General features: G+C 45.7%; 1 protein-coding gene across 3 annotated transcripts; it reads left to right on the top strand.

Moving 5' to 3' along the window:
• The first annotated feature begins 49,593 nt into the window (after positions 1-49,593).
• LOC147123583 (endothelial lipase-like) lies at positions 49,594-83,924 on the top strand. 3 transcript variants are annotated; one of them, XM_085974967.1, is made up of 11 exons: positions 49,594-50,094; positions 60,404-60,442; positions 60,550-60,746; positions 64,027-64,206; positions 67,617-67,728; positions 68,787-69,011; positions 70,380-70,622; positions 73,019-73,139; positions 74,656-74,883; positions 80,920-81,024; positions 83,391-83,924. In XM_085974967.1, the coding sequence occupies exons 1-11, from the start codon at positions 50,010-50,012 to the stop codon at positions 83,401-83,403; spliced, it is 1,548 nt and encodes a 515-aa protein (XP_085831093.1). In that variant the 5' UTR covers positions 49,594-50,009; the 3' UTR covers positions 83,404-83,924. The 3 variants fall into 3 exon arrangements, with proteins under 3 accessions (XP_085831093.1, XP_085831101.1, XP_085831108.1); XM_085974975.1 differs by lacking the exon at positions 60,404-60,442 and having other exon boundaries at positions 49,599-50,094; XM_085974982.1 differs by lacking the exons at positions 60,404-60,442; positions 60,550-60,746 and having other exon boundaries at positions 50,072-50,094.
• The last annotated feature ends 30,535 nt before the right edge of the window (positions 83,925-114,459 follow it).

The raw sequence follows: 114,459 nt of genomic DNA, 5'->3' as shown, positions 1-114,459 counted from the left end.
GTTCCCCTCGAAGTTACACACCATCCTGACTTGGAAATATATCGCCGTTCCTTCATCGTCGCTGGGTCAAAATCCTGGAAATCCCTACCTAACAGCACTGTGGGAGCACCTTCACCACAAGGCCTGCAGCGGTTCAAGAAGGCAGCTCACTTTCTCAAGGGCAATTAGGGATGGCCAATAAATGCTGGCCTTGCCAGCGACACCAACATCCCAGGAACGAAATAAGAAATTCATCAGCTGAGGGCGGTGCTAGTCAGCAGGAGTCTCAGGTAGTCCGTCTGGTTACAACCGAGTCACTTGCTAGGCCATTTCAGAGGGCAGTTAAGAGTCAACCACATTGCTGTGGGTCTGGAGTCACTTAGGCCAGACCAGGTAAGGATGGCAGATTTCGTTCCCTAAAGGACATTAGTGAATCAGATGGGTTTTTACAACAATCCGGTAGTTTTATGGTCATCATTACTGATATCAGGTTTTTATTCCAGATTTATTTAATTAACTGAATTTAAATTCCACAGCTGCCGTGGTGGTGATTTGAACTCACATCTCTGGATTATTTTTAATCCAGGCCTCTGGATTACTAGTCTAGTAACATAACCACTACGCTACCATTCCATTATACAGGGTAAGATAATTGGCATTGTATACTAGATGAACTTTAATAGAATAAAAGCCTCTCCTATTCATAAAATCGAGGGAGTTGTCTTATGAGGTTCCCGGTAACATAAACGTTCCACCAATTGTTCCTTGCACTTCTGGAAACCCTGCAAGTCTGTAGAACTGGATCTCTCTCTCTTTGTTTGTCTGCTGCCATTGCAAAGCATAGGAATTGCACAGCCCTCCTGAAGAGAGCATCAGTGAGCTCCTTGATGCAGTGGTGAGCAGCTGCCTGACTAATATGGCAAAGATAACCTGCTATTGTAGTGGTGACTTTACTGGTACAGCAATGCTGTTCTATTGGAAGTGTGCTGTAGGCCTTCAGTCAGCAGCTGATATATTTCACCAGTTACCTGGGGGATGGGGTGGGGGAGGCATAGAACTGACTTCTGAGGCATTGATATTCAAAAAACTCTAAATAAGACTGACGTAAAAAAACTACTAAGTACTTGGTCTAAGTGTTAAATAAAGCTTTAATTAACTGTTTTACAACATGGAGGTCTAGTTGTGTCCTTCACTAGTTCTTGTTAAGAATGTCCTGCGCAAGCTGGGCCTGTGCCCGAGTATTTATACTCTCCCTGGACAGCGCCACCCGCAGGCCGCTCAGTATTATTTCATAAGTCTTTCTTTCATGAATGACTGATTCATGTCAAAGACCTCTTAGTCTGTAGATACTGGTGAGTATGTCTGAGCACATAGGGAAGAGACATCTTCTGTGATGTCTCACTCTAAAAGACTCCAATCTAGCATCTCCTATATCCTCATCCTCCTTCTCTTCATAGTATAAGAATAAAAATAGAGGTGTTCCCATTAGAAAATCTGTCTTCCCCAATGCAAAGTAGTGCTTTGAACAGAGCTGAGTAAAACTAGCAGCAATCACCCTAACTGAGCCTCCAAACCTTCAATAAAAGCACACCAACCTTCAGTAACAACACACAAGATGGCCTCCTCAATGTGGTACCTTCCTGCGACTATTACCACCATTTATATATTGGCAGTAATTACTGGGGGCAGATTTGAAGTGGATGTTGGGGGAAATGGGTTAGATCGGTCAGCCACATCCCCTTGACCTCATTTACATGAGGCATATTGGGAAACCAGAGGGCCACAATCTAAACCTTCTAAGCAATTAATAAAAAATGTCCTAGTAAAGGATCCCCTTGGAATGAGTGACCATAACATGGTTGAATTCCAAATTCAGTTGGAGGGTGAGAGAGTTGGATCTCAAACCAGCGTACTAAGCTTAAATAAAGGAGACTATGAAGGTATGAGAGCAGAGTTGACTAAAGTGGATTGGGAAAATAGATTAAGGTGTAAGACGGTACATGAGCAGTGGTGTACATTCAAGGAGATATTTCACAACTTTCAAGAAAAATATATTCCACTGAGGAAAAAGGGGCGTAAAAGAAAAGACAGCCATCCGTGGCTAAGTAAAGTAATAAAGGATAGTATCCGACTAAAAACAAGGGCATATAAAGTAGCCAAATCTAGTGGGAGGATAGAAGATTGGGAAGCATTTAAAAGCCAGCAAAGAGTAACTAAAAGATTAATTAAGAAAGGGAAGATAGATTATGAAAGTAAACTAGCAAAAAATATAAAAACAGATAGCAAGAGTTTCTACAGTTATATAAAAAGAAAAAGGCTGGCTAAAGTGAATGTTGGTCCCTTAGAGGACGAGACCGGGAAATTAGTAGTGGGGAACATGGAGATGGCAAATACGTTGAACAAATATTTTGTATCAGTCTTTACAGTAGAGGACACTAAAAATATCCCAACAGTGGACAAACAGGGGGGGAGGAGCTAAACACGATTAAAATCACTAAGGAGATGGTACTCGGTAAGATAATGGGACTTAAGGCGGATAAATCCCCTGGACCTGATGGCTTACATCCTAGGGTCTTGAGAGAAGTAGCGGTAGGGATTGCGGATGCATTGGTGGTCATTTTCCCAAACTCCCTGGATTCAGGAAAGGTCCCAGCAGATTGGAAAACTGCTAATGTAATACCCTTATTTAAAAAGGGAGGTAGACAAAAGGCTGGAAACTATAGACCAGTTAGCCTAACATCTGTGGTTGGTAAAATGCTGGAGTCCATTATTAAGGAAGCAGTAACAGGACATTTGGATAAGCATAATTTAATCGGACAGAGTCAGCATGGTTTTATGAAGGGGAAGTCATGTTTGACAAATTTGCTCGAATTCTTTGAGGATGTAACAAACAGGGTGGATAAAGGGGAACCAGTGGATGCGGTGTATTTGGACTTCCAAAAGGCATTTGACAAGGTGCCACACAAAAGATTACTGCACAAGATGAAAAATCATGGGATTTGGGGTAATATACTGGCATGGGTGGAAGATTGGCTATCTAACAGAAAACAGAGAGTGGGGATAAATGGTTCATTCTCGGGTTGGCAATCAGTAACTAGTGGTGTTCCGCAGGGGTCAGTGCTGGGACCCCAACTCTTTACAATCTATATTAACGATTTGGAGGAGGGGACCAAGTGCAACGTATCCAAGTTTGCCGATGATACAAAGATGGAAGGGAAAGCAGTGAGTGAGGAGGACACAAAAAACCTGCAAAAGGACATAGACAGGCTAAGTGAGTGGGCAGATATTTGGCAGGTGGAATATAATGTTGGAAAGTGTGAGGTTATGCACTTTGGCAGAAAAATCAAAGAGCAAGTTATTATCTAAATGGAAAGAAACTGCAAAGTGCTACAGTACAAAGGGATCTGGGGGTCCTGGTGCATGAAACACAGAAGGTTAGCATGCAGGTACAGCAGGTGATCAGGAAGGCCAATGGAATCTTGGCTTTTATTGCAAGGGGGATGGAGTATAAAAGCAAGGAAGTCTTGCTTCAGTTATATAGGGTACTGGTGAGGCCACACCTGGAATACTGCGTACAGTTTTGGTTTCCATATTTAAGAAAAGATATACTTGCTCTCGAGGCAGTTCAGAGAAGGTTCACTCGGTTGATTCCGGAGATGAGGGGGTTGACGTATGAGAAAAGGTTGAGTAGGTTGGGCCTCTACTCATTGGAATTCAGAAGAATGAGAGGCGATCTTATCGAAACATATAAGATTGTGAGGGGGCTTGATCGGGTGGATGCGGTGAGGATGTTTCCACTGATGGGTGAGACTAGAACTAGGGGGCATAATCTTAGAATAAGGGGCTGCCGTTTCAAAACTGAGATGAGGAGAAACTTCTTCACTCAGAGGGTAGTAAATCTATGGAATTTGCTACCCCAGAGAGCTGTGGAAGCTGCGCCATTAAATAAATTTAAAACGGAGATAGACAGTTTCCTAGCTGATAAGGGAATTAGGGGTTACGGGGAGCGGGCAGGGAAGTGGACGTGAGTCTAGGTTCGGATCAGCCATGATCCTATTGAATGGCGGAGCAGGCCCGAGGGGCCGTATGGCCTACTCCTGCTCCTACTTCTTATGTTCTTATGTTCAATTGCATGGCCTGTACAATGATTCCACCTATACATCTATAGTCAACAATTTACAGTGTTTACAGGTCACAAGCTGTTGATCCCCATATTCTCCAAGCTAGTGCTAGTTGCTGAAAGTCCAATCTTAACGGCATGATCATTATCCTGGTGACCAGATGTCATGACACCCAGATCTGGATGCTACCACAAGTCATTATTCAGCGTTGAGGAATTTATTTTGTTGAACTGAAATAATATATTTGCATATAAAGATAGCTCCTAAACCAACAGGGCTGGGGCATCAATCATTGGCCTATTATTATTAATAAATAAGCCATCATTTTATGACAAGATAGTGATTGTTTGGTCTGAAATAGGTTGTGATCATGAAGAAAAAGCAAAATACTGCAGATGCTGGAAATCGGAAATGAAAACTGGAGACACTTAGTTCAGTCAGGAGGATTCATCGAGAAAACACAAGTGAGTTGCCATTTCAGGTCCTTCCTCAGATCCCAGGCTGTCTCCAGCTTTTTCTGTTTTTAAGGTGTGATCATGCTGGTCTTCCCACTTGACGATTCTATCCATGGTTGTTAATTCTTGCAACGGCTCTGTAATTGTAACCACATTGGGGGGGGAAGTAAATAACCATGCCTAGAAGATTGCACATTTGAATTGTTATTTGGGGCTGCAGTTTTGTGGATTGTAGTCCCTTGGGATGTGGTGAAGTTCCTGCTTTGTAAATATTTTAGATGTTCTTCACCAAATTTGCATGTGAATGTTTGTTGTGGCCTGTGAAAAATGCTGCAAAATTCAAGATGCCTGGAATTCCTTAAGTAACTTGATGGTACACTGAAATATCTTTGCTGCTGAAGCTATGCTGAAAGTTAACCTTTTGTGTTGCTTCAGAGCAATGTGTGTTGCAAACTTTGAAATATAGTGGTTCTCCTCCTTGAGCTATGGCTGGTGGTAATCAGATTTCAGGACTAGCTTTAAGAAAACACATTGGCAGCCAAACCAGTGGTTGGTCCTTAAAGGGACTGCTTGTTTGGCAACCTCCTGAAAGGTAAGTTGTAACTTTTTAAAACTTACCTTATTGTGGAACTAGGAGGAGGAGGAGGAGTGGACTCTGCTTACCAGCTCGGCTGGCATCCGAGCTGGACGATCCTTGTGCTTCCCTGGACTGCCGCGAGCTGCCTCTCGGGCTGCAACTGGCGCCAGCAGCAGACTAGTGGACCAATTTCCCGTGGTCCTGCCACCGGCTTCATTAGGCGCATGCAACTAGAGAAAAAATATAGTAAAGAATAGTTAACGTGGATTTCAAAATGGATGGTAACGCTTGACCAACCTTATTTAATTCTTTGAACAAGTAACAGAAAAAAACAGACAAGGGTATTATAGTAGATGTAATATATTTGGATTTTCAAAAGGCCTTCGATAAGGAACCACATCGTAGACTCATGACTAAGGTCAGAGCATGTGGAGTCAGGGGACAGGAATAGTATAGTAATCTTGGATGTAATGCTTAAGTTATCCACTAGATGGAGACAAATGCTAAGGGTTCATTTACCAGTGTTTTAAGGTAAGCCCTGCTACACAAGTATTTAGGTAATGTGGTCTTGTGGGTATGACATCATAAGATCCTCCATGTTGGTTTGCTTGTGCAGTAAGAAATACAGAGTGCATGCCTATAGCTGTAAGAGCTCTGTTCTCTCCTTATTCTGTGTAATTAAAAGTAAAGTTTTGAGTTCCTGAAGTCTCACTTATATCAGTTATTTGGGCCTTACCATTCGGATATAACAAATACAGACTAGGTAGCAAGCTGACTGCAAAACAGAAAACAGAGAGTAGGGGCTAAGGGTAGATACTCAGACTGGCAAAAGGTGGGAAGTGATGTTCCACAAGCATCGGTGCTGGGACCGCTGTTCATCATTTACATAAACGATTTGGACTCGGGAATTAGAAGTACAATTTCAAAATTTGCGGACGACACTAAATTGGGGGGCATAGTCAATACTGAGGAAGACTGTGACAAAATACAAGAAGGCATTAATAAACTTGCAGAATGAGCATGCAATTGGCAAATTAATTTCAATATAGATAATTGTGAGGTGGTGAATTTTGGTAGGAAGAATAAGGCCATATACTCCTTGGAAAATATGAGTCTAAATGGGGTAGAGGAGCAAAGGGATCTAGGGGTACAGATACTAAAAGTAGCAACGCAAGTTAATAGGGTCATTAAAAAAGCAAACAGAGTTTGTTTCTAGAGTGATAGAATTGAAAAGCAGAGAAGTTATGTTAAACTTATATAGAACCTTGGTTAGACCACACTTGGAGTATGGTGAACAGTTCTGGTCTCCACATGATAAAAAGGATACAGGAGTAGATGCAAAAAAGATTTACAAGAATGATACCAGAACTGAGAGGTTATACCTATCAGGAAAAATTGAACAGGCTGGGTCTTTCTTCTCTAGAAAACAGAAGGTTGAGGGGTGACCTGATAGAGGTCTTTAAGATGATGAAAGGGTTTGAGAGGGGAGACGTAGAGTAGGTGTTTTCACTTGTGGGGGAGACCAGAACTAGGGGCCATAAATATAAGATAGTCACTAATAAATCCAATAGGCAATCCAGGAGAAACCTCTTTACCCAGAGATTGGTTAGAATGTGGAACTTGCTACAACATGGAGTAGTTGCGGTGAATAGCATTGATGCATTTAAGGGGTAGCCAGATAAGCACACGAGGGAGAATGGAATAGAAGGATAAACTGATAGGGTGAGATAAAGAGGGGTGGAAGGAGGCTCATGTGGAGCATAAGCACCGGCATAGACCAGTTGGGCCGAATGGCCTGTTTCTGTGCTGTACATTCTATGTAATTCTCTGTAATGTGTGCTGCTCCGGGATTGTACCCTGATTCGGGCGCGATCTAATTTCTGGGCCATGTTCTGTTTACCTCTACAGTGATCTCACCCAGGGTTGGAGTATCATGCCATTGACGCATAATTGCTCTGTTTGCTGCTCACATATTGGCACAATGATAAGTACGACTCTTGAATAAGGAAGCTGATAAAACTGTACAGCTCTACACATTGCTGCCTGTCATTCACGCCAAACTGAGTGACCGCTACTGCTCTCCTAAAAACGGGGTCAGTGATCTGACAAATGTACACTTAAATAATATGTTGGCTGATATTAGACAGGGTTCCCTGTGCGCTCGAAGTGAGCCAGTTAGGCAGAGCTGTCCAAGCAGATGATTTTTTAAATATTCATTCCCAGGATGTGCACATTGCTGGCAAGGCTGGCATTTATTGCCTATCCATAATTGCTCTAATCTTGGCTGTAGATATTCATGCAGAAGGGGGCGCAGCTCCCCTATTGCCTCTTTGGTGAAGTGTACTTTTCACACGCACAGCTTCTCACTAAAGTCATCATAAGATCTGTGTGGCCTGCAAATAGAAACATAGAAACATAGAAGATAGGAGTAGGAGTAGGCCATTCGGCCCTTCGAGCCTGCTCCGCCATTCAATGAGATCATGGCTGATCATCCAAATTCAGTACCCTGTCCCTGCCCTCTCCCCATATCCCTTGATCCCTTTAGCCTTAAGAAATATATCCAACTCTTTCTTGAATATATTTAATGAACTGGCCTCCACCGCCCTCTGTGGCAGAGAATTCCACAGGTTCACCACTCTCTGGGTGAAGAAATTCCTCCTCATTTCAGTCCTAAATGGCTTACCCCTTATCTTTAGACTATGACCCCTGGTTCTGGACTCCCCGGCCATCAGAAACATCCTTCCTGCATCTAGTCTGTCCAGGCCTGACAGAATTTTATAGGTTTCAATGAGATCCCCTCCCAATCTTCTAAACTCCAGTGAGTATAAGCCCAATCGACACAATCTCTCCTCATATGTGTAATACCCACTGGAAATGTTATGTACGCTAAGTATGGTTATCAATCTTTAACTTAGACACTGTATTATCATTGTTATAAATCCCTGGGTTAAAGTTGCCCATGTGAAGGTACGGCAAGAACTTTTAAGGACACAATGTGACTAAGAGCAGACTTTCCATAATTCTGCACCAGTATCAACTGTTGCAGACAGTGAGGCTGTGCAGTCTCCAGGCAGAAACCCCAGGAAGAAGGGGTGGAGTCGGGGTTTTTCGAGCGGGAAACGGGAGCGACTGGAAGAGAAGAGGGCAGGAGCTCTTAAAAGAGGGCTCAGGAGGCAAATGGCTGCCGCATCCCGTCCCGGGCTTCCAAACTCGGCCGCCGCCCTTTGTATTAGTAGCTCTGCATCCAGAACTCAAAGTGGGATTCAGTGATCGTGAAGAGAATTCAACGAAGGGGTTCGGAGTCGTAAGTCTTGCAGACATTATACATACTATTAAGTATGTGTATTGTATTGAACAATTGACACAAAGACTTAAAGGTATAACTCAAACAGGTCTTTACTTGTTGGAGGTAGGGACTATACTGAATACAAGATTACTGCACAGTGCTTATATACTGGTGTGTTCACCCCCGGTATTACGTCTACAGCAGCCTGAGAAAGTAGTACATCTCTTAAGGTGGAACAGGTTTAAGCTCTCTTAAGGTGGAACAGGTTACATACACAACACTCCTACCTTCTTAGCTTTATAGTCATCCCCCCCATTTAACATAATGTAATAACATATATACATATATAACTTCATGTTTAACGTAACATATCACAGATTCAGTCTCTGCGGAAAACAGTTCACAGATTCAATCTCTACGAACAGTTGCAACATACTCTTAGTGGGAACAGTTTACAGGTTCAGTCTCTGTGGGAACAGTTCGTAAATTCAGTCTCTGATCTTAATTCGTTCCAGACAGCATCTTTTCGTAGTGTTCGGCCGGAGGTAGTAGAAGTAACAATATTTTAAACAATTATTATTTTCGGCCTCTTCTTTTTCTTTTCTGCCTTTTTACAACTCTTGTCGTTCCCATCTTCTCGGCGGACAGCTGTAATGCTACCAACTCTCTATGTTCTTTAGACCTTAAGTGCTTCCTCCGGATTTCAGCACTTTGGGAGTTTCCATCACAATTTGGGCATAGCACATCCTCGTAGTATTCACTATCACTCAACAGGTCGAGAGGCCCTTCTACTTCTTCCTTACCCAACTGGACGCTATCCGACTGCTGCTCCTTCTCTATCTCTCTTACTTCCCGTAGTAGAGCCACCTTCTTCCGATGTTCCGTAGACTTTTGGTGCTCCTCCATGATTTCTGCACTTTGGGGGTCGAAGTTACAAGCTGGGCAGGACAGGACATCGTAATATTCGGAGTCATCCGACAGGTCATGGTAATATTCGGTGTCGTCCTGAGCTAGGCCAGCGAGAGGGTCGTCTATTTCCTCCATACCCAGCTGGACGTTAGCCAGCTCTTGTTCCAAATCCAGACATCTTTCCTGAAGAGACTTCTTCATGTGTACCTCTGCATCCAGCTTTTTCTGGGCTTTCAGCAAGTCGTTTACTAGTGACCTCATTTGTGATTTTAATACTTCAACTTCCTTTGGAGATTGATTGCTCGGACTATGCAATCCCTCTACCGGAGCAGCTGTTTCAGCGGTCTGTTGTTCTACATTGACGTGAGTCAGCGTACTTTTGGCATCCAATGGCTGCTCTGTTGCAGTCGTTTCAGTCTGTGTCGTCACATCAGCCATCTCAATGACTTTTGAGAGCTCCGAACCCTTTTCCTTTGAAGATCGCAGCTCGTGTTCAAGTTTTTCCCATTTCAGAGTCTTGTCCCTCAGCATATGAAGGAGTTGGCTGACCGTTAACTCTTCTGACACCAGATTATGGCACGCACCTTCAGAACCTGAATCAGCTTTGATTCGTTCGGCCTCCTCGCGCAGATGGTTGGTGTGCTCCTGCTCCATTTTCTCCATCAGTTGCTTCTGTTGCCTTTCCAGATTCTCCCACTCTGTAACAAAGAACTTTTTTATTTCATTCATCTCTTGCTCAAAACGGCGAATCATTTGTTCTAATTGCTGTTGTAGTTTGAAATGGAGTTGAGTTCGAGCCCAGTGTCCCTCAAAAATGTGCATATCAGTAGACTTGACAGACTCAGAATTCTCTGTTAAACTATGTTGTTGTTGCTCAGTGGAATTCTGTGCTGAAACTTTGTCTTTTGCACATGGGTTGGTCTTACCATCATCAGTTCTAGAGTCTGGGCTGATTATCTGCAACGAGTTCTCACTCTTTATGGCTTTTAGCGAATGCCAGTCCATATTTATGTTTCTAAACCACTCCCGGCCTAGTAGTGGTGGACCTCCCTCCAGTAGCACATATAAGTCCATTATTTGACTTCCTTCGCCCTTGTTGGCCACTGCAACCTTTATTGTCCCGATGGGGTACACTCTCTGCCCCGTGTAGGTTGTCAATATAATCTCCGTATCCTGTAGGGGAATATGTTGGAATAACCTTCTGTAATCTTTCTTATTCATGACCGACAATGCCGATCCAGTGTCCAATTCCATTTTTACTTGGACTCCTTCTATCTGAAGAGCAACCCAAATTGTCTGGAGGTCTGCACCCTTACCAACGTTGAGTACCCTTAAGCTAGCCAGTTCAATACTGCTTGCGTCTGAATCGGACTCCTGTTCGGCCACCTTGTGTACCTTTGCGTATTTCCCTTGCGGTGACTTCTTGTTGCTGGTCTTCTTCGCTGACCTGCATACTCTAGCTATATGTCCAAGCCTACCACAAGTTCTACATTCTTGGTTTTTAAACCAACACTGGTTCTGATCATGCGTTGTCTTTCCACAACGATAACATTTAACAGAACTCACACCCAATTTGTGTGCACTGAGCTCCGGTGACCGTAGCTGCATTACTGCCGTGCCTCTCGCTGCGGCTTCGTGTGCTGCTGCCATAGTGACCGCCTTCTCAAGCGTCAGCTCATTCTCCTCGAGCAGTCGCTTTTGTGTATCCTGTTTAAATAAACCACACACAAATTTGTCTCGTAGTGCATCTGTCAGTCCCGTTCGAAACTGACAATATTTCGCTAATTTACGCAATTCCAGCAAATATTCAGCATTGCTTTCATGCTGTAGCTGCCTTCTGTCGTAAAATTTAAATTGTTCCGCTAGCATCAGCGGCGTGGGGTTTAGATGATCTTTCAGGACAGTAACAATTTCATCGAACGTCTTATCCGCCGGTTCATCTGGTGATAACATGTGTTTCAATTGCCCGTATGTCTTCGCACCCATTAAATTTAATAATGTTAGTGCTTTATCAGCCTCACGAATTTTATTGGCCTTACAATAATTTTTAACTCGTTCAACATATATGGCCCAATCTTCGATGTCACTATCAAAGTTGCTAATATTCCCATGTTTAGGCATTGTAGTACTTTATCAGATTTGCAATTTCTCAGATTTTTTTTTTTTTCTATCCAAGATGGCGGCTTCCCGCTCTTGCCGTCGTCCTCCGCCCACAAAATGGCGGTTTTCCCGCGCTTGGCGGTCTTCACCCGTCCCCCGACGCCGTCTCCCTTCAGCCCCGAGTGCGGCCCTTATCTCCGCCGCGATCGATGGCCCGCGCTTTTCACCGCGGCTCTCGCGCCTTCAGTGTCTGCCGACGCTGCGCCTTTCAGCCCGAGTGCGGCCCTTATCAGGGATTTCGATCGATGGCCCGGCTGCGCCTCGCACTTGAAAGCGGCCCGGCCCTTATCAGTGCTTGCGATCGATGGCCCGGCTGCGCCCCTCACTTCAAAGCGGCCCGGCCCTTATCTGCCGATCGCTATCGCCCTGTACCTCTCTCTTCCCCAGTCCTGTCTTCTACTCCGGTTCACAAGCTGATGGAGGCTTCAGGGTCCTAATGCCTGTCGCTTCCAGTGGGGTGGTGAGTGGTGAGGTTTGAAACCTCTCTTCAACCGCCGTGGAATAACTGCCGCAGGGTAAGAACCTGACTCGTCGCCAGTGTTAAGTATGTGTATTGTATTGAACAATTGACACAAAGACTTAAAGGTATAACTCAAACAGGTCTTTACTGGTTGGAGGTAGGGACTATACTGAATACAAGATTACTGCACAGTGCTTATATACCGGTGTGTTCACCCCCGGTATTACATCTACAGCAGCCTGAGAAAGTAGTACATCTCTTAAGGTGGAACAGGCTTAAGCTCTCTTAAGGTGGAACAGGTTACATACACAACACATACCATGAGCTCCAACTTAAGCGCGTCAACGAAAGAGTGCACTCGAATTTGGACACAGGGACAGATTCTCCTTTGAATCCATATAAATGGAGAATGTATGTTTATTATGTCTAGATTCATTCTAATGTATGCAAATGTCTAATTTAGGTCATTGACCCGTAATCTTCTTATACTGTCTGACGTTAAAACTATAAAGTAAGATAATTAGAATTAAGCCATTGTAGTAGTGATCTCCTTACTGGACTATAGAATACTGTCTACAACAGAGACCACATCTCACATATATCTAGAGAACTGTGAAGGGGTTACATTTTGGGGGCTCGTCCGGGATTGTGGTCTATTTATGTCAGTGAACTAACTATTGAATGCTCATTGCTAAGAGAGTGGTTTGTGGTTTCTACTGGGCTGTTTGAGCATAAAAGATGGATGTTATTGAGGTTGAAGCTTGGTGCAAACGGAAGCAGATAGCTACTACCCATGCCACTGTGCTGAATGGTGTTGCTAACGATGACCCTGATGATGTCTTGCTAAGGGCTCTGAATTGTGTCAAAGCCTTTGGAAAGGTTAGGATAGTTGAGCGCTGCTTGGATACAGCTACCAAGAAGCAGTTTGTGTTGATCCAGACATCAGAGAACCTGAGAGGTCATGGTTTACCTGAGGCAGTTGGGCTTTCTGAAGAGGCTGGTCCCTGGCCAGTTCAGTTTGTCCCTATTACTACTAAGGAAGAAGAAGGGTTTCAGACCAAGTTGTTGTCATTCTTGAGACAAGAAGGAAAGACTGTTGCTGATGTCAAAGGTCTGATAGGTCCTTCGGCCCTGGATATGAACACTCAGTTGGTCAGTGCCATTAGTTCTCTGGTGGATAAATGCACCAATCTGCCCTTCGAGGCTCAGGGATACCGTAAGCTCCGTATGTTCTCAGGAGTGAGACCAACTCCCAGTGGGGAAGCGGAGTACGACGCCTGGGCTGAGCAGACCCTGCCTCTGCTAGAGGAATGGCAGTGCAGTGACAATGTGAAGAGGCAGAGAATAGTAGAAAGCCTTAAGGGTCCTGCTGCTGACATTGTAAGATTCTTAAAGGCGCAGAACACCTCTGCTATTTCCTTTGACTACATGCAGGCTCTAGAAACTGCCTTTGGAACTACTGAAACCATTTCAGATTTGATGGTCAGATTCAGAAGCACATTCCAGTGTGAGGGAGAGAGGCTGTCCAGTTATCTGCTGAGAATAGACAAACTGCTGCATTGTATGTTACGGAAAAGAGGGATTGAGTTGCTTGAAATGAATCGGTTCCGCATTGAACAGGTTGTGCGAGGTGCATTGCTCGAAGACGTGACTGCTCTTCGCATACGCATGACCCATAAGTTGCGAGATCCACCTACCTTCACTGAGCTGCTAAGGGAAGTCAGAGAGGAGGAGGATATGCTTCAGGCCCAGAATGTAGCAAAGAGTGCTGTGATGTCCAAGCTTGTGACTCCTGTTACAGTTCCTACTCCTAAGGGTGATGTCAACCCTGAGATGGAGCAGCTGAAGAAGGAAATAAATGTCATGAGAGCCGAGATGGCATATTTTCGGTCTAAGCCCAACACAGAAAGGGATGACGCACGGGTGCAAAAGGTTGAACACCCTGCGAAGTCTAACAGCAAAATGAATGATTCCTCTAAAGGATATCCCCATGAAGGAGATAGACCTGGAGTCTTTTGTTATAACTGTGCAAAGGATGGACATTTCAAGCGAGGATGTAGAGGTGAGGAAAATCTAAAAAAAGTAAATGACCGTCTCATAAAACTTACCAAGAAGTCGGGAAACTACAAAGGGGCACAGTAACAGAACGGCCTGCTGCCCCTGTAGTTAAGACACATTCCGCTAAGTGCAATAATAGACGAGGGGTTATGAAAGACATCATACCTGAAGGTTTAGTAGGGCCGAGTTCTGCTGTATCAATACAGATTGAAGGCATTTATACTAAAGCTATCCTCGACACGGGTTCTCAGGTTACCATACTGTACAGATCCTTCTATGACCGATACCTGACGCATTTGCCGTTAACCCCAATTAGTCTTCTGCAGATCTGGGGCCTTAGTCCTGCTGATTACCCATATAATGGCTATTTGTCGCTGAGGTTGGAGTTCTTGGAAGCTGATGTAGGGACCACTGAGATCATTGATGCACTTGCATTGGTTTGCCCTGACCCCATGGTGAAAGGTGAGGTTTCCATACTGGTTGGCAGTAATACACCTGAGATGACTCCTGACAAGCTGCAAAGAGCAGGGAGGTGAAAACTTCTTGAGCACCAGACACATTCACCCTGTTTTCAAAAAGGCTTTTGAGAAACTGCCTGAACTTTCTTCCGACGTAGATGATAGCAAAAGAGGAACTGTGTGGTACGTTCGAGCCAAACCTATCACCCTGCATCCTGGAGGAGTGGCTAGAATCCCTGGGATACCAAAATTCCCTGGAACGCCAGGTACTGAAGCCATCCTGATAGAGTCACCTGATGATCCTGCAGAAGAGTCACGGTTTCCAAATGAGCTTCTGGTGAGACCAGAGTTGCAGACCCCGACAGCTGTGATGTCAAGGAGAGTTACAGTGACCGTGAGGAATATGTCAGGCAAAGGAATCACATTGAGGAAAGGAATGCCGATTGCGCATCTGTTTCCTGTAAATGTACTGTCGTCACATGTGAAGGAAGAGTCCAAAGTTAACTCAACCGGAGATCTGACACCCTCCTCCTTCAACTTTGGAGATTCATTCGTTCCTAAAGAATGGAAGGACCAATTAGTCAGAAAGATGATGGAGCGGAGAGGAGTTTTCTCTACTCATGAGTTTGATGTTGGTTGTAGTAAGAGTACTCGCCATTCTATCAGAATTACCGAGGATAAACCCTTTCGGGAGAGGTCTCGACGGCTGGCACCAGCTGACATCGAAGCAGTGAGACAGCACCTGTCGCAGTTAAAAGAAGCTGAGATCATTACCGAGTCCAGGAGTCCTTATGCATCTTCTATAGTGGTGGTGAGGAAAAAGAACGGAAAGATTCGGATGTGTGTGGACTTTAGGACGCTTAACAGACGTACTATTCCCAACCAATACACCGTTCCAAGAATTGAGGATGCACTGGCTTGTCTTAATGGAAGCAAGTGGTTCAGTGTGTTGGATCTCAGAAGTGGATACTACCAAATACCGATGAGTGAATCGGACAAAGAAAAGACAGCCTTTATATGTCCAGTTGGGTTCTAACAATTTGAAAGGATGCCACAGGGAGTTTCAGGCGCTCCAGCAACTTTTCAAAGAATAATGGAACAAACAGTTGGGGGCATGAACTTGCTCGAAGTATTGGTGTACTTGGACGATATCATTGTGTTTGGGGCAACCCTTGAAGAACACGAAGCTCGGTTGCTGAAAGTGCTTGGTCGCCTGGAGGATGAAGGTCTCAAGCTATCATTGGACAAGTGTCAGTTTTGCCAAACATCCGTGTCCTATGTGGGGCATATTGTATCACAGGATGGAGTAACCACAGATCCATCCAAGATCGAAGCTGTTACCACATGGCCCAAACCGAACACAGTGACTGCCTTGCGGTCATTTCTTGGGTTCTGCGGATATTACAGGCGCTTTGTGCAGGATTACTCCAAAGTGGCCCATCCTCTGAATCAGCTGCTGGCTGGTTACCTCCCACCAGCCGAGAGGAAGAAAAAGGCTAAAGGTAAAGAGAACAAGGACTACTTCAAACCCTCTGAGCCTTTTGGTGTTAGATGGGATGAGAAATGCGAAGAGGCCTTCCACACCTTAAAGCAAAGTCTTACTCTAGCCCCCGTGTTGGCTTTTGTAAACCCACAGCTGCCATATGTGCTACACGTGGATGCCAGTCAAGAAGGGTTGGGTGGTGTGTTGTATCAGGGCCAAGGAGCAGGGCTGAGACCCGTAGCGTTCATCAGTCGCAGTCTTACGCCATCAGAGCGTAACTACCCAGCTCATAAGCTAGAAGTCTTGGCGTTGAAGTGGGGGGTGGTGGATAAGCTGCAGGATTATCTGTATGGAGCGAAGTTTGAAGTGAGGACAGACAATAATCCATTAACCTATGTGTTGACTTCGGCAAAACTTGATGCCACCGGCCACCGCTGGCTTGCTGCACTATCTGCTTATGACTTTAGTCTCAGGTACAGACCTGGGAACCAGAACATTGACGCAGATGCTCTGTCTCGTCGCCCACACTACCAGAAACCAGAGTGGAAAGATGTTGCTTCAGTAGATGTGAAAGTAATGTGTCAGATATCCGTGGTATCTGGACCAAAGAATTCATTTCATGCCCGAGAGATTGACCACTTGGGAGCGTCAATGCATGCTGTTCCCCAGGCATTTTGCAACCTTTCCAGTTTGGATGTACAAAAATTACCCATGTTGTGTTCATCTGAAATATCCAAAGCACAACAGGAGGAGCCCTGTATTCATGAGGTGTTTTCAGCTCTCCGTCTGGGTGATATTACACAGATCGACAAATCAAAACATCCTGACTGTCGTCTGCTCCTAAGAGAATGGGACCACTTGGAAATTAAAGAGGGAGTGTTGTGTAGAATCACTCACCCACCCACTAAACCATGTCATTCACAGTTGGTCCTGCCTGAAAAGTACAGGGAAATAGTGATGAAGTCTTTGCATGATGACGCAGGTCATCTGGGAGTAGATAAGACCTATGGGTTGGTCAAGGACAGATTCTATTGGCCGCGTATGAAGTCTGCGGTTGAGGAGTTCTGCAAGTCCTGTGCACGTTGTGTCCAGAGAAAGACTTTACCTAAAAGAGTTGCTCCTCTGTTTCACATGCAAAGTGATGGACCTCTAGACCTTGTCTGTATGGATTTTCTGTCCATCGAACCCGATTCCAGCAATACCGCAAATGTCTTGGTCATTACAGATCATTATACTCGCTACGCCCAAGCTTTTCCCACAAAGGATCAGAAAGCATCCACCGTTGCCAAAGTGTTGTGGGAGAAATACTTCATCCACTATGGACTGCCAAAGCGAATACACAGTGATCAAGGTAGAGACTTTGAAAGTAGACTTATACATGAGTTGTTGTCCATGCTCGGGATTGAGAAGTCAAGGACAACTCCATACCATCCTCAGGGAGATCCTCAACCTGAGCGGTTTAACCGTACTTTGTTAGACATGCTTGGAACGCTGGATTCAAAGCGAAAGAACAAGTGGAGTCGGCACATTGGACATCGTGTTCATTCTTATAATTGTACCCGAAATGACGCTACTGGTTTTTCACCGTACTACCTCATGTTTGGACGTGAAGCGAGGATGCCGGTGGATTTGTGTTTCGGAGTATCCAGTGATGGCACATCACAGAGAACTTACCTCAAGTATGTATCTGACATGAGAAAGGAATTGCAAGCTGCTTATGAACTTGCTGAGTCTGTTTCTGCCAAACAGAATAAAGGAAATAAGCAGAGGTATGACCAGAAGATCCGTTTTTCCCAACTCATGCCTGGTGACCGAGTTCTCATACGGAACCTAGGACTTCAAGGGAAACATAAGTTAGCAGACCGCTGGGCTTCTACACCTTACATTGTTGAAAGTCAAATGTCACAACTACCTGTGTTTCGGCTAAAACCTGCAGGTGGGAATGGACCCATAAAAATACTGCACCGGAATCATATCCTGCCATTGGGACAGCAAGTGCGTCTGGATCCGCCAGCGGATAATGAGCCGACACCTAGTAGGAGAACCCTGCAGAGAAGAAGGAAAAAAACGAGAAACCAGGAAAACTTTGTTCCAGAAGACAGAAAACCCATGACACAGTGTGTGGATCATAAGGAACCTGATGAGTCGGAAGATGAAGAATGGGATCTATGGTACGACCTCCCAGAAAGACGCATAAGACAGAATCTGGATGAATTGTCTGAACCATTTAGCTCAGACTTGGACATGGTCTGGGAAGAACCAGATGCTTCCGAGAAGGAGAAAAAAGAGACTGAAAGGCATGATAACAAAGGAACCAACGCCTCCAACGTAGTTGAAGGAACTGAAGACCGGGTATCTGAAATAAGGAGCTCACAGCGAGTTAAGAAGGTTCCTGAAAGCTTGACATACAGTACACTAGGAGTGCCAAGTGTAATGATAACCCCTACGGTTCGATATGTTACCTCCCTTTATACATGGTTGGGAAGCATGCAACCACTTATGTGTAAAATTCATTAGTCATGGGGACATGCCTATATTTGGTAGGGGGGGAGTGTAATACCCACTGGAAATGTTATGTACGCTAAGTATGGTTATCAATCTTTAACTTAGACACTGTATTATCATTGTTATAAATCCCTGGGTTAAAGTTGCCCATGTGAAGGTACGGCAAGAACTTTTAAGGACACAATGTGACTAAGAGCAGACTTTCCATAATTCTGCACCAGTATCAACTGTTGCAGACAGTGAGGCTGTGCAGTCTTCAGGCAGAAACCCCAGGAAGAAGGGGTGGAGTCGGGGTTTTTCGAGCGGGAAACGGGAGCGACTGGAAGAGAAGAGGGCAGGAGCTCTTAAAAGAGGGCTCAGGAAGCAAATGGCTGCCGCATCCCGTCCCGGGCTTCCAAACTCGGCCGCCGCCCTTCGTATTAGTAGCTCTGCATCCAGAACTCAAAGTGGGATTCAGTGATCGTGAAGAGAATTCAACGAAGGGGTTCGGAGTCGTAAGTCTTGCAGACATTATACATACCATGAGCTCCAACTTAAGCGTGCCAACGAAAGAGTGCACTCGAATTTGGACACAGGGACAGATTCTCCTTTGAATCCATATAAATGGAGAATGTATGTTTATTATGTCTAGATTCATTCTAATGTATGCAAATGTCTAATTCAGGTCATTGACCGTAATCTTCTTATACTGTCTGACGTTAAAACTATAAAGTAAGATAATTAGAATTAAGCCATTGTAGTAGTGATCTCCTTACTGGACTATAGAATACTGTCTACAACAGAGACCACATCTCACATATATCTGGAGAACCATGAAGGGGTTACATATGTCATTCCTGCCATCCCAGGTATCAGCCTGGTGAATCTTCGCTGCACTCCCTCCATGGCAAGAACGTCCTTCCTCAGGTAAGGCGACCAAAACTGCACACAATACTCAAGGTGCGGTCTCACCAAGGCCCTGTACAACTGTAGCAAGACATCCTTGTTCCTGTACTCGAACCCTCTTGCTACGAAGGCCAACATACCATTTGCCTTCTTAACCGCCTGCTGCACCTGCATGCTTACCTTCAGCGACTGGTGCACAAGAACACCCAGGTCTCATTGCACTTCCCCTTCTCCCATTCTATTGCCATTCAAATAATAATCTGCCTTCCTGTTTTTGCCACCAAAGTGGATAACCTCACATTTATCCACATTATAGTGCATTTGCCATGTTTCTGCCCAATCACCCAACCTGTCCAAATCGTACTGGAGTTTCACGACATCCTCCTCACAGCATACCCTCCCACCCAGCTTTGTGTCGTCTGCAAATTTGGAGATATTACATACAATTCCCTCGTCCAGATCATTAATATATATTGTGAACAGCTGGGGTCCTAGGACCGATCCTTGCGGTACCCCACTAGTCACTACCTGCCACTCGGAAAACGACTCGTTTATTCCAACTCTTTGCTTTCTGTCCGCCAACCAGTTCTCTATCCAAGTCAATACCTTGCCCCCAATTCCATGTGCCTTAATTTTGCACGCTAATCTCTTATGCGGGACCATATTGAAAGCCTTCTGAAAGTCCAAATACACCACATCCACTGGTTCTCCCTTATCTATTTTACCAGTTACATCCTCAAAAAATTCCAGTAGATTAGTCAAGCATGATTTACCTTTTGTAAATCCATGTTGACTTCGTCCGATCCTGTCACTGCTTTCCAAGTGCTCTGCTATTACATCTTTTATAATGGACTCTAGCATTTTCCCTACTACCGATGTCAGGCTTACCAGTCTATAATTCCCTGCTTTTTTACCACCTTTTTTGAATAGTGGGGTAACATTAGCTACCCTCCAATCCATGGGTACTGTTCCAGAGTCTATCGAGTTCTGGAAGATGACCAGCAATGCATCTACTATTTCTAGGGCCACTTCCTTAAGTACCCTGGGATGTAGATTATCAGGCCCTGGGGATTTATCGGCCTTCAGTCCCATCAATTTTCCTAACACCATTTCCCTACAAATACTGATTTCTTTCAGTTCCACCCTTTCATCAGACCCTATGTTCCCCGGCATCTCTGGGAGGTTATTTGTGTCCTCCTTTGTGAAGACAGAACCAAAATATGTATTTAGTTGGTCTGCCATTTCTTTGTTCCCCATTATAAATTCCCCTGATTCTGACTGCAAGGGACCTACGCTTGACTTCACCAATCTTTTTCTCTTCACATATCTATAAAAGCTTTTACAGTCAGTTTTTATGTTCCGTGCAAGCTTACTCTCATATTCTATTTTCCCTTTCTTAATTAATCCCTTTGTCCTCCTTTGTTGAATCCTAAACTGCTCCCAATCCTCAGGATTATTGCTTTTTCTGGCCAATTTATATGTCCTCTCCTTGGATCTTATGCTATCCCTAATTTCCCTTGTTAGCCACGGTAGAGTCAATCTTTTGGGGGAGGGGTAATATCTCATAGGTTGCATCTTTCTCAAAAGTTGCCTCATTCTCCTTTCCTCCATTCTGCACTGCTCCTTCTCTCCAGCAAAATTGCATGGCTAGGAATTTCCTCAGAGCTGCTCCCTCTCCACCGCCATAACTTTAGAATGAAATATGGTGGAAATCCCGTAAAACGAAGTAACGGCGGCAGAGTGGAAGAAGGAGATTCACGGACAATAACTCAGAACTTTGTGAGGGTAGAATAACTTCAGGCTGTCAGAGGCACGGTGATGAGCAAACAAAAAGCTCCAAAAGCCCTTCTGTAACTCTAGCAATCACTCCTTTAAAGTTACTTCATGGTTGCAGACTTCAAAGTAAAGCACCTCCACCAGTATCAGCTCATACTGGCAACAGGTATGCTTCTTTTAACTTGTTAACTACCCTTGGTGCATTGGGGGCACGAGTCACGGGTTTTGGGCACTTCAACATTTTCCATCCTTATTGTAATATTGTAGGAATCGTCAGATCCCTAACTGAAGCACTGAGGTCGAGTCAGTCCGATAATAAAATGAAGTTTAATAGAAACTAGAGAACAAACAATTGCATGCAGGAGAAATAATCAACAGGCCTTTTCTGGTGCTGGTTTCACGAGGTCTGAGTTGGGAACCTCCTACTCTCTGACGTCATGACGTCATCACATTTCCCGCCGTTCGGGGCGTCACGTGACCAACGTGATAACGTCATCGCGCTGATTCTGGGGCTCATCCAGAACGGCTATTTACATACAGTAAACAAACATAGGTGCTGTAGCACTCTGTTAAAGGCAGTTATACATTTATACAGGAGTCCGTTGGTGGCTTTGCCACATGCGCCCCCCCAGAAGTGTCTTTAACCTCAAAAGTCAATCGCAGAGGAGGTCGGACAAGCCTGTCCGAACGACTCCGATATTCCCGGAGAGGAATGGGCTGGTCAGACGATGAGCTGGTCTGTGGAACAGTCGGGTCAGGTGAGGTGGTCACGGGCAGCCGCCCACGACGCGGTGGCTGCGCTGCCTCGACCGGTTGCTCAAGGTCCAGGTGTGCAGCCTTGAGGCGGTCCATGGAAATGTGGTCAGGCTTGCCCCCGACATCCACTAAAAAACTCTTCGCGCCCGCCTGCAGTACCTGGAAAGGGCCTGTATATGGAGGCGTGAGAGGACTACGGTGGGTGTCATGCCGGACGAAAACGAATTTAGCCCGCATAAGCTCCGGCGGAACGTGGGACGCGGGCAACCCGTGATGCGACGTCGGAATGGGCCGGAAAGATTGCGCTGCGGCCCGGTGAGCCTCCAGTTGTTCGGCCGCCGACCAAGGACGTGTTGGTGATGGAAGAAACTCGCCGGGCACCCGGAGCGGCTGGCCATAAACCAGTTCGGCGGCCGATGCCTGCAGGTCCTCTTTAGGCACTGTGCGTAACCCGAGCATCACCCACGGCAGCTTGTCCATCCACGCGGTCCCCTGGAGGGTGGCCCTCAGCGACGCCTTCAAGGACTGATGAAAACGTTCGCATAATCCATTGGCCTGCGGATGGTAAGCCGTGGTCCAATGGAGCTTGGTGCCCAAACCCAAGGCTACGGCGTTCCACAAAGCAGACGAGAATTGCGGCCCGCGATCCGACGAATTATCAGACGGAACGCCGAAACGTGCAACCCAGGATGAAAGAAAAGCCCGGGCGACATCAGCGGAGGTGGTGGACGTCAAAGGAATGGCCTCCGGCCACCTGGTGGTACGGTCGACTATGGTCAGAAGATGTGTGAAACCTTGTGACGGCGGTAGTGGGCCCACGAGGTCGACATGGATGTGATCAAAACGCCTCTCTGGTACCTCGAATACGGCGACGGGACCTTTGACGTGGCGCTGCACCTTAGCCCTCTGGCACACGACGCAGGTGTTAGGCCCAGTCATGGACATCTTTTCGCATTCCCCTCCAGACAAACTTGGACGCCAGCAATTTTTGTGAAGCCCGCACGCCCGGGTGCGCAAGCCCATGAATGGCATCGAAAACGTTCCTACGCCAGGACAGCGGAACGATCGGGTGGGGGTCTCCCAAGGAGATGTCGCAGAGCAAGGAGGTGCCAGCCGAGTGGAAAAGCACATCCGCTGGCTGCAGGCAGGCCGAGTCAGTGCGGAAAGCCTGCGTTTCCGGATCAGCCGCTTGGTCAGCAGCCATGAGTGAATAATCGAGTCCCAGCTGGACGGCCTGGACAGTCGCACGCGAGAGGCAATCGGCGACCACGTTGTCCTTGCCGGCCACGTGCCGGATGTCGGTGGTAAACTCGGAAATAAAGGTGAGCAGTCGTTGCTGTCGAGCTGACCATGGCTCAGCCGTCTTGGCCATGGCAAACGTCAGGGGCTTGTGATCCACAAACGCGGTGAATTGGCGTCCTTCCAATAGAAAATGAAAATGGCGGATGGCCAGAAACAACGCCAACAGCTCCCTGTCGAACGTGCTGTAGCTACGCTCGTTACGACGCAATTGGCGACTAAAAAACGCCAGCGGTTGCCACGTCCCATCGACCCATTGCTCCTGCACGGCGCCTACAGCGTAGTCTGAAGCGTCCATCATGAGCGCGATGGTGGCGCCAGGCAGCGGGTGCGCCAACATCGTTGCGTTTGTGAGAGCATCCTTTGTGTCCACAAATGCGCAATCCATCTCCGGCGTCCAAACCACAGGTTCCTTCCCCGGCTTCCCTCTGAGTGCCTCGTAGAGCGGCCGCATCAGCTGCGCGGCCCGGGGGACAAACCTATGGTAAAAATTTACCATACCAAGGAACTCCTGGAGCGCTTTAACAGATTGCGGGCGCGGGAAAGCAGCGATGGCCGCCACCTTCGACCGAAGCGGCAGTGCCCCCGCTGCAGTGATGCGGTGGCCCAAAAAGTCTATCTGCCGCAGTCCGAATTGACATTTGTTCGGGTTGATTATAAGGCCATGCTGATGGAGGCGTCGAAAAAGGAGGCACAGGTGTTGTAGATGTTCCTCTTTCGAAGCACTGGCGACCAGGCTGTCATCGAGATACACAAAGAGAAACTTAAGATCCCGCAGCACTGAATCCATAAGGCGCTGGAACGCCTGCGCTGCATTTTTGAGTCCGAACGGCATTCGGAGGAATTCAAACAGTCCAAAAGGGGTAATGACCACCGACTTCTGGATGTCCTGTGGGTGGACGGGCACTTGATGGTACCCCCGGACGAGGTCGATTTTGGAAAAAAACGAATTGCCTGCCAAATGAGCGGAGAAATCTTGGATGTACGGTCGGGAGTCGGGACCTCATTGAGGCGCCGATAATCGCCGCAGGGCCGCCAACCACCGCCGGGCTTAGGGACGATATGAAGCAGCGATGACCAGGGACTATCTGAGCGGCGAACGATTCCCAGTCGCTCCATGGTGGCGAACTCCGCCTTCGCGGCCTCGAGTTTACTGGGCTCCAGCCGTTGAGCCCGGGCATAAACCGGGGGGTCGGTCATCGCGATGTGGTGTTCTACACCATGTTTAGTGATCGTCGCCGAGAAGGTGGGTCGAGTGAGATCCGGAAATTCCCCAAGCAGGCGGGTGAAGTCGTCGGGCGCTGGCACGGTGCAGGAACCCGCGTGGGGTGTGCCTGAGCCCCGAAAACAGGGGATGGAGGCAAACGTGGCGGCGTGAATCAGACGGCGATTACGTAAATCAACCAATAGGTCATTGGTACAGAAGAAATCAGCGCCGAGGATTGCCTGTGCGATTTTGGCGGTTATAAACTCCCAGTGGAAAAGTTGCCCGCCAAAACACACCTGGATCCGCCGCTTCCTGAACATACGAATAGCGCTGCCGTTGGCGGCCTGGAGTGGAGAACCGCGCCTCCCTGACCTGACGTTGAGGAGCGAAGCGGGAAGGATGCTGCACTGAGTGCACGTGTCGCACAAAAACCGCCGGCCCGAAATGGAGTCGGTGATATACAACAATTTCCCGGAATCGCCAACTGCCATCGTAGACACAAAACCGACCTCGGGGTCGTTCTTCCGTTCACGCAATCGGTGCTGCTGCTTCCTCGGTGCAGTTGGCGCAAAACTGCATGGGTGTTGGCAGCATTTGGCTTTTGGACTGAAACGGGCGTGGTAGTAGCAGAGGCCGGTCGGTGGAGGCGTCGAGGTGGGATTCTTTGGGGTGGGACGCTTCGAGGTGGCACAGTACTGCTGCATCACCGCATAAATGGTGTCGGCTTCGGCCGCGAGCGCTACACCGTCCGTAGCCTCCGACCTGGCGAGGGCTGCTTGCACCTGCTCGGGGAGCTGGCTCAGGAACAGTTCCCGAAACAGAAAACACTGTGGCTCAGACCCAAGAAGCGTGAGCATCTGGCTCATCAACTCAGACAACTTAGCGTCGCCTAACCCGGGCAGTGTGAATAAACGTCGCGCGTGCTCCGCTTTCGTGAGGCCGAAAACCTGCATAAGTCGCGCCTTAAGCGTATCATACTTGTTATCCACGGGCGGGGTCTCCAGCAGACTGATGATCCGTGAAGCCGTCAAGCTGTCCAGTGCGGAGACCACGTAAAGATAACGGGTCTGATCCAGCACGATGTTCCGAAGCTGGAACTGAGCCTCCGCTTGGACGAACCAGGAGGCCGCCTGTTGTTCCCAAAATTGAGGGAGCTTCAAAGTCGCTGCATTAACATCCATCGTTTTGTTCTGCGCATCCTCCGTGAAAATCGTCCGCGAAGTCTCGGGGTCACCAATGTAGGAATCGTCAGATCCCTAACTGAAGCACTGAGGTCGAGTCAGTCCGATAATAAAACGAAGTTTAACAGAAACTAGAGAACAAACAATTGCATGCAGGAGAAATAATCAACAGGTCTTTTCTGGTGCTGGTTTCATGAGGTCTGAGTTGGGAACCTCCCACTCTCTGACGTCATGACGTCATCACGTTTCCCGCCGTTCGGGGCATCACGTGATCAACGTGATAACGTCATCGCGCTGATTCTGGGGCTTATCCAGAATGGCTATTTACATACAGTAAACAAACATAGGTGCTGTAGCACTCTGTTAAAGGCAGTTATACATTTATACAGGAGTCCGTTGGTGGCTTTGCCACAATATATGCTAATGAGCATCCAGCAGCATTGGTGAATGCACACATGGAAGACACGAGACTGCGACAGAAACATGAGCGCTGTCATTACCTGGTGGAAATGGGTCCTATCCCAGAAGGTGCCCCCAAATAAATACTAGTATGCTTGAATTATGCCTGCAACTCGCAATTTGCCACCTAGTTTACAGTGACATACTGGCCAGCAGAGGGCATGTTTGTGTTGTGCAAAGGAAGGTGCAGGACAGAAGCAAGTTTACCAGGCTTTTCTCAGGGACGATAACTTGCATATTAGCACCTTTAATGTAACAAACATTGCAGAGTGATCTGGAATCAGGTTGGGGTGAATGAAAGCCTGGAGAGTGTCTCGGATGGGGGAGTGAAGGTAGTGGCTAAGGCAGTCGCTTGTGTAGTCCTACATTACAACAGTGACTACTACACTTCAAACGTACTTAATTGGCTGTAAAGCACTTTGGGATGTCCTGAGGTCATGATAGACACCATATAAATGCAAGTTTTTTTCTTTCTTTAATTACATTCTTTGAGACAAAGAATTCTGTAAGCTCAAATAAAAACAGAAAATGCTGGAAACACTCAGCAGGTCAGGCAGCATCTGTGGAGAGAGAAACAGAGTTAACGTTTCAGGTCAGTGACCTTTCATCAGAATTGGAAAATGTTGAAGATGTAATAGTTTTTAAGCAAGTACAGAGGCAGGGAGGGGGCGGGGAGGAAAGAACAAAAGGGAAGGTCTGTGATAGGGTGGAAGGCTGGAGTGATTAAATGACAAAAGGGATGGTGGTGCAAGGCACGGTAATGGGACAAGTAAAGAAACAAAAGATGGGTCTAGAGGAGCCGTGAATGGCAACAGCAGAATCATTACCAGCACCTGCTGTCCGAAAAAATGAGAGCAGTGGTTACGATCTGAAATTGTTCAACTCAATGTTGAGTCCGGAAGGCTGTAAAGGCTGCTGGTAATGATCCTGGATTATCCACCGGAGATCACAGTCTACTTTATTTTAAGGTATTTATTATTCCTTTCAGTTCAAACATGGTTTTATCACTATTAATATTTTTTCATGTTATGGAAATAAATAGTTATGCAGAGCCTCCATTGGTAAAGTGCGATATACATATATAGTGTATTTATCTATATATATACTATCTGGAGTGCCCGGCGGTGTCGGTGCAAAGTCTGCCCCTGTGCCTTGTTGATTGACATTGCGGGGAAGGAGAGAGAGAGAGAGGTAAGGAGAGAGAGAGAGAGAGGGAAGGAGAGAGAGACAGAGAGAGAGAGGGAAGGAGAGAGAGAGAGAGGGAAGGAGAGAGAGAGACAGAGAGAGAGAGGGAAGGAGAGAGAGAGAGAGGGAAGGAGAGAGAGAGAGAGAGGGAAGGAGAGAGAGAGAGAGAGGGAAGGAGAGAGAGAGAGAGAGGAAGGAGAGAGAGACAGAGAGAGGGAAGGAGAGAGAGAGAGAGGGAAGGAGAGAGAGAGACAGAGAGAGAGGGAAGGAGAGAGAGAGAGAGAGGGAAAGAGAGAGAGAGAGAGGGAAGGAGAGAGAGAGAGGGAAGGAGAGAGAGAGAGAGAGGGAAGGAGAGAGAGAGAGAGAGGGAAGGAGCGAGAGAGAGAGAGAGATTTTCCCGTTGCCGCACTAACGGCAGTTTGAAGGATTAGGCCCCGCCCACACATGCCATGAAACGCCCCCTGTGATACAGCGCGCTCCCCCGTAGGATTGGTCAACCTTCACATCACTCAATGCTAATGAGCGGATTCCCCCGTATGATTGGCCAACCGCTAATGAGCGGATTTTTGAACGTTTTTTGTATACTGTGCGAACAATTTTTGTCTGACCAAAAAGTAAATACACCTATGACACTCCCCTAATCATAAGCTTTCTTTTGATATAACATATGTGTAGGTACGCTCTATAACTTTTGAGTGAAGCCCGGACATACAAACAGACAGACACACAGAGAGACAGACAGACACACAGACAGACAGACAGCACGATCCTTTTATATATATAGAAGATAGATAGATAGAAGATAGAAGATAGTATATAAAATAAAAGGGGATTGGTACAGTCAACACTAAGTCATCAAACCCTGTTTTAATAAGTTGGGATTGTGCTTCCCAATCATTTATCCAGTTGAGTGATACAGACCAGGAAGATCCAAGATTTGAACTCAGGTGCTGGGTGCTGAGTTATCTGATCTCAGTTGCAGTGGTAGTAGGAACACTACAATTGGCTTCAATGCCCCTGAATTAGAGAGGGCTGGAAATGTGCTTGTGTGAGTGTCAGGCAAGGATAGGATTGGGCTCGACTGTAATGCTCCCATGTAGTCAAATAACTTGTTGCCACTCAAGACTCACACATGAACAAAGGGCGAGGTATTAGAGAGCGGCAGGTGCTTGGTTGTGGAACTTTACCACAGAAGGAGTCAACATCTTCAGGTGAGGAGAGAAGAAAATTGTTGGAGAACCTTGGAAGAAGAAAATAAATTGGGCTCCGTATTAACTCTGCACATTGAAGTTCCATCAGCCACTCACTTTCCAACTGCTAACAAACTTTCCAACAGAGTTAGTTCTAACTATATGTCCAACTGTTTAATATTTCAATTAGATGTCATGCAGACAGTTTATTTAATGTGTTATTATATCATAATAAAATGAAAAGCTGCTGTAGCATTGGAATTCTGCCACTAGGGGTCACCAGAATATTTAGTAAATGCTACATCAATGAACATGTTTATAAAGTATGAAAGATAGCTGGAATAGAACAGATTTTCCTGCACTATGCCTTCAGTAACCTATTCTTGAAATTTGTACATTGGCGTCTGAATGGATTCTAAGTTTGAAAATCCTATACTCTGCTTTCCAAATCTTAAGCGCCTTGGGGACAATTTTCTATGTTAAAGGTGCCATATAAATGCAAATTGTTGTTAATGTTTTTAGAAATTTAATTTTGGGGGTGACGTGCTTGGGTTAGAGACAGCACCAAACTCAGCATCGAGGGGGGGGGGGGCAGGAATGCGGAAACTGAACTGGCATCAAAAGACTTCCCGTCCAGAGATATGAGTGCAGAGTAAATGATGGTACTGAATCCTGAGGAAAATGGGACATTTACCCTTCTAGAGGTTTCAGAGGCTGTAGATGTCATCACAAGACTCAGCAGGGGTTTGGGAGGGTTGATGTAGCTGACAAGTATAAGCATGAACCTGCCAACTTTACAAATATTACTGTACATCAACAACCTGCTGCCATTATTTGTCTTCAGTAGAAGTTCACAAAATAACAGTCAAGGAAGCTCATCATCTAGAACAAGCCTACAAGTCCCCCATCATAGCATGAAACGGTCTCTTAGATGATTCCAGGATTTTGATCTCCCATTAGCTCGCCTCAATGTCCATTCCATGGTGATGAAATACATCTTGGGCAGAATGGGCATGTAAAATGAGCTGCCAATTTGCTATCACCCGTTTTGTTCCACCACCCACACGTTGAGTACTCTTTGTGTGACAAAAACTTCCTGCATCAGTCATAAATTTGCCTTGGGCTTAAATGTTTCTCAGTGACCAAAATTGGGCATAGCACTCAAGGTACAGACTGACTTGAACACTGAAGTTTCAGCATGACTTGTACTGTGCTGGTTTGGCAATACAGTTCAGCATTCTACTTGCTTTCTACAAGCTCGAGGAACAGCACCTCGTCTTTCAATTAGGCACTTTACAGCCTTCTGGACTCAGCATCGAGTTCAACAATTTCAGACTATAACCTCGGCCCCAATTTTTTTTTCTCTCTCACGTGGCAGCTGTCGATCATTCTGCCATTGCCATTTACACCTCATCTAGAGTCATCTTTTGTTTCTTAACTTGTCCCATTACCATCTCCTTATGCCTTGCACCATCATCCCATTTATCTTTTAATCTCTCCTGCCTTCCATCCTACCACAGACCTTCCCTTTTGTTCTTTCCTCCCCTCCCCCCTCTCCCTCCCCCTACACTTGCTTAAAAACCTGTTACGTCTCCAACTTTTTCCAGTTCTGATGAAGGGTCTTCGACCTGAAATGTTAACTCTGTTCCTCTCTCCACAGATGCTGAGTATTTCCAGCATTTTCTGTTTTTATTTCTACTTGCTTTGTTGATTCCCGAGACAGAGTGACTGGACATGCTAAATGTTGAATCTACTAACACCTCTAGATCTTTTTTAATGTTACCCTTGGCTACTAAAGAGATTACATCAGTTCCCCTATGACTTAATGGGTAAAAGCACCATCTGATGTGCTGCTGCTAGATTCAAAGTCTGTACTAAGTTACCTAATCTCAGCTGGGATGGCTAGGGACATTATAATTAATTGTATAATAGTATAAAACAGGTGATAGTGAATCAGCAGCCTGTCATACACCTTTCCTGATTTTTATTTCCATTGAAGTCAACGGAAATAATAATCAAGAACGATGTAACATGGGCTGCTGATTCGCTATCATCCGTTTTGTACTATCGCACAGTCAAAATCTACCCTCCTGCCTTTTCTCTAAACAGATGCTGACTGACCTGATGTATATTTCCAACATTTTGTTTTGATAACACATGTTGGTCATCTGGAGGACACTTGGAACTGTATTCCAGAGAGGAGGGGAGACAAACAGATTACACTCAGGAGGGATAATTGTCACCTTCTCCACTTGGGCAGTGAGCTGGTGGAGCGGACTGCTCACCCATTACGGAACCCACCCAATTATCATATAAGAAACATAAGAAATAGGAACATGAATAGGCCACCTGGCCCCTTGAGCCTGCTCCGCCATTCAATAAGATCATGGCTGATCTTGGGCACAAAGCCACTTCCTCGCCCGCTCACCATAACACTTCACTCCCTTATCTTGCAAAAATTTGTCTGTCTACACCTTAAATGTATTTAATGACCCAGCCTCCACAGCTCTCTGGGGCAGAGAATTCCACAGATTTACGACCCTCTGAGAGAAGAAATTCCTCCTCATCTCAGTTCTAAAAGGGCGACCCTTTATTTTAAAACTGTGCCCCCGCGTTCTAGATTTTCCCACGAGGGGAAACATCCTCTCTGCATTTACCTTGTCGTGCCCCCTCTGTATCTTATATGTTTCAATAAGATCACCTCTCATTCTTCTAAATTCCAATGCGTATAGGCCCAGCCTGCTCAACCTTTCCTCATAAGTCAACCCCCTCCTCTCTGGAATTAACCTAGTGAATCGTCTCTGAACTGCCTCCAATGCAAGTATATCCTTCCTTAAATAAGGAGACCAAACTGTACGCAGTACTCAAGGTGTGGTCTCACCAATACCCTGTACAGTTGTAGCAGGACTTCCCTGCTTTTATACTCCAACCCTTTTGAAATAAAGGCCAACATTCCACTTGCCTTTTTGATTACTTGCTGTACCTGCATGCTAACTTTTTGTGTTTCATGCACAAGGACCCCCAGGTCCCTCTGAACTGTAGCATTTTGTAATCTCTCCATTTAAATAATAATTTGCTTTTTTATTTTTCCTGCCAAAGTGTATAACCTCGCACTTTCCCACATTATACTCCATCTGCCAAATGTTTGCCCACTCACTTAGCCTGTCTATATCCCTTTGCAGGTTCTTTGAGTCCTTTGCACAACTTGCTTTCCCACCCATCTTTGTATCATCTGCAAACTTGGCTACATTACACTCGGTCCCTTCATCCAAGTCATTAATGTAGATTGTAAATAGTTGAGGCCCCAGCACCGATCCCTGTGGCACCCCGTTTGCCAACTGGAAAATGACCCATTTATCATGACTCTCTTTCTGTTAGTTAACCAATTCTCTATCCATGATTTTAATGGGATGAAAATCAGGTGGGTACTATAACGGGCAGGCAATCTACTCTGCCAGTTCCCTGCCAAGTGGTGAAGGTAAAAATTACCCCCACAAAGTCCAATAACATTCAAAGCTGGTTCCCAGTGAAGACCTAAGTGTGTGACTGCATCCTTGTTCACTGTAACATGTAAATTGAAGTACCAAACCCTGTAGTGCTAGATTATGAGCTACTAATTCAAAGAACCCATGTTATCAAAGGTTGGGTTTTATTGACATAAGGGTTTTTTTGTGGTAATTTTTTGGAGGGGAATTGAAAGTCTTACAAAAGAAGGAAAACAGTTTTTAGAGGTCATCTCCAGTAGTTTTATCGGCTCAGCCAAAATCACAATGATTGTGAATCTCCACACAATGGAAATGTAGTGAGTTTTATCCAATAAAGATGACCTAGGTAGAAGGAAAACTAGATCTTCCACCCATCACATTTCTTATTCAGCATTTCTATCTTTCTACAACTGCACTCACAGTCTCCATGCAGTTTAGGGGTGGGGTGGGGCAGAAAGGGAGCAGTCTATTGTGAGGGATATTGGGTAGAGGCTGTTTCTAAAAGCAGTTGAGCAATTTGACTCGGGCTTGAAGCCATTTGGACACGAGATTGCTATAGGTAATTTAGCTATGCCAGTGGTGATAAATACTGTCCATCTAAGTCTAGCTAGACTGGACAACGGTGTATTTTTTGCACTAGCCAATCTATTTCTTCAATGAGCTGTCTTACAATTTCTAAATTGCACCCCAAAGTTTGATTTTGAAAATTAGTCCATTGTTTCCACTTTGTTTTAGTGGCTAATTTTTATTATGAGCAAAGAAAACAACAGAACTCAAAACATGACCCTGCTGTCTTGGTTTGCACCTGTCCCACCTCCTGTCTGGTTTTGGACTTGGGAAAAGTTAGTAACCATAATTACATCGCCAATGAGTACAGATGGAATGCTTCATTAAATAATCTGCAACGTACATACAGTAGTTTTACTCTCTGTTTCCTTGAATGGAGCCATAGGCTTTATCCTAAATACATTTTAAATTACAATAATGGCACTGCTGGCTCACTCCCTAGTCTCACTTCAGCTGCTGGTACATATATAGGCGATTAACTCACTTTTTTCTTTCTTGTACTATTTCATATGTCTGACTGGCATAAGTTTATTTATTACATCACTTCACACCTTTTCCTATATTTTAAAGTCTATTTGTAGGCCATTAGAGCTCATGGGATTGGGGGTTAATTTATTAGCATGAACTGAGGATTACTTAACGGACAGAAAACAGAGAGTAGGAATAAACAGGTCATTTTCAGGCTGGCAGGGCGTAACTAGTGGAGTGCCGCGAGGATCAGTGCTTGGGCCTCAGCTATTCACAATCTATACCAATGACTTAGTTGGAGGATCCGAGTGTAATGTATCCAAGTTTGCCGACGACACACAGCTAAGTGGGAAAGTAAGCTGTGAGGAGGACACAAAGAGGCTGCAAAGAGATGTAGACCGGTTAAGTAATTGGGTAAGAAGGTAGCAGATGGAGTATAATGTGGGGAAGTGTGAAATTATCCACTTTGGTAGGAAGAATGGAAAAGCAGAATTTTTTTTAGTTGAGAGACTAGTAAATGTTGGTATGTAAAGGGATTTGGGGGTCTCTGTACATGAATCACAGAAAGATAACATACAGCTACAGCAAGCAATTAGGAAGGCAAATGGTATGTTAGCCTTTATTGCAAGGGGGTTGGAGTATGAGAGTAAGGAAGTCTTGCTGCAATTATACTGGGCTTTGGTGAGACCACAGCTGGAGTACTGGGCACAGTTCTGGTCTCCTTACCTAAGGAAGGATATACTTGCCTTGGAGGGGGTGTAACAAAGGCTCACTAGATTGATTCCTGGGATGAGAGAGCTGTCTTATGAGGATATATGGAGTAGATTGGGCCTATATTCTCTAGAGTTTAGAAGAATGAGAGGTGATCTCATTGAAACGTATAAAATTCTTAGAGGGCTTGACAGAGTAAGGTAGATGCTGAGAGGCTGTTTCCCCTGGCTGGAGAGTCTAGAACTAGGGGGCACAGTCTCAGGATAAAGGATCGGCCATTTAGGACTGAGATGAGGAGAAATTTCTTCACGCAGAGGATTGTGAATCTTTGGAATTCTCTACCCCATAGGGCTGTAGATGCTCAGTCGTTGAGTATATTCAAGACTGAGAGTGATAGATTTTTGGGCACTGAGGAGTTGATGTAGAAGTTCAGCCACAATCTAATTGAATCGCGGAGCAGGCTCTATGGGTCGTATGTTCTTAGACCCATTAGCTGCCTCTTTGTGAAAGTGGTTAGTAGATTTGATCTCCAACCTGATGCTCACCTCTCCTGACTGCTTTGGTCCAAGACTCTTTCTCCTGATCAGCCATTTCTAATAACAACAACAAAACAACAACTTGCATTTATATAGCGCCATTAACATAGTAAAACATTCCAAGGCGCTTCACAGGAGTGGACAAAATTTGATACCGAGCCACCTAAAGAGATATTAGGACATGTGACCAAAAGCTTGGTCAAAAAAGCAGGTTTTAAGGAGTGACTTAAAGGAGGAGAGAGAGGGGGCGAGGTTTAAGGAGGGAATTCCATAGCTTAGAGCCTAGGCAGCTGAAGGCATGGCTGCCAATGGTGGAGCGAAGGAAATTGGGGATGCGCAAGAGGGTTGTACGGCTGCATTACAGAGATAGGGAGGGGCGAGGCCATGGAAGGATTTCAACACAATGACGAGAATTTTAAAATCGAGGCATTGCCAGACCGGGAGCCAATGTAGGTCAGTGAGCACAGGGGTGATGGGTGACATGGTGCGAGTTAGGATATGAGTAGCAGAGTTTTGGATGAACTCAGGTTTACGGAGGGTGGTAGATGGGAGACTGCCGAGGAGAGCATTGGAATAGTTGAATCTGGAGGTAACAAAGGCATGGGTGAGGGTTTTAGAAACATAGAAACATAGAAGATAGGAGCAGGAGTAGGCCATTCGGCCCGTCCAGCCCGCTCCGCCATTTAATGAGATTATGGCTGATCATCCAAATTCAGTACCCTGTCCCTGCTTTCTCCCCATATCCCTTTAGCCTCAAGAAATATATCCAACTCCTTCTTGAATATATTTAATGAATTGGCCTCAACTGCCCTGTGTGGCAGAGAATTCCACAGGTTCACCACTATCAAGGTGAAGAAATTCCTCCTCATCTCAGTCCTAAATGGCTTACCCCTTATCTTTAGACTGTGACCCCTGGTTCTGGACTCCCCCGCCATCGGGAACATCCTTCCTGCATCTAGTCTGTCTAGTCCTGTTAGAATTTTATAAGTTTCAATGAGATCCTCTCTTATTCTTCTAAACTCTAGCGAATATAAGCCTAATCGACCCAATCTCTCCTCATACGTCATTCCTGCCATCCCAGGTATCAGTCTGGTGAATCTTCACTGCACTCTCTCCATGGCAAGAATATCCTTCCTCAGATAAGGCGACCAAAACTGCACACAATACTCAAGGTGTGATCTCACCAAGGCCCTGTACAACTGCAGCAAGATTTCCTTTCTCCTGCACTCAAATCCTCTCGCTATGAAGGCCAACATACCATTTGCCTTCTTAACCGTCTGCTGCAGCTGCATGCTTACCTTCAGCGACTGGTGCACAAGGACACCCAGGTCTCGTTGCACTTCCCCTTTTCCCAATCTATTGCCGTTCAGATAACCTGTCTTCCTGTTTTTGCCACCGAAGTGGATAACCTCGCATTTATCCACATTATACTGCATTTGCCATGCATCTGCCCAATCACCCAACCTGTCCAAATCATACTGGAGTTTCTCTGCATCCTCCTCACAGCACACACGCCCACCCAGCTTTGTGTTGTCTGCAAACTTGGAGATATTACATCTATTTCCCTCGTCTAGATCATTTATATATATATTGTGAATAGTTGGGGTCCTAGCACCGATCCCTGCGGTACCCCACTAGTCACCGCCTGCCACTCGGAAAAAGACACGTTTATTCCAACTCTTTGCTTCCTGTCTGCCAACCAGTTCTCTATCCAAGACAGTACCTTAACCCCAATCCCTTGTGCTTTAACTTTACACGCTAATCTCTTATGTGGGACCTTATCGAAAGCCTTCTGAAAGTCCAAATACACCACATCCACTGGTTCTCCCTTATCTATTCTACCAGTTACAGTCTCAAAAATTTCCAGTAGATTAGTCAAGCATGATTTACCTTTTGTAAATCCATGTTGACTTTGTCCGATCCTGTCTCTGTTTTCCAAGTGCGCTGCTATTACATCTTTTATAATGGACTCTAGAATTTTCCCCACTACCAATGTCAGGCTTACCGATCTATAATTCCCCATTTTCTCTCTACCACCCTTCTTAAATAGTGGGGTTACATTACCTATCCTCCAATCCATGGGAACTGTTCCAGAGTTTATAGCAGCAGATGAGCTGAAGCAGGGGCCGAGATGGGCGATGTTACGGAGGTGGAAGTAGGCGGCTTTGGCGATGGAGAGGATATTGGGCTGGAAGCTCAGCTCAGGGTCAAAGAGGACGCCGAGGATGTGAACAGTTTGGTTCCGTCTCAGATAGTGGCTAGGGACAGGGATGGAGTCGGTGGATAGGGAACGGAGTCAATAGCCGCGATTTTGCTGGTGCTCAGAGGGCGAGTTTGGAGGCGGGTCAGAGGTTAAATTCGATTTGATTGACGGCGGGTTCCGAACCCACTGTCAACCCACCTCCAAACAGCTTTCCCAAGTGTCGGGTCCCCGATTTGCGAATGGATCCGACACCAAGCGGCGGGATGTGGATTAAAGGCAATTACCTGCCTATTAACAGGTACTTGCCAGTAGTTTTCAGCCTGTTTTTGGATTTTCCCGCTTCTGGGTCGGGTTTCCCGACGTCCGGACACCACGCTAGGTAAGTGTGGCGTGTTTTGAGTCTGGTGTAATGTTTGTGAGTGGACAACAGCTGCAGAAGTGGTGTGAAGGATCCAATGTTGCACATGGTAAGTTTCAGAGCAAAGAAAATGTTGGGTACTGCATTGTTAAAACATTTACAGATTTCTTTAGCTTACAAATTTTTTAATCCAACTATATGTCCAGTGCCACCTCATTGACAAATCGCTTCTGCCACCTCACCTGCAGCTGCCGTCTGTTAAATCCGTGAATCTTGATATATGGTGTCCTTCAAGAAATAGACAGAGACTGCAGAGGAACAATCAACAGGTGTTTACTGGATGAGGGTTACTCTAAAACTAACAGTACAGATCCCTACTCAGGGTTTATATACAGGTGTGGTCACTGCCGGTACTACAGTATACAGGAGCTGTAAAAAGTAGTTCTCCCCTTAAAGGTACATACACTACACCATCTATTCCAACTTATGGAGGGAGTCATTGGAGAGCCTGGGTGCAAGAGGTCACCTTTGTGCAATGATTGTCAGTGTTTTCAGCACCTCAATGCTGTCAAACACTGAGAAATCAACTGTCAAAATAAAATTGTGCGTGGTCCCTTTAAAGAAACCGGCAGATGACGCGTCATCAAATGACGTCATCAGACCAGCTTCCTGTTAATTGGCCGGCAAGCCCGCAGGGCGGGCTTAACAAGGTCAATCAAGGTAAAATCATGTCTGTGGAGCGCATGCAGCTGGAAGTGGGACTGGAAGCTGGAAACTAGCTGTCCCGCACCCAACCCGACACCGATGACAAAATCGCGGCCAATGGCTTTGGTCTTCTCAATATTTAGTTGGAGGAAATTTCTGCTCATCCAATACTGGATGTCGGACAAGCAGTGTAACAAATCAGAGACAGTGGAGGGTCAACGGAGGTGGTGATGAGGTAGAGCTGGGCATTGTCAGCGTACATGTGGAATCTGATGTGTTTTTATATGATGTTGCTGAGGTGCAGCATGCAGATGAGAAATAATTTCCTTGGGGGATGAGCTTTTTGAGCCAACATGTAGAAAGTCCTACAAGAGAGGGGTCGGTACTGGACCTAATTCTGGGGAATGTAGCCGGGCAAGTGGTGGAAGTGTCAGTAGGAGAGCATTTTGGCGACAGTGACCATAATTCGGTGAGATTTAAGGTGGTCATGGAAAAAGACAAAGACGGCCCGGAAATAAGGGTTCTAAATTGGGGGAAGGCCGATTTTAATATGATAAGGCAGGATCTGGCCAAAGTGGACTGGGAGCAGCTGCTTATAGGAAAATCCACATCAAAACAGTGGGAGACTTTCAGAAGGGAAATAGAGAGAGTACAACGCCAACATGTTCCTGTAAAGGTCAAGGGTGGGACCAACAAGCAAAGGGAACCTTGGATGACAAGGGATATACAAAAATGCATTAGAAATAAGAGGGGGGCTTTTGGCAGTTACAAAAGACTAAAGACAGAAGAAGCCCTAAAGGAGTATAAAAAGTGCAGGGGCATACTTAAAAAAGAAATTAGGAAGGCGAGGAGGGGCCATGAAATAACACTGGCGAGCAAAATAAAGGAAAATCCTAAGATGTTTTATAAGTATATTAAGGGCAAGAGGATAACCAGGGAAAGGGTAGGGCCCATTAGGGACCAAAGTGGCAATCTGTGTGTAGAGCCAGAGGATGTAGGCGGGGTTTTAAATGAATTTTTTGCATCTGTGTTCACTATGGAGAAAGACGATGCAGACATAGAAATCGGGCAAGGGGACTGTGACATACTTGAACATATTAGCATCGAGAGGGAGGAGGTGCTAGCGGTTTTAACGGGCCAAAAAGTGGATAAATCCCCAGGCCCGGACGAGATGTATCCCAGGCTGCTGTGGGAGGCAAGGGAGGAGATTGCAGGGGCTCTGACACTAATTTTCAGAACCTCTCTGGCCACAGGGGATGTACCAGAGGACTGGAGAACAGCTAACGTAGTACCATTATTCAAGAAGGGTAGCAGGGATAAACCAGGGAATTACAGGCCAGTGAGTCTAACATCTGTGGTGGGGAAATTATTGGAAAAAATTCTGAGGGACAAAATTAATCTCCACTTGGAGAGGCAAGGATTAATCGGGGATAGTCAGCATGGCTTTGTTAAGGGTAAATCATGTCTAACAAATCTGATCGAATTTTTTGAGGGGGTGACTAGTGGGGTGGATGAGGGAAATGCTGTGGATGTGGTGTACATGGACTTCAGTAAAGCTTTTGACAAAGTCCCGCATAGGAGACTGGTCAAGAAGGTAAGAGCCCATGGGATCCAGGGTGCCTTGGCGCGTTGGATCCTAAACTGGCTGAGTGGCAGGAGGCAGAGGGTGATGGTCGAAGGTTGCTTTTGTGACTGGAAGCCTGTGTCCAGTGGGGTACCTCAGGGATCGGTGCTGGGTCCCTTATTGTTTGTGATCTACATAAATGATTTGGATGAAAATGTAAAAGGTATGATCAGTAAGTTCGCAGATGACACGAAAATTGGTGGGGTGGTAAATTGCGAGGAGGAAAGCCTCCAGCTACAGGACGATATAAACGGGTTGGTCAGATGGGCGGAAAAGTGGCAAATGGAATTTAACCCTGAAAAGTGCGAGGTGATGCATTTTGGACGGACAAATAAGGCAAGGGAATACACAATGAGTGGTAGGACCCTAGGAAGTACAGAGGGTCAGAGGGACCTTGGTGTACATGTACATAGATCCCTGAAGGCAGCGGAGCAGGTAGATAAGGTGGTTAAAAAGGCATATGGGATACTTGCCTTCATTAGCCGAGGCATAGAATATAAGAGCAGGGAGGTTATGATGGAGCTGTACAAAACGCTGGTGAGGCCACAGCTGGAGTACTGTGTGCAGTTCTGGTCGCCTCACTATAGGAAGGATGTGATTGCTTTGGAGAGGGTGCAGAGAAGATTCACCAGGATGTTACCTGGGATGGAGCGCCTCAGCTATGAAGTGAGGCTGGACAGGCTGGAGTTGTTTTCCTTGGAGCAGAGAAGGCTGAGGGGGGACCTGATTGAGGTGTACAAAATAATGAGGGGCATAGATAGGGTAGATAAAGAGGAACTTTTCCCCTTAGTGGGGGGGTCAATAACAAGGGGGCATAGATTCAGGGTAAGGGGCAGGAGATTTAGAGGGGATTTGAGGAGGAACTTTTTCACCCAGAGGGTGGTTGGAATGTGGAACTCAATGCCTGAAAGGGTGGTGGAGGCAGGAACCCTCACAACATTCAAGAAGCATTTGGATGAGCACTTGAAATGCCATTGCATACAAGGCTATGGACCAAATGCTGGAAAATGGGATTAGACTGGACAGGGATGGATGGGCGGCGCAGACACGATGGGCCGAAGGGCCTCTTTCTGTGCTGTAAAACTCTATGACTCTATGACTCTATGACTCCAGAGGTAACGGTGCGGTAATTAAGAGTCTCACCCAGTACATCAGTCGATCTATGGAGTAATTTGAAAACAAGGATGAGAATTTTGAAATTAACTCACTGGGGCATGGGGAGCCAGTGGATATTGGAGAGGACTCTTTTGGTGATTGGGGTGTGGAACTTAGTGTGTGAGAAGAATAGCTGTGGCATTTGACTAGAAGTTTTGGCTCATCCAAGTCTTGATATCAAGTAGGCAATTTGGAATTGTGGCAACAACTTTTTAATCATTAGGGGAGGCAGGAAGCTAGTGAATCAACTTTAAAGTTAAGAATGGTCTATATAACATCCAGATTCTGGATTGTACCCATTGTGGCCCATGCTCTGTGCTTTGCAGTCTGCAGTCTCAACCTCATGCTGTATTATTGCTTGTTTCTTCTAACTTTTCTTGTTACCTACTAGCACAAAGGAAATCCTGGAGAGAATCTCTCTGACTTTTTGTGAAGGATGATACAGGTGGTTAGGACCATCACAAAAGCCAGTTGAGCAACTTAAATCAGGCATGAAGCATAAACTTGCTCTTTGTGACTGCGGACTGTCCCATTTCTCTTTTTGTTTCCTTTGTTCCCTTCCCTTCTCTCCTGAAGGTGTTGACTTTTGCTGAGTTACTGTTGCCGACAGAATTCCAGTATCTCACCCAATTTATATTCTTCACATTTGACCGTAGACGATCAGTTTTGCCAGGGTATTTAACTATGGGAGGCACCAGGCTGCACAGGCAAACCTACTCCACTGTGTGTGAGCACCTTCAGGAGAGGATAGGGAAAAACATAGTTTTAAAAAGTGAGACTTTAAAGGAGCACTTTTTTCATGAACAAGTGCTTGTCAGTCCTTTTTAGGAGATGTAGGAAAACCGAAAGAGGCGTGCTTCAATTTTGTTATGGATGACCATCAGAAACAACAGATGTGAAAATTTGTTTCAATTTATATCATTGTGTTATGTGCCTACAAACAAAGAACACTTTTTCCTGAAGACAGTGTCCCTTTAAAGTATTTTCTTTCCAGATGCAGTATGACCACTCTGTAAAAATGTTTCATAAATAACCCCCCAACTATAGTAGCAGTGATGCATGCAGCATTTCAGGAAAAGAGAGGAGACGCACAAAATTGAATACAAAATACACTTTGGTTGCCCAATCTGCTGATATCTTTATCAGCATTTCATGTTAACTGTGTATTACTGCACTCCAGTGGAGGACAATCGTTGACGTTAACCGTTTTTCTTTTTCTTGTGTGTAACCTTTTTTGTTGTTGTTATGGTTCTTTATATATGGATGATGGCCAGAAAGATAATTCCTTGTGGGGAAAAGCCCGTGTTCCCTTGCTGCATAATCAGAATTTTCAACCTCGTGACATATACAAGTCCAAGGTCGTGTCAACCATGGTAACAGGTGGGAAGGTGTCACTCTCAGCTTATGAAATTCCACTGATAGTGGAAACAGAATTCCAACTTCCCCATTTACTCACAGCGCAATCTTGTATAATAATAATGATGGTTTATAGTCAGCCTAAATCTTCGTTCTTTAAAAAAAAATCTTCCTCAATTGTCCCCTGTTCGCCTTTCCTGAAGAAGCATGCTGGGAGAGAGTTCCGCAGGCACTGGCAGCCCTCTGGCGTCTCGGCTAAGTGGACATTCTTACATTCTAGGCTGGCAGACTATTCACCCATAGGAGGAGGCATCATAGCTGAATCTAATCCTGTGCGTAGATGGACATTTTCCAACAGTGGTCTCTGAACAGCAATCAGAAGCAAGAGCCCTCATTAACGTAGGGTGCTGAGATCAATTGAAGTCCACCCCGAAGTGAAAACCACTAACAGCACAGACCAAGAATGGAGACCTGGACTGTTCTGGTCTGTAGGGTTCAATTCTACACTGGTCAGTGAACATACTCACTGAACCGTTGGGGGAGCAATATGTTAATTCTTAAACTGCCCTCTACATTCTGGATTGAGCTTGAACGATATGCTGGAGTGGAATCAATGGCAAGGCAGGGGAGTTTAAACAGGGTCTGAAAACAATGGCTTTGGGCTTCCCAATGTTTATTTGCAAGAAGTTTTGGCTCATTTCAGATTTAATGCCAGACAGGCGTCAAGGGAACTGGTGGAAGGTAGAGCTGGATATAGTAAGCATATGGGTGGAAGTGGACATTGTGCATATGGAATATGAAATTCAGGGGCAGAATGTTGATGTGGAAATCAAGGACGAATCCTTGACCAACTTGATTGGTAACTGTGCGGGGGTAGGAAGAAAAGTCATTAATGCAGATGCATCAGCAGCAGCAGGACAGGTAGGAGCAAAGCGAGACCAATCCCACAAAGCAGGACATCAAAACAGGGGGAGTGGATGAGGATGGTGTGGTTGATAATGTTAAATACCACAGCGGGACTGAGAGGAACAAGGAGAGATATCACACCATTGTCACAGTCCTAGATTTCGATTAGTGCATTTACCCACTGAGCTTTCGGGGAGCTGCAACAACGATTTTAATTTATGAATGAGAAAGATCTGTAACTAATGAACGTTTGCCAATCTATCTCCCTGCTGATTTTGATCTCGCAGTAATCTAATACTCCTTTTACTCTGTGACCGTTAATTAGCCTGTGATCAAATAAATAGCAAGTGAATTCTACTATTGAAGTGATCATTTCCATGTGTGCATCTTATGATTTTCATTAAACCATGTCTAAGAGGTTTTACTGAGAATGAAGCCAGAGTGTGTGTGTGAAATTAAGTGAGTGAGAGGGAGAGTGAGAGAAACAGAAGGAGAGAGAGAGAAAAGCCCTGCCACTGACCTACTGGAGTATAGCATCACCAGTGTTTTTTTTACCACAAGACCTCAACATTGGAGTAATTTCAATATATAACATTTGAATTAGTTTTCTGCCCTCCCCCGACCCCAATTACATTTATAAGCCTCTATAAATTGTTTTGGCTGTCAGGAACAATAGCAGCTGACTGGTCATAGTAACACAAATTTGTTAGATGTTTGAGATTGCACATAGTCTAAAAGGAAAGTTACGGTCAATATGTAATCACAGCTGTTCTCATTGTAGGCATGAGTGCTTGAAGACATCTTGGGGTACGTATGTGTTAGAGGAAAACGTTCCCAATTTGAAAATAAACACAAAACTATGTATCCATATAAAAAACAAGAGATAAAAAGTAAACTGTGATTGCTGGAAGTTTGAAATAAAAATAGAAAATGCAGAAAATCATTCAGCATCTAAAACCAAAAGATAACTTTCCTACAATACCACAATGACCACACTTCAGAGGTCTTCTTCTTCTTCTTCGGCAGTCCCTCGGAACCGAGGATGACTTGCTTCCACATTAAAAATGAGTTCTCGGGTGACTGATGAGTCCAATGCGGGACCTACAGTCTCTGTCATAGGTGGGGCAGACGGTGGTTGAAGGGGCGGGTGGGTGGGGTGCTTGGGTTGACGTGTGCTCCTTCCGCTGTTTGCGCTTGGCTTCTGCGTGCTCCTGGCGAACAGACTCTAGGTATTCGGCGCCTTCCCGGATGCTTCTCCTCCACTTTGTGCGGTCTAGGGCCAGGGATTCCCAGGTGTCGGTGGGGATGTTGCACTTTTTCAAGGGGGCTTTGAGGGTGTCCTTGAAGCGTTTCCTCTGCCCACCTGGGGCTTTCTTGCCGTGCTGGAGCTCCGAGTAGAGCGCTTGTTTTGGGAGTTTTGTATCTGGCATGCGGACGACGTGACCCGTCCATCAGAGCTGACCGAGCGTGGTCAAAGCTTCGATGCTGGGGATGTTGGCCTGAGCAAGAACACTGATGTTGGTGCGCCTATCCTGCCAATGGATTTGCAGGATCTTGCAAAAGTACTTCATTGACTGTAATGTGCTTTGGGACATCCTAAGGTTGTGAAAGGCACTATATCAAGTCCATCTTCTTCTAATGTTTCTGATGGGTCACTTCATCAGAATTTACATGGAATGATTGGATTCCGGCTCACAGTTGCAATTCCCCATGTGATGATTTTTTTGATCTTGACCCATTGATTGGGGTGATCCAGAGAGCAGAGAGGAGATGCATCTCCAAGGGGAGGGATGGTAAATAACTGCGCTCTGTGCTGTTGACCTATTTATTTAAAAAAATTGTGGTCCTGGCAATTTGCATCATTTTTACTTGATCTCTTGCCAATCTTATGAATTTATATATTAAAAAAATCACATTTCCACAAAAGCTAGAAACCAGTTAAAGAGACCGTATACATCAGAGATCGCTGGTGCTTACAGTAACCAGGTACATTTAAATGGGGTTGCAATAAGCCCTAAGCTATTTCCAGCTCAGCTACTATCTCACTATAATTCTTATCTTTCAAAATAATGTGGGTTTTTGAAGGTACATTACTTTTCAAAATACATATATTGTGATTGCATGCCTGCTCACTTCTTTCTGCCTTTCTCTGTATTTTATAATTGCCACATTTCCTGCTCCTAATGGAAATCAGATCAAAGGAATTAATGGTTATTTCTTCTCAATTCCCTCTCTGTCAACAGCCTCCAGTGCAATCCTGCCTTTCCTAACTCTTAAGCAATAATGGACATTTCCTAATTTTTGACTGACCTGCTTCTTAAGAAAGTAATTCCTATTCAGACTGCACAGTGTTCAGCACCATTCACAACTCCTCCAATAATGAAGCGGTCCATGACCGCATGCAACGAGACCTGGATGACGTTCAGACTTGGGCTGATAAGTGGCAGGTAACATTCATGCCACAGAAGTGCCAGGCAATGACTATCTCCAACAAGCGAGAATCTAATCACCTCCTCTTGACATTCAATGGCATTACCATCGCCGAATCCCCCACCATCAACATCCTGGGGGTCACCATTGACCAGAAACTTAACTGGACCAGCCACATAAATACTGTGGCAACAAGAGCAGGTCAGAGGCTAGGTATTCTGCGGCGAGTGTCTCATCTCCTGACTCCCCCAAGCCTTTCCACCATCTATAAGGCACAAGTAAGGAGTGTGATGGAATGCTCTCCACTTGCTTGGATGAGTGCAGCTTCAACAACACTCATGAAGCTCAACACCATCCAGGACAAAGCAGCCCGTTTGATTGGCACCCCATCCACCACCTTAAACATTCACTCCCTCCACCACTGGCGTACCGTGGCTGCAGTGTGTACCATCTGCAAGATGCACTGCAGCAACTCGCCAAGGCTTCTTCGGCAGTACCTCCCAAACCTGCAACCTCTTCCAACTAGAAGGACAAGGGCAGCAGACGCATGGGAACACCACCACCTCCAAGTTCCCCTCCAAGTCACACACCATCCTGACTTAGAAGTATATCGCCGATCCTTCATCGTCGCTGGGTCAAAATCCTGGAACTCCCTAACAGCACTATGGGAGTACCATCACCACATGGACCGCAACGGTAAGCCTTACATCAGTTGTGGGCAAAATGCTGGAGTCCATCATTAAGGATGAAATAGCGGAGCACTTAGCAAATGGGGACAGGATAGGACAGAGTCAACATGGATTTACAAAGGGTAAATCGTGCTTGACTAATCTATTGGAATTTTTTGAGGGAGTAACTGGTAGAATAGATGGGGGAGAGCCAGTAGATGTGGTGTACCTGGACTTCCAAAAGGCCTTCGATAAGGTCCCACATAAAAGATTAGCATGGAAAATTGAGGCTCATGGGATAAAGGGGAAAGTTTTGGCGTGGATAGGGAACTGGCTGTCAGATAGAAAACAGAGAGTTGGAATAAACGGCTCATTTTCTGAATGGCAGGCAGTAACAAGTGGGGTACCACAGGGATCTGTCCTGGGCCCCCAGCTGTTCACAATTTACATTAATGACCTGGATCAGGGAGTCGGATGCAGCATTTCCAAATTTGCAGACGACACTAAACTAGGAGGGGGGGTGGGCTCAGAGGAAGAGACCAGGAAGCTCCAGAGCGATTTGGACAGACTGGGCGATTGGGCGGATAAATGGCAGATGCACTATAATGTGGACAAGTGCGAAGTTATCCACCTTGGGTGCAGGAACGGGAGGGCAAATTATTATTTAAATGGCAATAGATTGGGAGAGGGGGAAGTACAGAGAGACCTGGGTGTTCTTGTACACCAGTCACTGAAGGCGAGCATGCAGGTGCAACAGGCGGTCAAGAAGGCAAACGGTATGCTGGCCTTCATAGCAAAAGGGTTAGAATACAGGAACAGGGATACCTTGCTGCAGCTGTACAGGGCACTGGTGAGACCACACCTCGAGTACTGTGTACAGTTTTGGTCGCCTCATCTGAGGAAGGATGTTCTTGCCATGGAGGGGGTGCAGCGGCGATTCACCAGGCTGATACCAGGAATGGCGGGAATGACCTATGAGGAGAGACTATGTAGTTTAGGGATGTACACACTGGAGTTTAGAAGATTGAGAGGGGACCTCATAGAAGTGTATAAAATTCTGACAGGTCTAGACAGACTGGATGCAGAAGGAATGTTTCCCTTGGCGGGTGAGAACAGAACTAGAGGACATAATTTGAGGATAAGGGCTAAACCATTTAGGACAGAGATGAGGGGGAATTTCTTCACTCAGAGAGTGGTGAACCTGTGGAACTCATTGCCACAGAGGGCAGTGTACGCCAGCTCATTAAATATATTTAAGAGGGAATTAGATATATTTCTACGGGCAAAAGGGGTTAAGGGTTACGGAGAGAAGGCGGGGACGGGATACTGAATTAAAAGATCAGCCATGATCTCATCGAATGGCGGAGCAGGCACGAAGGGCCGAATGGCCTACTCCTGCTCCTATCTTCTATGTATCTATGTATCTAAGAAGGCGGCTTACCACCACCTTTTCAAGGGCAACTAGGGATGGGCAATAAATGCTGGCCTTGCCAGCGACGCCCAGATCCCATAAGCGAATAAAAAAAATACCATTAAAGATATGCCATCGTAATTTTAGAAAGTTCATTTATTTTACCTCACTAAAGATCTGCCATTTCAAGACTCCTTGCAGGCTGTCCCAGTGACATAATGGTTCGGAAGGAACCCTGTATATTGCGAAGGGGCTCCACTGGTTGCAGTGGAGATCATGGGCAGGATTTTCATTGGGCTATGGAGGCGGGATTGGAGGCGTGTGGGGGGTTAAAATCTCGAAATCGGGGGGCACAAACCCATCCCGCCCCCAACCCGCCTCCATGCCAGTTTCAAAGGAGGTGGATACCCGACCTGTGCTGGGAGCCGCCTCCCTGAGGCGGGAAGGGGATTAGTGCCAATTAATTGACTGTTAACAGGCAGTTTTTAGCCTAATCCCTATTTTTATTCCTGAAGTGTGGGATTCCCGATGGCTCCAAACCACGCCAAGTTAGCGAGGCGGACTGTCGGGCTCAAGGGCTTGGAGGGTTCCAGATGTCCGTTGTTCAGGTGAGTGATGGGTGCATGAGTGCAGAGGTAAGTGTGTTTGGTGTGTGTAAAGTGTTTAAAGAAGTTTTACTTATCTTTTCTTACCTTTACAGCCTTCCTTCCTTCAGGTCTCGGGAGTCCCTCATCTCACCGGCACAGAAAGCAGAATGACTGCGAGCTGTCAAAAGTTGCAGCATTCAGCTTTCTGTTCTGGAGAGATCTCTAAATCAGTCTGAGCGGAAGGAATTAACTTCGTGTACAGATTGTCAGTGTTTGACAGCTTCAAAGAGCTGTCAAACGCTGATATTTCATCTGTCAAAAGCTCTTGACAGATGAAATGTCAATCTGTGATGTCACCTGTTGCTGGGTGGCCCTTAATTGGCCTGCTGAGCCCGCTGGGCGGGCTCAACAAGGTCAATCAAGTATGGGTTGGCCACAACTCGATGGAGGCGGGACTACAACCCTGAACGTTGTAGTCCCGCCTCCTACGCCTCCAGTATTAAAATCCAGCCCCATAAGTCTGGACCCTTGGAACCTGAGAAGGAACCCAGAGATATCTGACCTCAAGAACACACGTCATTGGATTTTCAGGAAATAAACCAGTGTTGGATGGCTACCTTCCTCTCCTTTAAGACCCTCCTTAAAACCTATCTGGTTGACCAAGCTTTCAGTCACCCCCTCCTAATATCTCCTTCTTTGGCTCGGTGTTCATTTTTGTGTGATTACGCTCCTGTGAAGCTCCTTGGGACGTTTTTTTCTAAATGCTACTGTATATAAATGCATGTTGTTAACACTTCTCCAATTCTCTCCAGTCCTCTGCTGAAGATACTGACCTGTTCTGTGTGTATGATTCCACAAGTAATGGCAACCATCAGTGGCCATTTTTTCCACTTATTAGACAGTGACTGGAGCCAGACTATTGTATCATGGAAGGCATCGCAGCTGACTCCACAAGCGCATTTTCCAGCAGGGATCACTGGATAATGATCAGGAGTGGGAAGCCTGACTGAATTTTCTCCTCCCCAGCTAGGGATGTTGAGACCAACTCCAGACCTTTACTGCTACCTTATTCTGTGGTTAACACGGCAGAGACCAAGAGATCAAACCTAAGCCATTCCTGATACGTGTGGAACAGTACCACGTCAGTATAATAAAGAAACCACAGTGTGTCATTGGTATAAATCATTATTATCTTCGTACCTTACTCAGCGAGAATCCCCCCACATTGTAACATTGAAGGTCAATCACTGACTGATCTCATTGATATTGAGAACCCCCCCACATTGTAACATTGAAGGTCAATCACTGACTGATCTCATTGATATTGAGAATCCCCCCACATTGTAACATTGAAGGTCAATCACTGACTGATCTCATTGATATTGCCGAACGGTAAGCTATAATTCATCCTTTTCTCCAGGAAGCGAGGCTAATTGAATGAGAGGTTTCACTTTCCCACATTACCTGCCATACAGGAAAGGAACCTGTTTCGGCACCTGTTAGCAGGTTTAGGTGGCTTAACATTTCACTGCTTATGAAGGGTATGTACCACTGTGTGCGGACTCTGAAATCATTTAAATCCTGAATCACAGGGACTGCAAAAAGCATTCCATTCTCTTTCAAAACAAGTGTCTCGCTTCATTTATTTCATCTTTTTCCATCTCTGTGTTATAGCTTATTACTCACAAAGATTGATTTTTTTGCAACTCGCCCAGACACCAATCATAGAAGGGAGGTAGGACGGGAAAGGTTACTGTCGGTCATGTTCGAGATCGAAGGGACTTCAAAAACACATCGGGTACCTCTGATCTTTAATCATTATAGTTCTGTCGCACGAAATTCCTTTTTTGTTGTAAATTAATGTTTCACAGCTGTGGAATTTCATCCGCCCATGATACACAGACTATGTGTAACTGGGGGGGGGGAAATTATACAACTTTCGACAAAGTTCACTTATTTCAGTGGAAATGATTTAAAGTTACATTGCCTGTTGTGATTCAAACGGATTATAAGATTATGAGTGTGCCGTTTTTTAACACAATTTCTCACCCTCCTGTTGAGTTTGGAATATGTGGCAGTAATTCAGCGCTGAAAGTCATTCATCCTATTGAATAATTCAGACCCCACCTTCCGGGCTCGACCAATGGTGAAAACCCAAACGTTGAATAAATTAGTCAAATACCTATCTGCCGATTAGTCGGATGACTGAAAATATCTGCTTAAAAAGCCAATTGCAGGAGCCGTGGCATGCAAAAAAAATTGTAACAAGCTGCCTGAGAAGTTTGAACTAACTCGCGGAGTTTGCACTAACTTTTTGGGACCAGTGAGCTCGGGGCTGGTTGTTCTACAGGAATAACGTTGATTAAAAAAAAAGTTACAAAAATTAATTTATAAAATCCACCTTTGCAAAAAGCCCGCCCGACGATCAGTGCGATATCTGAGTGAAGGCAATGAATAGCTTCACTTTGTGTATCAGTCTGCTATCGCTGTTATCCGCCGGCTTCTCAGAGAACGGTTCCAAGGACGCAGTTACTGGTAAGAACACGTTTTAAAGTTATTATTAAGCACTCCGTAGATTATTAAACAAAGACAGCGTTGCAAACTTTGCTGGAGTACTTTTTCATGTTTCTGAGTGACATTTCCCGCCCCACCAATGTTCTGTGTGTCATATATTCACTTGGTTTATCCTGTCTTATACTCTTTCCAGTCTTGCGACTGTCCTGCACTATGGGATCTTTCATCAGGCTTCTCAATTAAAACATAACTCACTTTAAAAAAAGCAGATAGTAAAGCAGGTGTGCAATTTCCCCCCTGAAATTGGTTCGTGCAATCTCTTGGATCGGGGGAGTTCCCTACTTCGAAGAAAATAACTTGTGCTCATATATACTGGGAAGGTACAGCTTAAAACGACAGAAATGACAATGGCAGTCCCCCGTCGCAAGCGCGTGGATCGCTGCACAGGTAACGTTTCAAACAAATGGCCCGAGCACTTCCCGTTTGATGAAGTTGAGGTACCGCAAAATATTTGAGCACCCGCATCTTAATCAAACATGTCATTCAGATTTGGTTCCTTTGCCCAGAAAGGTTCACTCACTCACCCGCCCCTCTATTGCTACTTGCTAAACTCTGTCCTGATGGCTGAATGGGAGGGGGGTCGAATAGTTCTAAGGTTTAAGACCAAAAAAAATGGAAATTATGCACCAAGATTAAGTTTAAAAAAAGAGAAGATTCTCAGCAATATGAAGCAAACTTGAGCTGTTTTCACAAAGAAAATGTACAGAAAGAAGCCAAATTAAAATAGAACTTAAAAAAAAAAGCCAAGAAGAATGGAAATTTGCAAAGAAAAGAAAGGGGGGGGGGGTGCGAAGAGAAGGAAAAAAATAAGAAAAATGGAAATGGTAAAGAGAGGAAAGAAGGCAGAGAGCAAATATGAAGGGAAGGTTGAGCCTCAGTTGGAGAGGGGAGGATCAGTGCAGTCAGGCAGTTTGAGATAGAGCCTTGCCACTCTGAAAATGTTTCCTACTGTAAATGTAAGAAAATAACATCAGCAGCTAAACAAGGGATATTTCAAATTTACACCAGGCACTATTTTCAATATAGTCTTTATACATTACAACAATGACTACACTTCAAAAAATACTCCATTAACTGTAAAGCGCTTTGGGATGCCCTGAGGTGGTGTAAATCTTTCTTTTATACAATTGTATCCGATCTTAAACACTGGGGATAATTTTATCCCCTCCCCTCCCCAACGATGGGTGGGGGGGGTTTAAAAATTAAAAATCGCACAACCTGACCCCGAGCCGCTGTGTACACGCCTGCTGCCGTTGCTATGGCGGCGGGGTGCGTGGCGAGTCTGTGTCCCGCTCTCGAGAAGCAGGAGAATTCATTCATTATAATATTGAAGTCAGGCTCCCACACTGCAGTTGGGAGTCTGATTTAAATTTAACGCTGGCTGGCCGTGTTTCCCAAGGCTCCTTCCCTCCCGATTGCCAGTCCGACCCCCCCCACTCCTGCCTTGCAATCTTTGCCTCTCTCCCCTCGATCTGTCGAACCTCCCACCCTGCACCTCCACCATGCCCCAATCTTTCCCTCCCTCCCTCCTCACTGCCATGCTCCGAGCACCCACCCCTCCCCACCACGGCCCGATCTTTTCTGATTGCCAGGGACCGTCTCTAACGGTCCCCAGCTGCAGCCTTCTACCGCAAGCTTTCCCGCCCGGTAGCCAGCCAAATTGTGAATCTGGCCGGCTGTCGGGCAGGAGACTTAATAAAAATATGATAATGACGCCCTGCTGTTAAATTTGTCTGGATCTCCGCATTCATGATTCCCCCACCCCACCAGCTACTGCGGTCCTCTGCTCCCTCCCCGACTCCCCGTAAATATCAGGGTCCATGTAACTGTGCTTTGTATTGCAAGCAAAAACTTTCTAGTACGAACAAGGAATAAGAAAAAATCCATTAGTTGTGAATCTTTGCCTTGTTCCATGCCAGCACAACTATACAGTGGCGAGATGTTTAATTTTACAAAGTAGTGGCTGAGAAGGTTAGGCTAGAGGAGGGATGGTCTTATAATGAATCACAAGTCTGCAGGAGCTCGGGCAGGGGGATAGAACGTCACAGGTGCCAACTTGCCGGAGGGCAAGATCACATACTAACTGCTGCAGAAGACTCAGATGCAGACTTTGAGGGCCCAGGCTGCCGAAGAAGGTTAATGGGCATAAACCAGTAAACTGGACAGTCTGTCCGCAAGCTTACGCACAATGGCTCAGAGCATGGAGGAGTCCAGCTCCAAGTTGTGTAAAAGCTTCTGTCCAACATGGACCAAGTGGTCAGCTCCTTGAACACAACTGTGGCACCTAACATGATGGTGCCTCTGCTGATAGCTCTGGCAGCTTCCATGGCAGTTAACACTGCTGCCGTGGAAGCTCAGACAGCTGCCATCTTGACTTTGGGGGTCAGTGTTGACAGGAGCTTCCAAAGCGTCACATCACTTCTGCATTCAGTTCTCATGCAGAGCTGTAGGAGTGCTGTGGCGCAGTCTCAAGGGAGTGGCAATGGCTCCATGGGAGAGGCACCTGCTGTCTCCTCTCGGTGACAACATTCCTGCTCCCCACCATCCACTCTGCCAGTATCCTTGGTAGTGCCACACAGTCAGCTGGGCCAGAGTGCCCGGGCCTATGCTGAGATGCTACAGTCGGCCCACAGCTTTTCAAATGGCCATGATGATTGACCTCGAAGTGTCCTCAATAGATGCTCAGCAACCTTGCACCTCCCAAACTGCAGCCATGAGGAAAATGCTTCATAGGGGTGCTAGGATAATCATACGAGCACAGAAGTCTCTGCTTGCCCCAAGGGCTTGCACAGGGATGATTCATAATTCTTTCTGCTAACTATCAGCCATGATCTTATTGAATGGCGGAGCAGGCTTGAGGGGCTGAATGGCCTACTCCTGCTCCTATTTCTTATGTTCTTATAACTATCAGATACAGAGAATTCATTTGTTAAATTAATTTTTTGTTCTGAATTTGGTGTTGATGTTTATATTTATAGTAAATTGAGGGCAAGGCCCACAAGGCTAGACTGAAGGAAGGCAATAGGATGGTGGTACTAAAGATTTTGGTAATAAGGATTGTGGGACTGTTGGTGTATTGGGGATGGGAGGGATGGTTCACGTGAAGTACTCTTAGATAAGCTGCTCTTTGAAAGCTCTAGGAGCTAGGGGCATTGGTGGTTGATGCCACTCTTGCTCTTCCTTCTCTTCTTGCTGCTCATCGTCCCCCTAGTCCTCTGCCTGTTCCTACTTCACCTCCTGCTGCACTTCTTGCTGCCCAGGTGGTGGTAAGTGCTGGTCCCTCATGATGACGAAGTTGTGGAGCATGCAGCAGATGACCACAAATCTGGATACTCGCTCAGGGATGTACTGCAAAGCTCCTCCCGAATGGTCCAGGCAACAGAAGTGTTGCTTGAGCATGCCAACTCTCTGCTCAATGACGTTTCTGGTGGCAGCATAGCTCTCATTGTAGGCCAGCTCTGTAGCTGTGCCCGGGTTCCTGACAGGTGTTAGTAGCCAAATCTGTAGGGGGATAGCTCTTGTTGTCCAGTAGCCAGACTGTGACCCGATGGCCTGAATGGAACAAAGGCAGCACAGAGGACTGACAGAGGATATATGAATCGTGACTGTTGGTAGAAAACCAGGCGTGGACCTGTATGATGTGCTGCCTGTGGCCACAAACAAGATGGATGTTGAAGGAATGGAATCCTTTTCTATTGAGAAAGATACCAGGCTGGTGATAGGAATCACACAAAGCAACATGGGTGCAGTCTATGGCACCTTGGACCCTGGGGAAACCTGCATGTCTAGTGCTCTCTCATCCTGCTTCGCTCTCTCCATGGGGAAAGGGATCTTGGTATTCCTCCTGGTGTAGCGAGCCTCTACAACAAGAACAACTTGTATTTATATAGCGCCTTTAATGTAGTAAACTGTCCCAAGGCACTTCACAGGAGCGCTTTCAAACATGATTTGACACCAAACCACATAAGGAGATATTGGGGCAGATGACCAAAAGCTTGGTTAAAGAGGTAGGTTTTAAGGATGATAGAGAGATAGTGAGGCGGAGCGGTTTAGGGAGGGAACGCCAGAGTTTATGGCTGAAGGCATGGCCGCCAATGGTGGAGCGATTAAAATCGTGGATACTCAAGAGGCCAGAATTGGAGGAGCACAGATATCATGGAGGGTTGTAGGGCTGGAGGAGGTTACAGAGATAGGGAGGGGCGAGGCCATGGAGGGATTTGAAAACAAGGATGAGAATTTTTAAATCGAGACGTTGCTTAACCGGGAGCCAATGTAGGTCAGTGAACACCTACTGTTCCCTCCCTAATACATCGGTGGACTTAAAACTGTGAGGTCGCTGATGTCACCTGCTGCAGCCTGAACGGAGCCTGTGGCATAAAAGTTAATGGTCATGGTGACCTTGCCAGCCACAGGCACTGTTGTCTGGTATTCCTACTGGTACACATGCAGCACGGTGGCATAGTGGTTAGCACTGTTGCCTCACAGCGCCAGAGACCCGGGTTCGAATCCGGCCTCGGGCGACTGTCTGTGTGGAGTTTGCGCATTCTCCCCGTGTTTGCGTGGGTTTTCTCCGGGTGCTCCGGTTTCCTCCCACAGTCCAAAGATGTGCGGGTTAGGTTGATTGGCTATGATAAATTGACCCTTAGTGTTAGGGGGATTAAATACATGGGGTTACAGGGATAGGGTGGGATATGTGTTGGTGTAGGGGTTACGGGGATCGGGTGGGATATGTGTCGGTGCAGGCTCGATGGGCCGAATTGGCCTCTATCTGCACTGTGAGGTTTCTGTGATTCTGTGAACTGCAGTAAAACTGTTTAGAAGGCAGCCAAAAACAGTGGAGCACCAGCAAAATCATCTTTTCAGCATTAGTATAAAGTTTTCACAGTCAGAAAGCAGGCCAGAAAACATCCTGAAGTTGGCCTCAAATGACAAACCAGCAACTAACTTGGAAGTGGTGGATGAGCTCTTTAAGTAGTGCTGCTGAAGGATCCTTCCTGCCTGTTAGTGCCACAAGTTGCTGGGTGCGTTTATCATGTGGCAAGTCTGGTGCCGGGGTAGACCAATATCAGAAACAGGTCCTACAACAAGCTTAGGACCCTAATTTGAATGGTTTATCCATAATTTTAAATAGTTCTGGTGGGAGCCCTAGATGCCTACGGAGTAGCCCGATCCAATATGCGAGGTGGTACATTTCCAGTGCGTAATGAGTACGTGTGCTTCACCCACTACATTGAATGCTTAGGCGTCCGTTTTGTGCTGGAAAAACGGGTGTGGCACCATTGATTTCCTAGGCCACATAGTTTACTGTTAAACCATTCCACAAGCAAGATCAGCTGTATAGTTTGAAAGCTAAGCATCCATAACAGTTTTTATAGCATTAAAATAATATTTTTAACCTATGTGTCCTCCTTAACTTAAACTTCTCTTGCCTCAATGAGCCTTCTACAACCTCAATGAGCCTTCTGCAGCATAGAGTCCAAGCCTAGCTCATCTTCAAGGCTATTGCCATTGCTCCCCACCCTTGATGTTTAATGTGTGTGACACACTGGAAGCTGAGAAGGCTCCAATATTTAGCTCTGGAATCTATTGCAAACCTCTTTGTTTATCCCACCCTCTTTCCTCCTGTAAAATTCCCTAAAACCTACCTCTGTGAACAAGCGTTTAGACACCTGCTCTGGCTCGGTGCCAATTTTTGTCTGATTACACACCTGTGAAGCACTTTGGGGCTTTTTACTAAGTTAAAGGCGCTATATAAATGCAAGTTGTTGTTGTAGTAATATTTATCCCAAGTGGTCATTTTCTGAACGTGAGCCTTCACAGGGAATGTTGATAACTGTGCGAGATATCAGAGCCGAAGTCTGATCCTACCCTTAGCCGACAGCTACACGTGTAGGAATTCACCAATGTCAGAGGTCACCGATGTAGGAATTCGGGGTCACCAATGTAGGTATTGATGTATTCCTATAACTAATAACTGAGGTCGACTCAGGAGAAGAATCAAATAGGTCTTTAATGTAAGATTCGACGAATTGCAGAGAACAACAGAGATCGATGCAGGAGAGCCGTGGAGCAGGTCTTCACCCGACGGGGACGCCACGAGGACTGAGTCGGCAGTCCCGTGGATTGCGTCGTGACGTCATCACGTTTTCCCGCGCTTGGGGTGGGCACATGATGTGCGACGTGACGTCATCGCGTTTGCCTGCACTTAGGGCGGTCACGTGATGTGCGACGTGACATCATCGCGTTTGCCCGCGCTTAGGGCGGCCACGTGATGTGCGACGTGACGTCATCGCGTTAGGTCGCGTTCTTAAAGGGGCAACGCCCCGTACATGCAAACTCTATATAAACATAGTTAAAGGGAATTATGTACAGTAAGTAAGAGACACTCAGTGGTACCGCTACACACGCACAGAGTTTCAATGCAGGAATCAGTTATAGCAGTTAGGAGCGGAGTCCAGGCTATTTCTTCTTCCTTAGCCTAGGAGTGTTGAGACTAACTAACACCTGTAATGCCCACTGGCTGATCTCAACCAACACAGCACAGCCTGAGATCTTGCTGTTCGGTATAGATAAATTCTACATTGGGCAGAGGCATCAAGAGAGCTCCCAAGAAGTCAAAATGCTAAGTAGCCCTTAACTCTCATCAAGGTATTAGTTTGTCTCTGTCTACATCACGTATTTAACATTACTTTTCTTAATTTTCTTTACTATGAGTAAATAATAAAGAAAATTAATAAATAGGTAGCTGCGAATACAATTTGAAATGGAATGACTGTAATCACACACTGTTTGGGCTTGCACGATAATTTACCAGATGACATGCCCCTTTAAGTTATAACTGCTGGGAGCTGAATTGGCTGCCAATTTAAACATGTGTTAGTGCCTGCTGTGACATCTACATGTGGGAATCAGAACAGACTTTTCTTGTCACAGTAATGCAGCATTAAGTTTCCATGTAGTAACAATGAGCTCCACTATCAGGCTTGCAGTATGCACATTTTGTCTGCTGGTTTCTTGGACGATCATAGTAGTTTATCTGACTGACTACTGATAAAATTCATAACTAATATTTTTTCTTTCTCTCTCTCCAAGGCACTGACTCTTGCTACAGTCAGTTTCCTTTGAGACTGGCTGCTCTTCAATACCTGTCCCAAGTGGCTATTCTTCCTGTGTGAGTTGAGTGAATGGCATTCTGACACTGGAGGAATCACAGCCATGACTGATTGTGTCTTTTCCCAATATCCTCATACGCAAATTTTCCAGCAAGGGTCACTAAATAGTAATCAGGAGTGGGAATCCTGGCTCAACTCCCCCCCCACTCTAGCCTCGGGGGTTGTGCAACTAATTACAGCTCACCAACTGTTATCCCAGCTGAGATGAATTCATGCAGCGCAGCCTATGGATCGAATCTGGAACTGTATTGCTCAGTTTCATATCAGGCAGTGCATTCCAACCTTGATATCCCTATGTCAAAAGTAAAGCATTTTTTGTCTATACTGTATCATGGTATTGGCTTCTTTCTTTCTGTGAAGGTGCATATGGTGTTAAAAACCAGATTCATTTGCCAAAACAATGGCCCATTAATACAGTAGTCCCAGAATACGGGCATTGGGGGTAATTTTGACTATGGGCAATAGCGTAAAATGGATGATAGCGAATTGACAGCCCGTTTTACGTCTATTCCGATTCAGGAGCGATGTAAAACGGGCTGCGGATTCGCTATTGCCGTTTTACATTATCGCACAAAGTCAAAATTAGCCCCATTGAGTCTGGTTAGGTATGTGAAGGAGGGGGCCAACTGGCCAAGCCATTCACTTTTATTTTACCACCTTCTGAAATCAAGGGCACAGGATATAACTGGTAGCTGAAACCTAGTAACAAAGGTTTTCTGTTCAATCAACTTGGCTTGTTACGAATTACCTACCTATTGGGCAGGTAAAGACATACTATAGGTGATAGGGAATGAGAGCTCACCTCCAGGAGTGGTCTGAGATGTTGAACCTGGGAAAAATACCTAGAGTAATACAGTAATCTAAAAATATAGCAATTAGTATCTCCCCTCCCCCTCCCACATACAGCTCTAAAGTGCTGACAATTGATGTGAAGCGAGACTGAAACTAGTATGAGTGCACCTTATTTATCTTTCTCTGTTGTCTCCTGTCCAACCTCCTCCCCCAGGTAAAACACTCCTTCATAAGGCATTCAGCTCTGTAACTCAGTTAGGATCTGACTAGCTAATTACAGTTAGAATGGATTTAGGTGACAAGAGCGGCAAAATGGAAATATTTCCAATGAGTCAGCTTTACATTGTATGTGTTGTGTAATGTAGTGGTGGTTTGTGGTATTAATATCCGCTGCCAATTCTGGATTCAACTGCTTTTGCCCGATTAAAACTCTTTGGTCCCCCTCCTGTCTCTCTTCTGTTGTTTAATTTTTTGGTCAATTTTTTTCTTCATAATTTACTCCATTCACTTCTGCTCCTAAAGTTGCTGACACTTGTGGGGTATGGTTCTATAAGTGCCAGTTTTTTCTCTTACCTTGCAGAAATGGTTATTCTTCTTATGTGAGCCTGTTCGGCAAGTTGTTGGCGTGCTACTTGACTGCATCACTGACCCTGTCCTCAGTCAATATCCCCACACACACACATTTTTCACAGGGGTCACTGGATAGCACTCGGGTGTGCAGACCTTTGTGGAGTTTTTTTCCAGGCCTCCCTAGCCCAGGATTGTGGGATGTAATTTTAGTATCCCAAAATTGTTTTACCTAGCGAGTTGTTGTGATCTGGAATGCACTGCCCACAAGGGTGGTGGAATACTATGCCCTAATTTCTCCTTACGTGGTTCGGTGTCAAATTAAAAAAAAAAAAAAAAAAAAAAAAAAAAAAATCTTGTAATACTCCTGTGCAGCACCTTGGGACGTTTTACTACGTTAAAGGTGCTATATAAATACAAGTTGTTGTTGTTGGTGGATAATTACTTGAAGGGAAAAAATTACAGGGCTATGCAGAAAGAACAGTGGCGTGGGACTAATTAGATAGCTCTATCAAAGAGCCGGCACAGAATGATGGGCCAAATGGCCTCCTTCTGTGCTGCATGATTGTGATTCTAGGAACTGCTTATCTGAGATTGACCAAGGATTGCACTTGGGACCTTCCCAGTCTATATGACTTCATCGTGTGTTACTGACGTGTGATGAAGACCATGCTGAAGGATAAATGATTGTGATGTAATCACTAGAAGCCTATTGACTGATAACAGTCAATTATTAGGGAGTAATACACCCAATAAAACTGGTTGCCCAAAATGCAAAAGTGTTCCATACTTCAGTGCTCATTCTTCACATAAATTCACCAAAAATGCTGAAAACAATTGGGTCTATGCTCCTCTATTCATTAATGTTAACGTGAGTATATATTTGGCCATCTTTTTTTCTACCAGTGGTGAATGGAGGGAGATATATTCAAATGTGAGTTTATGTTACCCACTGACCTTATCCTCCTGTGAAGAATAGGTTGACGATTCTGGTGGACCTTTCATCCAAACCAAAGAAATGGTTCTAGTGATGTTCACCTGTCCTTTATCTGATGCTGATAAACTTGTGCACTTCCAGCAATTTTTTTTTTAAATTTATGATTTCCTCTACTCCTTTTATTGCCACCTCCTGGAATGTATTTGCACAGAAAGCTGCCTCACCCACTTCAAAAATAGAAGATCTCTGCCATTGATGTGATTTATTGATTGTCATGACTTTTATGTATTGTTCTGAATTTCTGAATTCAATCGCAGCTCAATTGAAAATTGCACACATTCCACATCGCTGCTCCATGTGCGGTGGATATGTGTTGGAAAACTGAACTTTTGGAATGCTGTCCCTTACTGTGCAACTTGAACAAAAGATTCTCTTACCTAAAATAGTAAATGATGGTACATCGTGCATGGACTGAGGAAGATCTTCAGCTCAAATTCCCAGGCAAATCCCAGACTTATCCAGCCCAGTTTCTAGATGTAAAAAGGAAAATCAATGGAATTAATTTTTTTCTTTCTATACAAAGCCTGCATGCACCGTTAACTGACAGTATAAAAAGGAAGATGTCGTATATGTTAACATATATAATGTATTGCATAGGATGGTTTCGACTCCGCAGCCTCTGGGTCCAATATTGTTCTACTGTACCACTTTGCTTATTTCTACATAACAATCCTGCACAATCTGATCCAATCTTGTTGAGCAGCCATAAGTCTTTTTTTCCTATCTCCTTTTGTGTCTCTAGACTATACACAGCCTTGGGGATTAAGACCAGATATCAAAGGTTGTGCATGTTGGATTGCTATTTCATTTTAATTTCATTTTCAGTTTAACTGCAACCTTGTACTTAACAGCAATTCCTCAACCTGACCTTTTGCGGCTTTCTTACAGGCAAAGCAGTTCAGGGTGTGCTGCATAAAGCAAACATAGATCGGGATTACAGCAATATTCAGACGAAATTTAGCCTTCAGAGCTCAAAAAATACAGATGAAAAAGACTGTGACATTACTGCAGGTGCGGCAGAGAGTCTGGTAAAATGTAACTTCAACATGACTTCCAAGACGTTCATTATCATCCATGGCTGGACGGTGAGTTGCACAGCCAGCTACTGTAATCTAATCTCTTCCTAGGACCTCAAAACTGAAGTATTGAGTGACTACCTCGGATATATCATTACCCTAATTATGCAAATATTCAGACTACTGTTAGCAAATCTTGTCAAATAATTTTAACATTTCAGGGAGCTGCAGCAAGATTAAAACCCTTATTTAGTTATTTGATGTTCTGAACAAACTGTATTAACATGTTTGCTTCACTTACAATAGGTCTTTTCAAAACTCTGGTTTTATTGACCCGTTTTCCCCTAACTCCGGGGAGCAGCCATTTTAAAACAAGGTCCTTGAAACAGTGCATCTCAATAACTTACATTTTTATTAAAGAAAATGATTCGTAAAGTTGTTGGAAAAGGGGTGGTTTAAAAAAAAAAAAAAAAAAAAAAATTGTTTAGGGTGAGCATTCTAGTGACATCATTTTGTTATAAAAACTTTAGCTGTACCAAAATTAAAAAGATACAAAAGCCCAACATTGACATATAGATGTTTAAAACAAGGGTCATGGTATCATGATCAGGAATGGATATTTGCACCCACCCACCCCAAATTAAACTTATCCTGGGGTGTTGTGGTCAAATGTAGAATCACAATCCCAACCCTCACTAAAATCAGTTAACACAGCACAGACAAACCTGGGATGTTCCTGGTTTGCATGACTCAATCTCACACCAGGAACAAAAGAACTTGTATTTATATAGCACCTTTCATAAGCTCAGGACGTCCCAGAGCACTTCACAGCCAATGAAATACTTTTGAAGTGCAGTTACTGTTGTAATGTAGGAACCTTGCAGCCACTTTGAGGTTTGGCAGACCGAAATGAGATAAGTGACCAGATAATCTGTTGTGGTGGTATTGGTTAAAGGATAAAGAAAACAGGAAAACTCTCTGCTCTTCTTTGAATAGTGCCATGGGATCTTTTACATCCACCTGAGAGAGCAGATGGAGCCTTGGTTTAACTAGACGCCACCTCTGGCAGTGCAGCACTTCCCTTGCCTCGCCCCATCCTATCTCTGTAACCTCCCACAGCCCTGCAACCCTCCGAGATCGCTGCACTCCTCCAATCCTGGCCTCTTATGCATCCCAGATTTTAATTGCTCCACCATTGGTGACCATGCTTTCAGCTACCAAGGCCCTAAGCTCTGGAATTCCCTCCCATAACCTCTCTACCTCTCTCCTCCTTTAAGCTGCTCCTTAAAACCTACCTCTTTGACCAAGCTTTTGGTCAGCTGTGGTACTATCTCCTTATGTGGCTCGGTGTCAAATTTTGTTTGATAATGCTCCTGTGAAGCACGTTGGGACGTTTTACTACATTAAAGCCACTATATAAATACAAGTTGTTGTTGCTGTTGTGGTTTTAAGGACATCTTTTATAACGAGGCTAACCATCCTTGGCTCCTGCATTTTTCAATTATAATTTATGATATGATATAATGTGACAATTATTACAGAAAATTCCTCATTATAAACTGCAAACTGTCCAGCCACCAATGGCCATGTTATATTGCAATAGATACAGTGTATAACCTAAGATTCAGCAGATCCGAATGAGGCTCGCTCTTCCAGGCATTTGGAAATTTGTAGCCAATTATTGAGGGAGTGCTAAAGACTGATCCATCTCTGAATAATTGACCTCATAGGAATGATGCGTGTGGTGTAAGGATTACTGTTCATCTGATGATAGTTGGGCGATGTAATGGACACTAGCAATGAAAAGAATGTGCTGATCTGCTGACTCGGTCAAATAATTCAAATTTGTCACTTGAACCAAGATTATATTCCGAGTAAGTGCAAGCAAGGTCAGCATCAGATCAGCTGGAAGATAATTATAGATATACTATGGCAGGGGTGTTGGTTTAAGGAAGTGCCTCTAACTGTTACCCAGTCACAGTCCCTACATTTTGAAGTTAGGTATGATGAGGAAAAGTAGAGGGAGACCCTGAGAGAGAATCCCATCTCCATGTGGGGGATACCCAGGGTTAAACAGTTGTTGGCCTGATGCTGTCTACACTGTACGATTGTATCCTGTAGCTCGCAGCAAGAGCTGATGTATTTTAGTTTCTTGGAATCCTGTATTCTTTTTGTACTTAAAAATAACACCAGCCAATTTTATTGTCTTGTGTCCATTTATACAATAGTCTTATTGCAAATGGGCTGGATAGCAAAGCAGATCAGCACACCGTTTTACCACACCTGCAGCTGGATTCAAATTCAATGTAGGTTGATGGGATTAAAGTCTTCTCTAATTGTTGGCTGTAAGGGATCTACATGAAACGAGTTAGGATAATTTCAACCCAGTTCCTAGTGACCTGGGACCCACAGAACAACAGTGTCCCAAAATTGGCACGAACTGGTGATCTCATTCAGACAGGCCATGGAGATGGCTTATGTAGGAATTCGAAACTGTCACATGAGGCATGCTTTTTCGGAGTTTGGGGCTAAGAACTATTGTTGATAAGGTGACCATCTCTCTATTTTCCTATTGGACAGTCTAGTTTCTGAGTTGCCTATACAATAATACAACAGCAACAACAACTTGCATTTTTATATAGCTTTATGTAGTAAAACGTCCCAAGATGCTTCACAGGAGCATTGCCAAACAAAATTTGACACCGAGCCACATAAGGGGATACTAGAACAGATGACGAGAAGATTGGTCAAACAGCGAGGTTTTAAGGAGCGTCTTAAAGGAGGAGAGCGAGTTAGAGAGGTGGCGAGGTTTAGGGCGGGAATTCCAGAGCTTAGGGCCTTGGCAGCTGAAGGCACGGCTGCCAATGGTGGATGTGCAAGAGGCCAGAATTGGAGAAGTGCAGAGTTCTCGGAGTTGTAGGGCTGGAGGAGGTTAGAAAGAGAGAGGGGCAAGGCCATGGAAGGATTTGAAAACAATAATGCTGAGAAATAAAAACTGAACAGAAAAGTTAAGTTTTCCCGTGCTAATTTGTTTTTAAGATATGTGCATACGTGCGAAAAAGGGGCAGTGCATGATCAACCCCTTAGTTTTATTCATGTGCACGGGCTGCTTTTTTTTTTGAAAGGCCTTCCTGCAGCTGTTCTGGACTGGGCAAAAAGATAGCCAGCCTATTTATTGGGGGCATTAGAGGAAGCTTTACACCTGCAGGTACTGATACTTGGGTGACCAAATAGGAATGCATACATTAAGATGAGGACTTTTTGAACATATTCAGGCCTCACAGCAAAGTGGTGCCTATCAGTAAAAGTGAAGGAATGACTTTTTTTTAATCATTGCCTTTCCTTGTAGACAACTGGGCTGATGGAATCTTGGATCAACGGTATGGTTAAAGCTCTACGAAAACAAGAAGTACACGCAAACGTCATCGTGATCAACTGGCTTGAGCGCGCACACCAGCTTTACACAGTTGCTGTCAACAACTCGGAGGTGGTTGGAAGAGAAGTTGCTATGTTAGTTGACTGGCTGCAGGTAAATAATACCACACACAGTGCAGCAGAGCCCTAATATACATCCTAGATCAGATTTATCTTTTAACGTTGTTCATCTGTTGCAGTGGTATCATCAATAACCAAGAGTGGGCTGTGACATGACCCCCTCAATCCCATTTGTGATGTCAACAAAGAAAATAAATTATCCAAACACCTGTCTTCGTGCTGAATCTGATCAGTAATTTTAAGGCAAAAAAAATAGGACTAAGGGAAGATTAGGCAAATCCATTATTTATTACATTTTAGGTTACATGGAGTTCAGAATAACACAGTTCCCCTTTATCTTCTTTGTGAATTTACTTCTATTTAATATGATTAGAGTTGCATTAGACACATTGCTTACAGGAAGCTCGTTAAAATGTGGGTGGATTGAGCGCAAAATTGGAAGTCTTAGTCATGCTTAATACTTAATTTGGGAAAATCCGCTGGCAGAAACAGTTGATCTTGCAGTTTGGAATGAAGTGAAGAAACCGATAGCTCCCAGCTCTCTCATTGGGAGAGTGGATCTGCTTCTGGCTGCTCTCCAGTTGTCACCTGTAGTGTGGGAAAGATATGTAACCTTTACCTCATTTAGTCAGGCAGTGGTGCCAGTGTAATGCCTCCTTTCTGTTTGTGATTTTGTGATCTGTTTGGATGCTGGCAAACACATGACTGATAATGTCACGTGGAGGGACGATTTCCTCTGTACTGTGTTTGGCGAAACCATAAGCTCATTTTTTATAAGCTGGTTTATGATTTTGGCACACATGGTGCACAGAGGAAGTGGTGCTTAGCACCAACCAATCAGAAAGCCATTCATTCTTACAGATACAGCATTTTAAATTATATATAGATAGTGACTGGATGACCCAGTCAGTGAACCTATCCCTTTCCCTCTGGGACTTGATGAAATCCAATCTAAACTGATGGGATGGACTATTCCTGTCTCTGGCTGTAATTCTCTCAAGTCGAAGGATCATAGAATCATAGAATGGTTACAGCACAGAAGGAGGCCATTCGACCAGTGGAGCCCATGCCGGCTCTCTGCAAGAGCACTTCAGCTAGTCCCACTCTCCCGCCCTTTCCCCGTAGCCCTGCAATTTTCTTCTTTCAGGTACTTATTCAATTCCTTTTTGGAAAGCCACGATTGAGTTTGCCTCCACCACCCTTTCAGGCAGTGCATTCCAGATCATAACCACCGCTGCGTAAAAACGTTTTTTCCTCCTGTCGCCTTTGGTTCTTCTGACAATCACCTTAAATCTGTGTCTTCTGGTTCTCAACCCATCTGCCAATGGGAACAGTTTCTCTCTATCTACTCTGTCTAGATCCCTCATGATTTTGAATAACTCTATCAAATCTCCTCTCAACCTTCCCTGCTCTAAGGAGAACAACCCCAGCTTCTCCAGTCTATCCACGTAACGGAGGTCCCTTATCCCTGGAACCATTCTTGTAGTTTTTTTCTGCACCTTCTCTAAGGCCTTCACATCCTTCCTAAAGAGCAGTTCCCAGAATTGGACACAATACTCCAGTTGAGGCTGAACCAGTGTTTTATAAAGGTTCATCATAACTTCCTTGCTTTTGTACTCTATGCCTTTATTTATAAAACCCAGTATCCTGTATGCCTTTTTAACTGCTTTCTCAACCTGCCCTGCCACCTTCAACGATTTGTGCACATATACCCCCAGGTCTCTCTGTTCATTCACCCCCTTCAGGATTGTACCCTTTAATTTATATTGCTTCTCCTCATTCGTCCTACCAAAATGTATCACTTTGCATTTTTCTGCGTTAAATTTCATCTGCCACGTGTCTGCCCATTCCACCAGCCTGCCTATGTCCTCTTGAAGTCGATCACTATTTACTATATTTCCAAGTTATGTGTCATCTGCAGATTTTGAAATTGTGCCCTGTACACCCATATCCAAGTCATTAATATATATCAAGAAAAGCAGTGGTCCTAGTACCGACCCCTGGGGAATACCACTATATACCTTCCTCCAGTCCAAAAAACAACCATTTACCACTACTCTCTGTTTGCTGTCACTTAAGCAATTTTGTATCCATGCTGCCACTGTTCAGTTAAGTTTTGGCCGGTCTGAGTCCATGGCATTAAACTGGCAGCTTTACTTAGAGACGCTGCAAGGGTGGCTGGTGCAGAAAATGGAAATACTACACCGGTGTAGTGATATTCTGTTCTGAAGCAAAGGAGGCAGAGTGGAAACAGATTTAATGTGAACCTGGCCCCGGGAATGCTTGCTGCTGAAGCATAAACTGGAAATATTCTCCAGTGCCGATCCTTCACACTGATGAACACAAAAATTCAGCAGCCAAAAAATAATCGACTTTAGTTTCATATGTTCAATCTCCACTAATTTTGATTCTTAAAGAAAAAACTTGCATTTATATAGCACCTTTCACTTCCTTGGGATATCCTAAAGCACTTCACAGCCAATGACTTACATTTGAAGTGTAGTCACTGTTGTTGCATAGGAAAATTCAGCAGCCAATTTGTGCATAGCAAGAACCCACAAACAGCAATGAGATAATGACCAGTTAATCTGTTTTTGTAGTGCTAGTTGAAGAATAAATTTGGCCAGAACACTAGGAGAACTCCCCTACAGAAAGTGCCATGGAATCTTTTACATCCACTTGAACAGGCAGTCAGTGACTAAACATCTCACCTGCAACAATGCAGCACTTCCTCAGTGCTGCACTGTAATGTCAGCCTGTATTATGAGCTCAAGTCCTGGATTGGGACTTGAGCTCACTAACTTCTGACTCAAAGGAGGTAGTGCTACCATTGAGCTATACTGATATTCAACAGTCACTAACCTCTGTGTAATGCCTGTAAGCTTGAAGGCCAGGTAATCAGGGATGTGGACTTCTATCCATGATACCTGTACATGCCACCCTGCAAACAGCTGACAGTAGGGGAACTAGCAACTGGTTCAATTGATTATTGCAGCAGGGTGAATGGATTAGGCCAATCCATCTTGACCCGCTGAGATAGATTGTCCCATTATAATAGTGATGTCCATCTAGCAGACAGGCCACTAATCGTCAAACCCCAATGTCCAAGTGGGCCGAATGCTCCAGAATGACGTTCTGCTTCTTAAGGAAAAGCATCTTTGTAGTTAGCTACTTGGCTTTTAAGAACTGAAACACTATTCTGGCCCATTGTAGCCATTGGACAGCAGTGATAGTCAGGCTAGAGCCACATCTCAAGCTCCTCCTGGGTAAGGGCCTTTCAAACTGGTCATTCAGCAACACAGTTCAATGTTCTACCAGGTTAGATATTTCTTTTCATTTTTAAGCACATAACTAATAGTCCTAAAAGAGCTGCTTATTCTTGTCAGTGTTGCTGTGAAAAGAAGGTTGTCTAATTACATATTTTAAAAATGTCTCCAACTGCAGCAGGTGACAGATGTACCTCGTCAGAAGATGCATATGATTGGCTACAGCTTGGGCGCCCACGTTGCAGGATTCGCAGGAAAAGCTTCACAAAATAAAATTGGACGAATAACAGGTATGAATTGATAAAGTTGGGTTAAATTTTCTGACCAAGTAAATGTATAAATATTTGAGATGCATTTGATTAAGGAATGGTACAATGTCGGCTTTACTGTGGTGAGTTCATAGCAGTCTCTGCCAGTTCGTCCTACAGGAGATACCAAACAGAAGTGAGGCTCTTCTTTTGAGGATGGAATGGGGTAAAAATCATGGTTGCATGCCTCCTGGCTCAGACGGCTCATTGCAAAAATGCATTTTATGATGTGGTACTGAGGGTATGTCTGAGCTGCATTAACTGATGGAGCTTTGATCGGTTGAATTGAGAGAGACTATTTTCTCTGGTTGGGTTGTCAATGATTAGGGGCCATCAATTTAAGATAGTCACCAAGAGAGGTTGGGAGCAATTTCTTTATGCAGTCCATTGTTAGAGTATGGATTAATTGAGGCAAGGACCATTGTATCTTTTAAGGTAAAAGTGGAAAACATTTGAAGCGGAAGAAAATACAAGGCTATGGGGAGAGACTGGGGAAGAGGGATTAGTTATGGATTGCTCTAGCAAACAACAGACATAGGCTGAATGGCTGCCTTCTGTGCTGTAAATTTCCATGGTTTTATGGTTTCATCTCGGCCAGGGCAGGAATTTGGGTTTTACATTTGGCTTCAACTGAATAAGAAAGAGGGAAAATCAGCCAGTATTCCAACTCTTGATTGCTACTAAGTGACTCTTGTTGGAAAGTACACATGTGGATTTTCGATGAGAATAGCTGTGCTAACTGCTTAGCTGTGATAGGCTTAGCTGTGATAACTGCCATTGTTGAATAATGGGCCATCACTCACTGTTCAGGCTCCGACATGAAGAACTGTCACTTGAGGGGGGTCATGGATTGGTACCTTGAATGTGTCACCATTTTCAGGACAGGAGGTGGGGGTAATAGGGGAAAACAATAACCTTTCCAATTACTACCACTTCTTAGTAACAAAATCGGACTACTTGCATATAGGACAGGAGGGCCAGAAAGAAGTCAGTGGAGAGGAGGCATTTCTCCAATGAATAAACACGTTTTTTCCCCCCAGGTTTGGATCCAGCAGGTCCTATGTTTGAAGGGGCCATACCTGATAAGCGACTTTCCCCCGATGATGCAGACTTTGTAGATGTGCTGCACACTTTTGTGTATGGTACCCTGGGACTTAGCATTGGCATTGAGCAGCCTGTTGGCCATATTGATGTTTATCCAAATGGTGGCAGTTTCCAGCCTGGGTGTGGCCTTCATGATGTCCTCAATGCCATAGCCTATGGAAGTAAGTATTTATTTGGTTATTTTGCCCCCTGCCCCCTCAAATTGCCTGTGAGTGGTAGTTAGTGTTTATTAAGAACATGGTGGTTTCTCTGATGGGTCAGTTAGTAAATTCACTGTCTGTTTCTTTGTTTTATTCCTAATTGACAGAATAGCTCTATTAATTTTGACTAAGACTTCTTGTTAATATTTAGCCTGCCCACATTTGAAACCAGCTTATGTTCTGACTTAACTGCGAGTAATGTCACAGGTATCTACAAGGAAGGTCCCAGGTTTGACTTCCAGTCTGTGCTGCATTAGCTGATCCCAAATTAAGCAACAGTTAGGATATACTAGAACTTTTAGGAGCAAGGAAGCCTGTCCCTTTTTCCGAGATCAACTCCTCCCCCCACCACCCACCTTCTCACGATATTCTTCATTCTCTACAGAGCGCAATCAATTGTCTCTTGAATCTATTTATATTCCACATCAGTTGACCTCACTATTAATTTATTACACAAATCTATTGTTCTTTGGGTGAAAAAAGTTCCACCCAACTAATTTTTTTACTCAAAACTTTCACCTTTTTTTTAGTTCTGTCCCTTGATATCTGGACTTTCAGCATAATCTGCCTGGGTCAATTTTGCAGCTCCCTTTAAAATCTTGAAAATTCAATTAGAATTCAGTGGGATTCTACAATTTGTCTGTCCCTGTTATAGCTCAATTGTAGGATCCTATTGAAGTCTAAATGAAGTTTCCAAGACTCTGAAGAGAACTGATACCCATACCATTTCCATTCATAATTGTTGTCTAGTGACATTTAAAGAGCTCAGGATATGGGTGTCACTGGCAACACTAGCATTTATTGCCTTTCCCTAGTTGCCTGCTGGAAACTGTGTTTAAACCTTAGGTGTGAATATTACCAGCTTAGCTGTGATGCCCTCCATATTTAAATAGGCTGCTATTCCTAGGCCACAGTTGAAGAATTGATGAAGTACAGGAAAGCAGACAGCACCTGTTGCACGATAGCAAAATACTGCAGATGCTGGAAATCCAAAATAACAACAGAAAATGCTGGAAAAACTCAGCAGGTCAGGCAACATCCGTGGAGAGAAATTTGAGTTGACGTTTCGGGTCGAAACCCTTTTTCAAAACTGGAAAGGAAATAAAATAGATCGAAGGCAGGGCTGCGATCGAACAAAAGAAGTAAAAGACATTAAAAGGTATTCAAAACCAGACGAGATGGTAATAGGCCAGTGGAGACAAAAGACAGCTGAGATTAAAGACACCTGTGGCACCGTAGTTGAGCTCTTTGTCAGTTCCTTCAGGAGGGGTGAGGAGAATGTGTTGAGCGTGTTGAATGTTAGAATCGTTTCCTTATTTCTATTGGCAGATATTGGTAATATTGTATATTGTGAGCATGAGCGGTCAGTGCACCTCTTCGTCGACTCCCTCCTGAATCAAGATAAGCAGAGCCTGATGTATCGGTGCCCTGACACCAAGACATTCGAAAAGGGGATGTGCCTCAGCTGTCGGAGGAATCGTTGCAACACGCTGGGCTACAATGTCAACAAAATCAGAAGTAAACGCAGCAATAGGATGTACCTGAAGACGAGAGCAGATATGCCCTTTAAAGGTGAGTAGCAGAATAGCCTGGCGTAATGATGGATTCTATCTATACCTGTCTGAATTGACCTAAAAACGATTTGGAAGGGGAATTTGGAATCTTTTAGTTGGAAGGAGTAGTATGAAAACTGATTCTGCTTGGAAATGTGTCGTATGTGATTATGTTATTGAAATTCAATGAAAGCATGATGAGCCATGTGCAAGTCAGATTAGTTACCACGGTGAAAAGAATTTTAATAGTAGTGGGACTATTTTTTCCAATTTTCTCTCCTCTCCTTCTCAAGGTGTTGACTTGTTGCTGTTTCATATATACTGGACATCCTTTGGTATTTCACCCAAGTGATTATTTGTGAATGTGAGGTAGCCTAATTGCTCCTCAGGATGACAATGCAGACTGATCCTGGCATCTGCACACATCCATTTTCCAGCAGGGATCACTGGACAGTGATCTGGAATGGACAGCAATCCGACTGGGAATCCTGACATTTTTTTACTCCTTCCTACTCCAGGGACTCTGAGGCCAGTTGTATCAGCCCTACTGCTGCTGAAGCTGAGACCAGCTAACTCACTACAGACCAAGGATTGAATTTGGGACTTTCCTAGTCTGTTTGGCTTAGTTCCACATTGGGTAGTGTCTTTACCAACTGAGCCACCTTGGAGGCGGGGTGGGAGCAGGAAGGAAATTTGTATTTGTTCCGTTTGTGAGATTTTCCTTGTGTTTCTTTAGATTTTGCTATGCCATTGAAGGGTGGGCAAGTAGGCAACCTGGTCTGAGGCCTATATCAATGCAGTTTTGTAATTGGCCTTTTGGAATAATGGCTGAGGTAGCTCCTTCTCCAATTTTTCCTCCCTCCACTGGGGAAGTACTTGGACTTGCCACCTTTTCCCTAAGTCAAAACCAGGCATGAAGCAGTGTAGGGGCAGGGAAGGGGTGGGATCAAGGCCTGAATGCTGATGTTTGCTAGATGGCTCATGAAAACTCATTGAGAACCATAGTATTTTCATAACTAATGCTTCCTTGTGAGACACAGAAGTAAGTGGAGGAAGAAAAGGACATCTACTTTAAAAACCAAGGGAGAGAAATTCGGTATCGCCCCGTTTGGGGTGCAATTATCGGCCAGGCGCAAAGTTTAGCGCTTGGCGCTAATTATCGCCTCCGACTGCAAACTTGGCCTCTATCGCCCCTGGAGGTGATTTGAGCGCTGAATCAGCTGCTACACACCTCTCAAGGCGCTAACGCCGAGGAGCGAGGTGCTACCTCAGAGCGCTGGCGAAGCTCGTGATGTCAGTTAGCAATGGAACACAGACACACTGACGGCGGCCAGTTCTTAAAGGGGAGGGTCGATCTTGCTCTCCAGCCACACCCTGCTCATTGCAGCCTTGAATCTCGGCCTGGAGAGACCTGTACATCAAATCTGCTGGTAAGAACAATGGAGAGGCCCAGGGAAAGAGCTCAGAGTGCACCCCCCATAGTCTCTACTAAATCGATGCAAGGAAGGTCAAATCAAAATGAACCTGCAAAGTGCTGCTCAGTACCCAAAACTCCTTCACACAGCGTTGAATCTCTCCAGAAGTCTCTCTCTCTCTCTCTCTCTCTCTCTCTCTCTCTCTCTCTCTCTCTCAGAATGCGTGGTGCAAAAATGTCACTGACAAAAAAAGGCAGGAAGTGGTCGCCTTTAAATAGCACTCCCCCATTCCCTTCCCAACTGCAAAACGTTCCCCTCTACCTGTCGTTGTTAGCGGCAGGCGGAAAGGCAGGGGTCGCCACTCAATATCCTGTCCGGGGCGCTACCAGGGCGTTGCACGCTCGACTGACGTCACGATCTGCGGGCGCAGGAGATCGTGGTGGTAGTGTTTAGCGCCGCCGCAAAAGGTCTGGTCAATTTCGCGAGTGGCGCAAACATCGCTGCGCCTGTGCGCTAGCTGCTTTGTGCCCGGTTAGTGCCGGGCGCTAACGGGAGGCGCTAATCAACCGAATTTTTCCCCCAAACTTTTGGTGTTGGTTTGTGTATATTTTTTTTAAAAAAGTTCCAGACATCTCCTTCAAAAACCAAACTGTTCAGTCCAAAACTGGATAGTTGGTAATCCTATGAAACACCTGACCTTTTCTTGCTGCAGCCCCACAATGGCAAGTCTGAGACCAGGATTTCACCCCGTGTTAAGAGGCACAAGCCCAAGACCTACCACTCCAATAATGCATGGCAGCCCTGAAGCATCTCACCCTCGTTGACTTTGAAAATCTGGGATCCCTGCTGTAAAGAGAAAGACAATCACAAAATAACCATAATGGTTTTGGTGCCTTTATTCCTACTCCCAAACCAGGAATTGGATAGGGCCTTTGAAGATGTATCACGTTATCCTCACTATGGGTTAAAATATTCTCTATACTTTTTCTTTATTTTTCAGTTTTTCATTACCAGTTAAAAATACACTTGTTCAGTGCAGAGGAAATTCAAGATTCAAACCCCAAACTGTATGTTAACTTGTACGGAACCAGCGTCGACAGCAAGAAGACCAGTATCGAAATGTACGTAACGCAAATTTCATGTGTTTGAAACTGGATAGGGAAGTGGTGAGCATATGTTTCTGGAATGTGTGTTTGCATTGTGTGGGAAGTGAGGCCAATTTTGGTGTGTTTGACAGGGGTGAAAAAGAGCAGCTTAAAATTGCAACCCTTGGGAAGTCAGCGGGATTGGTGGGGGTAAGTCGTTGTGGCCATTTTAACTGCCCTGCTGCCCGGTTTCTGCCAGGCGGGAAGATTTAAAATTGACCCTAAAATGTCTGTTGCTACATTTCTCAATAATAGACCCTTCTGATAATTTTCATTAGAATTTTTTTTTGCTTCTGCGGAAAAATTCAATGCCAGTTGAATGGTAGTACCTGTAACTCAGGATGACTACTTCTTCCCTGCTGTGTATCAAATGCCATCAATTATCTGGTGCATGATTGTTTTCAGGAACAACTTGCGCCTTTTACTATGAAAGAAAGAACTTGCATTTATATAGCGCCTTTCACAACCTCAGGATGTCCCAAAGCGCTTTACAACCAATGAAGTACTTTTTAAGTGTAGTCACTGTTGCACTGTTTGAAATACGGCAGCACTCTGTGCACAGCAAAGAGATAACGACCAGATAATCTGTTATAGTGATGTTGGTTAGGGATAAATATTAGCGAGGACACCAGGGAGAACTCCCCTGCTCTTCTTCGACATAGTGCCAGGGGAACTTTTACGTCCACCTGAGAGGGCAGACGGGACCTCGGTTTAACATCACATCTGAAAGACGGCACCTCCGACAGTGCAGCGCTCCCTCAGCACTGCACTGAAGTACCAGCCTAGATTTTGTGCTCAAGTCTCAGGAGTGGGACTATGAACCCACAACCTTCTGACTCAAAGGCGAAGGTGCTACCAATTGAGCCAAGGCTGAAGAACAAGCAGTATCAGGTAAGAGTTTGTACGAATAAATGCCAGGAGTTTGACTAGTTTTACAAATAAAAACAATGTCTGCTTTTATTAGTTCTAGTAGTAAAAGCTGAGGCAGTGGGCCATTGACTAAGGAACCTTAAAACAACAACTAGTGCTTGCACTTATACAGCATCTTTAACACAGAAAATTGGCAGGATGAAGTCTCTGTGGGCCCAGGCCTGACCCACAGGTGTGTCCAAACATCCCGCTTTCCCATTACGTACCAGTCACCTGGCAGCACCCAGGCAACGATCCAGAAAGCTCCTCATTTGGGAGTTCCCGCCTGGGGCTGCACCCACTCTGAGGTGAGATAAACGGACGTTCCACCCCAAACAGCCTCCACCCCACCCCGCTACTGTAAACTGGCAGCCGAAGCTGGATCCCAGGGTATCTGGGTCCCAGGGTATCCGGATCCCAGGTTAATTGTGAAACCTTCCGCCACGCTTCCTACAGTGCATCAGAAAGGCTGTGATTTTTGAGGTCTTTGTTATCAAGCCAATGACTGATGAGCATCAGGTGTAGGACAATCAGTGAAGTCTGGAAATGTGCTTTGCGGTGTCTAATTTTAGTTCTTTTGCAGGCCCGAGCAAGTTGTTGCAAACAGGACATACTCTTTCCTTGTCTACCTGGAGGATGACATTGGAGACTTGCTGAGGATTAAGCTGATGTGGGAAGGGTCCTCATCATCCTGGTCAATGTGGACGCAGCTGAAAAGTTTCTGGTATGGGTCAGATTCTGATGCAACAAAAGACCTGAAAGAGTTGGAGATAAGGAAGATTCGAGTGAAGTCTGGGGAAATGCAGAAGAAGTGAGTATGGAGTTACTGGGGGTAATTTTAACCTTTGGTGATAGTGTAAATGGGGACGATATCTGATTGGCTGCCAGTTATATACCTCCCACAATTTTCATTGCCATTAAAGTCAATGGAAACCAAAATCGGGATATGTGTGTGACGGGCAGCAGATCAAGTATCTCCCCAGTTACACTTCGCCAAAAGATAAAATAACCCCCACTGTACATTTAAAATTATGCTAAAGGTCAAGTGTTCAGTCTAACAAAAACTATCCACTGGTTAATTTCAGGTCTGTTGCATAGGGGTGAACTTCCACAGGGATTCTCCCACTCGTCCGCTATAGCTTCGGTGGAAAAAACCCCGGAAGAACGGTGTAAACCCCCAAGGAAATTCACCACCATAGCATCAGAGTTGAACAGTGATTTAGAGGCAGAACCACCAGCATATATTTCTCTGAGCTCAGTGTCATGAACAGTCGTTCATGGTACTGCTTCAATAGTATAGCTGTTACTGTAAAAACTAGTCCGTTGCATTGATGATTTATTGAATTTTTTTTTGTTAGTTGGGCGTCTAACATTCATCCTCATCCTTGAGTCTCCAAACCAAGCCACTGCAAAACAACACAGTATCTGTTTGCCAATATGGAGTGCCCAATCTGACCCTCAACTCAAAAAGGGCACTAAATTTAGGATTCCAAAGTGACTAGATAATGTAGACAATGACAAGCTATTTCACCTTGTCCAGAACAGTAGAACCAGAGGAGCCTGTGCTTGAAGGGGGGGAGGGTAAATTCAGAACTAATCTGCGGAAACAATGGCCTTGATAAATTAATCCCCTCACGAAGGGGGGGGGGGTGGTGGAAGGATGTTAGCTTTAAATACGGGGATCGCGACATCAACCCGCCGTGCAAGCATATCGAGACGTCCAAATGTCCCTTGTGGAGAGACGCGACACTTCGTTAACATATGTAAATCGGGCTCCCATAGTGCAATATGAAGCCAATTAAAAATTTGCTGTTACTGCGTGGTTTCCCCAGAAGTTGGGCAGCCCGGCAGTGAAAGGGAGGCGGGAGCTGCTGGCTCCACAAGGTAAGTGCCTTTTACAGCACTCCTTGTGGGCCAGGAGTGCTCCCCAGGCCCCTCAAGGAAGCCTTTGGCCTTCCCCCAGCCCTGGTTGCCAACCTTCCCCAGCCCTCCCGATCTTAGGCCTCCCCCCATCCCCCGCAGCCATGATTGCCAATCATACCCTCCAGCCCCCCCGATTACCGACCTCCCGATCGCAGTCGCACCCCCCCCCGCAGCCCCAATTGCCGACCTCATCCTCCAGCCATCCCAGTCATGGGCCTCTCTGTCCTCCCGATTGCCGTTGATTGTCCCCAAGGTTCCCCGGCTGCGACCTTCTGCAGCTGGCATTCCCGCGTGCCGGCCAAGCGAGAAACGGAGTTAAAAATTGTTAATGAGGTCCAGCCGTTCAGTTCAGTGGGACTTTCGCATCACTGGCCTTGTCGGGTTCTTCGGCCGTTTTCAGCCTCGCCTACACCTCCCCGTAAATATCGGGGCCAATATTTCATTGAGCGAGTGGTCAGTCTATGGAACTGGCTTCCGAGAGAGATGGTGGAAGCAGTTAGTGTTGATTCATTCAAATGCAAATTTGATAGATTTCTTTCAGAAAATAACAGTTTGGGTTACGGTACATGAATAATTTGGACATGACATGTGAAGTGTAGCATGCTTGGGAGGAACAGGTGACTTTGGACCTATGGTTCCCAAACCTCTCCACCACTGGGGTTTTCCTCACCTCATGGTTGCTCTGTTGTAGATTAATGGATTGGGATTGATTGCAATGTTTAGTCGAAAACAACATTATTGTTCTATCATGCGACTACCAGGATGGTAGAAGGTGAACTAGATGGACCTTGGTCTTTTATCGTTTAGCATTTCCTATGTTCCTATGTTGCACTGTGAGTAACCCTCAATGGATTAGTGGATAAAAGTACCGCCCACAATTTCCTGTGATGTGCTCCCTGCAAGCTCTGCACCCCATTGGGACTGCCGGATTGCAGAATCACCCCTTATCTTGCAACCTTTAATGTGGAATTAAATCTAAATGGGGGCTGAACATCTGCAGGGGAGGGGCCAATCCAGGTGTAAGTGCCTGCCCAGGACCACCGCTGCTGACACCACCAAAGGTTTGTGGGTCAGGGGCAGGTCCCCTGTACATCCCACTGGTGGGCACCTGTACCACTAAGGGGCAATCTGGGGCTCCTGCCATTTCCCAGAACTTGCTTGTTATGAGGGATATACATTATTTTAGGGGGGGGAAAAAATGACCTTTCTCCAGGGGTCCTGGCCATGATCCTGGCCAGATGGGGCCCACTTCTGCCTCTTGGCTGGTCGGTACTCTCGCCAGGCGTACTGCTGCCAACAAAATGTCATACCCCTCTGAGAAATGAAGCTATGGGAACTCCTGACGTAGGATCCCCTACCCTGTCCCAGCTCCCTCCTGAATTAATGGCCTTGTTTGGGGCGGGTGCACACTCTGCTCCCAAGACACCATCCAGGAATCTTCCACATAAAGCTGGGATCCAGGTTCCAGCCTAAATTTAGGCTTCTGCCGTGCTCTTGTTACGGCAGGAGTGCGCTGGAAGGGCTACCGTTTTTTGACTCCATGGTGTTTGGAATATCGTTCACCTGGCATAATTGGCAGCATTTTCAAATAGTAGCTGCTTCTGGATTTAGCCACCTATTTCTGTCTATTAAAAATTCTTGCACATGAAAAAAACAGAATGATTTATAAGTTTGCTTTATGTCAGTTTCCCAACTCCAATTGCTGAACGGCACAGCTTGTACAGGCGGCTTGGCCTGATCCTAATACACTGTGATCCAAACCCATTGTCACCCTGACCTTGGAGCTTCTGTAACAATACAAGGCCTTGGTTTCATTCACATTCTGTGAATAGTGATACATAGTGATCCAAAGATGTGCGGGTTAGGTTGATTGGCTATGATAAATTGACCCTTAGTGTTAGGGGGATTAAATACGTGGGGTTACAGGGATCGGGTGGGATATGTAGGGGTTACGGGGATCGGGTGGGATATGTGTCGGTGCAGGCTCGATGGGCCGAAATGGCCTCTATCTGCACTGTGGGGTTTCTGTGTGATAGTGTGCTCGCTTACAAAAAGGCAGATAATTGTTTATGCATCGGCATAAAAATGTTACTGTAATGCCTTTTGTTTTTTGCAATTTTAATCCTCCCTGCCGCATTTTTGTATTGTTTTCCTTGACTGAGTGGATTTGTTCCCAGTCCTTTCTTGCCTCTTTGTTTTATTTAAAATCATCAGTGTGCCTCTGTTGATCTCTCTCTTGTTCCTCTTAAATTGTAGATAAGCTGTCCTACTCGCACTTGCTCCCTTCGACATCCTCACTGTGTTGAAATCAAGACTTGGCACCATTCCCTACACAGCTTATTCTTTTTCAGGACCTGTGGACTGCAGAACTCCTTATCCCCCTAGTCACTGCTTTCTGATTTACCTTCTTCTGTACTTTTTTCAACCTCGGATGGGTCCTTCACTTTGGTTTTCTTGATACATAGTCCTTTGCTGATGCTGCTTTTGTGAGCATTGGACAGAATGAATTAATTGACATGACATTCCCTCCCTTCTTCTGGGGAAACATTCTCATTTCTGTTTCGTGCTTCCTTGGACAGTTTGGCTTAACTCATTCTGCAAGAAACTCTGGGGATGGGAGGATTGTGTCTTGCCATGTTCAGGCATTTCTACATTGAAGCCGCAAACTCTGCCTTTGCCACCAACTGCATCCCCTTCCTTCCCTGTTCACTGTCTGGAGGAGGTTACAGAAATAGGGAGGGGCAAGATTTAAACGTGAGGATGAGAATTTCAGATTTGAGGTGTTGTGGAACCGGGAGCTAATGTAGGTCAGCCAGGACAGGGATGATGGGTGAGCAGGATTTGGTGCGGGATAGGATGCGGGCAGTAGCGTTTTAGATGAGCTGAAGTTTACAGAGGGTGGAGGATGGGCGGCTGGCCAGGAGAGCGTTGGAATAGTTGGTTCGAGCGGTGACAAAGGCATGGATGAGGGTTTTGGCATCAGCTGGACTGAGCTGGGGGCAGAAATGGGCTATTTCATGGAGGTAGAGGGAGGTATGCGGTCTTTGTGATGAGAAGATCGGAAGATCAGCTCTGGGTCAAATTGGAAGCTAGAGACAGTGAACAGTCTGGTTCAGCCCGAGTCTGGAGGTGACAAAGGCATTACTCATTGAGCTATCAAGGGAGCCAACTGTGTGTTTTAAAAGTTTTGACAACATCTCTCACACTTTACACCTCATTCTGTGAAGTGTCAAAAATAATTTAAAAAAAAAGAAAGGCCGTCATTCCAAGATTTTTTTTCCCCTGACCTAGAGCCAGAAATTTACAAGTTCCTTCTAATCTGCAGACTCCCTTTACCAAATGGCAATTAAACTCCGACCTTGGGGTGTGTTTACTTATGGAAATTAGACTTTGTGGCTTTAAAGGAACAAGCCAACTTGCACACAGTTCCACCTTAAGCAGCAGCGGGTTTTATGGTATGATGCTTCTTGTCATTATAAAACAGCGTATAATCTGATTTTCAGTGAGCAATGCCATGGGACACCTGCTAGTTTTTATGAGAAATTGTACTTCTCATGTCGAAGAGTTTGCACTGAATTCTGGGATTTTTGATATAAATAATCTCAGCAAACTGGTTTAAAAAATAGTGAAAAAGAGATGGAAGAAGTGTCTGCTTTGCATCCAATTCTCAATTTCTGCTGTACGTCTGCATTAAAATCTTGTGTATGTCTGTGGGTTCAAATCCAACCTGGCAGAATGAGATGAAAAGTTCCTTTGTCTACTGGCTGCTGGGGTCCTACGAGTACAGGAGCAAGGATGTCTTGCTGCAGTTGTACAGGGCCTTGGTGAGACCACACCTTGAGTATTGTGTGCAGTTTTGGTTGCCTTGTCTGAGGAAGGATGTTCTTGCCATGGAGAGAGTGCAACGAAGATTCACCAGATTGATACCTTGGATGGCAGGAATGACGTATGAGAAGATATTGGGTCGATTAGGCTTATATTCGCTAGAGTTTAGAAGAATGAGAGGTGTCTCATTGAAACTTATAAAATTCTAACAGGACTAGACAGACTAGATGCAGGAAGGATGTTCCCGATGGCGGGGGAGTCCAGAACCAGGGGTCACAGTCTAAGGATAAGGGGTAGGGCATTTAGGACAGAGATGAGGAGGAATTTCTTCACCCAGAGAGTGATGAACCTCTGGAATTCTCTACCACACAAGGCAGTTGAGGCCAATTCATTAAATATATTCAAGAAGGAATTAGATATATTTCTCAAGGCTAAAGGGATCAAGGGATATGGGGAGAAAGCAGGGACAGGGTACTGAATTTGGATGATCAGCCATGATCTCATTAAATGGCAGAGCAGGCTCGAGGGGCCGAATGGCCTACTCCTGCTCCTATCTTCTATGTTTCTATGAAGTGAGTTTGGGCAATCTCAACCTCATCCCTCAGAGGGCAGGGACCTTTATTTGGCACTATGGTGCTCTCACTGAGAGGCCGAAGGATGGCTGGCTGTGGGAAATATAAAATATCATACCGGTACGATCGAGATGCTCTCTTAAGATTAAGCTGAGTTGCGTTGTTGGGGCACGGCTGTGTACCTGGTCTGAGTGTGCCCGATGCTGACAATGTGTAGCCAAAATGGCAAAGTGTTCCATTCCCTAGCACGATAATTGATGAGCATAAAATGCACCTAATAAAAAAGAGCCCACAATGCCATTGAATTGTGTCACTCGTTGGCAATTGGCAGATTGACATTGGAGTTGGGCTTCATAGATAACGGCCTTGCAATATTCACCCACTCTTCCTGCTGGGGAAGCATATTGCAGTTGTTTAGTTGGAGTGTGGGAAGGATGAGAGGGAATCAGATGGTAAAAGAAAAGGGAAAGATGGGGAAGAAAGTTAAGAAAAATCTTAAGTTAAATTCAAACTGGTTTTATTCACAGATACACATTTTGTGCGACCAATCCCTCTGCCACGAAAATTTCACCGGGAAATGAAATGATGTTCAGCAAATGTCTGGATGGCTGGCCAGTTAAAAACAAAACAAGGTACTGTACACCATTTTACTGTTCCTTTTTGTTCAGCATTAATGCACTTCAGGATTTGTTTGTAGGTTAGGGCAAGTTGTAAAGTGTTTTCCTCATGCTCTGCATCTTAATAATGTAAAGCATTTAATGCAAATCTATTAGCTCAGTATAGATATAATGGTAAAAATTTTGAATATGCTTTAACTGCTGCTGTAAATGCACATTCGCCCCAAAATGGGGCTGGCAAGCGTTGTCAGTGCTCTATCAAGCGCACAGTGTGCAAGGGTCATTAAGGCTCATGTTTTATTTAAATTCAGCGAGCTCCCCATAATGTGGGTGGAGTAGGTGAGCTGAACTCCAGTTGCTCAACATTTATTACAAACCGGTTTTAGATGTGGTGTTCCAGAAGTGTTTTTTCCTGGTTGGGGCTCACCATCTGATGCTGTCAGACATTGTCTTCAAAAGGTCAATTTGATGTTGGCACCACCCACCATGATGTTATTCCTGCCCCCCCCCCCCACCCCCCCCCCCCACCCTGTCAAGGAATGGTTTCCTCAAAGACCCAGCAGACCTTTGAGCTGCTGGTCCCAAAGTTCCTGCCCTATAGTCCTGGCGCTTTGCCAGTGTAACCTGGCAAAGTTATTTAAAAATGATAATTAGTGGGTCTTTCATTATCTGGCTAAGTCAGCATCTTAGTTTCCAAGTATGGCAAGTGCATGATTTACTGCAACCCTGTCACTGCTGCACCGAGGCCACATTATCAGCTACCATGTTTTTTTGCTTACTATATGGAATCCTATTTGTTCAGTGCAGATGGGGTTAAAAAGGAAATGCTCAACAGATGGTACTATGTCATTATATATTGATGTAAGCAAATGCATTGCAGCACAGTGCAGTCAAATCCATGATTCCAAAGTTCAACTACAGGCCGGGAGAGGTGCTGAGCGAAAGTCACATTCTTCCCCACAGGAGGGGAAGGAAATTTGAGAGCCTCACTCGGGTACCCTGTGGGGTTGAAATACAGTGTGGCATTGGAAGACACAAGGGACATAGGCCATTCAGCCCCTAGGCCCTGTTCCGCCATTCAATTAGATCAAGGCTGATCTATACCTCCGCTCCGTTTATCCACCTTTGATCCATATCCCTTGATAACCTTACCTAATAAAAATGTGTTGGTTACAGTCTTGAAAACTTGAATTGTCCCAGTATCCATAGCCTTTTATGGAGAGAATTCCTCATTTCTACTACCCTTTGTGTGGAAAAAGTGCTTCCTGATTTCATTCCTAAATGGCCTAGCTGTAATTTTACTATTATTCCCCTCTTATACTGTATTCCCCCACCAGAGAAAGAAGTTTTTCTGTACATACCCTACCAAATCCCTTATTATTTTAAACGCCTTGATCAGATCGCCCCTCAACCTACTGAACTCCAGGGAATACAAACCAAGTTTAAGCCCTGGTATCACATTGGTAAATTTGTGCTGTACCCCCTCCAAAGCCAATATATCCTTCCTGAGGTGCGAAGCCCAGAACTGAGGACAAGAACACAAACAGTTTACATTCCCCACGTGACTGGGGAATATTAAGGTGTCTAGTGGAAGAGATAACAAGAGATGTAACACAGCTTGAAAAACAAACCTCCTCATAGCACAATTCTCTATAATGTGCTTTTTGTAATGTCTTAAAGGCAGTGTTGTAGCGATGTTCACTCTGGAGAAGGGTTAAATACCAGGATACACAATTAAAATTGGGAATCAGGAATGAGAAGGAAAACTAGGTGGATTTTTTAAAAACAAAGTGTAAAAACTTGCCAAATAAGTTATCACGCGCGCCACTGAGGCAAATAATATAAATGGGCTGAGGAAATAATTAGACATGTTTCTGGAGACAGAAGAGACTGAAGTGTAAAGTGAGAAGTCGAGTACAGGAAACTTTCGTTTATCCAGAGGTTGTACGTCTGGAATACTCGATCTAACGGCAAAAATCAGGAGCCGTTTTCTATAAGTTTTTTTAGATCTCCTTTTTTTTCCCCAGTCAGGCACTGCAAGGTCTGTAGCTATAGCAACAGCTTCAGCTAGAGACGCTTGCAGCTGCAGCCGACTCTTTAGAAGCTGTTGCTAAGCAACAGTGTTTGTTGTCAGATACGGAGATGAAAACCTCCGTATGCTTCAACATTAACTTTGTATGTCCGGCAGTTTTGATAGATCGGCAACACGTCGGTCCCGTCGGTGCCGGATATCACAAAGTTTCCTGTAGTTAGAGTTGATATAAATCAATAAAGGATGGTTTATTGGATCTAATGGTTTTGTTCCTAAAAATTATTCTTATGAGCTTGACTAGATTTCATATTGCACATTAAACATTTTTTTTCCTGTTCATTTTCTTTAGTTTGCACTCTTAACACTACCGCAGTAATCTTTGGAGATATGTTACAGCATGTTCAAGGGACCCTGAAGGATCACCTTCCTGGCCCACAATTGACCTTTTGCTGGATGCCACCCTGGAAGTGTCGCAGCAGCGTATCCTATACAAGATTATTCCTGCTGTCCGGTTACTTCATTTGCTCCGCTGAGCTTGTTTAAGCGTGCTGGCACTCCATTACGGGAAGAGACATCCTGAGCTTTAGCTGCGGCATTCATGGAGGAAGAGTTCTCATGGTACATCTGTACTTTTCTTCTTTTCTGGAGGCCAACAAACAGACGTCCTGCACCAGCCGCAGCCTCCATTGCAATGACTCTCTAATGCTATAAGCCACGTTGATTTTTATACTGCTGATAATTTAAAAGAAAATGTCTGTTTCATAGTCCTATTTGTATATATTGTATCGCTACATTTTTGTACATGGTGTTCTTACATTTGTTAAATGCTATTTATATATCGAAGTGCTGTATATTTGAAAATAAAAGTATTTTTCTGTAATAATTGGAAAGAATTGAATTAATTAATTAAAATGTGTTCGCTCAGACTCTTGCTGCTGTGCACTTCTATGTGCACCAATCGTGTCCACTGTCTCCCTCAAGCAGCAGTTCTTCAGTCCAAGCCAAAACAGTCAGGAGATTATTTGACTGGGCAGGTCTGACAGCCGAGCCTGATCCAATTCTCACTCAACATATTACGTGTACTGTCAGCAGGAGTAGCTACTCAAGAGGAGCCCTGGCTCCAGGACTGAGGCCAGTTTTAGTAGTGCCAGGATGCACCAGGCTCTGGCATCTTCTGCAGACCCCACCAAAGATTGCAAGTTTCAGCTGAAGGGACCATGAGTATTGGGCCTTTGGTGGTTTGGGGGCATGTATGAGGAAAAAAAGACTTGCATTTATATAGTGCTTTTCACAATCTCAGGACGTCCATAAGTGTTTTACAGTCAATGCAATACTTTTGAAATGTAGTCACTATTGTAATGTAGGCGCCCCCATGAAAGACTTTTGCACCCCTCATCTTCAGAGGTCCAGGTTCCGATCCTCGTCAAACAATCCCCACCTTCGCCCCTGTCAGTGAGATTCATCTGCACTGATCTAATGCTGAGTCTCAACTGAAAGCCATCCCAGAAACTTCACCCCGTGGCTGGGATCCAGCATATCAGGTCCTGGCAGAGTTTGTGGCCATTCTGGAAGTTCGTTTGAATTGGCATTTTTGGCCCCATAAAGTGCAATTTTTTAACTGTGTTTCAGTGGTAACACTCTTGCCTTTGAATCAGAAGGTTGTGTTCAAGCCTTGCTCCAAAGACTTGGAAACCCAATCTAGGTTGGCACTTCAGTGCAGTACTGAAGGAGTTTTGCACTCTTGGAAATGTAATCTTTTGGATGAGATGTTAAACTAATCTGCTCTCTTACATTAACATAAAAATGCCATGTCACTATTCGGAGAAGAGCAGGGCAGTGTCCACTTATCCTCAACCAACATCACTAAAGAAAAACAAGATTATCTGGTCATTTATCTGTGGGACCTTGCTGTGCACAAATTGGTTGCACGTTTGCCAGCATTACAACAGTGACTACATTTCAAAAGTATTTCAGTGGCTGTGAAGTGCCTTGAGATGTCATCAGGACATGAAATGAGCTATATAAATGCAAGTTCTTTCTATTACCTTATTGAGAAGCTTGACTGAAGAGCCAAAGCCCACAGTGCAGGGTGACACCAAGGGTTGACTAAGAGATGATGGACTAAATCCGAAACTAGTGATTAGGTGACACAAAGCTTGGCTTTTAAAAGCCTTTAGATTTTTGGAGAAAGGAAAGAGTGAATGAGATAACGGGTGGTTAAGTGGCACAGTATGATTATCCTCTTTAGTTTTTTTTTTAGAGTGCATAACTTTACCTGACTAGAAAGGCATAAACATAATTGCTTTACCAGCACAAGTATGAATCCTGTATGTAGGTTTTAGTCGGATGCCTGCAGGGCAGTTTTAACCTATATTTAGGTTTACGGTTCTATTTTCTACTCCTGTGCAATCCAATTCAGGCCACATCTGTTACATCCATTATATGTTGTAATGCCATTAAGAAAATGTTCCTTAGGGACCAAAATTTCTTAGGTTGAGAAGAGGAGCAAAGAAATTTGCATTTATATAGTACCTTATCATGACCTCAGGATATTCCAAAGCACTTCACAACCAAAGATTTAGTTTTGGTGAGCAGTCACTGTTATGTAGCACAACCTACTGCAACAGTGTGACACTTCTGCTTTGCTTGCCATCGATACCTATGGTCTGCTTAAGTAGGGTTTGCAAATGAGAAAAATCGGGGCTGAGAAAAGCCCACGAAAGGTCATTTTTCTTTATGGCACCTAATCTCAAATAATTCCAATGTTTTGGCTGTATTGTCTTTGTGTAAATACGTTTTCCTGTTCTAAATTCACTTTTCTCTCATTTCCATTAATGATTTCTGGCTCTACTTTATTGACATTCTTTAAAGTAATATTCTGTGTTTCCCTTTCTATACCATTTAATATTTTATACTTTGGTGATGTCTCTTAAGCGCCTTCTTCCCAGACTGTAAAGTTTAAGCTTCTCTAATTTCTCCATTGTGGCAGAACCACTGAATGTCTCTGGCTAACTGTATATAATTCTCTTTAACGATGTTCTAACACCAGCCTAAACCTGTACCATTGTGTTAGGCATTACTGTGTTTTGTATATAGGCCTAGAAATTCGGTTGGGAGCACCAGCGATTAGTGCCTAAAGAGCCCGAGAATTGGGGCGTTACCCAATTTTCAGGCGGGCGCAGTGAATATAGCGCCACCTCTCATATTGAGTATCCTTTTAGCACCGGCGCTAACTCTTTTCGCTCGCCCGCGGGCACAGGCAGATCATGACGTCATTTCAGTGTGCAACGCCTTTTTGGCGCCCCAGACCGGATATTCGGTGGCGCCCGCAACCTTTTCGCCTGGCGCTATTAGTGACAGTTGGATGGAGCGTTCCCAGGCCCTTCTCGGACTCGGGGGGCGCTATTTAAAGGGGACAGCACTAGTATAAAAGCTGCAGCCATTTGGCCTGGCCATTCTGATCGTTGCTGGAGAGAGTTGCTGACCTTCTGTTGGACAGTAATTTTCTCATTGAGCCTTCGGAGGTACTGGCACTGGCAGCTTGAGGGCCCGGCTCCCGAGCTGGTGATGCAGCATTTGAAAGCAGGGAGGTGGAAGAGTGGCTTTAGCAAAAGGACAGCTTGGCAGCAAGGGATGCCAGATTGCGGCAAGGCTATGACATGGGTCCACAGTGAGAAAGCATGCTGGCGGGGGGAACAAGTGGAAGGAGACAGTTGTAATAGGTGAGAACCTTACCATCGCTGTCGACAATGGGGTCGGCAGCTGCAGTGGTCACAGGACCACTCAGACGCCCTCCAAGAATCTGGTGGACTCCTCGAGATCCGTGAGAGTGACCACTTGTGGAGGTCCTCCACCGGTGCGAAGCTGGTCTTTGCCAATCCTCGCCAGCTTGGACTGCAGGGGAAAGGAGGGGAAGTTATGTTACATGATGCCCTGAGTGATCATCTCATACCCCCCATGGTGCAAGAGCCCTTACATGACGCCTTGAGTCAAATGTGCATATGTGTGCCCAGAAAGGGCCATGGGTGCTTGCTGGCAGATGGCCAATGGGGCACAGCCCACCCTGTAGCCATAAAGTCAGGTGCAAATGAAGGGAAGCAGAAGTTTGCAGAAACAACACTCACCCTCACGACCCGAGTGAGGTCGTTGAATTTCTTTCTGCATTGGACAGGGCTCCTGGTCACCATGCTGCTGGAGTTGACCCTCTGGCATACATCCCTCCAAGCTTGTCGGTAGTCCTTATGATTCGGCCTTGTGCCATTGTCTGGGTAGAGAACATCTCGCCGGCGCTCCACTGCAGCCACCAATTGCTCCAGAGCCTCATTGGTGAAGCGCTCTGCTCTCTGTCTCACCTTCTCCATCTGGTCCAAGTTTTTAGCGCCAGAGAAGGGCCTGCGCCGATTCTGAGGCCTGCAAGGCGAAGAGTGTGGATGCTGAAGCTGACTGACCCACCCCTTTAGGAGCTGGCTGGCGCCTGGAAGTCTCGTGGTCATCAGTAATAGAGAGCACCTGCGCTGCGCCCGTCCGCTCCGATATTGGGTTGCGCCGGAAGATTAGCGCCTTAGGAGTCCCGTGTAACGCCTGAATTCACGCCTCAATCCCCTTTAGGGGCGATGCAACCCAATATCGCGCCAGGCGGCGATAAGTTTCGTCTGGCTATAAACTTTGCGCAGCGCCAGTTCTAAAGCCTCAAGCGGGGCTATACCCAATTTCTAGGCCATAGAGTTTGCATGTACGGGGCATGGCCCCTTTAAGAGCGCGGGAAAATGCGGGCAAACGTGATGACGTCACGTCGTAAACCACGGGACTGCCCAGGCAATCCTCGTGGCATCTCCGTTGAGTAAAGACCTGTTTGTTTGTTCTCTTGTGTCGATCCCCGTTATTCGTAGGAATTAGTTAATTCCTACATTGATGACCCTGTTTTTGTGAACATTTTCACAAAAGAAGAGCACAGCATGGAAGCAAATGCCATTTCGCTAAAGCTACCGCAGTTCTGGGAGCAGCAAGCGCCCTCGTGGTTTATTCAGGTCGAGGCCCAGTTCGCCCTGAGGAACATCGATGCGGATCAGACCAAGTATCTTTACGTGGTCTCCGCACTCGACAGCTCTACCGCCTCGCGAATCGTCAGCCTCCTCGAAAACCCCCCAATGGAGCGCAAGTATGAAACCCTCAAAGCGTGGTTACTGCAGGTTTTCGGGCTCACAAAATTGGAGCGCGCCCGTCGATTACTCGCTATGTCCGGGCTCGGGGACTCCAAGCCTTCAGAGTTGATGAGCCAAATGCTCACACTCCTGGGCTCAGAATGGGAATGTTTCCTATTCCGCGAGATTTTCCTCAGCCAACTGCCTGAACAGGTACAAGCTGCCCTGGCCAGATCTGAAACTGAAGACTGCGCAACACTCACTGCGGAGGCTGACAAAATTTTCGCTGTAACTCGGCAGCACTGCGCTGCCACGAGGCACCCATCCCCCGCAGACGCCGCCCCAGCTCGTCGGCCTGCTGGGCTGTGTTTCTACCACGTGCAGTTCGGCGCGAAGGCGAGGCGTTGCCGCCCTCCCTGCAGTTTTCACCAAAAAAAACAACATTTAACACTGCGACCACCGAGGAACGGGTCTAATGGGCACCCCGCAGCCACGATGGCGATCGGCAACGCGGGAAAATTGCTGTTCATCACTGATACTCTCTCCGGTCGTCATTTTCTGTGCGACACCGGAGCGCAGTGCAGCATTTTACCCGCGTCCGCCCTCGCTGTGCAGACGGGGAATCACGGCCCCGCCCTTGAAGCGGCCAATGGCGGAACAATTCGGACCTTCGGCAGATGGCGAGTGGAGTTGTTCCTCGGGGGGCAACGTTTTCACTGGGAGTTTAAGGCCAAAGTTTACCAGTCCCTCCTCGGCGTGGATTTCCTGTGCGCCAACAGCCTCCAGGATGCTGGATGGGCAGACAAGCTACCGTGGGTCCTGTTGGGCCTTCACACGGCCCCCAAAGAAGACCTTCACTCTTCATCAGCGGAGCTTGTGTATGGTCAGCCGCTGCGAGTCCCAGGGGATTTCCTACCAACATCGACGGAGCCATGGTCCGCGTCTGCCCAGCTTGCTAGTCACCAAGAGACGGCCAGATGTTTCGCACCGGTGCCCACTTCGCACCACGGGCCGCAGAGGTCACATGTTCCCATGGAGCTTCACAAGGCTGAATACGTTTTTATTCGCCATGACGCACATAGGGATCCGCTCAGGGCCCCGTATACCGGTCCCTTCTGTGTGTTGGAAGCAGGGGACAAAACCTTCATGGTAGATGTCGGTGGTAAACCGGACCACATTTCGGTCGACCGCTTAAAGCCAGCACATTTAGACCTCGACCGCCCCGTCGAGACAGCACAACCGCCGAGACGGGGTCGGCCACCCGTCGTCATTACGGCAGACCAAGTGCGACCGCCCGCCAGACCGCCAGCCGCCCAGCAGCCTCCGCCTCGAGAGTACAGGAGTCGTTCTGACAGGCTTGTCAGACCCCCTCACCGTTTGACTTTGTCCGTTAAAGCGAATTCTGGGGGGGCGCATGTGGCAGAACCACTGAATGACTCTGGATAACTATATAATTCTCTTTAACGATGTTCTAACACCAGCCTAAACCTGTACCATTGTGTTAGGCATTACTATGTTTTGCATATAGAGTTTGCATGTACGGGGCATGGCCCCTTTAAGAGCGCGGGAAAACGCGATGACGTCACGTCGCAAACCACGGGACTGCCCAGGTAGTCCTTGTGGCATCTCCGTTGAGTAAAGACCTGTTTGTTTGTTCTCTTGTGTCGATCTCCGTTATTCGTAGGAATTCGTTAATTCCTACACCATAACACATTCATTCCCTTTACACTTGGGATCAATGTGTTTTTATGGTGCATTGATTCAAAAGTGAACACAGTATTCGAACTGTGGTCTGACCTGCGTATTGTAAAACTTAAAGCATACTCTGAATGTGTCTATTCTACTGTCCCAGTTATATATAATTTAACATTCTATTAGCTTTTTAAAATTGCTTCATCTCGTTGCCTGGACATTGAGAGTGACGTTTACATTATTATGCTTGGATCCCTTTCTAAGTGTTAAATTATATTTTTATGTTATGGGCATATGCCCACTAAGATTTGGATTTAAAGGGGCCTAAATTCCCTGGGGATGTGACCCTGGCAGTTCTGTTTAGATTGCGCCACCTGGTGTCCCTCACCACTGACTGTGCTGGAGTATGCAGAATCAGTGGGAAGTCACCTCATTTTCATGGGGTTGACAGCATCTGTGCCACTTAGGACACATACTGGGCGCCTGATTGCTGCCAGATCTATGCCGAAAGTCCATTGGATTGGCCTAGCAATTTTGGCACCAGACTTTCCTCAAACTCATTTCGCTTAGGCACTTTACAATTAGCAGCAGAGAGGAGACTTTATCCCGTAAGTGTTGACTGGATTCGAACTTGGGTTCTAGAGGTGAAAGAAGTACTGTATGTTGTAATTTACTGTACCACTCAGTCCTTGTCAGTCAACATGGGACAGCTAATATAACATCATGGATCACATTTTCCTATTGACAGTATTCTGAAGCAAATTATTTGTTTATACCTGGACTGTAGTGGTACATTGTGCCTGATTTTCCATCCTCTGCATTGATCCAACCAGCAGGTTAATTATAGCTGAACAGAAACCACTCGTATCTCTGCCATTGCTGAAAAAACTACGTTTGTTGAAGCCTCCAGCCATGCCTGATAGGAAATTTGGTAGAAGATATTGTGCTCCAAAAATAAACAAACTGTTGTCCTTCTAAATCTTCAAAACACTTTCTGTGAAGCAGTGGTGTCTGACTCCCCTGTTAAGCCAGTCAATACTGAAGAGAATGTCCAGCAACAGTCATTACAACTGCCTGTGAAGTGAAAATATTACTCTTGTGTGGCATTTGTATTTACCACCAGCAAACTGTCTGCAAATTGTGGCTCATTGGCTTAGTAACAAGGAATGACCAATGATGCTGTACAGATAGACTTTGCTTTTGTCCATTAGTCATAATCAGTCTGGCCATAGAAGCCACAAGTTCTAACCATTGGGCTCTCTCCATTGCCAGCTCCGAAAGCTGTCTGCCTATTCAGGTCTTCCAGCGCAGGTCATCTCAACTTTGGTTTTCCACGTGGCCTTTTCCCAGGTAGGACTGATTTTGTCACCCATTGAGGGCACCAGTCATATGCAAGGCCTGCTCATCACTATCCTCTCATCATTACACACTCTGTCACTGCATGTAAGCCGCTCCTTTTCATTCTTTCCATAATGTTATTAGACTTTGTCATGAACACCAATCCCCCAGCAATAGAGAAATTATTTGTTTAGTAAAACAGAATGACCCATTACAACAAAATAACAAAAATGAATGGCATACACTCAGACATTGCTGTGTTAACAGACGTTCAGGGCTTTGGAGTGTTCAATGGGCTATGAAGCAGTTTGTATTTCTGAGTTTGTTCTGCCTCTTTTTATCGGAGCTTTTGCAAGGTCAGATTATGTTCTTTTTGTCTCGTCTTGTTTTAATTTCTCTCCTCTGGGAGGTTACTAATCAGCTTCTTATCATTTTTTGTTTGTATGCATTGGCATTTTTTCCTATTATTTGATTGGGAGCTGTGCCAGTAAAGCATTGAAAGCCGGTTACGGTTACTGATTTCTTCGTTCTCATCAAGCAAAGTTAAAGCAGGAAACTTGTTCTCCCAAGAAAAAGGAAGTGACAATATGGAAATATATCACCAGGATGAAACTCTAGTAATAAACACACACCTTGGTAGCATAAAATGTCAAATTATGGATGGTTGGGAGTGTGTAGTAGGTCAACAATTTAATCTTTCCTTTAAGTTGAGAATCTAAAAATGAAGGCGCGAGGTCAACACTACAGGACTTCACCAAGACAGAAAAGAATGGAAGCAAAGGTGAGGTAATTTACAAAGTAGCAGATCGGTCACATCAAGCTGGATTTTAAAAGTTTGGGGGAAAGATTACAACAACAACAACTTGCATTTATATAGTGTCTTTAATGTGTAAAACATCTCAAGGTGCTTCACAGGAGCGTTATCAAACAAAATTTGACATTGAGCCACATAAGGAAAGATCAGGACAGATGACCTAAAACTTGGTCAAAGAGTTAGGTTTTAAGGAGCGTCTTCAAGGAGGAGAGAGAGCTAGAGAGTCAACGAGGCTTAGGGAGGGAGTTCCAGAGCTTAGGGCCCACGCAGCTGAAGGGTGGTGGAAGCAGATTCACTAATAATTTTCAAAAGGGAATTGGATAAATACTTTATGGGGAAAATATTGCAGGGCTATGGGGAAAGAGCAGGGGAGTGGGACTAATTGGATAGCTCTTTCAAAGAGCCAGCACAGACATGATGGGCCAAATGGCCTCCTTCTTGGCTGTATCATACTATGATTCTGTGATTCTAATGGACACTATGACAAAAACATAGTATATCTGGAATTCTTTCTTGCTGGTCATGGCACTTACAAGGTTAATACTGGTTTCTTCAATATATGTTACATATATATGGTACAATATATGGTACACCAAAGGCATTAATATGCATGTGAGACTTGGGGGGGAAAAATTCAGTTGGTAGCGCCACCCATTAGCGCCTTAAGAGGGCACTAAGTGGGGCGCAAACCAACTAGCGCCCGGGCACGGCGATATCTGCGCCTCTCGCGAAATTGACCGGACATTTTGCGGCGGTGCTAAACACTACCGCCACGATCTCCTGCGCTGGCAGATCATGACATCAGTCGAGTGCGCAATGCCCCGGTAGCGCCCCGGACTGGAAATTGAGTGGCGCCCCCTGCCTTAATGCCTGCCGCTAGCAACAACAGGTTGAGGGGAGCGTTTTGCAGTCGGGACTGGGGGAATGCTATTTAAAGGCGACCGCTTCCTGCCTTTTTTTGTTGGTGACATTTTTGCACCATGCATCTGAGAGAGAGAGAGAGAGACTTCTGGAGAGATTCAATGCTGTGTGAAGGAGTTTTGGGTACTGAGCAGCACTTTGCAGGTTGATTTTGATTTGCCCTTCCTTGTATCTATTTAGAAGAGACTGTGGGGGCTGCACTCTGAGCTCTTTCCCTGGGTCTCTCCATTGTTCTTTCCAGCAGATTTGATGTACAGGTCTCTCCAGGCCGAGACTCAAGGCTGCAATGAACAGGATGTGGATGGAGACCAAGATAAACCCTCCCCTTTAAGATAAAAACAGAAAATGCTGGAGAAACTCAGCAGGTCAAGCAGCATCTGTGAAGAGAGAAACAGAGTTAACGTTTCAGGTCGATGACCATTCATCAGAACTCCCCTTTAAGAATTGGCCGGTGCCAGTGTGTCTGTGTTCCATTGCTGACTGACATCACATGAGCTTCGCCAGCGCTGTGAGTTAGCGCCTCGCTCCTTGGCCTTTGCGCCTTAAGACAGATGTGAAGCGCCTGATTTAGCGCTCCAATCACCTCCAGGGGCGATAAAAGCCAAGTTTGCAGTCGGAGGCGATAATTAGCGCCAGGCGCTAATCTTTGCGCCCGGCCGATAATTGCGCCCCAAATGGGGTGATACCGAATTTCTCCCCCTTGGTTCCTGTTGACTAAGAAGGAGTTTAACATGCTGATGTCTAATGATAAAAAGTTATTGGTGTCATTATTTCAAGTAACGTCCTTGATAGTTGGGTGGACAACACATTCATTTCTCATCTTCACGAATCCCTTTGGGGTAGTGGTTTTAATTGGTAGCTATGTCTGGAGCGAAGGCATGGGTCAGATCTATGAGAGAGACAGGGCCAAAGATTCTGTGCAGTCTCTTTGAACAATAGCTTTGAGGCCAGCAGCTTCTAAGGGCTCAATTTTGCCATTGTGGGCAGGCTGGGGCGTGTCAGGTGGCATTCGTGTCAGGACCCCAACTCCGAAGTGAAGTGGGGAGAAAGTGCGATATTCCCCTAATTGGGCAATTGATTGCCAGCGTGTGGGAACCTCTGACCCAATGAGTCTTTCTCATCCAGAAAGTCGCCTCCAATGACATCATCAATGCTACTGGATTTAAGGCCTGCAAGCAGCTTTGCTCCTTCTGGAGACTGCAAACTTTATGGCCATTGTAGTAAGCACTTCATTGATCGACTATGTCCACCAGTAGGCCAAAGTGTGCTCCACGCTTCGATGAGCCCTCCCTCCAAGCTCTGGTGGAGGGAGCAAGATCCAATAAGGAGATGCTCAGGGAGAAAAAACCCCACCTCAGCAGACTAAAGCTGTGTGGTTGCAACTGGCCCAGGAGGTCAACTCCATCTCGATGAGCCGCAGAACCTGGCTATAGTGCAGGAAGAGGTTTCATGACCTTCTCTGCACAGGAAAAGTGAGTATGACTTTCCCATCACCCTCAATCTGATCCCCATTGCCTCTCCTCACCAGCACTCTGCTTTGCCAACCTCTTCCTGCACATTCCATTTGACACATCCCTGCACCCTTACCCATTCCCTCTCTCTCTATGGTCACATTCACTTAACTATTCGACCATGCAGCCCTCACACTCCCTATCACTGTGATGCAACAACAACAACTTACAACACAAAGAGAGGGCCCTTTGTCTCGGTCTAAGCATCTATGCTATGGATTCTCTACACTCACTCCTTTATTCTCACCCAAACTCCACTTGTGTCCCTCATTGCAGGAAAAGAGAGCCCACAATAAGAGGGAAAGAGCCATGACAGGAGGAGGGCCACCCTCAGTAGTCCAGCTCACCGCCTGGGAGGAGGCAGCCCTGGAAATCGCCGGGATCGAGTTCGATTCCCAAGTGGGGGACAGTCAGACGGGCGCATCACAGCAAGCTGGTGACAGAACAGTTTGGCATCTCTCTCATTGACATTGCATGAGTCACTGATAATGATTCTGATGCTCCAACAGATTGACTTATGACCATCTGGACTATTCAATGTGCATGCAAACTTGACCTCACATCTCTAACTCTTTCCTTTACTCCCCCACAGGACTAACGAAAGCCTCCGTCCCCACTGTCCAGGAGGAACAGCTTGAGCCTCCAGTATCCTCAGAGGAAGCAACAACCTCTAAGGGCACAGCGTCATTGAAACTTATAAAATTCTAACAGGACTAGACAGACTAGTTGCAGGAAGGATGTTCCCGATGGCGGGGGAGTCCAGAACCAGGGGTCACAGTCTAAGGATAAGTGGTAAGCCATTTAGGACAGAGATGAGGAGGAATTTCTTCACCCAGAGAGTGGTGAACCTGTGGAATTCTCTACCACACAAGGCAGTTGAGGCCAATTCATTAAATATATTCAAGAAGGAGTTAGATATATTTCTTAAGGCTAAAGGGTTCAAGAGATATGGGGAGAAGGCAGGGACAGGGTACTAAGTTTGGATGATCAGCCATGATCTCATTGAATGGCGGAGCAGGCTCGAGGGGCCGAATGGCCTACTCCTGCTCCTATCTTCTATGTTTCTATGTCAGCAGAATTCAGTGCACCCAGCACCAGTGCAGACACTCACACATCGGTGGGACCTTCGCGAGATAGAGTAGTGTTGACACCTGGGCCCCGATTTTCGGCTTGTGTGGGAAATGGTCGGGTTTCCCCGAATGTGGGGTTTCTGACACACATAAAAAAGTGTCAGCCAGCTCCACGCAATTTTCCCTCAAGTGGCCAATGAATTCCCAGCATGTGGGAAGCCTTGCTAACTGTCCAATTCGAGTCAGAAATCCCCACAGTATGATGTCATCATTCGTGGTGCTTTCAAGGTCCATAGCAAGCACTGCATCCGCTGAAGGCTTCCAAATGAACCATACAGGATGGCAGAGGAGCCTGCAGCAGCTGTGGCCAGTGCCAGACCCCAAGCTGCCTCCAAATTCGACGAGGCTTCACTGCAGGCATTATTGGATGGGGTTAGGGCCCACAGGGAGGTCCTCTTCCCTAGGTCAGGGAGGAAGAGGCCTCCCACTGAGGCCAATGCTGCATGGATACAGGTGTCAGCAGATGCCAACTCACTGGGAGTCACCAGAAGAACCTTGGCATTACATCTCTAACTCCTTCCTTTACTCCCCCACAGTACCATCCAGAGCCCACGTCCTCACTGTGGAGGAGGAAGAGGCTGTGCAGCCAGACTCCTCAGAGGAAGCTCCAACCTCTGAAGGCGCAGCGTCAGCAGAAGTAAGTGCACCCAGCACCATCGCAGACACTCACACTTCGGGGGGACCTTCGGGACATAGAGTAGTGTTGTCACCTGGTGTTTCACAGCTCACAAGTGAGCCTCAGCAGATTCTGGGGACAGGGACAGCAGTGGAGAGTCCTCGTCGGAGGGCGCAGGACTCTGCCAGCTCAGCTCAGCTGCGCTGCATGTCGACCCTCTGCCTCTGGGTCATAAGAACATAAGAACATAAGAAATAGGAGCAGGAGTAGGCCAATCGGCCCCTCGAGCCTGCTCCGCCATTTAATAAGATCATGGCTGATCTGATCCTAACCGCCAATCTACTATCACAGAACCATCTCCTGAATCTAACAGAATTAGACACACGAAATAGGAGCAGGATCAGGCTACACGGCCCCTGGGCCCGCTCTGCTACCCACAGGGCCATGTCCGATCCGAACCTAGACTCAGGTCCAAATCCCTGCCCGCTCCCCGTAACCCTTAATTCCCTTTACTTCTAGGAAACTGTCTATTTCTGTTTTAAATTTATGTAATGATGTAGCTTCTACAGCTTTTTGGGGCAGCATATTCCATGGACCTACCACCCTCTGAGTGAAGTAGTTCCTCCTCATCTCAGTTTTGAAAGAGCAGCCCCTTATTCTAAGACTATGCCCCCTAGTTCTAGTTTCACCCATCATCGGGAACATCCTCCCCGCATCCACCCGATCCAACCCCTTCACAATCTTATACGTTTCAATAAGATCGCCTCTCATTCTTCTGAACTCCAATGAGTAGAGTCCCAATCTACTCAACCTCTCCTCATATGTCCATCCCCTCATCCCCAGGATTAACCAAGTGAACCTTCTTTGTACTGACTCGAGAGCAAGTATGTCTTTTCTTAAGTATGGACACCAAAACTGTATGCAGTATTCCAGGTGCGGTCTCACCAATACCTTGTACAACTGAAGCAATACCTCCCTATTTTTATATTCTATCCCCCTAGCAATGAAAGCCAACATTCCATTGGCCTTCTTAATCACTTGCTGCACCTGCATATTAACCTTTTGAGTTTCGTGCACCAGGACCCCCAGATCCCTTTGTACTTCAGTACTTTCCAGTTTCTTGCCATTAAGATAATAGCTTGCTCTACGATTTTTCCTGCCAAAGTGCATAACGTCACACTTTCCAGTATTGTATTCCATCTGCCAAATCTCTGCCCACTTACTTAGCCTGTCTATGTCCCCTTGCAGTTTTTTTTATGTCCTCCTCACTCACTACTTTCCCTCCCATCTTAGTATCATCTGCAAACTTTGATATGTTACACTCGGTCCCCTCCTCCAATTCGTTAATATAGATTGTAAAGAGTTGGGGACCCAGTACTGACCCCTGCGGAACACCACTAGTTACTGATTGCCAGTCTGAGAATGAACCATTTATCCCAACTGTCTGCCTTCTGTTTGATAGCCAATCCTCTGTCCATGCCAGAATATTACCCCCAATCCCGTGATTTTTTATCTTAAGCAATAATCTTTTGTGTGGCACCTTGTCAAATGCCTTTTGGAAGTCTAAATACACTACGTCCACTGGTTCCCCTTTATCCACCCAATATGTTACTTCCTCAAAGAACTCCAGCAAATTTGTCAAACATGACTTCCCCTTCATAAAACCATGCTGACTTTGTCCTATTAAATGATGATTATCCAAGTGTCCTGCTGCTGTCTCCTTAATAATGGACTCCAAAATTTTACCTACCACAGATGTTAGGCTCACTGGTCTATAGTTTCCAGCCTTTTGTCTACTGCACTTTTTAAATAAGGGTGTTACATTAGCAGTTTTCCAGTCTGCCGGGACCTTTGCTGAGTCCAGGGAGTTTTGGAAAATTATTACCAATGCATCCACAATCCCTACCGCCACTTCCCTCAAGACCCTAGGATGTAAGCCATCAGGTCCAGGTGATTTATCCACCTTGAGTCCCATTATTTTACCGAGTACCACTTCCTTAGTGATTTTGATCGTGTTTATCTCCTCCCCCCCTATAGCCCCCTGTTTGTCCAGTGTTGGGATATTCTTAGTGTCTTCTACTTGTAAAGACTGATACAAAATATTCATTCAATGTTTTTGCCATCTCCATATTTCCCACCATTAATTTCCCGGTCTCATCCTCTAAGGGACCAACATTTACTTTAGCCACCCTTTTTCTTTTTATATAACTATAAAACTCTTACTATCTGTTTTTATATTTTTTGCTAATTTACTTTCATAATCTATCTTCCCTTTCTTAATCAATCTTTTTGTTATTTTTTGCTGTCTTTTAAAGTTTTCCCAATCCTCTATCCTCCCACTAGATTTGGCTACCTTATATGCCCTTGTTTTTAGTCGAATGCTATCCTTAATTTCTTTACTTAGCCACGGATGGCTGTCTTTTCTTTTACACCCTTTTCTTCTCAGTGGAATATATATTTTTTGGAAGTTGTAAAATAACTCCTTAAATGTACACCACTGATCATGTATCGTCTTACCCTTTAATCTATTTTCCCAATCCACTCTACTCAATTCCGCTCTCATACCTTCATAGTCACCTTTATTCAAGCTTAGCACGCTTGTTTGAGATCCAACCTTCTCACCCTCTAATTGAATATGGAATTCAACCATGTTATGGTCACTCATTCCAAGGGGATCCTTTACTAGGACATTTTTAATTAATCCTGTCTCGTTACACAGGACCAGATCTAAGGTTGCTTGCCCCCTGGTCGGTTCAGTTACATACTGCTCAAGAAACCCATCCCTAATACACTCAATGAACTCATCCTCAAGGCAGCCCTGCCCAATTTGCTTTGTCCAATTAACATGATAGTTAAAATCCCCCATAATTATAGATGTTCCCTTATTACAAGCCTCAACTATTTCCTGATTGATACTCCGTCCAACAGAGTTGCCACTGTTCGGAGGCCTATAGACTACGCCCACTAGTGTTTTTTTCCCCTTATTATTCCTTACCTCCACCCAAACTGTTTCATTATCCTGATCTTTTGACCCAATACCATTTCTCTGTATTACAGTGATTCCTTCCTTTATTAACATAGCCACCCCACCTCCCCTTCCTTCCTGCCTGTCCTTCCTGATCGTTAAATAACCTGGTATGTTTAATTCCCAGGCATTGTCACCCTGCAGCCATGTTTCTGTAATGGCCACAAGATCATACCCATATGTAGTTATTTGTGCCATTAACTCGTCTATTTTGTTACGAATGCTACGTGCATTCAGATAGAGAACTTTCAAATATGTTTTGTGACACTTAGTTCCTGCTTTTGCCCTTTTTATTACTTTACCTTTTACTCCATACCTTCTGCCCCTTCCTGACACGCTCTGGTTTTTAATTTCCCCACTGCTACCTAAGTCTATGACCTTCTCTGTTGTCATTTTTATTATTTGCTCTCTAGGAACCTCCCCCCAACTAGTTAGTTTAAAGCCCTCTCTACAGCCCTAGTCCATCCGCAAGAGAAGAGGTGATGGATCTCCATGCACAGATGCAGGAGTCTCTGGCAGGTTTTGTCTCCAGCATCGCTGTGAGTGCGGAGCGAATGGAGGAGTCCATAGCGACCATGAGCAGAGCCTTTGTGGAGTCATTGGCGCATGAACGCATCACCATGGAAAGGTTGGCAACCTTCATGGAGGAGATAACTCGCCAGGGTACGGAATACATGGTGAGTGCTCATAAGAGAATGACATCTCTTGAGGAGCGTTGGCCATCTGTTGAACAGAGAAACCAGATCTTCATGGAAGTCCTTCTGAGTAGGACTGCCAGTGCAGAAACGGGTCCCCATGGCCCCCTAAAGCACAGCAAGTTGCTCTCAAGCCACTTCCAAGCACTGGTCCCTTCTGGCCTGTGCAGCTTCAGGTGAGTGAGCAGCAGCCTGGAGCTCCTGTTGCTGATCCTGCTGTTCCTGGTTCTGCGGCTGCCGCCTCTGCTGCTGGAGATCCTCTAATGGCAAGAAGGGAAGGAAAAAAAGGCATCCCATGTTTCTCGTAGATGCCTCCGCTGAGGAAGCGCTGAGTGAGGGTGGCGAGAGGGGCTTCCCAGGAGATCGCATTGGAGAAGTGTGTGAGGCTCCAACCTTCCACAGCTGTGCGTAAGCCTTGAAGAAGTAGCCCCAAACCTGCAACAACAAGGTCCTTCAGCATACAAGTGCTGTCCCTTTAAATCGCAGCTTCTCCGATTGACCTGCAGCTGCAAGCAAGCAAGCCAACTGTTTTCACGTCAGGTCTCATCAGCGGGGTTCCCCGCAGGCGTGTTTCAGGTGGGGAAAGCCCCAAATTCGCAACGGCCCCGGAAAATCTACTTGAACAAGGTCATAATTGGTCATTAGTGCTCCGACGACCAGTCCCGCCAGCAACGGCCGGGACTGAAGCAGGTCGCGGAGAAATGGCAGTCCGAAAGTCGGACAGGGCGGGGAATCAGGCGGGGGGGGGGGTCGCGACCCGCTTTTTCGGCAATTTTCGGCCCCCGGCCGCCTGGAAAGCCGCCCGACGGCTGGCAGAAAATTGACCCCCTGGTGTTTCACAGCTCACAAGTGAGCATCAGCAGATGGTGGAGAGTCCTCGTTGGAGGGCGTAGGACTCTGCCAGCTCGGCTCAGCTGCATGTCGACCCTGTGCCTCCGGGTCCATCCAGAAGGAGAGCAGTGCTGGAACTCCAGAAACAGGTGCAGGAATCTCTGGCAGGCTTTATCTCCATGTTCGCTGCGAGTGTGGAGCGAATGGAGGAGTCCATCGTGAACATGAGCAGGGCCTTTGTGGAGGCATTGGCGCATGAACGCATCACCGCGGAAAGGATGGCAACCTCCGTGGAAAGGATGGCTATCTCCATGGTAAGGCTGGCTACCGTAGAGGAGAGGATGGCTACCGTAGAGGAGAGGATGGCTACGGCCATGGAGGAGCTTAGTCGCCAGGGTCGTGAAAACATGGTCATTATTCAGAATAGAATGACATCTCTTGAGGAGCGATGTTCAGCTATTGAGCAGAGAAACCAGACCTTCATGGAAGTCCTCGGGAGTAGGACTTCCAGTGCAGAAACACGTCCTCATGGCCCTCCTGCAGTGCAGCAAGGTGCTGTCAAGCCACTTGCTAGCTCTGAAGTGGGGCTGACCCATGAGAGGGATGTTGGTTGCAGACAACAAGGAAGTGGGGGCAATAGCAAAATATTGCAGATGCTGGAAATCCGAAATAACAACAGAAAATGCTGGAAAAACTCAGCAAGCCAGGCAGCATCCGTGGAGAGAGAAACAGAGTTAACGTTTCAGGTCGGAGACCTTTCGTCAGAACTGGAACAAAGCAGGAAATGGAAAGCAAGTTTAGGGGCTGGGGAAAGGGGGAGGGGATGAAAGAACAAAAGGGAAGGTCAGTGATAGGATAGAAAGCAAGGGAGATTAAGAGACATTGAGAGACATTAAGAGATATTCAAGGCAAGAGGAGGTGGTAATGGGACAGGTTAAGGAACAAAGGATGGCTCTAGATGAAGTGTGAATTGCGCTGGCAGAATGAAGGACAGCTGCCATGTGGGAGGGAAGAAAAAAAGGCACAAACAAAAAGTGTGGATAAAAAAAAGAAAATATATATATTTGATAGGGACCGAGGTTATGACCTGAAATTGTTGAACTCTATGTTGAGTCCAGACGGCTGTAAAGTGCCTAATCGAAAGATGAGGTGCTGTTCCTCGAGCTTACGCTGAGCTTACGTGGAACAATGCAAGAGGCCGAGGATGGTGAGGTCTGAGTGGGAATGGTGCGGTTATTAAAGTGACAGGCCACCGAGAGCTTGGGGTCCCCCTTACGGACTGAACGGATGTGTTCCGCAAAGCGGTCACCCAATCTGCGTTTGGTCTCCCCAATGTAGAGGAGACCACATCATGAGCAGCGAATACAGTATACTAGATTGCAAGAATGATGTGGCGATGCCGGTGTTGGACTGGGGTGGACAAATGTGAGAAGTCACACAACACCAGGTTATAGTCCAACAGCTTTATTTGAAATCACAAGCTTTCGGAGCGCTGCTCCTTCGTCAGGTGAAGTGAAGAGATGCATATAGGCACAGCATATATAGTCAGAGAACACTGCCAGATTGCAAGAAGTACAAGTAAATCGCTGTTTCACCTGGAAGGGGTGTTTGGGGCCCTGGACAGTGGGAAGGGGGGAGGTATAAGGGCATGTGCTGCATCTCCTGCGCTTGCACGGGAAGGTGCCAGGCGAAGGGGAAGGGGTGCTGGGGGTGGTAGAGGAGTGGACTAGAGTGTCGCGGAGGAAGCGGTCCCTACGGAATGCTGAAAGGGGAGGTGAGGGGAAGATGCGTTTGGTGGTGGGGTCACGCTGGAGGTGGCGGAAATGGCGGAGGATGATCCGTTGAATGTGGAGGCTGGTGGGGTGAAAGGTGAGGACAAGGGGAACTCTATCGTGGTTCCGGGAGGGAGGGGCAGGGGTGAGGGCAGAAGTGCAGGAGATAGAACGGATACGGTCGAGGGCCATGTCAACCACTGTAGAGGGCATCCTCGGTTGAGGAAAAAGGAAGACACGTCAGAAGCACTAGTATGGAAGGTGGCATCGTCGGAGCAGATGCGGCGGAGACGGGGAAACTGGGAGAATGGAATAGAGTCCTTATAGGAGGCGGGGTGGGAGGAAGTGTAGTCCAGGTAGCTGTGGGAGTCAGTGGGCTTGTAGTGAATGTTTGTCAATAACCTATCCCCAGAGATGGAGACGGAGAAGTAGAGGAAGGGAAGGGAAGAGTCGGAGATGGACCATGTGAAGGTGAGGGAAGGGTGGAAATTGGAAGCAAAGTGAATTAAATTTTCTAGTTCAGGGTGAGAGCAGGAGACGGCACTGATACAGTCATCAATGTACCGGAAAAAGAGGTGAAGAAGGGGACCCGAGTAGGACTGGAACAAAGAGTGTTCCACATATCCCATGAAAAGACAGGCATAGCTAGGACCCATGCGGGTACCCATAGCAACACCGTTGATTTGGAGGAAATGAGTGGAGTCAAAGGAGAAGTTGTTCAATGTGAGAACAAGTTCAGCCAGGCGGAAGAGGGTGGTAGTGGATGGGGACTGGTTGGGCCTCTGTTCAAGGAAGAAGCGGAGCGTCCTCAGGCCATCCTGGTGGGGGATGGAGGTGTAGAGGGATTGTACGTCCATGGTGAAAAGGAGGCAGTTGGGGCCAGGAAACTGGAAACTGTTAAAGTGGCGGAGGGCATTGTAACGTCTGTGGGTTGTGCAGTTAATAAATACACAGGCTTCAGAAGTAACAAACAAACAGGTCTTTACTATTCGAAGGTCCGGGCGAATCTGCCCCAGCAATCCTGCTACAACACTTATATACTGGTGTGGTCACTATCGGTATTACAGTATACAGAAGCCAAACAAATAGTGCCACACCTAAAGTAGTTCCCTTAAAGGTGAACGGTTACATTCAATAGTTCCCTTAAAGGTAGACGGGTACATACACTACAATCCTCCCTTTTTAGCTTATTACTTACAGAGTCCCCGTTAAACATACATATCTTCAACTTCCTATAAAACAAATTACAGATATAATCTCGGTGGAGTCAATGTCATATAAAACAATTTACAAATATAATCTCGGTGGAAACAGTTCACAGGTTCAGTCTCTGCGGAAACAGTTCATAGATTCAGTCTCTGATCTTGACTCGTTCCGAACAACATTTCTTTGGTGTAGCCGGTTCACCTGGCTAGCGTGACTCCTCCATAGCCTTTTTCTTGACGTAACAGCTTGAACTTTCGTCCTGTTGAACCAACAGTGCGGACTTTTACAACCAACTGGCTGTCTTGACATTTTCCAGTTTTTCAACTAATTTAGCTCCTTTCGTAATGTCCCGCCTGGAATGGTAGAAGTGCTAATATTTTAGACAGTTATTATCTTCTGCTTCTTCTTTTTCTTTTCTGCCTTTTTGAAACTCTCGGAGCTCCTTTCTCGGCTGCCAGCTGTAGCGCCACCAACTCTCTATGTTCCTTAGACCTTAAGTGCTTCATCCGGATTTCAGCACTTTGAGAGTTTTCATCACAAGCTGGGCAGACCACATCCTCGTAATATTCAGTGTCACTCAACAGGTCATGGTAATATTCAGGTTCGTCCTGAGTTAGGCCAGCGAGAGAGACTTCTTCTTCCTCCTCACCCGTCTGGACGTTAGCTGACGGTGGTTCCTTCCCTAAACATCTTTCTTGAAAAGCCTTCTTCATGCATTCATATTCATCCCGCTCTTCCTGGGTTATCTGCCATTCCTTCACGACGGACCTTATTTGTGAGTTCAATACCTTCCTTTCCATCGGTAATTGCGTTATCAGGCTATTTAACCCTTCTACTGAAGTAACGGTTTCCACCTTCTTCTGTTCACCTTGACGTGATTCAACGTACTTTTGGCATCCTTGTAAAATTTGTGTTGCCACCTCAGCTATCTCCGTGACTTTTGAGAGCTCCGAACTCGTTCCCCCTGAAGATTGAAGCTCGTGTTCAGATTGTTCCCCTTGCAGAGTCTTGTCCTTCAGCATATGAAGGAGTTGGCCGACCGTTAACTCTTCCCTGGGAACACGGTGGATCAGAGTCTTCTCCATTTCATCCACCTCTTTCTCCAATACTTCCACCTTACGTTCCTCTTGAACTTTGGCTTCCAGCGCTCGGAAAAGTTGCGCCCTGATGCTCTCTAGTTTATGTTCAGGGACCATTCTTACAGTGTCCTGTTCTTCCACTGAAAGGATTCCCAGTTGAATCTGTTCTTCAAGTTGTTGAACCTCGGTCATTGCCGCCTCATATTTGTCTTGGGTGTCCTTCAATGTTTTTATAAGTTCTTGGACATCCTGTCTTTCATGCTCTGCCATGATTTTCACCTCTAATTGCTCATCTATGGATGGAGCTTCTATCGATGAGTCTGTCTTGGCCTTGAGCTCATCAAGAATTTCCTGCAGCCTTTGGACTTCTTGCTCATGTTCAACCTTTAGTTGTTCATATGCTTCTACTGAAACTAGCTTTTCGGAGGCTGCCGAGTTAACCCCCTCCAGAATTGTAGCCTGGGCCTGTTCATACTGTTCTTTCAACTTCTCACACTCTGCTTGTAAGGAGTCGTAAAGAAGAACTGGAATAAAATCCTGGCTCCCTGAAGATCCCTCTTCCTTTGGTTCATTCTGTAAATATTCTAGTTCCTGAACAGCATCAGGGGAATGTGATTGGTATTTGACCATGATGGCTCTATGGTCGCTCTCTGCTTGAGCTAGCTGTCTCTGTAGTCTTTCCAGGTTCCCCCATTCGGTGTCCCAGAACTTTTCCATATTTTTCATCTCCTGTACGAGACGGTCACTCAACTGTTCTAATTGTTGTCGTACTTTGACATAAGTTTGCGTCCGAGCTCGGTGTTCTTCCGTCATGGATGAATCCTTTGCTTGAACAGGCTCAGAATTCTCTGTCAACCTGGAGTTCTGCTCTGCAGCTTTATTCTTCTTGGTACCATAAGTCCTTCTGCATGTCTTCATTTTCTTTCCCATCGTCGGCAAGTCCCTTTTAGCCTTGTCTTCCATTTTCGACTTGGTCTTATCATCATCCATTTCAGAATCTGAGCTAATAGCTTGCACCAAGTCCTCCCTCATTATGGCTTTTAGGTAATGCCATTCCATGTCTATTTTCTTAATCCACTCCCGTCCTAGAAGTGGTGGTCCTCCCTCAGGTAATACGTACAAGCTAATTCTTGGGTGTTCTTTACCCCTATCTCTCACCTTGACTCTTATTTTCCCCATGGGGTATACGTTATGCCCCGTGTATGTCTGTAATACGAACTTGGTATTTCTTAAAGGTATGTGAGAGAATAGCCGGTGGTAGTCCCTTCGGTTGATGACTGATAGAGCTGATCCAGTGTCCAGCTCCATTCTTACTTGGACTCCAGCTATTTTTAGTATGACCCAGATGGCCTGTAGATCCGTTTCTTTACCCACATTGTGGATTCTCAGACTACCCAGCTCCTGGTTGTTTGGGTCTGAGTCTGAATTCTGTTCGTCTGAACTCTTCTCAGCCACCTTGTGTACCTTGTTGTACTTTTCTGGTGGTGGCTTCCTTTGATTATTGGTCTTTTTCCCGGACCGGCATACCTTCGCAATGTGACCCAGTTTGCCACATTTCCTACACTCTTGGTTCTTAAACCAGCATTGATTCTGGTCATGCGTTGTCTTCCCACAACGGTAGCATTTTGTTGTGCTTGAAGTAATTTGGTCCACCCCGAGTGCCGCCGCCTTTAGTTGCATTTCCGCCGTTCCTTTCGCTGCGGCTTCACGCGATGCAGCTATAAGGACAGCCCTGTCCAGTGTGAGGTCGTTCTCTTCCAGTAGTCGCTTCTGCGTCCCTTCTTTGGACAATCCGCATACGAACTTGTCCCGCAGCGCTTCTGTCAGATTCCCTCCGAACTGGCAGTATTTCGCTAGCCTACGCAGTTCGACCAAGTATTCCGCATTGCTTTCGTCTTTCTTCTGCGTTCTTGCGTAGAATTTGAATCGTTCAGCCAGCATCAGCGGTGTGGGGTTCAAGTGGTCCTTCAGCACAGCCACAATCTCTTCGAAGGTCTGATCCACTGGTTTATTTAGTGCTATTAGATGCTTCAAGAGCCCGTATGTTTTTGCCCCCATCGAGTTTAGCAATGTTATCGCCTTGTCGTCTTCCTCTATTTTGTTGGCTTCGCAATAGATCTCTATGCGTTCCACGTACGTGGCCCAGTCTTCTATTTCAGAATTAAAGTCGTTAATATTCCCTCGCTTAGGCATCTTTCTTCCCTTGGGAGCAGCACCAGTATTTCTTTAAGTATTCTTATTTATTTGTTTATTTCTAAGATGGCGGTTTTCCCGCGAAATCGGCGGTTTCCCGCTCTTTCCTTCTCTCCCTGCCCACTTCAATGGCGGTATGTCCGCGAAAATGGCGGTTTTCCCGCGAAAATGGCAGTTTCCCGCTCTTCCTTTCTCGCCCCGCCCACTTCAATGGCGGTTTCCCGCTTCTGGCGTCTTCTCCGCCTAATGGCGGCTTCCCGCGTTTCTTCCCGGTGGAAGGGGTACGCTTCCCCCACAGCGGACAGGTTCAGCCGCTGGCTGGCTTCCGCACAGCTCCCCTTACTCGGCTCTGTCTTTTCCTCCCGCCCGCACGGCTCTACCGGCGCTGGGTACACCCCGTTAACGGAGGACAGTTCAGCCGCTGGACTGGCTCTCGCGCAGTCTCTCTCTCCGTACCCGGCTCTGTCGCTCTCTCTCCCGCATGTTCGGTGCTACCGGCCCTGGGTACCCCGTTGGTGGAGAACAGATCAGCCGCTGGACTGGCTCTCGCACAGTCTCTCTCCCCTTGCTCGGCTCTGTCTCTCCCTCTCCCGCACGTTCGGTTCTACCGGCTCTGGGTACCCCGTTGGTGGAGGACAGCTCAGCCGCTGGACTGGCTCTCGCGCAGTCTCTCTCCCCTTGCTCGGCTCTGTCTCTCTCTCCCACCCGCACGGTCCTGTTCGCCTCCCAGCCCTCTCGCAGACCGGTGTTTCCCTCCCCGGCTGCGGCTGGGTTTCTCTTCCCGCGCCTACTCACAGTCTCAGCGCTTCGTGGCTGCGGTCGCTGCCCGGTTTTCCCGCCGATCGAGGTCCGACTGTCTCACGACGCCGTTGGACCCGACTTTCTGACCGGCTCCGTTCCCCCCTCGACCGTGGTCGAGTGCACAGCCCTTATCCTCCGGATATTCTCTACACTTTCCCCTACTCACAGTCTCCGCGGCCGCCTTGTTTCCAGCTGATCGGCTCACTCCGCACCGTGGTAGAAGGGTAGTCAGTGCCTGTTGCAGATGGAAGCTTTTGTTGCTAAAGTCTTCCTCCTTCCTCCTGCTGCAGCCTCGTGTTTTCTTTCAGCAGCACGCCGAGGGCGGTTGCCTCTCTTCGACGCTCTTCGTTGCTTTGGTAGTCTTGCCGCAGGGTACGATCAGACTCGTCGCCACTGTAAAGTCTGTGGGTTGTGCAGTTAATAAATACACAGACTTCAGAAGTAACAAACAAACAGGTCTTTACTATTCGAAGGTCCGGGCGAATCTGCCCCAGCAATCCTGCTACAACACTTATATACTGGTGTGGTCACTATCGGTATTACAGTATACAGAAGCCAAACAAATAGTGCCACACCTAAAGTAGTTCCCTTAAAGGTGAACGGTTACATTCAATAGTTCCCTTAACGGTAGACGGGTACATGCACTACAGGCATCAGAAGAGTCGCGGATGTAGGTGGGAAGTGGGGGCGCCGCTCCAAGCGCTCACATGACCATGCCACTGAAAAGCTCTCAGTCAGAGCCCCACCAGAGTCCTCACCTGTTGTGTCTCCTTGTGTTCTTTTACTATAAATAATACAGACACTTTTAGCTCATTTTAGTTACTGCTTTTACTAGCTGTATTTCTGCTTTGTTTCTGTGTTGCCGCATGGTGCGGAGTGATAAAAGATGTCCGACGCTGCACTGTGCACTGTCCGTGCACAGTGTGCCACATAGCAATATAACTACACCATACCAAAGTAGTTCCATACCAAAGTAGTTCCATTTAACGATGTGATACTATAACAATCTAACATCCATCTTTCTCAAAAAACGAAAACATGAAATTTAACAAGTTAAATTAATAAATATTATATCTAAACTATTATTATCAACTACAAAGAATCGTGAGTTTTTTTTTATTCGCGATATCGCTCAGGTGGTTGGATGTTGTCCCTCCATCTTGTGGATTTGGTGGTAACCATTCCTCTCTGCGGTGTTTTGGTGTGTTCTGCTCTCGTTGTTGTTGTTGCTGTCGCCTTTGGAGTTGGAGTGTGCATGCTCGTAGTTGTTTGATTTGTAGCGCTTGTTTCTTGTGTTGTGCTGCTTGTGGTAGCTGGTGTTGTCAATGTTGCTGATGTTGTCTGCTGCTTATCCAGTTCAGGTGAAGGTCTGATGTGGAGTCTGTTCCGTCTGTATTGGTTACCAGGTTCAGTCTCTACGAAGTAGGATCTTGGAGTATCAGCTTTTCCAATGACCTTGGCTGGATTCCAGGTTTTCAACACCGGGTCTTGCACATGCACTGATTGTCCATTCAGCAATTCTGGTAGCGTCTTTGCATGTTTATCGTAATGTTTGCTTCCTACGATTTGTGCTTCTGCCAGCTTTTGTCTGAAGTCCTCCTGGTCCTGGGGAGGATGTATTTTTGCTGGTAGTGTAGTCTTAAACTTCCTCCCATTCAGCAATTCCGCAGGTGATTTCACGTCTGCTTTCAGTGGTGTTGATCTGAGTGATAGGAGGGCAAGGTCTTGGTCTTCCCCCATCTCACTACTTTTGATGAGAGTTCTGTTGACAGTCTGGATCTGTCTTTCGATGAACCCGTGTCCCCTTGGGAAATGTGGGGATGAGGTTACTATTTTGAACCCATACTTTCTGCCAGAGCTCTGAATTCACTCGATGTGAACTGGGTTCCATTGTCACAGATTACCTTTTCCGGGATTCCTTGTTCAGCAAACAAGCTCTTTGCAATCCTGGTGGTAGTTGTGGCTCTCAAGTGTATCATCCTTCTCACAAAAGGAAACTTGGAATAGTAATCTGCCACTATGAGATACCATTCTTGATTGCACATGAAGAGATCTGCCCCAACAGTGTGCCATGGTCTTGACGGTATTTCACTAGGTATCATCTCCTCTTTCTGTTGTGCATTTCTGTATTTCTGGTATATACCACATGCAGAGACCATCTGTTTGATATTTTTGTACATGCCTATCCAGTATACAGCTGATCTGGCTCTCAGCTTGCATTTTTCCATTCCCATGTGGCCTTCATGTATGAGATGGAGAAGTTGTGTCTGCATCGTCTTTGGCACGATGATCCTCGATCCAGCAAGGAGAATACCGTCTTCTACTGCAATATCGTCTTTAATCGTCCAGTATTGACGAATTGTCGCCTGTACCTGCTGGATTCTCTCCGGCCACCCCTGTATTACTTGTTGTGTGAGTAGTTGCAACTCCTCATCTTTGCTAGTCTCATCTCTGATTTGACTGAGCTTTGTAGGGGTAACATTCACTAGGTGGTGGATTTTTACTGTTAGGCCCTCCACCTCGTGTTTCTCATATGGTGACAATCGAGCCAACGCATCTGCTAGCAGCATTTCCTTTCCTGGCTTATATTTAAGCGTGAAGTCATAGCTTTGGATCCTTAGAAGTAGTCTTTGCAGTCTTGCAGGTGCTTTGCACAGATTCTTATAGATCTGTTCTAGTGGACGATGGTCACTCTCTATTGTAAATCGCCTGCCATATAGGTATGTATGGAATTTCTCGCATCCGTACACTACTGCTAATAGTTCTCTTTCTATGTTGGCGTATCTCGTCTCGGCTGACGTCAAGGCCTTTGATGCGAAAGCTATCGGCCTTCCTTCCTGCACCAGAGCTGCCCCTAGTCCTCTGGTAGAAGCGTCTACTTGTAGAGTGACTGGTTTTCTTCTGTCATAATATGACAGACTTGTTTCATTGCACAACAGTTCTTTAAGTTGTTTGAAATTCCTTTCGTGTGATTCAGACCACTGGTATTTGGTGTCTTCTTTCAATAGCTCTCTGAGATTTGTTGTATGTTCCGACATGTGTGGGATGAAAGAACTCATGTATTGGACCAAGCCGAGGTAACTCCTCAGCTCTTTCTTGTCTTTGGGTGGTTTCATTTCAGCAATCGCTGCAATCTTCTCTGGATTTGGCTTGACTCCCTCTGGTGTATAAATCATACCGAAGAATTGGCATTCCTTGACTTTAACTATGCATTTATCTGCATTTAACTGGATGCCAGCCTTCCTGGTACTCTCCATGGCTTCATGTAGGTACATGTCATGGTCTCTTTCATCTGCTCCATAGATCTGAATATCATCAGCTATTCCTATAGCTCCTTCACAGCCTCTGTATGTCTCGTCTATTTTCTGTTGAAAGATATCTTGACTGACCTTTAGCCCGAATGGTAGCCGCAGGAATTTGTAACGCCCAAATGGTGTGTTGAATGTTGTCAGTGTTGTTGATTCCTCATCCAACTTCACGTTCCAATATCCATTTCTGGCATCTAGTTTTGAGAAAACCTTGGCTCCTGCCAGTGATGGCGTAATCTCCTCTAGCGTTGGGGTGGGATAGTGGTCCCTCTTTATCGCCTGGTTTAGATCTTTGGGGTCCAAACATATTCTGAGACGCCCGTTTGGCTTTTCTCGTACCACAATTGAGTTTACCCAGTCTGTGGGTTCAGTGACCTTTATGATCACTCCCTTTTCTTCCATCTCCTTTAGCTCTCTTTCAAGCTTTGTCTTCAGCTCGATGGGTACTTTTCGTGGAGCATGGATAACGGGCTTTACCTCTGGATTGATGGTGATGTGGTATTGGAAATCTCTGAAACATCCCACTGTATCATCGAAACATTCCGGATACATGTCAATCAAGTCTTTTTTACTCTTGATTTGTGGGCGGTTCTCCAGTGGGGTGTTGCTGTCTATCTTCAGTGGTGTTTCCGTCAGCTCATGATGCACTGAGATCAATCTCAACTTCTCGCAGCTGTTTAATCCCAGGATCGCTGGCCCCTCAGTGTCGGTGACATAGAACATGCAGTTGATGTTTTTTCTTTTATGTGTCCCTTTGATAAAGGTTATTCCGAGTTGTTTAATCTCACTCCCCCCGTATGCTGTCAGCGTGACATTACTTGCCTTTAAACAACCATTTTTCGGGTAGCCATCTTCTCTCAGGTTTTCGGGAAAGATCTGCTGGTACAGTCTCAATGGGAGAATGTTGCTCTGAGCCCCTGTGTCCAGCTTCAACTTTAAGTTGATGGTTTTGGGCTGACCTTTGATCTTTTTTTTTGATTTGGATGATGGTGTGCAATTCTCTCCTCGGAGTATTTTCCGCTCTGGACATCTCGTGAAGCTGTATCTTTATGGTTTCGATGTTTAGTGCATTGTCGTGATCATCATCATCATCCTGCTCATCCATGGCATGGATATTGTGTTTCTTTCTCTGGTTCTGCTGTCCGCCTTTGTTTTTGATGTATGTTCCTTCTTTCTTCAATAGCAAAATACTGCAGATGTTGGAAATCCGAAATAACAACGCCTCTTTTCCCAGTGGTTTAGTTTGCCACATGCATTGCAGCTTGTTCCATATGCTGGACATTTCCTCTTGTCTGTGTAATCGTGCGGTCTTCCACAATTTCTGCACATGTTTCCCCCGTTGTCATGTGTATGTCTTTGTGTGTTGTACTTTTCTCTCACCGCATCCACTCTGTTATCCGTCTCAGAAGCCGTCCGCATGTCAGCCGTTTGAGAAATCAACGTTTTCATTTGCTGCTTCATGGCTTCATGAGCTCTCGCAGTATCTACAGCCTCTGTTATTCCGAGCTTTTCTTTTCCTATCAGGGCTTTTTGTACCTCTACATGCGCTGACCCCCATATTAGCTGGTCCACAAGCTTTTCTTCCATTTCCTTAAATTTACACTTGCTGGCTTCATTTCTCAGCCTTGTTAGGAAATTGTCAGCTGTTTCACCGGGTTCCTGTCTTAGACTCTGGAATTTGTATCTGTGTATACGGTGATTGGATTTAGGCTCTAGATGGTTGCTGAATTGATCAAAAATTGTCGCAGGGTTTTCATTTTCGTCTTCAGTCAAACTCTAGCTATTATACAAATCTAGACCTTTTTCTCCTGTCCACAACAGAATGTAACTAACCTTTTCCTCATTGGTAGCACCCTTCAGGAAGCTTTTGAATGTAAGCTCACATTTCTGTTTGAACTTGCGGAATGCTTCTACTATATCGTCGGCTTCCCAGTTCATGAGGGGTTGCATTTGCACAGTCGTCATTTTAGTTTCCTGTACGATTCACTCTCAAATCACCGCAGACATCGGCACTCACAATCAGCTCATAAAATCACTTTTCGTCTTATTCGTAGTTCGTATAGCACAATTTTTTACTCACTCATACCGCTGCCACCATGTTGTGTCTCCTTGTGTTCTTTTACTATAAATAATACGGACACTTTTAGCTCATTTTAGTTACTGCTTTTACTAGCTGTATTTCTGCTTTGTTTCTGTGTTGCCGCATGGTGCGGAGTGATACAAGATGTCCGACGCTGCACTGTGCACTGCCCGTGCACAGTGTGCCACATAGCAATATAACTACACCATACCAAAGTAGTTCCATACCAAAGTAGTTCCATTTAATGATGTGATACTATAACAATGTAACATCGCCCAACTAAGATCGGCGTCTCAGCCCCTGCACAGCCGCAGGAGCAGCAGACTGATGCCGAGCCCTCACAGGTTCGCAACCCGAGGACGCCCACCAAAGATGTCGAGACAGGAGCAGCAAGAAAGTGAGCAAGGGGCCACAACATCTGCAGAAGCCACAGGGGAAGCACCACATAGGAGTGATATACCTATTAATTCATCCAATGAAAAGCGACGAGTTAAGAAAGTAACTATAGGTTTTTATTGGCTAAATAACAGAGCCCACCCTCGTGGGTGATCGGATACAACAAGGAGGAATGCCAGCCAGTCGACTACCTTTATACCTGGGCAGGTAGGTGGAGTCATGGGCGGAGTCAGCAGTGGTCAGCCCAGGTATAGCAGCGTGACAAGAGGCGACCTCGTATAGTGATACAACAGTGTGAACAGTGATAACCATAGAGTAACGATATAACAGTGATAACTATAGTGTAACGATAGTGAACGATAAAAGTGGTTTACCACATTCACCCCTTGTTTAGATTTGAGTCCGGCGGGGTGAAGTGTACTACCAGTTCTGGTATGTCAGTCTGTCCGGAGGCCTCGTAAGCCTTCCTGATCGTTGCAGCGGCGGTGTTGCATTATCCGGTGTTAATGCTGGTGTCTGCGTGGTCGGCGAAGGCTCGTGGGGTTCCGGCATGCCGTCTACCTGGTCTGGAATTGGGGGGGTGGTGGGGGGGGGTGAAGGTGGTGTCTCCGGAGTGCCCGAGGGTGCGAGGTCTCATAAGGAAACTGTGTCCTCCCGCCCGTCTGGGTATGCCACATAGGCGTACTGGGGGTTGGCGTGCAGGAGGTCCACCCTCTCGACCAGGGGGTCCGTTTTATGGGCCCTCACGTGCTTTCGCAGCAAGACGGGCCCCGGAGAGGTCAGCCAGGTTGGTAGCGTGGTTCCCGTAGTCGACTTCCTGGGGAAAGCAAACATTCGTTCATGGGGGGTGGCGTTGATGGCAGTGCAAA

Source organism: Somniosus microcephalus, chromosome 2 (assembly GCF_052327205.1).
Source record: "Somniosus microcephalus isolate GS21.2 chromosome 2, FLI_Smic_1.0, whole genome shotgun sequence".
Taxonomy (NCBI): domain Eukaryota; kingdom Metazoa; phylum Chordata; class Chondrichthyes; order Squaliformes; family Somniosidae; genus Somniosus; species Somniosus microcephalus.
Note: the sequence above shows the minus strand (reverse complement) of the source record. Positions and strands in the feature narration are given on the sequence as shown.

Excerpts from the sequence above, each read along its gene's own strand:
- LOC147123583 (XM_085974967.1), top strand. The coding sequence starts at position 50,010 with ATGAATAGCTTCACTTTGTGTATCAGTCTGCTATCGCTGTTATCCGCC. Across the intron at positions 60,747-64,026 it reads TTATCATCCATGGCTGGACG|ACAACTGGGCTGATGGAATC; the intron begins GTGAGTTGCACA and ends CTTTCCTTGTAG. Across the intron at positions 64,207-67,616 it reads TGTTAGTTGACTGGCTGCAG|CAGGTGACAGATGTACCTCG; the intron begins GTAAATAATACC and ends CTCCAACTGCAG.